Genomic DNA, 144179 nt, shown 5'->3' with positions numbered 1-144179 from the left:
CCCGTCTCCCACACCTCACCTGCCAGATCAGTCCCGTCTCCCACACCTCACCTGCCAGATCAGTCCCGTCTCCCACACCTCACCTGCTAGATCAGTCCCGTCTCCCACACCTCACCTGCCAGATCAGTCCCGTCTCCCACACCTCACCTGCCAGATCAGTCCCGTCTCCCACACCTCACCTGCCAGATCAGTCCCGTCTCCCACACCTCACCTGCCAGATCAGTCCCGTCTCCCACACCTCACCTGCCAGATCAGTCCCGTCTCCCACACCTCAACTGCCAGATCAGTCCCGTCTCCCACACCTCACCTGCCAGATCAGTCCCGTCTCCCACCTCTCACCTGCCAGATCAGTCCCGTCTCCCACACCTCACCTGCCAGAATAGTCCCGTCTCCCACACCTCACCTGCCAGATCAGTCCCGTCTCCCACACCTCACCTGCCAGATCAGTCCCGTCTCCCACACCTCACCTGCCAGATCAGTCCCGTCTCCCACACCTCACCTGCCAGATCAGTCCCGTCTCCCACACCTCACCTGCCAGATCAGTCCCGTCTCCCACACCTCACCTGCCAGATCAGTCCCGTCTCCCACACCTCACCTGCCAGATCAGTCCCGTCTCCCACACCTCACCTGCCAGATCAGTCCCGTCTCCCACACCTCACCTGCCAGATCAGTCCCGTCTCCCACACCTCACCTGCCAGATCAGTCCCGTCTCCCACACCTCACCTGCCAGATCAGTCCCGTCTCCCACACCTCACCTGCCAGATCAGTCCCGTCTCCCACACCTCACCTGCCAGATCAGTCCCGTCCCCCACACCTCACCTGCCAGAACAGTCCCTTCTCCCACAAACCATCAGCAAACCATCTACTTGTTACCCCCCAGCTGTCTCTTTGAGCAATACTAAAACTGTCAGATTGCATTGGCACAATGAGATGCTTGAGACACAATTTTAAAAAAGGCACAATAACACTGATGGTGTTTTGGCATGGCCCATTGGAACGCAATGGCCACACCACAGAATGATCATCTACAGATAGTTAGCTGAGAACATGTGTGTTGCCCTTGGATTGAGAGATTTAATCCCAAACCAAATAGCACATCTGGATTAGATAAATACTATGCCTATTCTCTGACTTTCAGAGCTCTGTTGTGTTCTTACCCTTGCGCTACAGGCACTGTTTACATAGTGTTTCCATAGTAGCCACTGCCAAAAAGAGTGAATAATATCAGTGTTATCAGAGTCACCTGCGGTTCTGTTTGCTTTTTTCTGTGCCCATATCATACTTAGGTGGGCTTCTGTGGGTGGAGAGAGCGGACAATGCATCACACAGATTCATAAAGATACCACCCGTCGACCAATCAGGTGGTCAGCCTCTTGCCTCACCTCCATCTACAATAAGCACTGCGCTGATTATCACTGAGGAAAGATCACACAAACAGTGGAAAACAAAAATCATATTCTGATAGAATAATCCCGTACACAACTCAAGTACAAGTAAACAAGTGTATATTTGACATGAAAGTGGCAATTATACAACACTTCACAGTATGCTGCTTGTCACAAGTCTGCCCAGCGGAACTGCAAGCATGGCATTAGTGAAACAATTCACTTTTCATAAGCCTTTAATGATGTTTTCACACCTCTTAATGCAGCTGTGAGAGAGAGTGTGTGTGTGGGAGTGTGGCAGCTGCGGGGGTGGCAGAGGAAATGGATTTATCATGGATCAGATAGCATTGTTCAAGTGAGTTAACTGCTTTCTACTATACACTGCTATTTGTATCATTGAATGCAGTGAAAGGGACACAAGAGTCAACAATGTTGGTGGAGTGTAACAATATACTGAGGCACTTTATGTGTTGGTCAGTGTGGTTTCACCTAATGCCTTCCACTCCACTGGGCAAATTGGTTAATGAGGGCTTGTGGCTGTGTGGTAACTCTGGTGTAACGGTCTAATAATGCATATTTTTTGTGCACCTACAGTACCAGTTTATTTTTCATGGTTTGGTGTGTGCATGATTTACAGTAGTCTTTTCCCCTGATGAACTAAACCTCTAAAGAAAACATCCACTATATTGACATTCTGCGCTCCTTTTGTTGTCCAAGTACATATCTATGATAAAACAAATACATTTATTACACATTTCGTCATATGAATCACCTAGATGTCAGATATTGTAGATACCATCCCTACATCCCTTTCAGCCTTTCATGCTCATATCTTATCTGTCTATATTCTCATATCCTCTGTCTGTTCAACCTCAATGCCTCCAATGTGGCTCCCCTGTCATAGCTGCCAGGTAGCATTCAAAAGAACAGGAAAAAGTCATTCTTAAAAGAAACAATCAGTGTATAGGAACTCTGATGTTCCTTGACCTTTCAAATGGCATACTATATAGACCGAGTTACAGAAACCAGAGGGTCAAGTGTTGAACAACAACACAACAACAATCAGATATGTGCAACCTTGGTATGCCCTCAAGCAAATTGAACACTGTCACCAGATATTCCACCTTGATATTCAGTAATATGAGACACTGTCACCAGATATTCCACCTTGGTATTCAGTAATATGAGACACTGTCACCAGATATTCCACCTTGATATTCAGTAATACGAGACACTGTCACCAGATATTCCACCTTGATATTCAGTAATACGAGACACTGTCACCAGATATTCCACCTTGATATTCAGTAATATGAGACACTGTCACCAGATATTCCACCTTGATATTCAGTAATACGAGACACTGTCACCAGATATTCCACCTTGATATTCAGTAATATGAGACACTGTCACCAGATATTCCACCTTGATATTCAGTAATACGAGACACTGTCACCAGATATTCCACCTTGATATTCAGTAATATGAGACACTGTCACCAGATATTCCACCTTGATATTCAGTAATACGAGACACTGTCACCAGATATTCCACTTTGATATTCAGTAACATGAGACACTGTCACCAGATATTCCACCTTGATATTCAGTAATACAAGACACTGTCACCAGATATTTCACCTTGATATTCAGTGACATGAGACACTGTCACCAGATATTCCACCTTGATATTCAGTGACATGAGACACTGTCACCAGATATTCCACCTTGATATTCAGTGACATGAGACACTGTCACCGGATGCCAAGTTGCCAACTCTTTCCAGAGCCCTTTTCTTCCCCCATATAGCAGCAGTACAAACACAACCATGGCTCACAACACACAAGCAAAATAAACCCTCAATCTATAACCACCGTTTGATTTTATGCCAATCGGGGCACCTGCTTTCCTCCTCTGATTGTGCACCCCCCAGTCCTCAACAATCTAAACAAACAATTGGTACATTCTTAGAAAAAGAGGTGCTATCTACAGCCAAAGAACCCTTTTGTAACCTTTTTGTAACCCTTGTTCTAAGAGTGTAGGTCCATTCTGTTGGCATGGGATAGAAGCTACACAAGGTGCCTTCTTTTTCTTCTGTCCTCTGTTCCTCCAGCCAAGGTGTAGCGAGGTGAATGACTAGGATATAGAAGTGACGCTACATTCATCTATATATAATTGATTGTCACATTGTGCAGTAAAAATGTAATACAATTACATTCAGATATGTCAGATAAGTTTGGAAAAAGGCACAGACATTATGTACATACAGTGATCATGTGGTAAAACATATAAACACAGATTGAAATTATACAAATGTCTTCAGAAACAACCTAGTATATACACCGTTTTACAGGCAGTATCAAGTCATTGTAACACAAATTCCATTGGCTTGATGTAGAGTTCAAACACTCTCAGCCCATTGATCAGAAATGTAGCAATAAATTATGAAAGGTGCTATGGCCTTACAGAGTGCTTCTCTTCTCTATATGTGTATAGCGCTGTACATTTAAATAGACATTACATGAATGCTACAAAATATTAATGCAAGTTCCATCAGGTAACTGACTTCGGAGACAGTTATTTTACATTATAGGTAGCTTATCTCCAGTGAGGAGTTCTTCTCCACTGGCTCCTCTGGCAGTGGTTTGACACTCCCATTTGTGTGTCCATTATGCAGGGATGCTGGAGGCCCCAAGCTTGGGCCTTTCCCACCAATGTCACCAGCTTTGGCTTTCCTTTCTGGGGATACCACATGCTCAGATGCCCCTGGAGCTGGCGCCTTGGGTGTTAACAGGGCCTGGGAACTCTCAGGATGTCCGTTCCCATTCTGGGCGATCCTACAGATCTCCGTCATCTCTGTGACGTCCTCCCTGTCGTCATCATCCTCTTCCTCCTCCTCATCTTGTACGACCCTCCTCAAGCTCTCCCGGGGCTTCAGCACCCTCCCTCTCTCCTCCTGCTGCTGCTGGCGCTCTGTCAGGTCGTGGCTCTCCACCTTGCGTGAGGAGCGACACAGGGCCTTGCGGAAGCCCCGCTTAAAGTTTTCTGACAGGAAGCCGTAGACGATGGGGTTGGCGCAGCTGTTGGCGTAGCCCATTACCACAACAAAGTAGTAGAGGCCCGGGTACTCTGATGGCAGAGACACCAGCAGGTTGAGGATGTTGAGGGCGTAGAAGGGCAACCAGCAGAAGACAAACACGGCGACCACGATCACCACCATGCGCGTCACCTTGCGCTCCGACTTCCTGCGCTTGGTGGACGTGGCGTGGACCTTCTTGCCAGAGCTGCGGATCTTGAAGACGATGAGCAGGTAGCAGAGGCAGATGATGAGGAGTGGGCAAAAGAAACCCACTGTGGACGTGTAGATGATAAAAGCCGCCCGCCAAATGTCGGCCGGCCGAGGCCAGGAGATATTGCAGGTGCCGCCCGTCTTGTGGACGTTGGCGAAGATTACCACAGGCAGGACCACCAGGAAGGAGATCGCCCACACTGTGCCGTTGACCACCTTGGCCACCTGGGGCCGCCGCCACTTGGAGGAGCGTATGGGATGGACCACTGCCAGGTAGCGGTCAATGCTCATGACAGTTAGGCAGAAGATGGAGGTGAACTGGTTGATGGAGTCCACGGTCATGACCAGGCGGCACATAAAGGAGCCAAAGGGCCAAAACTGGAGGGTGTTCTGGACAGCCAGGAAGGGCAGGCCCAGCATGAAGAGCTCATCAGCGATGGCCAGGTTCAGGATGTAGATGTTAGTCACAGACTCCGTCTTGGAGTAGTGCAGCACAATGTGTATGACCAGGCTGTTCCCGCCAAGGCCGATGACACAGACGATGATGTAGATGAGTGGGATGAGGACCCCTGCTACACTGGGTCCTAATGGCATCTCTGGAATGTTGGTGGAGTTGATGCAGTTGAAGAGGGTGTCGTTGAGGAGGGTGTCATTGAGGAAGGTGTCGTTACATAGTAGCAAAGACAGGGGGAGGTGGGGGTAAGGGCTGGGGACTGTTCTGTTCTCCCACATGTCCTCTGCCATCTCTGAGGGGGCAGTGAGCAGAAGTCCAGGCAGGAGAGATGGAGGAGCAGGGGGATGTCTGTCTGTCTCTCTCAACTCCCACCCATCTGTCCTGTGGAGAGACCAGAAAGACTTGTTAAACTGAGGAGATCTTTCATATGTCATCTTTTATTGAGAAGCATCTGTAGCTCAATGGAGAGAAGGAGAGACACAAATTAAATGGGATGTGACAGACTTGACAGCGACTTTATGTCTGTTATGCCTCTTATGGGCTCTTTCAGGTCCAAGGCACAATAGTAGCCAGACAATACGTCATTGAGGGTTTTCCAAACAGCTTTAATTGTGTTCTTGCACTTCATTCAGGTGAAAGCCTTCTTTGGTAAATTCCCAGAAGCATGAGGTACATGAGAGAAGAAGACGTCAGTGTCTGGTTGTGTGAAAAGCTGCTGTTAAAACAAGTCTCAAGACAAATGAAGAGCTGGGGGAAACAATGAGAGCGAAGATGAAACAAAACAAAAAAGAGCAGCAGGTGGTGGAGGTTAAATGAAATGATAAGTATGAAATGATAAAAAAGGACACCCAAACGGGATGTCACTAGGTAAGCAGTCCAGCATGAGTCAGACAGGAAATAATTAAGGCCAGACAAGGAGTGAGGGCATGGAGAGAAATTGACCAGATCGCAACACCTGTGTTTGGCTTCTCTTTGTGGCTATTGACCCCTCAGACAAATTAAACAGAGTGTGTTCCCACAAACAGACACTGCTGGGGCTAATAATTGACATTTTATTGGTAACTAGGTACTCTGGTGCACCACAGACCACTGTGTGTAGCTCTTCTGCCAACACATATGCTGTCATCGGTGTGTATGTACTTGTGTGAATGTAAATATGGAGTGTGTGTATGTGTGCACAGTTAATGTGAGACAGGAGAAATCTCAGGTAAGCTCAAAGGCTTTGGAGGGCCCTTTTTGTCTCTAGCTGTGGAGTCGCAATGCCACGCTGGGTAAACATCCACTACTGATGACGTGCAGGGGTTCTGGAACAAATTAACACCTGGCTTTCTCTCTCTCTATCTACCTCCTTCCATCATACTGTGTAGATCCTATGAAAACACATACAGGAATGACACTGGATTCATCTCTTTATGCTAAGAAGCTGTAACAGCAATGTATATCGTTTTAAATCACTTGCAAAAATGTGTCTTGTTTTTTTTAAATTAAAAAGAAGATTATGTATTGATTTAACATAACAACCTGGGTCAAGCAGGTCATCCTTTGTCCCTTGGTACTTGGCCCTGTGTCATAGGTGCCATCATCACAAAAGAGGTATTTGGTCAGCAATGGATGTACTGAACTACAAAATGGACACATACACATGAATTCTAGAGACTTCCTACTGGGCAAAAACTGGTTGAATCAAGGTTGAATCAAAGTAAATACATGTGATGATGATGAATCAATGTGGAAAACTGATTGGATTTGCAAAAAGTCATCAACGTAAGGGATTTATTAATTTTTTTCACCAAACTTTTAACGTAAATCCAACGTCATGGTGCAATTGTTTTTTGATTTCACATTGACTTCACATTAGTTGACAATTCAACTAAATATACGTAAAAATAGTAGTTGAACGGACATCTGTACCAAGTGGTTTAGAACATGTCATATCACCACAGTTAAATGTGATCCAGTTTGGTATATTATCATGCTTTTCAAATCTCTTCGTTTCTGTCCCATGAAATATGCATAATAACATTTTCTCTGTTTTCGGGAAATGTAATTTAATTAATTTTTTTCAGGATAATCAAAACCCTACTTATAATTGCACAGACGTGAGCTGAGCTCATTGATAGGGTTCATCAAACACTCCGACTGTTTCCTCAGTTCACTACAAGGTTATCTTCACTTCAAAATCTGGAAGCTGAGGTGAAGCACATTCAAATTAGGCTTTCCACCTCACTGATGCTCAGGTTCTGATCTGAGGGAGATACATGAAGAAAGACCAACTGTGAAAATGTACTGGCAAAGGAACGTGAGAGATAAACAGATGTTTTAGGGGTTGAAGAGAAATATAATACAGTATATACACTGAGTGTTCAAAACATTAGGACAGACTGATCAGGTGTATCCGGGTGAAATATGTGATCCCTTATTGATGTCACTTGTTAAATCCACTTCAACGCTGCTGGGTTTTTCATGATCAACAGTTTCCCGTGTGTATCAAGAATGGTCCACCACATATAGGACATCCATCCACTTTCGACACCTTGTAGAGTCCATGCCCCGACGAATTGAGCCTGTTCGGAGGGCGAAAAGGGGGGATGCAACTCAATATTAGGAAGGTGTTCTTAATGTTTTTTACACTCAGTGTATATTTCTTAAATTATTCATTTTGACTAAGAGCATTTTCCTACATCGCACAATTTCTATATTCTAAATGGTTTGATTATTTTCATGCGAGGTGCATACATTTACCATCCTCCAACATTGGTGCTGGTTTCCCCGAGCTGCGGAGACACCAGGGAGAAGGAGCGCGTTGGGATTGCTGCCATAAATCAAACAGAACCAAATCAAGGGCACAGATGACGGGCTAACAAGATCACGCTCTGAAGTCTTCAGCTCCACATGGAGAAGAGAGGGATGCCATTGCATTTATCTTTATCCTTGGGTTATGAACATAACATTGTCACTAATGCCTTGATTTCATTCAGTTATTAATATATTGTTAGTGGAATGGTCTTTGCACGATGGGACAGTTTTTTTCTGAAGACTGTCTCTTATCTCCAGCATTTCTCTTCTCTGCACAGATTACAAATTGGGGTTCTGAGCTGGTCAGGGTACCATGGGGAAGGCAGGAATATAGTATGAATGCAGACCACACACATCTTTTAATCAATGTCATTCTCTTTTACTGCCACTCGGGAGCCATTTGTCCAGTGAACAAATATTTCTAAATGAGTCTGGCCAGTCAGTGCGGCAGTGCGGAGTTGCCATGGGAAAAGAGACATAAAAGCTAAGTGACTACTTCAGAGCTGCATCCACGCAATCAGCCCTCTTAGCCAGATCAATTGTGTTCCATTGCTGGGAAGATCAGAAGACACATGCCTCTTAAAGATGATCACTAATGCACATGATCATACACGGTTTATTGGGTACACCCATCTAGTACTGGGTCTGGCCTTTGCCTCCAGAACAGCCTGAATTATTTGGGGCATGGAATCATTGCTCAATTGATATCGAGGGACCTAACGTGTGCCAGGAAAACATTCCCCATACCACACCACCGCCACCAGCATGTACCGTTGACAACAGGTAGGATGAGGCCATGGACTCATGCTGCTTACACCAAATCCTGGGATTTGTCGGAACAGGCAATGTTTATCCACTCCTCAATGGTCCAGTGTTTGTGATGGTGTGCCCACTGGAGTCGCTTTGTTTTTAACTGATAGGTGTGGAACCGGGTGTGTTTGTCGGCTGCAAAAGCCCATCCGTGACAAGGATTGACAAAATGTGCATTTCGAGATACACAGCACTGTTGTACTGCACTGCTATTTGCCTGTTTGTGGCCCATCTGTTAGCTTGCCATTCTCCTTTGATCTCTCATCAATGTGCTGTTTTTGCCCACAGGACTGCTGCTGACTGGATGTTTTTTGTGTGTCGCACCATTCTCTGTAAACCCTAGACACTCTCGTGCGTGAAAACCCCAGGAGGGCGGCTGCTTCTGAGATATTGGATCTGGCGCGCCTGGCACCGACGATCATACTTTAATTAAACATTTTATTTCACCTTTATTTAACCAGGTAGGCCAGTTGAGAACAAGATCTCATTTACAACTGCGACCTGGCCAAGATAAAGCAAAGTAGTGCGACACAAACAATAACACGAAGTTACACATGGAATAAACAAACATACAGTAAATAACATAATAGAAATGTATATATGCAGAGTGTGCAAATGAGATAAGATGAGGGAGGTAAGGCAATAAATAGGCCATAGTGACGAAATAATTACAATTTAGCAAATAAACACTGGAGTGATGGATGTGCAGAAGATGAATGGGCAAGTAGAGATACTGGGGAAAGGAGCAAAATAATTAAATAACAGTATGGGGATGAGGTAGTTGGATGGGCTAGTTACAGATGGGCTATGTACAGGTGTAGTGATCTATGAACTGCTCTGACAGCTGGTGCTTAAAGTTAGAGAGGGAGTCTCCAGCTTCAGCGATTTTTGCAATTCATTCCAACTGGAACTGGAAGGAAAGGCAGCCAAAGGAGGAATTGGCTTTGGGGATAACTACTGAAATATACCTGTTGGAGTGCGTGCTATGGGTGGGTGCTGCTATGGTGACCAGTGGGCTGAGATAAGGCAGGGCTTTACCCAGCAAAGACTTATAGATGACCTGGAGCCAGTGGGTTTGGCAACGAACATGAAGCGATGGCCAGCCAACGAGAGCATACAGGTCGCAGTGGTGGGTAGTATATGGGGCTTTGGTGACCAAATGGATGGCACTGTAACAGACTGCATCCATTTTGCTGAGTAAAGTGTTGGAGGCTATTTTGTAAATGACATCGCCAAAGTCAAGGATCGGTAGGATAGTCAGTTACGAGGGTATGTTTGGCAGCGTGAGTGAAGGATGCTTTGTTGCGATATAAGAAGCCGATTCTAGATTTAGTTTTGGATTGGAGATGCTGAATGTGAGTCTGGAAGGAGAGTTTACAATCTAACCATGTATGTATTTGACACCTATTTATTTGTAGTTGTCCACATATTCTAAATCAGAACCGTCCAGAGTAGTGATGCTGGATGGGCAGGCAGGTGCGGGCAGTGAACGATTGAATAGCATGCATTTAGTTTTTCTTGCATTTAAGAGCAATTGGAGGCCACGGAAGGAGTGTTGTATGGCATTGACGCTCGTCTGGAGGTTAGTTCACACAGTGTCCAAAGATGGGCCAGAAGTATACAGAATGGTGTCATCTGCGTAGAGGTGGATCAGAGAATCACCAGCAGCAAGAGCGACATCATTGATGTATACAGAGAAAAGAGTGGGCCCGAGAATTTAACCCTGTGGCACCCCCATAGAGACCGTCAGAGGTCCGGACAACAGGCCCTCTGATTTGACACACTGAACTCTGTCTGAGAAGTAGTAGGCTGAGGTGCACCCATGACCAGCTCGGAAACCAGATTTCATAGCAGAGAAGGTACGGTGGGATTCGAAATGGTCAGTGATCTGTTTGTTAATTTGGCTTTCGAAAACCATAGAAAGGCATGGTAGGTTAGATGTAGGTCAGTCACAGTTTGGGTCTAGAGTTTCTCCCCCTTTGAAGACGGGCATGACTGCGACAGCTTTCCAATCTTTGGGGATCTCAGACGATCCAAAATAGAGGTTGAACAGGCTAGTAATAGTTGCAACAATTGCAGCGGATACTTTTTTAGAAAGAGAGGGTCCAGATTGTCTAGCCCGGCTGATTTGTAGAGGTCCAGGTTTTGCAGCTCTATCAGAACATCAGCTGTCTGGATTTGGGTGAAGGAAAAATGGGGGAGACTTGGGCAAATTCCTGTGGGGGGGGGGGGCAGGTCTGTTGACTGGGGTAGGGGTAGCCAGGTGGAAAGCATGGCCAGCCGTAGAAAATGCTTATTGAAATGATTAATTACCATGAATTTATCGGTGGGGACAGTGTTTCCTATACTCAGTGCAGTGGGCAGCTGGGAGGAGGTGCTCTTATTCTCCATGGACTTTACAGTGTCCCAGAACTTTTTGGAGTTTGTGCTACAGGATGCAAATTTCTGTTTGAAAAAGCTAGCCTTTGTTTTCTTAATTAACTGCCTGTGTATATTGGTTCCTAACTTCCCTGAAAAGTTGCATATCGCGGGGGCTATTCGATGCTAATGCAGTCCGCCACAGGATGTTTTAGTGCTGGTCAAGGGCAGTCAGGTCTGGAGAGATCCAAGGGCTATCTTGTTCCTTACAATCTGTTCCTGGTTTAACATTTTTTGAATGGGACATGCTTATTTAAGATGGTGAGGAAAGCACTTTTAAAGAATAAGCAGGCATGGAATGAGGTCAATATCCTTCCAGGATACACGGGCCAGGTCGATTAGATAGACCTGCTCGCTGAGGTGTTTTAGGAAGCGTTTGACAGTGATGAGGGGTGGTCGTTTGACCGCAGATCCATTACAGATGCAGGCAATGAGGCAGTGATCGCAGAGATCCTGGTTGAAGACAGCAGAGGTGTATTTGGAGGGTTGGTTGAATAGGATGATATCTGTGAGGGTGCCTGGGTTTACGGATTTAGGGTTGTACCTGGTAGGTTTATTGATAATTTGTGTGAGATTGAGGGCATCTATCTTAGATTGTAGGATGGCCGGGGTGTTAAGCATGTCCCAGTTTAGGTCGCCTAACAGTACCGTCTTTGACGATTGAGGGGGGGGGCAATCAATTCACATATGGTGTCCAGGGTACAGCTGGGGACAGAAGGTGGTCTATAGCAAACGGAACCTGTGAGAGACTTGTTTCTGGAAAGGTGGATTTTTAAAAGTAGAAGCTCAAATTGTTTGAGCACAGACCTGGATAGTATGACAGAACTCTGCAGGCTATCTCTGCAGTAGATTGCAACTCCGATAAGGGTATGGCTAAAGGCTATAAAAACTGGTAGTCTAGTGCATTCGGAACAGAGAGTAAAAGGAGCAGGTTTCTGGGCACGGAACAATAGACTCAAGGGATAATGGTAGGATGTGCATACAGTGGAGGTAAACCTAGGAATTGAGTGACGATGAGAGAGGTATTGTCTTTAGAGACACCATTTAAACCAGGTGAGGTTTGGGAGGTGGAACAAAAGGGTTAGCTAAGGCATATTGAGTAGGAGGCTCTACAGTGAAATAAGACAATAATCACTAACCAAAACAGCAAGGGACAAGGCATATTGACATTATGGAGAGGCATGCGTAGCCGAGTGGTCATGGGGTCTAGTGAGTAGCTAGGCTGGCTGGAGACACGGCGATTCAGACAGCTAGCGGGCAGGGGCTAGCAGGCTAGCAGAAGGGCCTTAAGGGGATGTCACGACGGAAGGGTCAGTTGTAGCCCTCTCGGGCGTTAATGTTGGCAGACCAGTCATGATGGATCGGCAGGGCTCCGTGTGGTAAAAGGGTCCAGGCAAATTGGCAAATAGGTATTGTAGCCCAAGAAAATTGGCTGATGGGCCTCTTCAGCTAACGGTCGATATGCTCTAGACAGCTAGTGGGCCGCGGCTAGCAGGCTAGCAGATGGACATTCAGGGGACGTCGCGACGGAGGAGCCTGTTGAAAACCCCCTCGGGTGGATTACGTCGGTAGACCAGTCGCGAAGGATCGGCGGGGAGTGGCTGATGGACCTCTTCAGCTTGCCGGGAGATGGGCCTAGCATAGGCGAACTCCAGGCTAATTGGTGCTTGCTTTGGGACAGAGACGTTAGCCAGGAGTAGCCACTCGGATAGCAGCTAGCTAGCTGCGATGATCCAGGTGAAAAGGTTCAGAGCTTGTGGTAGGAATCCGGAGATGTGGGGAAAAGGGTTTGGTATGCTCTGGGTTGAATCACGCTGTGCAGACTGGCAGGAGTTGTGCAGACTGGCTAAAGGTTAGCTGATGACCGCTAGCAGTGGCTAGCTGACTACTAGCTAGTAGCTAGTTATCTGGCTAGCTTCTGTTGGGGGTTCTGGTTCTGTTGGGGGTTCTGGTTAAAGAAAATAGCAGATCCATACCCCATTGGGTGAGCCGGGTTGCAGGAGAGTATGTTGGAGTTGAGGTTAAAAAATCTTTAAAAAATATATACGAAATATATACGAAGAAAATGCAAAGGAAAAAGATATATACATGTGACACGACAGGACGAAGACAAAGACACCTGACTGCTACGTAATCTTGGAATGATACCATGCTCAAAGTTGATTAGATCACTATTTTTTCCCATTCTAACGTTCAGTCGAACAGTAACTGAATGCCTTGATGCCTGTCTGCATGGTTTATATAGCAAGCCATGGCCACGTGACTCACTGTCTGTAGGAGCGAACCATTTTAGTGAATGGGGTGGTGTACCTAATAAACTGGGAACTGAGTGTATTTTTTTGTTTCCATAGGCGCTTTCTGTCATGAGGATATGTTGCTATGGCAAGGTTATTGAGAGACAGGGAGTGCTCTCGTTTTCTTGGGCATGATATAAATGGGACGACAATAACAACAAAAAATAACAGCAATCCAATGTTTTTTGACAACTGCCACCCAGTCCTGCTCTTGGCTTCGTCATGCTCTTTGATACATGTGTCACAGCCTTTGATGCCAGTCTATTTTGATGCTCTTCGATTGTTCGAGGGCCTTGACTCAATGCTGAACACTTTCTGTCATTTCTCCTCTTGCCCATCTGAGATAATGGTTACAACATGAAGTTCATAGAGATAAAGATCCCTTAATTAATCATTTATAAACAGTTTAAAGAGAGTTCACTTACCATTTATGAATCATTGTTCCTACATTTGTAAATGTCAATAAGCAATCTCTAAATAGTAATTTATATTCACAATTTGTAAATGATTAATAATGTTCTACTGTTGTACTTATAAAACAGTTATAAAGAAATTATTATCAACTCATAAGATGATGTATAAGGTATTTGTTAATGGCTGACTAATGGTTTGATATTTATAAATCTATTTATACACTGCTCAAAAAAATAAAGGGAACACTAAAATAACACATCCTAGATTTGAATGAATGAAATATTCTTATTAAATACTTTTTTCTTTACATAGTTGAATGTGCTGACAACAAAATCACACAAAAATTATCAATGGAAATCAAATTTATCAACCTATGGAGGTCTGGATTTGGAGTCACACTTAAAATTAAAGTGGAAAACCACACTACAGGCTGATCCAACTTTGATGTAATGTCCTTAAAACAAGTCAAAATGAGGCTCAGTAGTGTGTATGTGGCCTCCACGTGCCTGTATGACCTCCCTAAAATGCCTGGGAATGCTCCTGATGAGAAATGCCTGGGAATGCTCCTGGACTAAAGCATCCGCCAAATCCTGGACAGTCTGTGGTGCAACGTTGGTGTATGGAGCGAGACATGATGTCCCAGATGTGCTCAATTGGATTCAGGTCTGGGGAATGGGCGGGCCAGTCCATAGCATCAATGCCTTCCTCTTGCAGGAACTGCTGACATACTCCAGCCACATGAGGTCTAGCATTGTCTTGCATTAGGAGGAACCCAGGGCCAACCGCACCAGCATATGGTCTCACAAGGGGTCTGAGGATCTCATCTCGGTACCTAATGGCAGTCAGGCTACCTCTGGCGAGCACATGGAGGGCTGTGCGGCCCCCCAAAGAAATGCCACCCCACACCATGACTGACCCACCGCCAAACCGGTCATGCTGGAGCATGTTGCAGGCAGCAGAACGTTCTCCACGGCGTCTCCATACTCTGTCACGTCTGTCACATGTGCTCAGTGTGAACCTGCTTTCATCTGTGAAGAGCACAGGGCGCCAGTGGTGAATTTGCCAATCTTGGTGTTCTCTGGCAAATGCCAAACGTCCTGCATGGTGTTTGGGTTGTAAGCACAACCCCCACCTGTGAATGTCGGGCCCTCATACCACCCTCATGGAGTCTGTTTCTGACCGTTTGAGCAGACACATGCACATTTGTGGCCTGCTGGAGGTCATTTTGCAGGGCTTTGGCAGTTCTCCTCCTGCTCCTCCTTGCACAAAGGCGGAGGTAGCAGTCCTGCTGCTGGGTTGTTGCCCTCCTCCACGTCTCCTGATGTACTGGCCTGTCTCCTGGTAGCGCCTCCATGCTCTGGACACTACGCTGACAGACACAGCAAACCTTCTTGCCACAGCTCGCATTGATGTGCCATCCTGGATGAGCTGCACTACCTGAGCCACTTGTGTGGGTTGTAGACTCCGTCTCATGTTACCACTAGAGTGAAAGCACCGCCAGCATTCAAAAGTGACCAAAACATCAGCCAGGAAGCATAGGAACTGAGAAATGGTCTGTGGTCACCACCTGCAGAACCACTCCTTTATTGGGGGTGTCTTGCTAATTGCCTATAATTTCCACATGTTGTCTATTCCATTTGCACAACAGCATGTGAAATTTATTGTCAATCAGTGTTGCTTCCTTCCAGTTTGATTTCACAGAAGTGTGATTAACTTGGAGTTACATTGTGTTGTTTAAGTGTTCCCTTTATTTTTTTGAGCAGTGTATATAGTGCCTTCAGAAAGTATTCACACAATACCCCATAATGTTAAAGTGGAATTATGTTTTTAGACATTTTTACAAATGAATTACAAATGAAAAGCTGAATGTCTTCAGTTCAAATGTATTCAACCCCTTTGTTATGGCAAGCCTAAAAACGTTCAGGAGTAAACATGTGCTTAACAAGTCACATAATAAGTTGCATGGACTCACTCTGTGTACAATAATAGTGTTTACCATGATCTTTGAATGACTACCGCATCTCTCTACCCCACACATATAATCATCTCTAAGGTCCAGTAGCAGTGGGTGGGTAAAATCACTTGGGAAGCCAAGCCAGAAAAAAAGGCATATTACAACCTATGTGTTGTGATAATTGCGTTGTTTGCTCTATAACCTGTTAGTTCATACAGTATGCCTTGATTCTGTGATATATAGGCCTAAGACCTAGACAATAAGAGGACACAGTGGCAGAATAAATTCAACCCAACTTTTGTTTCATCACAAAACCAGAGAGCAACCTCTGTCCGGTGAAGTCCACACAGCATAATGTATGTAGTTACAACTAAAAGATACCAATAATGATTTAATCCAATCAATGTAACCTAAATATGATGTGGCTGTCCATGGTTCTGATTTATGTGTGTATGTTGATTCACCCTACTTGTAGAGAACTGCCAATGCTATCCTCCTCTCTTTCATGTTGACGAAACGTCTATGTCCTAGGCTACCTGGCGAAAATGCTTGCTCGCTAGCCTAACTTCCTTTCATGGACCATGTTAGCTAGTTAACATGAACCTTCTACATCTAGCTACATATTGAGCTTCCATCCTCACAGGCTGTGGGCACAATGTATGAATTTATGATTGGATCAGAATCTCTGTTATAATCATTGGCCAGTATGGAGATTTAGGTTAAACCACAAGCCCAAATCCTTATCTCCATCCATGGATAATTTAGGAATGGGACAATTTTACCTAGCTAGTTAGCCACCAGAGGACAACGACACAACGAGATGCAACAATTCAAGATGTTTCTGTTAATGACGTATTGCTCTCGATGTGATTTGAGTGAAGCCAAATCCAAATTGGCTTCTCTTGACACTTTGTTTTGGTGCGCCAGGACCATTCACAGTTGTGCTCACTCAGTTTAGCTCAACACTGATAGGCTATAATTATATACTTTATTTTATCAAGGGAGGCCAAATTCTGTCTTCCTGTGCATTAATCGCTACGGGAGGCAACAATGTCATACACTTTTTGACCAGACAGAATCGGATAGATGGCCTACACTTACAGAGACAGAGGGGCGCTGTTTCGCTGGCTAAGATGCTTTCTCCAGTGAAAGATATTCAGGCTCTTGCGAATTGAAGGAAAATGATGAAACACAGAGAGACGAAAGAAAAGTTATTTTATGTTTTCTTCTAGGTAATTTTTTCTAGGGAAGCCACTGGTAAGGTCCTTCAGTCGAGCAGTGAATTTCAAACTCAGACACATTACACATTACATCACTCTCCATAGTATAGTGGTGGCTGCACCATGTTATTTGTATGCTTGTATTTGTTAAGGACTAGAGGAAAACCTGGTTCAGTCTGCTTTACACCAGACACTGGGAGATTAATTCACCTTTCAGCATGACAATAACCTATAACAAAAGGCCAAATCTACACTGTAGTTGCTTACCAAGAAGACAGTGAATGTTCCTGAGTTACAGATTTGACCTAATCTACTTGAAAATCTACAGCAAGACCTGAAAATGGTTGTCTGACAACGATCAACAACCAATTTGACAGAGCTTGAAGAATTTTGAAAAGAATAATAGGCAAAAGTTTCACAATCAAAGTGTGGAAATCTCTTAGAGATTTACCCAGAAAGACTCACAGCTGTAATCGCTGCCAAAGGTGCTTCTATAAAGTATTGCCTCAGGGGTGTGAATACTCAAGTAAATGAGATATTTCTGTATTTCATTTTCAATAGATTTGCTAATATTTCAAAAAGCATGTTTTCACTTTGTCTTTATGGTGTATTGTGTGTAGATGGGTGAGAAAAAATATCAATTTAGTCCATTTTGAATTCAGCCTGTAACACATATAAATGTGGAATAAGTCAAGGGGTATGAATACTTTCTGAAGGCACTGTATATCATGAATGGGATATTTAGGAATTCTTAATGAGTGCATTTATAAATCTGAGTATGTCTACATGCACTTATTAATACCTCAGATGACGATTAATGTAGTTGCTTAGAAACCATTTATTAATTATTAATCAACCATTTTGCAGCTCCTAATCTAAAGTGTGCATTATAAATAGCTTTATAAATGTTTCATAAATGACTTGTCACTCCCCAAAAGCTGACCACATTTGTAGATAGTACCTGACGCTCCACCAATGGCTAAAAATAACCTAAAACAAGCAACGGTAAAAGAAGTACACAATTAAGGGACGTATAAGAATAAAAAAAAATAAAAAAACAGAGTATCTCCAGAATACATTTTAATGCACAAACTTGCTTAAATAATTTCAGTTACATATTTCATAAGCTTCATAGCTGCAGTCATTAACAAAGGCCTGATAAATCACAAGTGATCATCAACTTGGGTTATTTGCAGTTAAACCAGAAGCATACGCACAGTGTTATATGGCTGCCGAACACTAGACTAGCCAGGCTATTTCTAAGAATCTCAGATAAAGTGGTGATAATAGCTGTCCATGGGAATGAAGACTCTCAGCTGTTATTTGGTCCCACTAACTGGATGACTAGATGTAGAACACCGTCCTTTGCTACCTGGGAGGTATAATCACTGCTTCCTTGAACTGTTATTTTCTGTTATTTTTGCCTGCTGACATTTGCAGATAACGATTTTTGCAAGTTGTGACCTTATAGGGAACACAAAAAATCTCTGAAAAAAAGAGAAGGGCCATTCAGTTTTTAATTAAGTATCAGTCCCATTTTTTTACCCAATCTTATCTTGCCCTTCAAATGGAAAGCAATCTCAAAAATTCTTGCCTCATAAATATCAATCTTGTTTTTCCATGTCGTGCCACTGTCAGAGTCAATAAAAGCTGATGATTTAGAGGCCATATTGTTTGAGGAAATAAGGGAACTGAACACAATAATGTATCTATCAGTACAGAAAGACTTCAGTGTCCCTGAAATTTAGCATACAGCTAACCATTTTTACCAATCAGAAAGCATTCAAGCACAAATTGGCCAACAGATTCTCCTGACAGATAGGTGATCACAGCACACTAACTAATCCAACTAGCACTTGCATCACTCCTAACATATAGTACTAGGTTTACGTTTTGGCACTTAATCTGTTTTTACTGTAAAATATATTACATAAAAGACAAATAAATAAATTATCACACTTGTGAGGTAAAACATACTGTAGGTGTTTTGACAAAAAAAAATCCATGAACTATAATCCATATGATAATCCACATTTCTTTTTGCTGCAGGACTTTCCTGCTGTAGCAAACTGGCTCAAATGAAGATCCTACATCTATACATAACAACTATGGCTTGGACACACCATTCGAATCAGTCTCCTTCAGTGTTGAATGCAAACAGGACCACGTGAGAACCAAGGTCAATGTCATTGCCATGCAAAGATGTTTACATACCTTATCTGCTTCCATATTTCTGCCTTCATCTAAAAATCCCATCCCAACAGTCACAGAACTAAGACACTGCTCTACTGACAACTCATAATATACACTCTTGGAAAAAAAGATGCTATCTAGAACCTACAAGGGTTCTTCGGCTATCCCAATAGGAGAATCCTTTGATGAACCCTTTTTGGTTCCAGATACAACCCTTTTGGGTTATATGTAGAACACTTTCCATGGAAACCAAAAGAGTTCTACCTTGAACAAAAAACAGTTCTACCTGGAACTGAAAATGGTTCTCCTATGGGGATAGTCAAGGAACCCCTTTGGAACCCTTTTTTCCCCCTAACAGTGTAGTCTCAAGATGATGTCTTAATAAAAGCCATTCATTGTTTTCTAATTGTAACAAACATCATTGGACCTTCTACAGAAGTTCCTAACATTGTGTGTTTGTTCTGTATGGACTGTAAATGCCACATGACCACACATACTGATTGTGCATGTGGGTGGGAGGGGGCCTGCTGTGTGTGTGTGTGTGGGGGGGGCTGCTGGGATCCCAGATTTTCCATCTGAGCAAGGTCCTACCCACGTATTCAAATCTGCCAAGAGGCCTTGAATAAATTAAAGAGTGATGATCCAGCAGGTCTATAAATTCATTTTGGATGATTTATTAATGTTATTATTTTTAACCTAATCCTGTGGGTGTTTTTCTACAGGGTATAGCTCTTCAGGGCTTGCTGACTCACATACTGTCCCTCCAGAGCTACGGACAGACAGATGGAACTCATCATGCTCATTGGTGAGTCTGCTCTCGTATGGTCTTTAACTTTAACTGAGCTCTAATTTTTTTCTTTTGATCGCCCCCTGGGCCCTCTGTCCCAGATTTTCCACCAATCGCCCAGACTGAGTGCTAAAAACATCCTCAGATCGACTCAACTCTGCACTCTGTCTATCTGCTTGTACATCAATCTCCAGCAGACATCAGCCCCCAGCTTTTTTATTATCAAAACTAAAGAAGTAAAAATATATATATAATTGTATGTCTTTTTCAGCTGGTGGGAGGAGGTGAGCAGGGGGGTGAGGGGTGTTTGGAGTGGGCATGGTCTGCAAGAACACCTTACAGGTATTTTACACCTAGGGAATGTTGGCGAGACACTGTGATGAACAGCACGCGTCTAGCAACCCAAAGGGTGTGAGTTTGAATCTCATCACGGACAACTTCAGCATTTTAGCTAATTTGCAACTTTTCAACTACTTACTAGTTTTTATCTATTTTTGAACTACTTAGCATGTTAGCTAACTCTTACCCTAATCTTAACCCTTTTAGCTAACCCTTCGACCTAACCCTAAGCTTAACCATTTTAAATAACCCTTCCCTTAAATCTAACCTTAACCCTTTAACCTAACTCCTGAACTTAACCCTAACCTTAACCATAACCCCTAAACTAGCTAATGTTAGCGAGCTAGCTATTGTTAGCCACCTAGCTAGAATTTGTAACAGATCATATGTTATGCAAATTCGTAACATATTGTACGTTTGGCAAATTCGTAACTTATGGTACGTTTTCAAATTTAAAACATATAATATAAATCATATTTCATAACACATCATACGAAATGGTTGATGGAAATCCACAAATTAATACATACCATACAAAACGTAACATATACTAAATTATGTGTCTTGGGTTTACAATCAGAATAATACGAAATGCTCTGAGACCAGGTTGCGTTCAAAGGCACTTAAATCATTCACTCTTGGAATGGCACACATACACAATCCATGTCTCAGTTGTCTCAAGGATTAAAAATCATTCTTTAACCTGTCTCCTCCCCTTCATCTACACTGATTGAAGTGGATTTAACAAGTGACATTAATAAGGGATCATAGCTTTCACCTGGATTTACCTGGTCATTCTATGTCATGGAAATAGCAGGTGTTCTTATATGTTTTGTACACTCAGTGTATATTGCTCTAGTAATAGACTAAACAAAAACCATTTAAAAAAATCTTACCTTTCACTTTTGCAAACACGTTTTTTCGGTAAGTATCCACAGCTGGGTGATTAAATAATGGTGAAGTTGTGCTTTCTCTTGGGAAATTACCCCCAAAAATGTTACTTGCAAATAATAGGGTACACAATTGTTCTTTCTTTAGTGTGTCCGATATAAAAATAATAATTTATAACGGAATGAACTTTCTCTTACGCGCACTTCCACCTGACTGTTCACAGTCCGAGAGGTAGCCTGCACTGAAAGACACCAACATTATATTAGGCTACTCGTTGCACCATCACTCGCTTGTAACTAGGTAACGGGTCTTCTGCTCGCAGGCGCTCCAGAGAAAAAAGTAGGAGGTGTTGGAATAAATTACTGTGTGTTTGTGTGTGTGAGAGAGAGAGATGGGGGGGCTTTGGGGATTCTACTCTTTGAATTACATCTAGAGTCAATTGGACATTGCACTCCACCAGTCTCTGCCCACTTAATCTGTAGCCTGGTGTATGCCCTCTTGATAATAACCGAAGTATGCTATTGTTAACGTAGAAGGTGTGGCGATCTTTTTCCCAAGGGAGTTCAGGAGAAATTTTCCAGCACATTAATCAGTCACATACATTTATAGCATGAGAACATCTGATAAGTATTGGTTTATAATGGCACAATAGAACCTATTGGAGAATATGTTTGACAAGACCACCAGTTAAAACAGAGATGCTAATGTTGGCAGTTAGAATCAAATCTATATCTGCTTTTCTTTTGTTAGTTTGCCGTCATACGGACAATTCCAGTGCTCACTCTCAGGCAAATCACTCTATTCTCACCAGTAATCCACTCATTTGCTGTACATATCTGTGAAGAGCCACTATAATGGAAGTCAGAAACCAGGAACATTTGGCCGAGACTGCAGGCTTAAGAATAGCTCCATAGGCAGAGAGCCCAGTGGGCCTGTCTAAATAGTTTTTTTTTGCACAAAATGGTCATTACTTGGCTTATAATGGGGGCCTCAAGGGGAAAAAATGGGCTGGTGTTGGGGCCTCAAAGAATAAAACGAGCCAATGTGTTATAAATGTCTGGGACGATTTCTGTTCCCAGTCCGTCCCTGTCCATTGGCCATTTAGAGTGGTCAGTCATTTAATTGGGAGATTTCCTCCCTGATGCATATCCCCAGTGGCAGCAGACCTCTGTACATAACAGAGATATTGCGACAGGGAGAGACCTCCCCCACAATGCCTGAAAGGTCACCCATCTCTCTCCTGCCTCCATCATTAGAAAAAATACTGGTTGTAAATTATAAACCAGCAGTCCCCTCTAGCCCATTGGAAGAGCTAAGCAGGTGAATTAAAAACCGAAGCAACCAAACCAAAGTTACTGCACACGTCACCACTTCCTGTGTTCCCCATCTCTTCTCCAAGACCCAAATGTCTGCTGAGGACACTGCATCCTCAGTTACACATCATGTGTCCTAATTATATTTTTTCACTCAAGCGTGATTGACATTCTGTGCATGAGGAGATGATCCAAAGCAAGCTGCTCAGTGTTCTCAGGACCATGGAAGTTGTGGTTGCGTGGGAGGTGTTGTGTAAGAAATGGCTGAATTGTTACTCCGCCTGCGATTGCATTGACAAATAAGGTATGAAATGGACTAGTGAGCTGTGTGTAGGAGTGTGTACTTTATAGAAACAGAATTCCAGACCCAGGAGGACTTCTTTTCTGTTTTCTATCTTTTTCCTCTTCCTTTCAGCTGAAGAGACGCAATCGCTGGCCAACCTCAAAACATTAGGCAGCCTTGAATGACACACACAGACGCACATGGACACAAACATATGCACACACATACGCACACACTATCACGCTCTACCTCATTTTCTCGAGGCAATCATAACATTGTGCAAAAAGCTTGCTGAGTAATGCAGCAACATTTTTTCAATTTGTCTCAGAGCAATGTCAATGTTCTCCCCCTTTAGTTGGAAGCCTAAGTTTATTTTATTTATTTATTTTGATTTCACCTTTATTTAACCAGGTAGGCCAGTTGAGAACAAGTTCTGATTTACAACTGCGACCTGGCTAAGATAAAGCAAAGCAGTGCGACACAAACAACAACACAGAGTTACACATGGAATAAACAAACATACAGTCAATAACACAATAGAAAAAAAAGTCTATATACAGTGTGTGCAAATGGCATGAGGAGGTAAGGCAATAAATAGGCCATAACGGCGAAGTAATTACAATTTAGCAAATGAACACTGGAGTGACAGATGTGCAGAAGATGATGTGCAAGTAGAAGTACTGGTGTGCAAAAGAGCAAAAAAGTAGATAAAAACAATATGGGGAGGAGGTAGGTAGATTGGATGGACTATTTACAGATGGGCTGTGTACAGCTGCAGCGATCGGTTAGCTGCTCAGATAGCTAACGTTTAAAGTTAGAGAGGGAGATAGAAGTCTCCAACTTCAGTGATTTTTGCAATTCGTTCCAGTCATATGCAGCAGAGAACTGGAAGGAAAGGCGGCCAAAGTAGGTGTTGGCATTGGGGATGACCAGAAAGATATGCCTGCTGGAGCGCGTGCTATGGGTGGGTGTTGCTATCGTGACCAGTGAGCTGAGATAAGGTGAAGCTCTACCTAGGAAAGACTTATAGATGACCTGGAGCCAGTGGGTCTGGCGACGAATATGTAGCGAGGGCCAGCCGACGAGAGCATACAGGTTGCAGTGGTGGGTGGTATATGGGGCTTTGGTGACAAAACGGATGGCACTGTGATAGACTGCATCCAGTGTGCTGAGTAGAGTGTTGGAGGCTATTTTGTAAATTAAATCACCGAAATCGAGAATCGGTAGGATAGTCAGTTTTACGAGGGTATGTTTGGCGGAATGAGTGAAGGAGGCTTTGTTGCGAAATAGGAAGCCGATTCTAGATTTAATTTTGGATTGGATATGTTTAATATGAGTCTGGAAGAAGAGTTTACAGTCTAGCCAGACACCTAGGGGTTTGTAGTTGTCCACATATTCTAAGTCAGAACTGTCCAGAGTAGTAATGCTAGTCGGGCGGGTGGGTGCGGGCAGCGATCGTTTGAAAAGCATGCATTTAGTTTAACTATCATTTAAGAGCAGTTGGAGCCCACGGAAGGAGTGTTGTATGGCATTGAAGCTTGTTTGGAGGTTAGTTAACATACTGTCCAAAGAAGGGCCAGATGTATACAGAATGGTGTCGTCTGCATAGAGGTGGATCAGAGAGTCACCAGCAGCAAGAGCGACATCATTGATATATACAGAGAAAAGAGTCGGCCCGAGAATTGAACCCTGTGGTAACCCCATAGGGACTGCCAGAGGTCCAGACAACCAATTTGACACACTGAACTCTATCTGAGAAGTAGTTGGTGAACCAGGTGAGGCAGTCATTTGAGAAAATAAGGCTTTTGAGTCTGCCGATAAGAATACGGTGATTGACGGAGTCAAAAGCCTTGGACAGGTCGATGAAGACGGCTGCACAGTACTGTCTTTTATCGATGGAGGTTATGATATCGTTTAATACCTTGAACGTGGCTGAGGTGCACCCGTGACCAGCTCGGAAACCGAACTGCACAGCGGAGAAGGTACGGTGGGATTCGAAAATGTCAGTGATCTGTTTATTAACTTGGCTTTCAAAGACTTTAGAATGGCAGGGCAGGATGGATATAGGTCTGTAAGAGTTTGGGTCTAGAGTGTCACCCCCTTTGAAGAGGGGGATGACCGCGGCAGCTTTCCAATCTTTAAGGATCTCGTATAATATGAAAGAGAGGTTGAACAGACTGGTAATAGGGGTTGCAGCAATGGCGGCGGATAGTTTTAGAAAGAGAGGGTGCAGATTGTCTAGCCCAGCTGATTTGTACAGGTCCATGTTTTGCAGCTCTTTCAGAACATCTGCTATCTGAATTTGGGTGAAGCAGACGCTGGGGAGGCTTGGGCAAGTAACTGCGGGGGGGGGGGCAGAGTTGTTGGCCAGGGTTGGGGTAGCCAGGAGGAAATCATGGCCAGCCGTAGAGAAATGCTTATTGAAATTCTCAATTTTCGTGGATTTATTGGTGGTGACAGTGTTTCCTGTCCAGTGGGCAGCTGGGAGGAGGTGCTCTTATTCTCCATGGACTTTACAGTGTCCCAAACTTTGGAGTTAGAGCTACAGGATGCAAATTTCTGTTTGAAAAAGCTAGCCTTTGCTTTCCTGACTGACTGTGTGTATTGGTTCCTAACTTCCCTGAAAAGTTGCATATCGTGGGGGCTATTCGATCAAAGTGCAGTCCGCCACAGGATGTTTTAGTGCTGGTCGAGGGCAGTCAAGTCTGGAGTGAACCAAGGGCTATATCTGTTCTTAGTTCTACATTTTTTGAAAGGGGCCTGCTTATTTAAGGTGGTGAGGAAATTACTTTAAAGAACAACCAGGCATCCTCTACTGACGGGATGAGGTCAATATCCTTCCAGGATACCCGAGCCAGGTCGATTAGAAAGACCTGCTCGCAGAGCGTTTGACCGTGATGAGGGGTGGTCGTTTGACCGCAGACCCATAGCAGATGCAGGCAATGAGGCAGTGATTGCAGAGATCCTGATTGAAAACAGCGGAGGTGTGTTTGGAGGGCAGGTTGGTCAGGATAATATCCATGAGGGTGCCCATGTTTACGGATTTAGGGTTGTACCTGGTGGGTTCCTTGATAATCTGTGTGAGATTGATTTTAGATTGTAGGACTGCCGGTGTGTTAAGCATATCCCAGTTCAGGTCACCTAACAGAACGAACTCTGAAGATAGTTGGGGGGCAATCAATTCACATACTTTGCTTTGATGAGAGATTTAGTATTTGCTGTGCTACTAAAAAAACATGAAACATACTGTATGTGTATGATACTATTTCCAAGACGATTTCTAGTTAAGTGCTCTTACCTCATTTGTTTTTATAATTTGTTTTATTGAACTTTTGCGGGAGGGTCACCATTGAGACCAGGGTCTCATTCTCAAGGGAGCCCTGTGAACATGAACACACAATTCAATACAACATAAAGCAAAATAACATCAACACAATACAACACATACAGTACAACAAGATTAATCAAAACAAGCACAACTATCACATATCTCCCTCAAAATGTATCTAAACTGTCAAATGGTGACAGCTTCAAGTTAGCCTGAAGGCAATGCCACGCTCTCATCATTGAAATGAAACGTACCTCTCGTTATCTCATCCTCAAACAGCCTTGCTTAGTCTTTTATCCAAGACTCATCTAAATCTATAAAGAAAAGACTACAGAGCGTTTGTATCTATGTGTGTATTCATGTTTGGTGGTGGGTTGTTCTGAATGCTTGGCAGTGCTCTCTTTCATCCTATTCAAGCAATTACTATTTCCAATATGACATAGCAGCATCTTCAGTGGAGTGCCAGAGAGGATCATGTGACCTTGCACCAGCTGGCCCCAGGGTCAGCAACAGAGGGACAGAAAGGGAGATTGAGGGCTGGAAGTATGGAACTCGTCATTTAATAAACCTCTTCTGGTTTAACTAATGCTGGAAACACACATAACCTGCTTAGACCCATGCCCCTATGTTAATACCACACACACATATTTTAGTCAGCGATTGAGCCGTATTGGAGGGAAGAGTTGCCTACATACTAGGTTTCTGTTGTGGTAATGTAATAATGACGTCTCTGAGGAAAGGTTGTACAAGGTCATCCTGGGTCAGGAAAAGAAGGAGGGAAAATTAATGAACAAATATCCTCATTCTCTCCCCCTCAGCCTGTTAGGAAAGAGAGAGATTCCACACACTAGAGTTTGGAGGCATCAATAGAACAAGGATGAAAGAAGAAGATTTGGGTACTGTCGTGCCAAGAGATTGCCACAGTTGAAGAGTGAATCTCAAACCATATCTCAAATAGAGATTGAAATAATGATTTGATTGTGTATTATACCAATAGTGTAATGATGAGATAATATGTTATATTAATTATTCAGTATGAAACATAGTGTCTATGCTGTTAAGAGATATGGACTAACACTATTTTTGTTACTAGCTTTGATTCTGCCTATTGTATTTCAAATAGAGCATGTTGTTTCAGTATTCAGTATAGGATATGTACCAGAGGAAACTGCAGGGAGACAGGGACGGTTAGCATTGAGACCCCCATGTTGTGAGACCAGGCCAGGAGGCATCATGTACAGTTTTTGTGGAAGAGTGTTTGTCAAATGTTGGCATAGCAATGATTCAAAAGCTGTCATGTGGGAAATCAGTACGCTATTATGTTGAATGTGTGAGATGACCTTCAAACATTGTCCCCTCAGACAATTGGAAACACAACAACGAAATTACAGTGAATGAAGCTACAGTACAGTACATTCAACCATTTTGTATAGGTGAATATTATGTTCTGTTTCCCCAAGGTGTTTTACATAACCAGCAGCCTTCAACATTATGAGATGGATCTGATCCAAAACTCCTCTGGCCACAGTACTGTGGGCAGCACATACCACCTAATACAGCATCAACGTGTTCACATGCTCTGTTTTCCCTCTGCATCGCAATGAGATCTGCTCATTGTAATTCCTTAAATGTTCCGCCTCGGATGGGGCCAGGCTTTCTCATTTGCAGCCGGTGGCGGAGTCCTGAACCTGGGAACTAACCTCAGTTGACCCCTCCCCTTTAATCTAAGAAACTGTTTGGGGCATTGTGCATCAATTGCGCCCACAGTGTGTCTGTATGCAGAATCAGCTTTGACTCCAGCTGATTGCCTTTCTGTCTTTAGCTCAGTGAGGCTCTGTGATACGAGGTGACGGTGGAAACTGCCTCCTTGATCCTCCTCACTGGCAGCATCGTTGAGCATGGTGTCATGGGACCGCCCTGACTTGGCACATACTGCCCTTCTTATTCTCTGAAAGCCACATGTTTATATGTCTGGTGTCTTGTTAGGACTGAGCTCTTCCTTACCATGTGTCGTAACCAGGAATAACTCTAGGCTCTAGCTGTCACGGTTCATGAATCCACTGCCTCCCTCTCTCTCTCTCTCTCTCTCTCTCTCTCTCTCTCTCTCTCTCTCTCTCTCTCTCTCTCTCTCCCGTGTTTGTGTGGGCGTGGTTCCCAATCTCGGCCTGATTGTCGGTGCCAGCTGGAATCACTTATCTTCCCTTTATATGTTCTGTAACCAGTGTTTCTTGTTGTCAGATCGTTGTTACTTCTCTGAGGTTGTGTCGTGTGTCTGTGCTCATCTCTCACCTCCCTTGTGTGGATTATCTGCTGTGCTTCCTCCTACCATCCGGACACACTCCCTGGATTTCTCAGCACGCTATCATAGGAAGATGCGCCCTAGTCCCTGGGTCGGATTCCGTCTGAGTACAGTCTGTCTGTCCTGTTGCTGCTGTAAACTGTATTCATTAAACCATCGTTGCTTGCATCTTGCATCCGCCTCTGTATTGTCACAGAACGATCTGACCAGACCATGGATGCAGCGAGTTCAACGAGTCTGACCGAATTCATTTCCCGCAGTATCACGAGAATGGATCAACAAGAGGAGAACATCTCCAGCACAGGTCGGGCAGTACAAGCCCTTGTGACGCAGGTATCCCAGCTGACCCAACAATTACGACATCTGAGGGGTCTCGCTGCGCCACCTACACCGGCAGTTCAACCCGCCCCGCCAGAGCCGGATTCCCAGCTAGAGCCACGGCTACCGACACCAGAGGGTTATTCAGGTGATCCTGACTATTGCAGAGCTTTTCTTACGAGATGTTCCATGCAATTCACGTTGCAGCCACGGACCTTCAACCGTGAACAGTCTAAGGTGGCATTCGTACTCACACTGCTATCAGGCAAAGCGGCTCTTTGGGGAACGGCGGTGTGGGCGAACCAGGACCCATGCTGCACCTCTTTCCAGACACTCTCCGAGGAGATGAGAAGGGTCTTCGATCGGGCCGTGGCGGGTAGGGAGGCGGCCAGACTACTCGCTGACCTTCGCCAAGGAGACCGTTCAGTATCGGAATACTCCATCCAATTCCGCACTCTGGCCGCAGAGTGTCAGTGGAATGAGGAGGCGCAGTGGGACATGTTCCTGCATGGGCTGGAGGACCGGATCCAGAAGGAGATTTATGTTCTGGACCTTCCCAGGAATTTAAATGGACTAGTGGAACTAGCCTTGAAGGTCGACGCTCGTCTGAGTCGTATTGGCCGCCGAGCATGCCCTAACAGACCGTATAACGACACGGAGGGCTGGCATGCCAGTGGCGGGAACACGGCCAGTTCAGCCTCCGCTCACGAACCCATGCAGCTGGGGAGAGCTCGCCTCTCCCGGGAAGAGAGGGAGAGGCGGAGATCCCAAGGACTCTGTCTCTACTGTGGTAGAGCGGGCCACTTTATCTACTCCTGCCCGGTAAAAGATCAGGCCCGGTAGTAAGCATGAGGCTACTATCGGGTGGTGTCACCACAGAGAAGACCTCATCATCTACTCTCCTCCCGGTAAGACTAAGATGGGCCACCCACACGCACGACACCCAAGCCTTACTGGACTCAGGAGCAGAGGGTAATTTCATGGACTTCAAGCTCGCTCACAAACTCCAGATTCCTATCACCTCACTCTCGCACAAGATATCCGTCAACGCTCTCAATGGTCAAGAACTCCCCAACATTTCTCACACCACTGAACCTATCACACTCATCACTTCTGGCAATCACACTGAGACACTATCATTTCTACTCATGGACTCACCCCTTGCACCATTAGTTCTCGGCCACCCTTGGCTCACCCAACACAACCCCAGAGTTGACTGGGTTCATAACTCTATATCCATGTGGAGTAACAAGTGCCTTGAGTCCTGTTTGGTGTCTGCTTGTTCGTCTGTGTCTGATTCTGTGTTTCTAGAGGAGGCAGTGGATTTGTCTAACGTGCCCGTTGAATACCTCGACCTGAAGGAGGTGTTCAGTAAGTCCCGTGCTGCTTCTCTTCCTCCGCATCGTCCCTATGACTGTGCAATAGAATTATTGCCAGGTGAGTCTCCGCCTAAAGGCAAGTTATATTCACTCTCTGTTCCTGAGAGGGAGGCTATGGAGAGATACATCTCTGGTTCTCTGGCATCTGGATTCATTCGTCCTTCCTCTTCTCCAGCGGGGCGGGGTTCTTCTTTGTGGGGAAGAAGGACGGTTCTCTGCGTCCTTGCATTGATTACCGTGGGTTGAATAACATCACAGTGAAGAATACCTACCCCTTACCGTTGATGTCCTCAGCCTTTGAAAGGTTACAGGGAGCATCCGTGTTCACTAAGTTGGATTTACGGAATGCATATCATTTGGTTCGCATAAGGGGGGGGGACGAATGGAAGACCGCGTTTAACACCCCCAGAGGGCACTTCGAATATTTGGTCATGTCAATGACGTGCTGAGAGATATGATTGATCAGTTCATATATGTTTACCTGGATGACATACTGATTTTTTCTTCTTCTCTCCAGGAACACGTTCAGCACGTCAGACGAGTACTTCAGAGGTTGTTGGAGAATGGACTTTTTGTCAAGGCGGAGAAATGCATTTTTCATGCACAATCCGTTCCATTCCTAGGTTACATCGTCTCGACTGAAGGTATTCACATGGATCCTGACAAGGTTAAGGCTGTGGTGGATTGGCCAAGCCCAGATTCCCGTAAGGCCCTACAGAGGTTTCTGGGATTCGCCAATTTCTACTGGCGTTTCGTTCGCAACTTTAGCCAGATAGTCGCTCCTCTTACCGCCTTAACCTCCCCCAGAGTGACGTTCAGGTGGTCCGATACAGCCGAGGCTGCATTCGCCAAACTCAAGAGCCGCTTTGTTTCGGCTCCCATCCTCATAGCTCCCAATCCCTCGCGTCAGTTCGTGGTGGAGGTGGACGCTTCAGAGGTGGGGGTAGGTGCGGTACTTTCCCAACGTTCCTCTTCTGACGACAAGATGCACCCTTGCGCGTTCCTTTCCCATCGGTTATCACCTGCGGAACGCAACTACGACATTGGCAACAGAGAGTTGTTGGCAGTGAAGTTAGCACTGGAGGAGTGGCGCCATTGGTTAGAGGGTTCGGGGGTACCTTTTATAGTTTGGACCGATCACAAAAATTTTGAATATATCAGAACCGCCAAGCGACTCAACTCCAGGCAGGCGCGGTGGGCACTCTTTTTCGGACGTTTTGACTTCTCTCTCTCGTATCGCCCGGGTTCCAAGAATGTCAAACCCGATTCCCTTTCTCGCATTTTTGACCATTCCGAACGCCCATCCACTCCCGAGTGCATCCTACCCGGGACCCTAGTGGTCTCCACACTCACATGGGAGGTTGAATCGAGGGTCAAAACGGCCTTAGAAGGGGTAACGCCTCCGCCCGGTTGCCCGCCTAATCGGTTGTTTGTGCCGGAGGGGTGTCGGTCCGATGTTATTCGGTGGGGGCATTGCTCCAACGTAGCGTGTCATCCAGGAGTCAGCCGCACTAGCTTTTGGTTAAGCAACGCTTTTGGTGGCCACTGATGGCTCATGACATTCACAGTTTTGTCTTGGCTTGCTCGGTTTGTGCCATTGGGAAGACTTCTAATCGACCCCCAGATGGGTTACTCCTACCGCTGTCGGTCCCTTCGAGACCCTGGTCCCACATCGCGCTAGATTTTGTTACCGCCCTCCCGCCCTCCCAGGGCAAGACGGTTGTTTTGACCGTGGTGGACCGGTTCTCGAAGGCGGCTCATTTTATTCCCTTGCCTAAATTACCATCTGCCAAGGAGACAGCGGTAACTGTCGTGGATCACGTCTTTCGCTTACATGGCCTGCCGATGGACGTAGTTTCTGACAGGGGGCCCCAATTTGTGTCCAAGTTTTGGCAAGAGTTTTGTAGGTTACTGGGAGCGAGTGTCAGCCTGTCTTCAGGGTTTCATCCCCAGAGCAACGGTCAAACGGAGAGGGCCAACCAAGATTTGGAGAGAGTGTTGCGATGTTTGGTTTCTAAGAATCCCTCTTCCTGGAGTCAACAACTCTCTATGGTTGAGTACGCTCACAATTCATTGCCAGTGGCAGCCACGGGTCTCTCTCCGTTTGAGTGTAGTTTAGGTTACCAGCCACCTATCTTTCCCAGTACGGAGTCCGAGGTCACTGTTCCCTCCGCTCACGCTTTCATCCAGAGGTGCCGTCACGCATGGAGCAGAGCCCGTGAGACTCTTCTCCGGGTGGGGGCGCGCACCAAGGCTAATGCCGATCGCCACCGGTCGAAGCCTCCGGTATACGTCGTTGGCCAAAGAGTGTGGCTTTCTACTAAGAACATTCCACTCCGATCCGTTTCGAACAAGCTTGCCCCCAAATTTATCGGCCCGTTCAAAGTCACCAGGATCATTAGTCCGGTGGCGGTCCGGCTCAAGCTTCCTCCGGCGTATAGGAGAATTCATCCTACCTTTCATGTGTCTAAAATAAAACCTGTGTTTCAGGCACGTATTAACCCGCCGGTCCCGGTTCCCCCGCCGCCACGACTTGTTGATGGGGAACCCACCTTTTCTGTCAATCGTATTTTGGACTCTAGAAGGAGGGGACGCGGATTCCAGTACCTGGTGGACTGGGAGGGTTACGGCCCGGAGGAGAGAAGTTGGGTACCTGCTAGGGACATTCTGGATCACTCCCTTATCGATGATTTGAATCGACAGGTAAATTCGCCTGGGAACGCCAAGAGGCGTTCCTAGGGGGTATTGTCACGGTTCATGAATCCACTGCCTCCCTCTCTCTCTCTTTCTCTCTCTCTCTCTCTCTCTCTCTCTCTCTCTCTCTCTCACTCTCTCTCTCTCTCTCTCTCTCTCTCTCTCTCCCGTGTTTGTGTGGGCGTGGTTCCCAATCTCGGCCTGATTGTCTGTGCCAGCTGGAATCACTTATCTTCCCTTTATATGTTCTGTAACCAGTGTTTCTTGTTGTCAGATCGTTGTTACTTCTCTGAGGTTGTGTCGTGTGTCTGTGCTCATCTCTCACCGCCCTTGTGTGGATTATCTGCTGTGCTTCCTCCTACCCATCCGGACACACTCCCCTGGATTTCTCAGCACGCTATCATAGGAAGATGCGCCCTAGTCCCTGGGTCGGATTCCGTCTGAGTACAGTCTGTCTGTCCTGTTGCTGCTGTAAACTGTATTCATTAAACCATCGTTGCTTGCATCTTGCATCCGCCTCTGTATTGTCACACTAGCTACAGTCAATAGGCCCAAGTCAACAGGAATGTACTGTCTGTGGCCTGATTTCCCTCCACTATAACCTGTAATGTCTCTTCATCTAACTCCACTAAAACCTGTAATGTCTCTTCATCTAACTCCACTAAAACCTGTAATGTCTCTTCATCTAACTCCACTATAACCTGTAATATCTCTTCATCTAACTCCACTATAACCTGGAATGTCTCTTCATCTAACACCACTATAACCTGTAATGTCTCTTCATCTAACTCCACTATAACCTGTAATGTCTCTTCATCTAACTCCACTATAACCTGTAATGTCTCTTCATCTAACTCCACTATAACCTGGAATGTCTCTTCATCTAACTCCACTATAACCTGGAATGTCTCTTCATCTAACTCCACTATAACCTGTAATGTCTCTTCATCTAACTCCACTATAACCTGGAATGTCTCTTCATCTAACTCCACTATAACCTGGAATGTCTCTTCATCTAACACCACTATAATCTGGAATGTCTCTTCATCTAAATCCACTATAACCTGGAATGTCTCTTCATTACAGGAGAAGGTGAAAATCTTCAAAGTTCCTCGGCATACACCTCATTGACAATCTGAAATCTTCCACCCACACAGACAGTTTGGTGAAGAAGGTGCAACAGCGCCTCTTCAACCTCAGGAGGCTGAAGAAATGTGGCTTGTCACCTAAAACCCTCACAAACTTATACAGATGCACAATTGAGAGCATCCTGTCGGGCTGTATCACCGCCTGGTACGGGAACTGCACTACCCGCAACCGCAGGGCTCTCCAGAGGGTGGTGCGGTCTGCCCAACGCATCACCGGGGGCACACTTCCTGCCCTCCAGGACACCTTCAGCACCCAATGTCACAGGAAGGCCAAAAAGATCATCAAGGACACCGACCACCTAAGCCACGTCCTGTTCACCCCACTACCATCCATAATGCGAGGTCAGTGCAGGTGCGTCAAAGCTGAGACCTAGAGACTGAAAAACAGCTTCTATCTCCAGGCCATCAGACTGTTAAATAGCCATCACTAGCCAGCTACCACCCGGTTACTCAGCTCTGCACCTTAGAGGCTGCTGCCCTATATACATAGACATGGAATCACTGGCCACTTTAATAATGGAACACTAGTCACTTTAATAATGTTTACATACTGCTTTACTCATCTCATATGCAGATACTGTATTCTATTCTACTGTATTTTAGTCAATGCCACTCCGACATTGCTCGTCCTAACATTTATATATTTTTACTTTTACTTTTTGCACTGTTGGAGCTAGGAACACAAGTATTTCGCTACACCCACAATATCATCTGCTTCAATGTGTCTTCGTCTAACTCCAGGGCTCAGTCAAACACGTCCTGATGTGGCTGAGAGCTGGAGCTGCGAACTTAGTGACAGCAGCGTTTGTACTTTGGCTTAACACCCTTTGATGTCCATGGGAGGGTGTCTGATTGAAGTTTCTTTACCAGGCAGTCACACAGTGACACACATGTGGCAGATCAGAGCTGGTCTCACAGGGACCTAGAGGTTGAGCTGAGCTGTGTGTTCACAGATACAATAACAACATTTGATTTGAAACTTAATCACCATCCAAATCAGCTTATCAGACAGTGCCTGGAGCGGTTGTGGACCAGTTGTTCAAATCAAATCAAATCAAATCAAATCAAATTTTATTTGTCACATACACATGGTTAGCAGATGTTAATGCGAGTGTAGCGAAATGCTTGTGCTTCTAGTTCCGACAATGCAGTAATAACGAACAAGTAATCTAACTAACAATTCCAAAAAACTACTGTCTTATACACAGTGTAAGGGGATAAAGAATATGTACATAAGGATATATGAATGAGTGATGGTACAGAGCAGCATAGGCAAGATACAGTAGATGATATCGAGTACAGTATATACATATGAGATGAGTATGTAAACCAAGTGGCATAGTTAAAGTGGCTAGTGATACATGTATTACATAAGGATGCAGTCGATGATATAGAGTACAGTATCTACGTATGCATATGAGATGAATAATGTAGGGTAAGTAACATTGTTGTACAGTGGATAAGGAGCCGGCTCCAGGTTCCCCGTTCTCAATCATCTGTTGTTGAGAGCAGGCACACCAAAGTCTCAGCCAAAAAGCTAGTCTTAATGATTTACTTAATTTCTCTCAAAGCTTTATTGACACTTAGCTCTACGGAGTGTGTGTTTGTCTACATCAGGGATCCCCAACCCTGGAGAGCTACAGTCCTGTAGGTTTTTGCTCCAACCCCAGTTGTAACTAACCTGATTCAGTTTATCAACCAGCTAATTATTTGAATCAGGTGCGCTAGATTAGGGTTGGCGTGTAAACCTACAGGACGGTAGCGCTCCGGGAACAGGGTTGGAGAGCCCTGGTCTACATCTTTGGCTAAAAGCAACACAGTCACAGCAGGCTTTCAAGTAGTGATTCAATGACAGCCTTTATCATTAGGACTCCACACAGAGCTCATGTTTGATTACTGAAACAACTGTTCCAGCAGCATCCAGTCACACGCTGTATTGCAACCTACTATGCTGTACATGAGGAGGAGAGAACAGCCAAAGCACCCGTACATAACATGAGTGTTTGAATAAACCCTTAACTGTATGTGTGAAAATGATGAAATGCCAAAGCCATTTCCTATTTTGTATCAAACTTTTGATTGTGAGATGCCTGTTTGCTCAGAGTCTAGTTGCCAGAAGGATGGATCAAAGGGTTCAGCAGACATGCCTGTCATGAGTCAGAGGAATAAACCTCTTTATCCTGCCTCTCTGCAACTCCTCTATTCCCCTACAGGAAACATGAGAGAGTGATGCCTGTGGTTGGAATCAATACCCGAGGCTACTAGAGAAAATACGAGTTTATTTTAAGACAGAGTGGATTTCTGTGATAGTACATGTCAGTTTCCGACACATCACAGTACTATGCTGTAGCCCTGGAGGGGAGATGATGTCTAGGTAGCTGTTGTAAAAGTAGGCCCCAGTAGAACTTGGATACTCTTATACACACTCCCCTCCATATGTATTTGGACAGTTAAACATTTGTATTTGGCTCTATACACCAGAATTTTAAATTTGAGATTAAATGTTTCAAATACCCTTTTATTTGAGGGTATTCTCATATATATTACTATCTGTTCTACCATTTAGAAATGAAAACACTATATGTATCTAGTCCCCCCCCATGAGAATAAGTCAGTAGTATTTGGACAAATTCACTTATAGTGTATTCAAATAGTCAAAAGTTTAGTATTTGGTCCCATACAGTATTGTCACGACTTCTACCGAAGGTGGCTCCTCTCCCTGTTCGGGTGGCGCTCGGCAGTCGGCGTCGCTGGTCTACTAGTATTCCTTGATTAGATGTTTCTGAACACTTTTAAATGAATCCTGATAATGCCATGATTAAGACAAATCATGAATGAATCATAAATAATGGCATTCAACTAAATAAGCATTTTTTTGGGGGTGGGGGGTTGATCTTTATGCCCCATATCATTATTCACGATTAATTCATGATTAGCAATAATCATGGTAGCATCAACATGAAACATATTGGCACAAGACATTATTCACCATTCAGTTCCAAAACATAATCAGAAACACAACCAAAACTAACCACAAAAGCACCCAACAATTTATTACATTTTAAAAACTTTTTACCCCTTTTTCTCACCAATTTCATGATATCCAATTGTTAGTTACAGTCTTGTCCCATCACTGCAACTCATGTACAGAGTCATGCATCCTCCGAAACACAACCCTGCCAAGCTGCACTGCTTCTTGACACACTGCTCTCTTAACCTGGAAGCCAGCCGTACCAATGTATCGGAGGAAATAACGTACAACTGGCGACCGTGTCAGCATGCATACGCCCGGCCCGCCACAGAAGTCGCTAGAGCACAATGGGACAAGGACATCCCGGCCGGCCAAACCCGGTCGCAGCCGGCTGCCACACAGCCCGGGATCAAACCCGGGTCTGTAGTGACACCTCAAGCACTGTGATGCAATGCCTTTCGGGAGGCCAGCACCCAACACATTTGAAAAGTCACAGGCTTGATGTAGTCATTGTGTGCAAGGAAAATGGTACCAAATGCTAAACTTTTGACTTAAGTCCAAATACTTATGATTTCTTCAAATGGAGGGACGAGAAACATAAAGTGCTTTCATTTCCAAATGGCAAAACAGGTCATGTATGTATGAAAATACCCTCAAATAAAAGCTTGCATGCTGTACTTATCACTGAGTATACAAAACATTTTTGACATAAACTGACCAGGTGAATCCAGGTGAAAGCTATGATCCCTTATTATTATCACTAGTTAAATCCACTTCAATCAGTGTAGATGAAGGGTAGGAGACAGGTTAAAGAAGGATTTTTAAGTCTTGAGATAATTGAGACATGGATTGTGTATGTGTGCCATTCAGAGGGTGAATGGGCAAGACAAAAATGTTAGCGCCTTTGAATGGGGTACAGTAGTAGGTGCCAGGCGCACCAGTTTGTGTCAAGAACTGCAATGCTTCTGTGTTTTTCACGCTCAACAGTTTCTCATGTGTATCAAGAATGGTCCACCACCCAAAGGATGTCCAGGCAACTTGACAAAACTGTGGGAAGGATTGGAGTCAACATGGGCCAGCATCCCTGTGGAATGCTTCCGACACCTTGTAGAGTCCATGCCCCAACGAATTGAGGCTGTTCTAAGGGCAAGGGGACACACAAACACACCCATATGTTTTATTTTGTGTTAAATTAAATTGTAATAGAGAGGAAAGTAATACGGTACCTTAGAAATATAGTAGAATGCTGTATCATGTCAAAATATGAAAAATACATTTTATAGAGTAAACAACATGATCATTTTAGAAAGTTTCTTACATTAGGATGGTGCAATACATTTCTGACTATACACACTGTAATGTTTGGTCTACGTATTTTTCAGTGTCTTTCTTGTACAGTAAGGACCAGTCACTGCATTAACAAACCATATAGAAGAAGTGTATAAGAAAATTAGTCAGAAACCGAAACCAAATACCAATATATGAATCTAAAACACTTATCCATGTGTACATATCCAGGATTTGTCTTGAAAATTTTAAGGACATTTATATTGATGCTCTAGAAAGTCTGATGGTTGTTTTCAGACCTAAACAGTGGTCTAACATTGAGAAGAATCGTAGATCCAGCTATATGCCTCAATCCCCAACCAGTGGGAAAGGTAGGCACCATCTGTAATGATACAATCCAATCCAATACACTATATACTGTAATTATAGCTGGATATACACTACAGATGGCAAGACTCTACATATGTTGACTCATCTGAACATTAGACCACTTTGTAAAACTGCCAAACTTTGTATTTAACTAAAATCAACATTTGCTGTTGTGTGATTCCTGAGCCCTTCCCTCTTGGTCTATCCACAGGTCTGAGATCAGATGAGTAGACAAGGTCGTTTCTTCACCTTGGTGGGCTGGGGGCACAGCACCGCTCGGATGGCCTCGTCAAAGACCGTTTTCAGCCCCCGCTGGGTCAGGGCAGAGCATTCCAGGTACTTCACCGAGTCTACCCAGAAAACACACAAAAGATGTATGAGGGACATGAAGAGGATAGACTGTTTATCTGGCATAATGCACGGCTGGCAGGCGATGACTTGGGCGACATGAAATCTCAACAACTATGCAGTATAAGGACTAAGAGCAGAATACAAAGTGTTCCATGATACTGTACAGCTCTGTGAACGACAATCATTAAAATAACAGATAATCAATCAATCGCTGATTCAGTCATATCCAATCACAAACCCAGAGTGACCACTGTATATGTGACCACTGTATACCAATCACGGTAGATCTCTGATGCACGATCACTAATTACGGATCTCAGAGACCTACATACCTATCTCTTTGGCTAGTGCTAAGCCTTGTGGGTAGGAGATGGGCGCTAGCTTCTTCTCCTTCAGCTTCTCAATGGTTTCCTTCTCGTCCCTCAGATCCAGCTTGGTGCCCACGAGGATGATGGGTGTGGAGGGGCAGTGGTGTCGTACCTCAGGGTACCACTAGTGGGAGCAAACACACACACCACAGAGTAGGTCAACATGGCCGCAGCAAAAGATACTGAATTACTTTTCACTTCCTTTTCTGTGATACAGCTCATCGTTAATTCTACCAAAGATGATCTATATTCTGACAAGATACTGGACTGACCGCTTTAATAATGAGAATAAATGTCCGCAAAGCGGACTGTAGACAGAAGGAGACGGGGTCAGACGGGAACATTCTAACCAATGAGAGGGCACATACACATAAAATAAAATATTTTTTCTCAAAGTTGCAGGAATGCCACGTGTGTCCACTTATTTCAGAACATTCGTAACAACCTAAACATTACAAAATGTCTATTCGATCAAATAAGGCTCCCGTAACAAATTAGAATGACATTTTTTAGTTGACGAAATTCGACACTCATTATAAAAATCCCTACTTGTGGACAGATTTTGTGGACAAATTTAGGGGCAGAGTCAAGCCTCTCGCTTCGTCTCTTCCCCTCTGGTTCTACTACTGTATTATGGAGTAGCCAGTTAATGCAGAGGTTGATTCCTGGTATAGCTCCTCACACATAAAATCTAGGATACTCTGTCTATTACTATTATTATTATTACTACTATCATTACCGTCATTATTATTACACACTATTCAAATAAAATGGCTGCTCTCTTGTTTCTATCAGTCACTCAATGAAAAAGGAAGTTCCTTCTTCTGCATTGAGTGACTGATAGAAACAAGAGAGCAGTGTATGCTTTTGCAGAATAGGAAATGAATGCTTATGAATGACGTTAGTGAGTCACCTTCGCTTATTTTAGTGTGCCTCTGTTCATTTGGAGGCCTTTCATCAGCTTCTCTGCTTAACACCTGGTTAACAGCTCTACGTATGTTCATACGTCAGTAATTATTGGCGTCTCTAATACAATATAGGATCCATCCTGCAAGCCATCATTAGCTGTTACAGCAGAGTGGAGGGAATGTCAAGGTTGAAAATGTTTCCTTTTTATAGAGCATGAATGTATAGTAATGAGAACAGTGACAGTGAAGCACGCACATACTGTATGCACACACACACACACACACATTTCAGGTATTTCACCGAGTCTACTGAGAAAACACACACACACTACATTCTGTGAAAAATGCATCAAGAATTCTCGGTACTATTGCATTCTCGGTACCATTGCCATTGGTACCAAGGTTTTTCTGCCTCTCGTGTCTGTCTCTCTTTCATTGCAGGGTAGCCATTATTTAGTCATCGTCTATGGGGACAAACGCCCACTCCTCTGCACTCTTTGGCCTTCCTGCCATCAAACCTTGAATGCCACACAAAGGACTGGGGTAGATCTCACAGAGTCTTAGCTCCTTAGGAGGACTCATTGGAGAAGAGCAGCTTTACAATAAAAGGCTTTCACTAAGGGGTTACCTCTGCCCTGACCCTACAGACTCTGTGGAAGAGAGATGAAAGGATGCTTCCTTATATACCAGGACAGGTAAGAGATGTCACTTTAACAAATAAAACTTCCCAGCTTCCTACTAAGAAAGGCGATGGTGCCATGAGTTAAATTATCCCTAACTTCCATCGAGGCTGACTGGATTAAATGGAAACGCATTCATTTAGTGGTGTAGCAATTCTGTGTTTTCAAAAATGCCACCTTTAGTTTACTAGTATCTCTCTGAAACTGAGTGAGGGAATTAGGTTCTGCTCGGTTAAGATATGAGTTGGCCAATACAGTGTTATGATAATGGAAGACATAAACCACAACACTTGTCTTGAGAAGCTTGGAGAGAAATTCAAGCTCCAACCATTTACCCAGCGATGGCTAATTGATTCTTGATCTCCTGCTGATCCAAAACGGTGATAGCAGTAGGAGGTGGACCGTGGCAATAATCAGAGATAACACGGGTCAATTGAATCTCCTTTTGACAGGCAAATACCAGAGTGACATGGGTGGGTTAGTGTGAGCAACATGCTACATGGCTGTGACTCTGGCTGTGACTCTTCCCCCACACAGTCTGTAGCCTACCTTCCATGTTAAATAGATCCTAATGTCACCTGAAAGCCTGGTAATCTACTAAGGCTCCATTTGCATACATGGTCAATGTTACCATGGAGACTTATTGGGAACATGCCATGAAAAAACAGACTGAGAAAGATGGAGAGGGGAGGAAAAACAACTTAAAGAGGTTTGTTCTTGAAATGTGAAAAGTGGCAAACATTTGCATAAGGGCTGGAGAAGCAAGATTGCTGTTGTTTGAAGCTAATCATAAATTAAAGGGCTGAGTAAAGTCATTTGGGAAAGCGGTGCGATACGAAACGGCACAAATTGGAATGGATTAACACTGGTCTTTTCAATAATTGCCAATAGCAAGAGCATTTTTCTTTCCCCTCCTTCTTAGTTTGAGCACTTGAAATCTATGTAGTAGAATAAATGACACATTAATACTTTCCAGTGACCTACCAGACCTGCCTTCAGACCACTCTGGACCATATTAGGGTTGTTTTGACAATGTCACATTACGTAAAGCAGATTTATCAAACTTCATTGTCTTTTGGCCTCCACTGCTCTTGATATAAGGCTGTCCTCTCCAACACTGACAGTTCCCAAACTAATCAGCTCAATTCAAATGGTTGACAGTGAAGTCAGAGGAGTCAGACACTTAGCTTTCATTTTAAAAATTGTATTTATTTTATTTAACCTTTATTTAGCTAGGAAAGTCAGTTAAGAACAAATTCTTATTTACAATGACAGCCTACCAAAAGGCAAAAGGCCTCCTGCGGGGACGGAGGCCTGGGATTAAAAATTAAAATAAATACAATATAAATATAGGACAAAACACACATCACAACATTAGAGGCAACACAACACTACATAAAGAGAGACTTAAGACAACAACATAGCAACATAGCAAGGCAGCAACACATGACAACACAGCATAACAGCAACACAACATAACAACAACATGGTAGCAACACAAAATGGTAGCAGCACAAAACATGGTACAAACATTATTGGGCACAGACAACAGCACAAAGGGCAAGAAGGTAGAGACAACAATACATCACACAAATCAGCCACAACTGGCAGTAAGCGTGTCCATGATTGAGTCTTTGAATGAAGAGATTGAGATAAAACTGTCCAGTTTGAGTGTTTGTTACAGCTCGTTCCAGTCGCTAGCTGTAGCAAACTAAAAATAGCGATCCAGGGATGAGTGTGCTTTGGGGACCTTTAACAGAAAGTGAATGGCAGAACGGGTGCTGTATGTGGAGGATGATGGTTGTAGTAGGTATCTCAGAGAGGGGGGAGTGAGGCCTAAGAGGGTTTTATAAATAAGCATCAACCAATGGGTATTGAGACGGGTATACAGAGATGACCAGTTTACAGAGGAGTATAGAGTGCAGTGATGTGTCCTATATGAAGCATTGGTGGCAAATCTGATGGCCGAATGGTAAAGAACATCTAGCCGCTCGAGAGCACCCTTACCTGCCAATCAATAAATTATGTTTCTGTAATCTAGCAACAAGGCTAATCTGAAAACAAGACTCCCTAAATTCTATCAGCATATCGATTGTGCTACCAGGGCTGGTAAAACCCTGGATCATTGTTATTCTAACTTCCGCGACGCATATAAGGCCCTACCCCGCCCTCCTTTCGGAAAATCTGACCACGACTCCATTTTGTTGCTTCCAGCCTACAGACAGAAACTAAAACAGGAAGCACCTGCGCTCAGGTCTGTTCAACGCTGGTCCGACCAATCTGATTCCACGCTTCAAGACTGCTTTGATCACGTGGATTGGGATATGTTCCGCATTGCATCCAACAACAACATTGACGAATACACTGATTCGGTGAGCGAGTTCATTAGAAAGTGCATTGGCAATGTTATACCCACAGCAACGATTAAAACATTCCCAAACCAGAAACCGTGGCTTGATGGCAGCATTCGCGCGAAACTGAAAACACAAACCACTGCTTTTAACCAGGGCAAGGTGACTGGAACACGACCGAATACAAACAGTGTAGCTATTCCCTCCGCAAAGCAATCAAACAAGCTAAGTGTCAGTATAGAGACAAAGTAGAGTCACAATTCAATGGCTCAGACACAAGAGGTATGTGGCAGGGTCTACAGTCAATCACGGATTACAAAAAGAAAACCAGCCCCGTCGCAGACCAGAATGTCTTGCTCCCAGACAGACAAAATAACTTTTTTGCTCACTTTGAGGACAAGACAGTGCCACTGACACGGCCCGCTACCAAAACCTGCGGGCTCTCCTTCACTGCAGCCGGCGTGAGTAAAACATTTACCACGACTCCATTTTGTTGATCCCTGCCTACAGACAGAAACTAAAACAAGAAGCTCCCACGCTGAGGTCTGTCCAACGCTGGTCCGACCAAGCTGACTCCACACTCCAAGACTGCTTCCATCACGTGGACTGGGAGATGTTTCGTATTGCGTCAGACAACAACATTGACGAATACGCTGATACGGTGTGCGAGTTCATTAGAACGTGCGTTGAAGATGTCGTTCCCATAGCAACGATTAAAACATTCCCTAACCAGAAACCGTGGATTGATGGCAGCATTCGTGTGAAACTGAAGGCACGAACCACTGCTTTTAATCAGGGCAAGGTGTCTGGTAACATGACTGAATACAAACAGTGCAGCTATTCCCTCCGCAAGGCTATCAAACAAGCTAAGCGCCAGTACAGAGACAAAGTAGAATCTCAATTCAACGGCTCAGACACAAGAGGTATGTGGCAGGGTCTACAATCAATCACGGACTACAGGAAGAAACCCAGCCCAGTCACGGACCAGGATGTCTTGCTCCCAGGCAGACTAAATAACTTTTTGCCCGCTTTGAGGACAATACAGTGCCACTGACACGGCCTGCAACGGAATCATGCGGTCTCTCCTTCACTGCAGCCGAAGTGAGTAAGACATTTAAACGTGTTAACCCTCGCAAGGCTGCAGGCCCAGACGGCATCCCCAGCCGCGCCCTCAGAGCATGCGCAGACCAGCTGGCCGGTGTGTTTACGGACATATTCAACCAATCCCTATACCAGTCTGCTGTTCCCACATGCTTCAAGAGGGCCACCATTGTTCCTGTTCCCAAGAAAGCTAAGGTAACTGAGCTAAACGACTACCGCCCGTAGCACTCACATCCGTCATCATGAAGTGCTTTGAGAGACTAGTCAAGGACCATATCACCTCCACCCTACCTGACACCCTTGACCCACTCCAATTTGCTTACCGCCCAAATAGGTCCACAGACGATGCAATCTCAACCACACTGCACACTGCCCTAACCCATCTGGACAAGAGGAATACCTATGTGAGAATGCTGTTCATCGACTACAGCTCGGCATTCAACACCATAGTACCCTCCAAGCTCGTCATCAAGCTCGAGACCCTGGGTCTCGACCCCGCCCTGTGCAACTGGGTACTGGACTTCCTGACGGGCCGCCCCCAGGTGGTGAGGGTAGGCAACAACATCTCCTCCCCGCTGATCCTCAACACTGGGGCCCCACAAGGGTGCGTTCTGAGCCCCTCCTGTACTCCCTGTTCACCCACGACTGCGTGGCCATGCACGCCTCCAACTCAATCATCAAGTTTGCGGACGACACAACAGTGGTAGGCTTGATTACCAACAACGACGAGACGGCCTACAGGGAGGAGGTGAGGGCCCTCGGAGTGTGGTGTCAGGAAAATAACCTCACACTCAACGTCAACAAAACTAAGGAGATGATTGTGGACTTCAGGAAACAGCAGAGGGAACACCCCCATCCACATCGATGGAACAGTAGTGGAGAGGGTAGCAAGTTTTAAGTTCCTCGGCATACACATCACAGACAAACTGAATTGGTCCACTCACACAGACAGCATCGTGAGGAAGGCGCAGCAGCGCCTCTTCAACCTCAGGAGGCTGAAGAAATTCGGCTTGTCACCAAAAGCACTCACAAACTTCTACAGATGCACAATCGAGAGCATCCTGGCGGGCTGTATCACCGCCTGGTATGGCAACTGCACCGCCCTCAACCGTAAGGCTCTCCAGAGGGTAGTGAGGTCTGCACAACGCATCACCGGGGGCAAACTACCTGCCCTCCAGGACACCTACACCACCCGATGCTACAGGAAGGCCATAAAGATCATCAAGGACATCAACCACCGAGCCACTGCCTGTTCACCCCGCTGTCATCCAGAAGGCGAGGTCAGTACAGGTGCATCAAAGCTGGGACCGAGAGACTGAAAAACAGCTTCTATCTCAAGGCCATCAGACTGTTAAACAGCCACCACTAACATTGAGTGGCTACTGCCAACACACTGTCAATGACACTGACTCTACTCCAGCCACTTTAATCATGGGAATTGATGGGAAATTATGTAAATATATCACTAGCCACTTTAAACAATGCTACCTTATATAATGTTACTTACCCTACATTGTTCATCTCATATGCATACGTTGATACTGTACTCTATATCATCGACTGCATCCTTATGTAATACATGTATCACTAGCCACTTTAACTATGCCACTTGGTTTACATACTTATCTCATATGTATATACTGTACTCGATATCATCTACTGTATCTTGCCTATGCTGCTCTGTACCATCACTCATTCATATATCCTTATGTACATATTCTTTATCCCCTTACACTGTGTATAAGACAGTAGTTTTTTTTTTGGAATTGTTAGTTAGATTACTTGCTCGTTATTACTGCATTGTCGGAACTAGAAGCACAAGCATTTCGCTACACTCGCATTAACATCTGCTAACCATGTGTATGTGACAAATAAAATTTGATTTGATTTGATTTGATTTGATTTGATTTGATTTGATTTAAACGTGTTAACCCTCGCAAGAATGCAGGCCCAGACGGCATCCCCAGCTGCGTCCTCAGAGCATGCGCAGACCAGCTGACTGGTGTGTTTACAGACATATTCAATCAATCCTTATCCCAGTCTGCTGTTCCAACATGCTTCAAGAGGGCCACCATTGTTCCCGTTCCCAAGAAAGCTAAGGTAACTGAGCTAAACGACTACCGCTCGGTAGCACTCACTTCCGTCATCATGAAGTGCTTTGAGAGACTAGTCAAGGACCATATCACCTCCACACTACCTGACACCCTAGACCCACTCCAATATGCTTACCGCCCCAATAGGTCCACAGACAACGCAATCGCAACCACACTGCACACTGCCCTAACCCATCTGGACAAGAGGAATAACTATGTGAGAATGCTGTTTATCGACTACAGCTCAGCATTTAACACCATAGTACCCTCCAGACTCGTCATCAAGCTCGAGACCTTGGGTCTCGACCCCGCCCTGTGCAACTGGGTACTGGACTTCCTGACGGGCCGCCCCCAGGTGGTGAGGGTAGGTAACAACATCTCCACCCCGCTGATCCTCAACACTGGGGCCCCACAAGGGTGCGTTCTGAGCCCTCTCCTGTACTCCCTGTTCACCCACGACTGTGTGGCCATGCACGCCTCCAACTCAATCATCAAGTTTGTGGACGACACTACAGTGGTAGGCTTGATTACCAACAACGACGAGATGGCCTACAGGGAGGAGGTGAGGGCCCTCGGTGTGTGGTGTCAGGAAAATAACCTCACACTCAACGTCAACAAAACAAAGGAGATAATTATGGACTTCAGGAAACAGCAGAGGGAGCACCCCCCTATCCACATCGACGGGACAGTAGTGGAGAGGGTAGTAAGTTTCAAGTTCATCGGCGTACACATCACGGACAAACTGAATTGGTCCACCCACACAGACAGCGTTCTTCAACCTCAGGAGGCTGAAGAAATTCGGCTTGTCACCAAAAGCACTCACAAACTTCTAAAGATGCACAATCGAGAGCATCCTGTCGGGCTGTATCACCGCCTGGTATGGCAACTGCTCCGCCCACAACCGTAAGGCTCTCCAGAGGGTAGTGAGGTCTGCAAAACGCATCACCGGGGGCAAACTACCTGCCCTCCAGGACACCTACACCACCCGATGTCACAGGAAGGCCATAAAGATCATCAAGGACAACAACCACCTGAGCCACTGCCTGTTCACCCCGCTATCATCCAGAAGGCGAGGTCAGTACAGGTGCATCAAAGCAGGGACCGAGAGACTGAAAAATAGCTTCTATCTCAAGGCCGCCAGACTGTTAAACAGCCACCACTAACATTGAGTGGCTGCTGCCAACATACTGACTCAACTCCAGCCACTTTAATAATGGAATTGATGGAAATTGATGTACAAAATGTATCACTAGCCACTTTAAACAATGCCACTTAATATAATGTTTACATACCCTACATTACTCATCTCATATGTATATACTGTACTCTACATCATCTACTGCATCTTGCCATCTTTATGTAATACATGTATCACTATCCAGTTTAAACTATGCCACGTTATGTTTATATACCCTACATTACTCATCTCATATGTATATACTGTACTCTATACCATCTACTGCATCTTGCCTATGCCGTTCTGTACCATCACTCATTCATATATCTTTATGTGCATATTCTTTATCCCTTTACACTTGTGTGTATAAGGTAGTAGTTGTGGAATTGTTAGGTTAGATTACTCGTTGGTTATTACTGCATTGTCGGAACTAGAAGCACAAGCATTTCGCTACACTCACATTAACATCTGCTAACCATGTGTATGTGACAAATAAAATGTGATTTGATTTGTTGTTGATGTAAATTGAGAAGAGCGTGGGGCCTAGGATCAAGCCTTGAGGTACTCGCTTGGTGACAGGCAGTGGCTGAGATAGCAACATTTCTGACTTTATACACTGCACTCTTTGAGAGAGGTAGTTAGCAAACCAGCCCAAAGACCCCTCAGAGACACCAATACCCAATACTCCTTAGCCGGCCCACAAGAATGGAATGGTCTACCGTATCAAAAGCTTTGGCCATGTCAATAACAATAGCAGAACAATATTGCTTAGAATCAAGGGCAATGGTGAAATCATTGAGGACCTGTAAGGTTGCAATGACACATCCCTAACCTGAGCGGAAACCAGATTGCATACCCGAGAGAATACTATAGACATCAAGAAAGCCAGTTTTTCCAACACTTTTGATAAACAGGGCAAAATAGAAACAGGCCTATAAAGGTTAGGATCAGCTTGATCTTCCCCTTTAAATTAAGGACGAACCATGGCAGCCTTCCAAGCAATGAGAACCTCCCCAGAAAGGAGAGACAGGTTTAAAAGGCCAGAGATAGGCTTGGGGATGATAGGGGCAGCAACCTTAAAGAAGAAAGGGTCTAAATCATCTAACTCTGTAAAGTTTAAGGAGCTCCTTTAGCACCTCAGACTCAGTAACCGCCTGCAGGGAGAAACTATGTAGCGGGGCAGGGAAAAAAGAGGGAGACGCATCGGGGATAGTCACATTAAGAAGGGGTGGGAGATGAGGAAATGTTGGATGGGCAAGGAGGCAAGGCTGAGTCAAATAGGAATCCTGTCTTAATGAAGTGGTGATTAAAGGGCTCAGCCATGTGCTTCTTGTCAGTAACAACCACATCATCAACATTAAGGGACATGGGCAGCTGTGAGGAGGAGGGTTTATTCTCCAGGTCTTTAACCATTTCCCAGAACTTCTTGACAAAGCCTATTGCTGAGGCAATGGTATGAGAAGAATCAACAATAAAAGTGTTTGAAAAGAGTAATGTTTGGCAGGCTTTTTTGGTGATATTATAGCTCTTTGATGTGAATTCAACTTCTATAGTAGTGTGTCAGTTTCAAATCCATGACTTCTGGAGAGATGGAGATGGAGAGACAGGATGGGACAATTACTATTTTCTCCTTTCCATCAGAACGGCAGTAGAGCGATAGAGGGCTCAAGGACAGCTTCGTTCAGCAGTAGCTGGGAGCAGCCAAGGTGACATGTGAACTGTGTGCCCCGTGCAGTGAAAAGACACAGACCCTGACAGTTACCTGGGGGAGTAGGTAGAGGTCTCATCGTGCATTAGGCGAGTTAAGTTCACATGCGACATCCATGTTTGACTCCTTTAAAGAAGAGATGATTACTTCTCTCTGACGTAAACCTGAATGAATATGATTGAATATGATTTCTATTGATGAACAGACCTCTATATCCTATCCAAATGGAGTGAGGTTCATTGGAATCCAACGGGATGCAAGGTGCTACCTGAATAGATGTTCTGTTCTAGCCCTTGGATTTGAAATATTTTATTTATGACTGTCTGACTGAAGCGACTAAACCATGGCCTCTGCAACAATAGGTAGAGCTGAAATCAGCAGATCACAAAACAACTATTGACAATAGCATTACTCAGACATAGTTAGGATATTGAACATTGAACTATATCCTATTACTGTACCGTAAATGCCAGAATCTGCAATATGTTTGTTTTATTATACGGTACACTTGGATGTTCTATTGAAAGCAGGTAAACCAGAGTAGCCTATCCTTTTTAAATTGATTGATTTCTCTATGTGTTTAGACTCACTTCATTATCTTAATCTTGACAGGCATTTTATAGATTAATTGGGGCGGCAGGGTAGCCTCGTGGTTAGAGTGTTGGACCAGCAACCGGAAGGTTGGAAGTTCAAACCCCCGAGCTGACAAGGTTCTGCCCCTGAACAGGCAGTTAACCCACTGTTCCTAGGCCGTCATTGAAAATAAGAATTTGTTCTTAACTGACTTGCCAAGTTAAATAAAGGTTAAAAAAATACTACTGTTATCCTGCTCTGTTCTCCATCAACCCCCTCTGTATCACTGACAGATGATGACCCATCTATATTCACAGAAAGGTAAGCAGGTGCTTTAGGAGTGATCAACAGTATTGACATGTTAATCTCTCCGTATAGTAATCTATAACGTATGCTGCATACTGAAGCTCTTGGGGATGCTGCAGCCTTTATAATGGCACTGTGTCAATCAACGCCAATCAACACCTACATTATGAGAACAAAGTCCTCCGCTATCCCAGCATTAGGTACAGAGGAAAACACCGGCGGCGGATCAAATAGAATATGTGTGTATTGCATACTATATGTACCTATACACTGTAGCACAACAGCCATGAAGATCACACAGCATCCACTCACCTTGGCTCTGACGTTCTCAAACGATGCTGGGCTCACCAGAGAGAAACAGATGAGGAACACGTCCTAGGGGACAAACATAGTGCCTGATCAATGGTAGTATTAAAGGTGTAGGGAGATGTTGTAAACAGATTAGATCTAGTGATTCATATAGTGTATATGGTCATTGGTCAGTGAAGGTGTAGGGAGTAATACATGTGGTTGTACCGAAGGTTAGAAAGGTTTATCAGAGTAGTAGAAGACGTGGGGTCCGAAATTATTGACTCTTTTGATAAATATGAGCGATAATGACTATATAAAATGTAGTATGCAAATACTGAACTACATTGTGTGCTCCAAACAACGTGGGAATTATATTATTTTATGCTAATACAATTGCTCAAAGAGATTTATCACTCAAAAAGTAATATTATGTTTTTCTCAAAAAAGTAGTCATCAAATGTATTGACACCCCTAAAAATTCTTAAAAATAAAGTAGTCAACAGCTTACATCCTGAATGAATTGTGAATAATGATGAATGAGAAAGTTACAGAGGGTCAAAGATCATACCCCCAAGACATTACCAATAACAGGGGAGGTTAGCATGTTTTGGGGCTATGATTTTTGATCCTCTGTAACTTTCTCATTCATCATTATTCACGATTCATTCAGGATTATTCATAATCATGGCAGCATCCTTTTTTAATTTGACAGTATACAGTCATTGCTGCTCATCTTTATCAAGGGTGTCAATAATTCCGGACCCCACTGTATATAATTTGTAATAGAGATTCTGTATGTGTGTGTGTGTTACCGTCTGAGGATAGGACAGAGGTCTGAGTCTGTCATAGTCCTCCTGTCCTGCTGTATCCCACAGTCCCAGGTTCACTGGCTTACTGTCCACCATCACATTGGCTGAGTAGTTATCAAACCTGCAAGACAAATGAGTCCATTACATCTAGAACATATCACAGTGAAAAACCTTACACAGAATAAACAGTATACAGTTTATTAGGTACACCACCCCGTTCACGAAAATGGATCGCTCCTACAGACAGTGAGGCACATAGTCATGGCTTGCTATATAAAGCAGGCAGACAGGCATCAAAAAAACTTGAATCCATGGACCCATCCAGCCTGGTGTTAACGGTACTGGTGTGGGGAATGTTTTCTTGGCACACGTTAGGTCCCTTGACACCAATTGATCAACAATTGAACGCCATGCCCCAAATAATTCAGGCTGTTCTGAAGGTAAAGTGGGATCCGACCCCGTACTTGATAGTGTACCTAATAAACGGGCCACTGAATGTATAAAAACTGCATACCATTGGTGTTTGAGGAAGTAAAGTCAATATCTAGCATACCAATCCCTAGAATTATTGTGAATATAATATTGTTTCCTATTTCTGGTTATTGGTTGCATTATGTATGATGTTTGTCCATTCAGCCCACACATTTGTCACTGTACCAGCCATATCATGTCAACTGTGTCTGTCTGTGGTCCAGTACTTACACTGTGGGGATGTACTCTCCAGGGAAGGCGTTGGTTGTGTAGCTGATGAGCAGGCATGTCTTTCCCACAGCACTGAAACAGACATTGGGCAATCAGTTGTGTGCCAACACATACACACACATTTTCTTGCTGCAATAGCACATTGACACACTCTGGTGCGCACGAGCACACACGTGCGCACACACACACACACACACACACACACACACACACACACACACACACACACACACACACACACACACACACACACACACACACACACACACACACACACACACACACACACCTTTACTCTAGCACACACTGAGAGAACCTATAGTCATTACAGGGTAGCTGCCAGCTGTCAGAGTAACTCCCTTCTCTTACACAAAAAATACATGTCAAAACTTGCATTTTCACATGTGAGATACTGTAGCTGTTTTCATATTGAGGTATCCAAAAATGTTGTATTATGAAAGCAGTGTTTGCCATTTGATGCAAATGCTTCATTCTGACATGTGTTTATGGCATTTTGAATGCAGTGTTACATTTTGAAGGAGATGTGAGGCATTTTGCATTTTGTGTGTGCAGTTTTGGGAATTGTGTGTAGAGTTTTGAAAAAAAGGAGACAGTTTTGAAAACTTGTGAAAGCAGTTGGAAAAAACTGTAACATCAAGCAAAACTTCTGAAGTCAAGAATAAAATTCTTAGTATTGCAAACAAAAATAATAATATTGAAAGCAAAACATAAATCCAAAAGTATTGATAGCAAAACAAAATAATGCAAGGAAAAAAATTGTCAAAGCGAGGGAAAATGAATTGTAAATGGATGCAATTAAATTAAACAATTCTACCTATTTTTGGTTATGTTACCCTGGCCTTTGCTTTCTCTGCCTTTTTCCAGTGGTGGAAAAAGTACTCAATTTTCATACTTGACTAAAAGTAAAGATACCTGAATAGAAAATTATTCAAGTAAAAGTGAAAGTCACCCAGTAAAATACTACTTGAGTAAATGTCTAAAAGTATTTGGTTTTAAATATACATAAGTATCAAAAGTAAATATAGTTGCTAATATATACATAATCATCAAAAGTAAAAGAATGAAGCATTTTAAAAAGTACTTATATTAAGCAAACCAGATAGCACAATTTTTTTCATATTTTTCATTTAGGGGTACACTCCAACACTCAGACATAATTTACAAACGAAGCATGTGTGTTTAGTGAGTCCGCCAGATCAGAGGCAGTAGGGATGACCAGGGATGGTCTCTTGATAAGTGTGCGAATTGAACCGTTTTCTGTCCTGCTAAGCATTCAGAATCTAACAAGTACTTTTGGGTGTCAGGGAAAATGTATGGAGTAAAAAGTACATCATCTTCTTTAGGAATGTAGTGAAGTAAAAGTAAAAGTTGTCAAAAATATAAATGGTAAAGTAAAGTACAGATTCCAGTTGCAAGTTTCGGCTCATTCATTCCAGCAGGATAGCACCCTGCATCCGACTGTTGGTTTGCTAAGCAGGGTCGGTCCTGGTCCGTCCATGGATGGGAGACCAGTGGTGAATTTTTTTCTTTCTTTTTTTGTAAAGGTTAGCTGCCTTAATATGGTAATATGGTAAATTCTTTACATTTTTCTTGTTTGGAAAGCTTCCACCATATTTTTGCCAGAATACCATCATTAAATTCAGCTTGGTATCTATCATGGTCCACTCCCACTCATGATAAAATGGTACAACAACAGCACGCCAACTCATGTTTTGGTTTTCCCTGTGCAAAGAAGATGCCAATATACTGTCCTTATTGCTTGCTACAGTATGATGAATGGCCATAGACATTCTAACTATGTACAATGTGCTGAATGAACAGCATGATGGGGCCTGGCTTCTTTCAAACTTGCCTACATTATGAGAAGCAGTAATCTGCTTTCTCTAGCTTCTTGTCAGTGTTCTAAAACACCTCTGACAGTCAGCATCTAAAAACACAGTCAAGGTTTTTGCAGTAACATTCCAATAAGAAGCACGCACCTGCATGTACGGACAGGAGGGAAGGAATGCTAGTCTGAGGAGTGCTCCCAGAGTTACATTTTTAGGGCAAGGTTAGAAAGTGACACCCCGGGCTATACGTAGGCAGTCTACCATCAGCTTCTTCTACAGATTGGCTCCACCTTGAACATCATTAGGTTAGCATTCAAGGTTGGCTAGAAGAAACCTGACAGATGCCATTGAAAAGAACTGGAGAAACATTCATAGTTTATACCCTTGTGGAAGACATGACCAGTAATAACTTACTGTATATTATATTAGGTGGCAAGAAGCAGTTCTGTCCACACTAACTGAAGTCAAGAGAGAGGTGACATGAGAGAGAGAGAGAGAGAGAGCGAGAGAGAGAGAGAGAGAGAGAGAGAGAGAGAGAGAGAGATGATATGAGAGAGAGAGAGAGATAGATATGAGAGAGAGAGAGAGAGAGAGAGAGAGAGAGAGAGAGAGAGAGAGAGAGAGATGATATGAGAGAGAGAGAGAGATAGATATGATATGAGAGAGAGAGAGAGAGAGAGAGAGAGAGAGAGAGAGGTGATATGAGAGTGAGATGCAGGATAGTGTGATAGTGTCTGTTTCCCTCTCTCAGTGGTGAGTTAGTGTGTCATTGAGCAGTCTCTATCTCTGCTACCCTCTGACTCACACACACATGCTGTTGACTGTGGTCTAAGTGTAGGGGCCCCATGCTTCCTACTCTCCACCTGCTCCTCCTGCATGAGGCTCCCTCTCTCTTCTTACCCCCACACACAGATGGACAAGGGACAGGGGTGGATGGAAGCCCTAAATCCAATGATGGCATTGTGATAACTTACTACATGAACCTGATGGAACCATGTGAAATGTTATATTCTATGGTGCATCTGAAAGGTACTGTATTCCTTTTAACTAGAGGTCGACCGATTATGATTTTTCAACGCCGATACCGGTACCGATTATTGGAGGACCAAAAAAGCCGATACCGATTAGTCGGCCGATGTAAAAAATGTGTTTTATTTATTTATTTGTAATAATGACAATTACAACAATACTGAATGAACACTTATTTTAATATATATAGTACATCAATAAAATCAATTTAGCCTCAAGGTAATAATGAAACATGTTCAATTTGGTTTAAATAATGCAAAAACAAAGTGTTGGAGAAGAAAGTTAAAGTGCAATATGTGCTATGTAAGAAAGCTAACGTTTCAGTTCCTTGCTCAGAACATAAGAACATATGAAAGCTGGTGGTTCCTTTTAACATAAGTCTTCAATATTCCCAGGTAAGAAGTTTTAGGTTGCAGTTATTATAGGAATTATAGGACTATTTCCCTCTATAGCATTTGTATTTCATTAACCTTTGACGATTGGATGTTCTTATAGGCACTTTAGTATTGCCAGTGTAACAGTATAGCTTCCGTCCCTCTCCTTGCTCCTCCCTGGGCTCGAACCAGCAACACAACGACAATTAGCGCGTGCTAACTAGCTAGCCATTTCACTTCGGTTACACGAGCCTCATCTTGGGAGTTGATAGGCTTGAAGTCATAAACAGCGCAATGCTTGACGCACGAAAGTGCTGTTTGAATGAATTATACACGCCTGCTTCTGCCTACCACCGCTCAGTCAGATACTTAGATACTTGTATGCTCAGTCAGATTATATGCAATGCAGGACACTCTAGATAATATCTAGTAATATCATCAACCATGTGTAGTTAACTAGTGATTGTGATTGAATGTTTTTTATAAGATAAGTTTAATGCTAGCTAGCAACTTACCTTGGCTTACTGCATTCGCGTAACAGGCAGTCTCCTTGTGGAGTGCAACGAGAGAGAGGCAGGTCTTTATTGCGTTGGACTAGTTAACTGTAAGGTTGCATGATTGGATCCCCCAAGCTGACAAGTTAAAAATCTGTCGTTCTGCCCCTGAACAAGGCAGTTAACCCACCGTTCCTAGGCCGTCATTGAAAGTAAGAATGTGTTCTTATCTGACTTGCCTAGTTAAATAAAGGTATATAAAACTTTTTTTTTTTTAATTAGGCGAAAAAATACAGATTTCCGATTGTTATGAAAACTTGAAATCGGCCCTAATTAATCGGCCATTCCGATTAATCGGTAGACCTCTATTTTTAACAGGGCAATTACTTTTAAACTCAAAGTTCTACAACGGAACAAAAGACTAAAAAGTGCCAATCATGCTACAGTAGTTAAAAGTTACAGCACATGAATGCTTTTCAATGATACTGAATCTGACTTCAAAGACCAACCTAATTACCACTGGCTGGGCAGGGTTCATTTTAAATGCTCTCACTTCTCATTCAGTCAGAAGGCCTAAAACTAAAAACAACCGAGGAGGATATAGATGTCAAAATCCCACTTACACCTAAATGCCACACTCCAGAAGGAAGTTGTTGGCCTATTTGTGTCCTATTTTGTTTCTGTCACCTCTGCCTTGATGTAGCCTACAGGAATAAACATATCTATGTTCCCCACGTATACATACTGTATGACTGCATTCAAACAAGTAAGCCGTCACAGTTTCAAAAGCTAGTCTCCTGATCTACAGGGGTTCTCCACATAGGGGGACCGGGGTGTCAGAGTTGGCAGGAGGCAGGGTGGTGACACTGAGTGACAGTCAGGATGATAGGGGCATAAACCTCTTATGAAGTGTACCTTTGTAAAGTATTTATCTTTTTCTGTCATTCTCTCTCTCTCTATCTCTCTCCATCTCTCTCTCTCTGTATCTCTCTCTCTCTCTCTGTGAAAAGTTTGGACAACCACTCCCTCTCTCTTTCTCTTCTCTCTCTCTCCAGTTAATGTCACCTCTACCAACTCTTACTGACACCGACCCATGGCCCGACCCATGGGCCCCCTCTCTTTCCATGTACTGTAACCAGCATCCTCACCCACTGAGCACTAACTGACACTGGACGTCCATGATCGTTGAAAAGTTGCTTCATTTTGTTAGTCCGACCTGGCCTTAATTTTAACATCCACAGACGTCTGGACAGGCCTTCATTTGGCCCAAACATAGACATGCATGACTGGTTCAAAAGTTTGGACAGCACAGTACAGTACAGTACATTACAGTAGAGTACTGTACAGTGAGGTAAAGAATAGTTCAGTATAGTTCAGTACAGTACGGTAAAGAATAATTGAGTATAATTCAGTACAGTACAGTAAAGAATAGTTGAGTATAATTCAGTACAGTACAGTAAAGAATAGTTCAGTGTAGTTCAGTACAGTACAGTAAAGAATAGTTCAGTATAGTTCAGTACAGTACAGTAAAGAATAGTTCAGTGTAGTTCAGTACAGTACAGTAAAGAATAGTTCAGTATAGTTCAGTACAGTACAGTAAAGAATAGTTCAGTGTAGTTCAGTACAGTACAGTAAAGAATAGTTCAGTATAATTCAGTACAGTACAGTAAAGAATAGTTCAGTATAGTTCAGTACAGTACAGTAAAGAATAGTTGAGTATAATTCAGTACAGTACAGTAAAGAATAGTTGAGTATAATTCAGTACAGTACAGTAAAGAATAGTTTAGTATAATTCAGTACAGTACAGTAAAGAATAGTTTAGTATAATTCAGTACAGTACAGTAAAAAATAGTTGAGTATAATTCAGTACAGTTCAGTAAAGAATAGTTCAGTATAGTTCAGTACAGTACAGTAAAGAATAGTTGAGTATAATTCAGTACAGTACAGTAAAGAATAGTTGAGTATAATTCAGTACAGTACAGTAAAGAATAGTTGAGTATAGTTCAGTACAGTACAGTAAAGAATAGTTGAGTATAATTCAGTACAGTACAGTAAATAATAGTTGAGTATGATTCAGTACAGTACAGTAAAGAATAGTTCAGTATAGTTCAGTACAGTACAGTAAATAATAGTTGAGTATAATTCAGTACAGTACAGTAAAGAATAGTTGAGTATAATTCAGTACAGTACAGTAAAGAATAGTTGAGTATAATTCAGTACAGTACAGTAAAGAATAGTTTAGTATAATTTAGTACAGTACAGTAAATAATAGTTCAGTATAGTTCAGTACAGTACAGTAAATAATAGTTGAGTATAGGTCACTACAGTACAGTAAATAATAGTTGAGTATAGGTCACTACAGTACAGTAAATAATAGTTGAGTATAGGCCAGTACAGTACAGTAAATAATAGTTGAGTATAGGCCAGTACAGTAAATAATAGTATAGGTCACTACAGTACAGTAAATAATAGATGACTATAGGTCAGTACATTACAGTAAACAATAGTTAAGTAAAGTTCAGTACAGTACAGTAAATAATAGTATAGGTCACTACAGTACAGTAAATAATAGTATAGGTCACTACAGCACAGTAAATACTAGTATAGGTCACTACAGTACAGTAAATAATAGTTGAGTATAGGTCAGTACAGTACAGTACAGTACAGTACAGTACAGTACAGTACAGTACAGTAAAGAATAGTTGAGTATAGGTCAGTACAGTGCAGTAAATAATAGTTGAGTATAGGTCAGTACAGTACAGTACAGTAAATAATAGTTGAGTATAGGTCAGTACAGTGCAGTAAATAATATTATAGGCCAGTACAGTACAGTACATAATAGTTGAGTATAGGTCAGTACAGTGCATTAAATAATAGTTGAGTATAGGTCAGTACAGTGCAGTAAATAATAGTGTAGGTCAGTACAGTACAGTAAATAATAGTTGAGTATAGGTCAGTACAGTACGGTGAATAATAGTTGAGTATAGGTCAGTACAGTACAGTGCAGTAAATAATAGTATAGGCCAGTACAGTACGGTAAATAATAGTTGAGTATTGGTCAGTACAGTACAGTACAGTACAGTACAGTAAATAATAGTTGAGTATAGGTCAGTACAGTACAGTACAGTAAATAATAGTTGAGTATAGGTCAGTACAGTACAGTACAGTAAATAATAGTTGAGTATAGGTCAGTACAGTACAGTAAATCATAGTTGAGTATAGGTCAGTACAGTACAGTACAGTAAATAATAGTTGAGTATAGGTCAGTACAGTACAGTACAGTAAATAATAGTTGAGTATAGGTCAGTACAGTACAGTAAAGAATAGTTGAGTATAGGTCAGTACAGTACAGTACAGTAAATAATAGTTGAGTATGGGTCAGTACAGTACAGTACAGTAAATAATAGTTGAGTATAGGTCAGTACAGTAAATAATAGTTGAGTATAGGTCAGTACAGTACAGTACAGTACAGTACAGTACAGTAAAGAATAGTTCAGTATAGTTCAGTACAGTACAGTAAAGAATAGTTGAGTATAATTCAGTACAGTACAGTAAAGAATAGTTGAGTATAATTCAGTACAGTACAGTAAAGAATAGTTGAGTATAATTCAGTACAGTACAGTAAAGAATAGTTCAGTATAGTTCAGTACAGTACAGTAAATAATAGTTGAGTATAGGTCACTACAGTACAGTAAATAATAGTTGAGTATAGGTCACCACAGTACAGTAAATAATAGTTGAGTATAGGCCAGTACAGTACAGTAAATAATAGTTGAGTATAGGCCAGTACAGTAAATAATAGTATAGGTCACTACAGTACAGTAAATAATAGTTGACTATAGGTCAGTACATTACAGTAAATAATAGTTAAGTAAAGTTCAGTACAGTACAGTAAATAATAGTATAGGTCACTACAGTACAGTAAATAATAGTTGAGTATAGGTCAGTACAGTACGGTGAATAATAGTTGAGTATAGGTCAGTACAGTACAGTGCAGTAAATAATAGTATAGGCCAGTACAGTACGGTAAATAATAGTTGAGTATTGGTCAGTACAGTACAGTAAATAATAGTTGAGTATAGGTCAGTACAGTAAATAATAGTTGAGTATACGTCAGTACAGTACAGTAAATCATAGTTGAGTATAGGTCAGTACAGTACAGTACAGTAAATAATAGTTGAGTATAGGTCAGTACAGTACAGTACAGGAAATAATAGTTGAGTATAGGTCAGTACAGTACAGTAAATAATAGTTGAGTATAGGTCAGTACAGTACAGTACAGTAAATAATAGTTGAGTATAGGTCAGTACAGTACAGTACAGTAAATAATAGTTGAGTATAGGTCAGTACAGTACAGTACAGTACAGTACAGTACAGTACAGTACAGTACAGTACAGTACAGTACAGTACAGTACAGTAAATAATAGTTGAGTATAGGTCAGTACATTACAGTAAATAATAGTTGCGTATAGTTCAGTACAGTAGAGTAAATAATAGTTGCGTATAGTTCAGTACAGTACAGTGTAGTAGAATAGAGTGGAGTAGATTTCAGTACAATACACAGTAGAACACACTAGAGTTGAGTACACTATAATGTACTGTACTGTACTATACTCTACTACACTGTAATATACTCTATGACACTGTACTATAGTGAACTCTACTGTGTAGAGCTGGGAATTGCCAGGGACCTCACGATACGATATTATCACGATACTTAGGTGCCGATACATTATGTATTACAATGTTCATGATCCTCACAATTCTATATGTATTGCAATTCAATACTGTGATTTTATTGCGATTTCATGGTCAAAACATATTGCTCACCATATGTCTGCTGCAGAAGGACATGAGAGAGCCATGAGAAAAAAAGTTTTTTTAAAAATCATTCATGGAAATAAAAGTGGTGAATACAAATTGGCTCCCTATTTTCTTTAAAACACTGGAGTTTTATTGCAGGTACAGCCAACTAGCCCCAAAATAATATTGCGATATTGTCAAATGAGTACAGTCAAAAATAATATCCCATATATATCCCCCCCATCACAACTACTGTTCTGTACTTTAATTTCCAAACTTGTGAAACTTAGAATTCTATACTTGGTTCAGATTTGGTCCCGTCTAGAGCAACAAAATGTAGTTTTGTTTGGTGGCGGAGCTCATAAACAAAATAGCCAGTGTGTAGAATGATACCCAAATATGCATATTTCTACTTGTGTACCTATTTATTTCTACTTTGCACATTCTTCCACTGCAAATCTACCATTCCAGTGTTTTACTTGCTATATTGTATTTACTTTGCCACCATGGACTTTTTTTGCCTTTACCTCCCTTATCTCACCTCATTTGCTCACATTGTATATAGACTTGTTTTCACTGTATTATTGACTGTATGTTTTGTTTATTCCATGTGTAACTCTGTGTTGTTCTACGTGTCAAACTGCTATGCTTTATCTTGGCCAGGCCGCAATTGTAAATGAGAACTTATTCTCAACTTGCCTACCTGGTTAAATAAAGGTGAAATAAAAAATAAAAATAAAAAGAGAATGACATTCATATCCATAATTATGCATTTCTGTGAAGTACAGATCAGGGACCCATGATGAAATGCCATTCTGCTACTTGGGGTAAATCCACTTCACTTACTATTCTAAAGCTTCCTGTTGAAACTTCCTGTCGAATACAGGCCATTTGCTGTATACATGTAACTGCACTTTGTCGAAATACAAAGAACAAGCAAAAATGTGTCTTTGGTCTTTGCATCGACCGTGTATGAGAATGGTGTTGTGGGTGTTAAAGGTGACTGTGTTACAGGTGGCAGCTGTGCTTTGGTTCCTTTATTAACCATGAGACTGTGCAGACAGAATGCACCACAGACTAAAGAGGAACTTCAAAACTAAAACTGGAGGATAAAAGCAGCCTAACAGAACTTCTCTTTTACAAAAGGAGAAGAGGTTTAACGAACGGAGAACAGGAAAAGGCTGTATTGACCTCACTGACTGCTGACCGTCTGTGTCTTTGTAGATGTTCTCTTTAATTGAGGCCCTCATTATCACCATCTCCTCTCTCCTACAGACATTACACCCACGGATCCCAATCTCCAGCTAGCATCTCAGCATCCATGTTGTCTTATTCAACTTGTTACCAATCTTGCATACACTCCAAAAGGGTTCTTTGGCTGTCCCAATAGGAGAACCCTTTTGGGTTCCACGTAGAACCCTCTGTGGAAAGGGATTTTACATGGAACCCAAAAGGGTTCTATCAGTAACCAAAAGGGTTATTCAAAGGGTTCTCCTATGGGGACAGCCATATAACCGTTTTAGGTTCTAGATAGCACCTTTTTTTCTAAGCTTGTAGGCACTTCCTTCCTGTCTACTGAATTCAGTGTGTATTGCTACACTGTCTCTTCCTTATTGATTTAAGGGCTGTTGAACAATGTCATTGTCAAGTCAACATACATTCCTCAACCTGATGTTAAAACTGCACATGCAAATTAGGAATTTAAAGTGTTAATTGTGTGGCCTGTTTACAGTTAGAGGTTTGCTCTACTGGGAAGTTCCTGCCTTGAGGGCGTCATTATGTTGTTGTATTGACTCTGTGATAAAGACCTAATTGAGTTTCTGGACATCAAGGTTAATACTGTACACAAAAGGACTGTTACTTGAAAGTATTATTTCTTTGTCTAGCTAATACAGAGTAGAACAAGGTTAGATTGTACTGTGGCACCTTTTACAACCTTACCCCCCTCATGTCTATCAAGCTGAAGAACACAGCTATCAGGAAAGTATGAACAGTGCAAACTATATACAATAACCTCATCGTTAAGAGTATGACAACCAAATTGAAATAAAAAAGTACATACATTCCAATTACTGCAGCTCCCACGTGCAATATGAAACGAATTAATTCAATTATTTCATAAAAAGCAGAAGTTGTCTCTTAACACAAGAATGTGTAGTACAATACACAGAGAAACATTAATCTCCCAATTAATAGACAATTGAAAGAAGGCTAAATAGAGTTTTTCTAAATGTCCACTTTTTAACACACCCAAATCCAAGTACCCTACCAGTTGTTGAACTGCGCTCATACATAACTTAAAGAACTTACCCATCTCCAACCACCACACACTTGATGGCTTGCATTTTCCAGGGGCTGATTTAACAACTTGTGAGTTTACACTTAGTAGGCAAGACAACGATGTAGAATCAGGTACAGTGCAGGAAATACGTTTGCCTATCTTATCTTGCCCACCGCCTCGACTCTCGCGTTTACTCATGCGCAGCGCAGTTGAATGCGGTTGGCCTATGTGAAACTGTGATATTAATGTCCTTCAAATTTGAGTAACAAAATACTCAGTGAAGCTTTCAGAAGCTGACATTATGACTCACACTGACATTTAAGCATATCTAGGCTATGACTTTATTGTCCCAGCGCGAACATACTTTTTTTTCACCTAGCCTATGACAGTGTTATGCACTTCCGTTTTATTTTCACTAGATGGTGTCCTATATCAAGAAACTGGGAGCAGCGTTTGACAAGTACTCTGTATGCACACTAGTTATATAAACGGGGCTGACAACTAGCCTTTACTCACATAAGTTCTATGTTTTATTGTTGCAGAAATCTGCAAATGAACTTAAAAAATCGGAAAAGGCTTATTTTATACCTAGCTAAGAAGTAGTCAGGGAATTATATAATTTTTAAAAGTAGTGGATTTATAAAAAATCACGTTTGATGCCTAGGGGTGCGTTCGTAAAATGTGCTCTTGCTATCTATTCCGATATCAGATCACTCTCGTCTGAGTGTGCAGTAGTGCAGAGTAATTGATGAATTTACGAACATGCAACACCCGTTGAATATGACCGGTGTCGGTAAACGTCGGGAAAAAAACGTTATTAAATTGTTGCCATCAGCAAAGTTACAGTCACGAACGCTCTAGAAAACATGAAAACAGCCTAATCAGCTTTGCTAGGGCGAGTAAAATGGTCAGATTGAGGCGTTCTCTCGTTCATGTCTGGAAGTAGCTAGGAAGCTAGCCAACTTTAGCCTATTAGCTTGGGTGCTTGACTGCCATTGTGAGGTCAGAACACTCGGATCAACTCTACTCCTTGGCCAGAGTGTCCAGTGTGCGCTTTGAACGCCCCTCCCCAAAGAGCGAAACAAACGCTCAGAGCACACTGAGCGCCCTCTGGCACACCAGATTGAATTTACAAACGCACTGACAGTTTGAGTTGCGCAGGTCTGGGCATGGTACTTGATTTGGGGCGTCAGAAGTGGCTTCCACCCCTGCCTGAAGCACTCTTCCCATCTACTGTACATGTCTACATGAGTGTTGTCAGAACGTAATTACTCTCTCACGACCTCATACATCTATTTATGAAGGTAAGCCGTTGGTTGATCTATTAGTCTCCCCAGAGTTTCAATCTGTGGTTGTTTGAGTTCAGCACAAGGGATTTTCAAATGACTTAAGGTCACTTATGTTGGCTACATTTTCACACTGACTGCTGAATAATTATGGATATTGTGCATTAGATCTATCTCGAACTGGTATCACCAGTCAATACACACACACACACACACACACACACACACACACACACACACACACACACACACACACACACACACACACACACACACACACACACACACACACACACACACACACACACACACACACACACACACACACACACACACACATCTTCCTTACTTGTGCAGTATATGCAATTTTTTTCAGTAACAGCACTGACTTTAGGTGGTCAGTTCATTATGTTTTGAGGATGCTATTGACACTGCCCTTCTTGCAGTAGGCTACATGACTTCAACACTGACACATGTTTCCTGTACAGCCACAGTCTCTCTCCAACACCTTCAACATGGGCAGCCAAAGAAAAGACAGCTTCCTCTGGGGGAAATGTAAGGTTTTTACGTTTTTACAGTCCATTTTGCAATTGAACAACATCCCTAATTAGGCTATATTATCTGGGGATTAACACCACGAACAATACATGGGTGTCTTTATGTAAGATGATGAAGTGTTGAAGTGTCAGTAGACAATGGGGGTTTGACTTGTTGCTGTGAATATCTTACTTGAGAAATGAAAATGAAATACACTAATAAGAAAGTGTACTGATATAGTACCTGTCTTCACAATAGATATTCACTACAGTCTACAGTGACTATTGTGCTTTCAGTCTCTTTACCTTGACCTATATACACTGTGGTATGAAGTCAGCAGTGTTCAACGGATTCAAATGGTTTGTTTTGATCACTTTTACCACAGTGATGAATGTTATTCACTTTATTGTAGCATCACCTGACTTTATAGAGACATATTGTTGTCAAATAGCTTTTATATACCTCAAGTTCTCATTACTGACTATCACATAACGTTCAGAGGCGTTGTTCACAGTATAGTGTTCAACAATCTAATTGCCAAGATAGATGGAGTTTGGTGATGTTGTATTATGAGTTAAGGTTGTACTGTCTAGTTAATGTTGTATTGTCTAGTTATAATGTTGTATTGTCTAGTTATAATGTTGTATTGCCTAGTTATAATGTTGTATTGTCTAGTTATAATGTTGTATTATCTAGTTAATGTTGTGTTGTCTATTTATAATGTTGTATTGTGTCATTATAATGTTGTATTGTGTCATTATAATGTTGTATTGTGTCATGATAATGTTGTATTGTCTAGTTATAATGTTGTATTGCCTAGTTATGATGTTGTATTGTCTAGTTATAATGTTGTATTGTCTAGTTATAAAATTGTATTGTCTAGTTATATTGTTGTATTGTCTAGTTATAATGTCGTATTGTCTAGTTATGATGTTGTGTTGTATAGTTATAATGTTGTATTGTCTAGTTATAATGTTGTGTTGTTTAGTTATGATGTTGTATTGTCTAGTTATAATGTTGTATTGTGTAATTATAATGTTGTGTTGTATACTTATAATGTTGTGTTGTCTAGTTATAATGTTATATTGTCTAGTTATATTGTTTTATTGTGTAATTATAATGTTGTGTTGTATAGTTAGAATGTTGTATTGTCTAGTTAATGTTGTATTGTCTAGTTATAATGTTGTGTTGTCTAGTTATAATGTTGTATTGTCCAGTTATAATGGTGTGTTGTCTAGTTATAATGTTGTATTGTCTAGTTATAATGTTGTGTTGTCTAGTTATAATGTTATATTGTCTAGTTATAATGTTGTGCTGTTTAGTTATGATGTTGTATTGTATAGTTATAATGTTGTATTGTCTAGTTAATGTTGTATTGTCTAGTTATAATGTTGTATTGTGTCATTATAATGTTGTATTGTCTAGTTATAATGTTGTATTGCCTAGTTATAATGTTGTATTGTCTAGTTATAATGTTGTATTGTCTAGTTATAATGCTGTATTGTCTAGTTATAAATTTGTATTGCCTAGTTATAATGTTGTATTGTCTAGTTATAATGTTGTATTGTGTCATTATAATGTTGTATTGTCTAGTTATAATGTTGTGTTGTCTAGTTATAATGTTGTATTGCCTAGTTATAATGTTGTATTGCCTAGTTATAATGTTGTATTGTCTAGTTATAATGTTGTGGTGTCTAGTTATGATGTTTTATTGTCTAGTTATATTGTTGTATTGTGTAATTATAATGTTGTGTTGTATACTTATAATGTTGTGTTGTCTAGTTATAATGTTATATTGTCTAGTTATAATGTTGTGTTGTTTAGTTATGATGTTGTGTTGTTTAGTTATGATGTTGTATTGTCTAGTTATAATGTTGTATTGTCTAGTTATAATGTTATATTGTCTAGTTATAATGTTGTGTTGTTTAGTTATGATGTTGTATTGTCTAGTTATAATGTTGTATTGTGTAATTATAATGTTGTGTTGTATACTTATAATGTTGTGTTGTCTAGTTATAATGTTATATTGTCTAGTTATAATGTTGTATTGTCTAGTTATAATGTTATATTGTCTAGTTATAATGTTGTGTTGTTTAGTTATGATGTTGTATTGTCTAGTTATAATGTTATATTGTCTAGTTATAATGTTGTATTGTCTAGTTATAATGTTATATTGTCTAGTTATAATGTTGTATTGTGTAATTATAATGTTGTGTTGTATACTTATAATGTTGTGTTGTCTAGTTATAATGTTATATTGTCTAGTTATAATGTTGTATTGTCTAGTTTTAATGTTGTATTGTGTCATTATAATGTTATATTGTCTAGTTATAATGTTATATTGTCTAGTTATAATGTTGTATTGTGTCATTATAATGTTGAATTGTCTAGTTATAATGTTATATTGTCTAGTTATAATGTTGTATTGTCTAGTTATAATGTTGTATTGTGTCATTATAATGTTGTATTGTCTAGTTATAATGTTGTATTGTGTCATTATAATGTTGTATTGTGTAATTATAATGTTGTGTTGTATACTTATAATGTTGTGTTGTTTAGTTATGATGTTGTATTGTCTAGTTATAATGTTATATTGTCCAGTTGTAATGTTGTATTGTCTAGTTATAATGTTGTATTGTGTCATTATAATGTCATTATAATGTTGAATTGTGTAATTATAATGTTGTGTTGTATACTTATAATGTTGTGTTGTTTAGTTATGATGTTGTATTGTCTAGTTATAATGTTGTACCTTCTAGTTATAATGTTGTATTGTCTAGTTATAATGTTGTGTTGTCTAGTTATAATGTTGTGGTGTCTAGTTATGATGTTGTATTGTCTAGTTATATTGTTGTATTGTGTAATTATAATGTTGTGTTGTCTAGTTATAATGTTGTATTGTCTAGTTATAATGTTATATTGTCTAGTTATAATGTTGTGTTGTTTATTTATGATGTTGTGTTGTATAGTTATAATGTTGTATTGTGTCATTATAATGTTGTATTGTGTCATTATAATGTTGTATTGTCTAGTTATAATGTTGTATTGCCTAGTTATAATGTTGTATTGTCTAGTTATAATGTTGTATTGTCTAGCTATAATGTTGTATTGCCTAGTTATAATGTTGTATTGCCTAGTTATAATGTTGTATTGTCTAGTTATAATGTTGTATTGTCTAGTTATATTGTTTTATTGTGTAATTATAATGTTGTGTTGTATACTTATAATGTTGTGTTTTCTAGTTATAATGTTATATTGTCTAGTTATAATGTTGTGTTGTTTAGTTATAATGTTGTGTTGTCTAGTTATAATGTTGTGTTGTCTAGTTATAATGTTGTGTTGTCTAGTTATAATGTTGTATTGTCTAGTTAATGTTGTGTTGTCTAGTTATAATGTTGTGTTGTCTAGTTAATGGTGTGTTGTCTAGTTATAATGTTGTGTTGTCTAGTTATAATGTTGTATTTTCTAGTTAATGTTGTGTTGTCTAGTTATAATGTTGTGTTGTCTAGTTATAATGTTGTATTGTCTAGTTAATGTTGTGTTGTCTAGTTATAATGTTGTGTTGTCTAGTTATAATGTTGTATTGTCTAGTTAATGTTGTGTTGTTTAGTTATAATGTTGTGTTGTCTAGTTATAATGTTGTGTTGTCTAGTTATAATTTTGTGTTGTCTAGTTATAATGTTGTATTGTCTAGTTAATGTTGTGTTGTCTAGTTATAATGTTGTGTTGTCTAGTTAATGGTGTGTTGTCTAGTTATAATGTTGTGTTGTCTAGTTATAATGTTGTATTGTCTAGTTAATGTTGTGTTGTCTAGTTATAATGTTGTGTTGTCTAGTTATACCCTGAAAAGGGAATAATGAATAACCCTCATCTAAAAACCGTGAGAAGCTGTTATGAGGACAAGACTAGAGCAGATCACTTACTAATGGACATTACTGGGGCTCATTCTATAAAAAGCTGAAGTTCAGCAGTTATATTTAGCTAGTGCTGAGAAGTGCAGTATGTTGAGTTACTGTATGCTAGGGTTGGTGTGAGGGTGGTTGTCAAGGCACATTTCTGACACCTTTGATATGTGCAGTGTATACAGGAAGATGTCTCAATTAGGTCTCAGGGGTTTTGTCCGACTGCTTCATTTATGCATTGGATGATAATGATGGTTTCATCTGTATGTTTGTTTTTGTGTGTATAATCAATTATACAGCTTCCACAATGCTTAGCTCAATGGAGAGGCAGGAGATAGACACCATGAAGTTTCATAAGAGTGACCTATTAGATGACATTCAGGTACAGTAAATCATGCTCTCAACCAGGGCTCTTTTAGTACAGTCAAAATGCTTTATGAAACTGAATTTTGCCAGAATAAAACTAACTGTATTGTGACATTACCTACAACAGTTATTACATTCACAAAAGCCTCCCTCAAAAGTTATAACATCTCAGAAACATCCAGTTTTATGAGTTGACTGACCCTGTACCCCTGTATGTGCCAAGGGCTTGAGTCAGCTATGGCTAAAATAGCACATATTATCATCTCATCCCTTTGACATAATTTCCCCTTGTGTAGAAGCTGAGGTTGGAGATTGACAGCGTCATGACGGAAATCCACAACATTGAGACGGACGAGGAGAAGTAAGTCAGAGATTGCACAATGGCTCAATAGGTTACCATTGACCAGTAGGCCTCTTCCTCTGTGGGAGAGTTAGCTACAGTAACACTTTGCAGTGTGTCGTAGCTTCTTTTGAATCTATCACAGCACAAACACCAGATCAACAATACTCCCTGACATCCATCTTGACAAAGAGGCTCCTCTGACGTCCTATCCCTCCCTAACTCCCTGCCTAACTCAGACTAAGAAAGGCATGGAGGCACCCCCCCCCACTGTGATCACCTCTTCGTCCTTATAAGTGGGCTCTGGGGGCGTTGTCTTCAAGAACAAGAACAGATTCTGCCCCCCATCTGTAAGGCCCCTCTGTATATGTGTGTTTCCTGTTTCTTCACTAGCAGCTACAGGAATGTGGTAAAACTCTTATATGTCAGCAGCATGAAACACTGAGACATGTTCCAGGCAGGACAACCCCAGCTTCCTTTAATTGTCTCGCTCTCACTGTGTGTCATCTCTTATGCAGTGGACACATACTGTAGCTAGTATAACGCTCATGGGCAAAAGTGGTGTAATTATCCTTTGTCAATATTTATTCTGTTTTGTCTTTGTCTCTCTTCAGCAAAAATGTTGTGAGAAACAAGAGGTTCTTAAGTGGGAAAAAGAAATTCAACATGGACCCTAAAAAGGTGAGCTCATGTCACACACTGTAATTAGAGCCCTTAGTTTTTCCTGGTGAGGTTCTCTGGTAAGACAAAGTCATAACATTACTCAATATGGAATACACTAAACATAAATACATACGGATCAGATATGTACTGAAATGTGAAGTGCTTCAATTATAAAATTTAAGTAGTAAAAATCTGTATAATTATCACATCTCTACTGACGGAGGCTTGCCACAGCTAGAAGTTTAAATAGTTAACTGCAAGATGACAGAACAAATAATCTGACACAAATGAATGCTGAGCGAGTGACGTGACTTATGTGCAGAAGTGCAACAGTGCGGAGGCATAGAGAGGGGGAGAGAAAACTCGAGAGAACCACATCCTGTTCCGTGAAGAGGAGCGGAGACGCACGCTCCTGCTCAAACCACAAACACCCCTCCTTTCCTCTCATCTGACGAGAGGCCAAAACCATAATATAAAGTCCCCCTGGCCTGTATGACCACCCTGGAGAAAAGCCTGGCCTGTATGACTACCCTGGAGACAAGATTGGCCTGTCTGTCCACCCCGGAGAAAAGCCTGGCCTGTATGACCACCCTGGAGAAAAGCCTGGCCTGTATAACCACCCTAGAGACAAGCCTGGCCTGTATGACCACCCTGGAGATAAGCCTGGCCTGTATGACCACCCTGGAGATAAGCCTGGCCTGTATAACCACCCTGGAGACAAGCCTGGCCTGTATAACCACCACCCTGGAGACAAGCCTGGCCTGTATAACCACCCTAGAGACTTGACTGGCCTGTATGACCACCCTGGAGAAAAGCCTGGCCTGTATAACCACCCTAGAGACAAGCCTGGCCTGTATGACCACCCTGGAGATAAGCCTGGCCTGTATGACCACCCTGGAGATAAGCCTGGCCTGTATGACCACCCTGGAGACAAGCCTGGCCTGTATGACCACCCTGGAGACAAGCCTGGCCTGTATGACCACCCTGGAGATAAGCCTGGCCTGTATGACCACCCTGGAGATAAGCCTGGCCTGTATGACCACCCTGGAGACAAGCCTGGCCTGTATAACCACCCTAGAGACTTGCCTGGCCTGTATGACCACCCTGGAGAAAAGCCTGGCCTGTATAACCACCCTAGAGACAAGCCTGGCCTGTATGACCACCCTGGAGATAAGCCTGGCCTGTATGACCACCCTGGAGATAAGCCTGGCCTGTATGACCACCCTGGAGACAAGCCTGGCCTGTATGACCACCCTGGAGACAAGCCTGGCCTGTATGACCACCCTGGAGAAAAGCCTGGCCTGTATGACTACCCTGGAGACAAGATTGGCCTGTATGTCCACCCCGGAGAAAAGCCTGTCCTGTATGACCACCCTGGAGAAAAGCCTGGCCTGTATGGCCACCCTGGAGAAAAGCCTGGCCTGTATGACCACCCTGGAGAAAAGCCTGACCTGTATGGCCACCCTGGAGAAAAGCCTGGCCTGTATGACCACCCTGGAGAAAAGCCTATGTGTGGGTGTGTGCAAAGGCTAGAGATCGAGTCAAGCAGGTCATTGGTTTCTATAGCTGGAAGCTCTGCATTGTTTAGATATAAGAAGATATATTGCTTCCAGTGGCTCTCTCAGAATGGCAGACAATGCATACAGAATATTTCATATGTGCATGACCACTACTGCACATCACAGTGCTTTGGACCTCATTATGATTTCTGCAATTTTTTTATTCCACATACAAATATGCGTTAATGCATACATATCTTCCAAGTTCATACATGTTCATTGACTTGTCATGGCCTCTTCCCCCAGGGTATTCAGTACCTGGTTGACAATGACCTGTTGGAGTGGACAGCAGAGGCAGTGGCTGAGTTCCTATACAAAGAGGAAGGACTGAACAAGACAGCCATTGGGAACTTTTTAGGAGAGAGGTACACAATGCTTCTGAACATGACCAGGATAATGATGGCTTTGTTGATGGGGATAATGATGACTGTCATAACCACTCATTATCAAAATAATCTCCATATCACTGATTTGACTCTTGTTTGTGTTCATGCAGGGAGGAAATGCACCTTCAAACTCTGAAAGCCTTTGTAGAACTACACGAGTTCTCCGACCTGAATCTGGTGCAGGCACTGAGGTTAGTGCTGCACTACACTGGTGTATCTCTTACACTCATACATGAATATATTCTCATTATTATATTCCATTTCCACAGTCAATCCTGTCTGATTCCTGTCTCTTCCCTGGCTCATCCCTGTAGGCAGTTCCTGTGGAGTTTCCGTCTCCCTGGAGAAGCCCAGAAGATTGATAGGATGATGGAGGCATTCGCTACACGCTACTGTGACTGTAATGCAGGGGTCTTCCAGTCAACAGGTACTGTACAGTACTGTAGTGCACAGGAACCAGCCTCCTCTACCATGCTGCTGACTCCCTACACTGACAGATCAGCAAGACAGATGGGGCAGGGGTTGAGGAGTACATTTTGAGGCATATTCAAATCATTTCACAAAGGTGATGCTGATTAAGGTTGCAAATACATATCATTGACCAAACAGTAAGGAAATGTGTCGGTGTTTCAAACAGACACCTGCTACATCCTGTCCTTTGCCGTCATCATGCTGAACACCAGTCTCCATAACCCCAATGTGAAGGACAAGCCCAATCTGGAGCGCTTCTTCAGTATGAACAGAGGCATCAACAATGGGGGTGACCTGCCCAACGACCTGCTCATGGTGAGGTTTCAGGGGTCAGAGGTCAGGAGTTAACTCCACTCTCAGAATGTGACCCCTATTTGGTTGTTGTCTGTAGCTGTAGTTACAGTAACTCTCATCTACTACCTCATTAAATCCAGAAACTCTATGAGAGCATTCGGAACGAGCCGTTCAAAATTCCAGAGGATGATGGGAACGACCTCACACACACCTTCTTCAACCCAGACAAAGAGGGTTGGCTGCTCAAAATGGGTGAGATGATTAGCAATATCATTAGATGAGAGAATTGTCTTATAATTGTGCCATTACCAAGCATTAAAAATAAGCTTACCACAGAATGATCTGATTTCCTTTATGGAGCGTGTTGGATGGAGAGTTTCATGATTAAACGTTTTATTTGTGTAATGAAATGTAAACTTTTCCTCTCTGCAGGAGGAAGGGTGAAAACATGGAAGAGGCGGTGGTTTATTTTGACAGACAGCTGTCTGTACTACTTTGAGTATACCACAGTGAGTATGCTATACCCCCAACTTTGTCATAGGGTTTGCCAGTAATGGAATTTAGGATAAAAGATGGTAGTAGTTACTGCTAAGTGATAGTTCTTGACCAAAGCATCTCTCTCTCCTCCTCCCTCAGGATAAAGACCCCATAGGGATCATTCCCCTTGAGAACCTCTGTGTGAGAGAGATAGAAGACTCTACCAAACAGGTAGTGTATTCCACTGACTGCATACGTCTTTCTAAGGTTTATGGCAGTGCCACCTGTTCTATGGTGTTTCAGTCTCATAGTCTGTGCAGAAGTCACAATTACAGAAGCTACTCTCTTAGCTGTCACGGCACTGTATGATTCATAGCCTCCGTATGACTCATAGCATCCGTATGAGAAAGGAAGGTTTTAACTGGAAGATGAGGAGTAATTAGACCAATATACTATGGGATCATTTCCTTTAAAAAAAAAGAAGTTATTACCAGTAATTTGGCTTGGGCATGTGTTTTGTGAACATTTGTATGCATGTGTCTGCTTCATTGTGAGCAGTACTGTCTAGAGATCTACAACCCCAGAGGGCAGAAGATCAAGGCTTGCAAGACAGAGAATGGAGGCAGGGTGGTGGAGGGGAAACACCAGTCCTACAGGATGAGTGCAGCCACAGCAGATGAGAGAGATGACTGGATAGGCTCCATCAGGTCAGACACCTCAACCCAGGCTTAACACATACCTGTACTACATGCCATACACTTCACACATGACATCCCAAATGACAGTTGTGTCCGGGCACAGGAGACACAACTGGCAATCAATAGGATAAAGTGAACTTGATGATTATCATTTGGACACTTGTCTTATTCTTCTCTCTGTCTTTCCCTCAGAGCAAGTATCACCAAGGATCCCTTCTATGACCTGGTGTCATTGCGCAAGAGGAAAGTCATCAACAACAACAATGCTTCACAGGACTGAGACATCAGACATGATATAAAGCATCATGGGAATTGAGCCCGGTAATGATCTGTAGAGGTCCCTCTCCGTAGCAGAAATGCTTGGAAATGATAGACTGGTTCAAGTAAATAGACATGGCACTTAACGTTACAGTGCTGTACAGTACAGCATTAGTGCAATACTGTAACTCAGAATGAAAAAAGATCATTGTGACCTGTGTGTGGTTTAAAGCTGTCAAACCAGAAACTCCCCATATCTCATACTGTAGGTCTAATTTTATGGTTGAAGTTAGAGTCACTCAGTCTGTTCAATTACTAATAGAAAGGGATTTCTGTCAATATTTCTTAGAAATAAGAATTTAAAAGTACGTGGGAGAGAGGTGCAAACCAAAATAAGTGTGTAGCACTGTAAGAATAATGCATCATTCTATAAGGACAGATTTGAACATGTAATGTATAACGCAAAGTTACTAAAATGTAGTTGTATATAGTTCTAGTTGATTCTGTACCATGAGCATAGAACAAAGGAACTATCAGGTAAGCATTATGGAAATGCTCCACCTTTTCACCTTGCATCAGGCTCAGCGATTTCAGTTCCTAGTAAGCCTCTGTACTACGAGCCTTTTCCTCTCCCAAGCCTATAGAATTCCTGTTACGTGGACACAAAACTTCAACACGGATTCAGTGTTGCAACGTTCTTCCATTGCCTTAGAGGCATTGTGTAAATATTTTTTGAAATATGTATTTTTCAACTCCTAACATATGTATTTTGTAAATACTGTATTATAATAGAAAGTTATTTTGCACATTGCCTTTAAAGTACAGACTGTGATAATACACACGTCTGTATACATGCCTTAATAATGTTGAATAAATAATAAATAATACATGCTTATTTTATTATAAATATGTGTGTACTTCTTTCACAACAGATGACAGATAGTAGCAGATTATAATTACATCAATCGGGCCTAAAAAGCGGGACTGAAGACCTTCCACTTCAGGAGGGCTCTATGTTGATTGCACTGCTCATTGGTTTCATTGTCCCTTGTAGCGTCAGCCATGTTCTTTGTGTCCGTTTCCCTGTACATTTTATATTTATTCTGTATAATGAAATGCGCTTTACAAATGTAATACACCTTCTTCTTCTTATTATTATTATCATAAATCTCTTAGATATATACTGAACAAAAATATATACGCAACATATAAAGTGTTGGTCCCATGTTTCATGAGCTGAAATAAAAGATCGCAGAAAAGTTCAAAATGTTCTACATTTTTATTTTTTACAAATTTGTTTACATCACTGTTAGTGGGCATTTCTTCTTTGCCAAGATAATCCATCCACCTGACAGGTGGGGCATATCAATGATTAAACAGCATGATCATTACACAGGTGAACCTTGTGCTGGGGACAATAAAAGGCCACTCTAAAATTTGCTACACAACACAATGCCACAGATGTTTCAAGTTTTGAGGGAGTGTGCAATTGGCATGCTGACTGCAGGAATGTCCACCAGAGCTGTTGCCAGAGAATTGAATGCTTGTTTCTCTACCATAAGCCGCCTCCAATGTCGTTTTAGAGATTTTGGCAGTACGTTCAACCGGCCTCACAACCGTGTAACCACGCCAGACCAGGACCTCCACATCCGGCTTCTTCACCTGCGGGATCGTCTGAGACCAGCCACCTGGACAGCTGATGAAACTATGGGTTTGCACAACCAAATAGTTTCTGCACAAACTGTCAGAAACCATTTTAGGGAAGCTCATCTGCGTGCTCGTCGTCCTCACCAGGGTCTTGACCTGACTGCAGTTTGTCATCTTAACCAACTTCAGTGGTAAATGCTCACCTTCGATGGCCACTGGCACACTGGAAAAGTGTGCTCTTCACGGATAAATCCCATTTTCAACTGTACTGGGCAGATGGCAGACAGTGTGTATGGGGTCGTGTGGGTACAGAGCCCCATGGTGGCAGTGGGTTTATGGTATGGGCAGGCATAAGCTACAGACAACGAACACGATTGCATTTTTATCAATGTCAATTTGAATGCACAGAGATACCATGATGAGATCCTGAGGCCCATTGTCGTGCCATTCATCCGCCGCCATCACCTCATGTTTCAGCAGGATAATGCACGGCCATATGTTGCAAGGATCTGTACACAACTCCTGGAAGCTGAAAATGTCCCTGTTCTTACATGATTTGCATACTAACCAGACATGTCACCCATTGAGCATGAGTTTGGGACGCTCTGGATTGATGTGTCCAACAGCGTGATCCAGTTCCCAAAAATATCCAGCAATTTAGCACAGCAGAGGAGTGGGACAAAATTCCACAGGTCACAATCAACAGCTTTAAAAACTATGGGAAGAAGTTTTGTCATGCTGCATGAGGCAAATGGTTTTCTGATAAACACCCTTACCTTTTTTAAAAGTTATCTGTGACTGACATATGTGTATCTGCATTCCCAATCATATGAAATCCATAGATTAGTGCGTAATGAATTTCAATTGACTGATTTACTTTTATGAGCTGTAACTCAGTAAAATCTTTGAAATTGTTGCATGTTTCGTTTATATTTTTGTTCAGTGTAAAATCAAATTAAGTAGTTTTAAACCATTTTTATTATTTAGTGATACAAATGTAATCAATCTGATATTGTTCAACACAAATAAGGAAAAACACAAAGATATTATCAAAGGAATCACTATTTGAATTTCTAAAATGTCCAGTAGATGGTGCCAGATTATAATCTGTTGTTGGTTTTCAGTTTTCAATACTTATTAGGTGTCAGAGTTTAATAACCACTCATCCATATGCTTTATGTCTCCCATGACATGGGAAAAATATATTTTAGCAACCCAAATGCACAGCTCCTAATGAAGAAACATTGAATCATGTCATGTGGTCATCCTGAGGTACTGTGTACTGAGGTGCTGCGTTGTTTTTAGCATCATGTGATGAAAGATGCCTCATACTGGCTGTGTTTCTCTATTTTGAAAGTTATTCATCTTGAAAACTTTTTGGGACATTTTGGGACTAGAAATGGACAAATGAAACAAATAACAAAATATTGTTTTTGGATGGGGTTTTCCTTTAAGTGCTGTATTTCTACTGTGAAATGAGGCCTGCACCTGTGGTATGAAAAACACAAGCATCCTTCCTGTGCACATCAGTTCCTGTGTGTCTGTCATAGGGCTGTGGTTCTGCTCTGAGGTTACTATAGCCCTTATGCAGATATGAGAGACAAAACATACAGGGAGGAGAGAGTTGATGCAGGGAGTGATACACTAACCCTCCCCACGTGTGACAGCAACATCCATGAAGAGGGCTACTGTAATATACACAGTATGTATATGTTGTAAGTCCTCTCTCACTCACAGTTAAATATACAGTACTGTATGTCCACACACAATATGCAGTACACCGTTTGAGTGAATGTATAGTAAGCATAGGCTACAATCTTATGAAACCTTTCCCTAAAGCTTTACAGGCAAGAGTGAACCAAAGAAATGTCTATATGCTTTTTGTAAAAGTGACTTCTCACATAAATTTCTCTTCAAACAAGGGTGGGAATAAAAACACTGATGCACCAAGAGAGAAAAAAAAACAGCTATCAATTGCACTTATTATACCGGCAGCCAAAACATTTGTATACCCACCCAAACCATATCTACAACTAGCAGAGTTATGATTAAGCGGAGCTCCTGCACAGTCGTCCATTTCTTTGACAAATCTACAGATAAGATAGTGGTAGGAAATGTTATCTAAAGGTTGCGCAAGAAAAATATGATCATGTCCAAAAACAAAAAATCACATGACTGTGGAGAAGAGAACTTGATTTAGCAAAACTATCTAAGTCCTCTGTATAAATGATTGCAAAACAAAATAGACAAGTTATATTTTATATTATGATTTCATATAAAACAACAGTCACACATCAGAGATATGAAGTCAGTCAAGTACATGAAGTACGTGTGGTCCCATACATCTTTGGCATTTTTATATACAAGACTACACACTATAATTTCAATGAGAAAATGTCCTTTGCTCTTTGTAATTGCTATGCATAAAAAATAAGCAAAATATGTCTTAGTCCCTATTGCTTCTTTTTTATTAAGATGACAGATATAGCCATGGACCAGTGACATGTTTATAATGTCACATAGGTTTAGAGACAATGTATTATGTTGTATGTTAACAGCAGAAGTGTGTGATTGGTGTCTGATCTGTTAAAACAACATCCATTATTCAGACACTACACACTCCAGTGGAGATAAGGGCCAGTCAACTAACAATTTAACAAAGTGCCCTTGGTAAGGTGATACCTTGTGTGAGAGAAGAGAGCTGATCACTTTTCCTTCTCCATAGTAACCTGAAGGATAGACACATTCAGAATACATCTATACCTGGGATAGATGTGGTTTTAACGCCATCCATTTATTTAGGTTTAAAAGCGGCCGTTTCAATGACAGTGATACAGGAAAGAGCAATACAACATGTTGATTTCTTATGACATGTGAGCAGTAACATAAGATCAGTTTTCAAGCATCGAATGACTGAACGATCAAGTCTGTATTGGCATTTCCCTGACACAGGTGGTGAATGCCATCTGAGACGGGCAGGACTCAGGAGACACTCACTGGTATGTGGTATCAAATCACTCCTGCTAAACAACAACATTAGGCTCATATTAAAGGAACAGTGGGTCTGGCATTGAAGACTCTCACTACTCTAACTGATAAGGCAGTGGCGGTCCACACAGTCTCACACCAAGTCTCACGAAGGAACATTACAGTAGTACATAGAATGAGCAGCACATGTAATTACTATACTCCTGCCATGGCATGTCATTACTACACTCCTGCCATGACATGTAATCACTATACTCCTGCCATGACATGAAATTACTATACTCCTGCCATGACATGTCATTACTATACTCATGCCATAACATGTAATCACTATACATCACTATACTCCTGCCGAGACATGTCATCACTATACTCCTGCCGTGACATGTCATCACTATACTCCTGCCATGACATGTCGTCACTATACTCCTGCCATGACATGTCATTACTATACTCCTGCCGTGACATGTCATCACTATACTCCTGCCATGACATGTCATCACTATACTCCTGCCATGACATGTAATTACTATACTCCTGCCATGACATGTAATTACTATACATCACTATACTCCTGCCATGACATGTAATTACTATACTCCTGCTATGACATGTCATTACTATACTCATGCCATAACATGTAATCACTATACATCACTATACTCCTGCCATGACATGTAATTACTATACTCCTGCCATGACATGTCATCACTATACTCCTGCCATGACATGTAATCACTATACTCCTGCCATGACATGTCATTACTATACTCCAGCCATGACATGTCATTACTATACTCCTGCCATGACATGTCATTACTATACTCCTGCCATGACATGTAATCACTATACTCCTGCCATGACATGTAATACTATACTCCTGCCATGAAATGTCATTACTATACTCCTGCCATGACATGTAATCACTATACTCCTGCCATGAAATGTCATTACTATACTCCAGCCATGACATGTAATTACTATACTCCTGCCATCACTATACTCCTGCCATGACATGTCATTACTATACTCCTGCCATGACATGTAATCACTATACTCCTGCCATGACATGTAATCACTATACTCCTGCCATGACATGTAATTACTATACTCCTGCCATGACATGTAATTACTATACTCCAGCCATGACATGTCATTACTATACTCCAGCCATGACATGTCATTACTATACTCCTGCCATGACATGTAATCACTATACTCCTGCCATGACATGTCATTACTATACTCCTGCCATGACATGTCATTACTATACTCCAGCCATGACATGTCATCACTATACTCCTGCCATGACATGTAATCACTATACTCCTGCCATGACATGTAATTACTATACTCCTGCCATGACATGTCATTACTATACTCCTGCCATGACATGTAATCACTATACTCCTGCCATGACATGTCATCACTATACTCCTGCCATGACATGTAATTACTATACTCCTGCCATGACATGTCATCCCTATACTCCTGCCATGACATGTAATCACTATACTCCTGCCATGAAATGTCATTACTATACTCCTGCCATGACATGTAATCACTATACTCCTTCCATGACATGTCATTACTATACTCCTGCCATGACATGTAATCACTATACTTCTACTCCACATCTAATACTGCATCTGATAATGGCAATTACTTCAAATGTCCTCTGGCTCTGTCTCTCCCAGCTGATCCTGTCCTCCCTCTCTTTAAGTCAGGACTGGATGCAGTTCCTCTTGGAAGGCTTCTTGTGTCCCTTTCCTAGAGGGAAAGGAGAAAAGAAGGGATGAGCCACCAAAGAGTCCACGTGAGGGACTATTGCAGACAAATGAAAACCACAAATGGTAGAATATAACAACATACCGCCATGACATGTCATTTGTTGATGGGTCATGTAAGACATACTTTCTCCACATTGTGGCAGTTTGGAAGGCTTTTTGTTCTTAAATTTCCCAGGGATCCTTTCTCTACCATCTCAAATGAGTCATCAGTGGCAGTGCTATTCATCTCTGAGACTTTGCGGGAAAGAGGAGGGGATGAGCCACCAAAGGGTCCGGGGAGGGACTTTGCAGACAAATGAAAACCACAAATGGGAGGGTGTTGATCCTCTCCTTGGGTGAGGGTCATTGGGGTTTGTGGCAGTTTAGGTTTGTTCTTAAATTTAGGGGAGGTTTTTACCATCTCAAATGGTCAGTGGGGTTCTGAGTGGGTAGAGGAGGGGGTTAGGTGGGTCGGGGAGGGGTTTTGGCGGGTCGGGGAGGGTGTTGAGTGGGTAGGGGTGGGGTTTGTGCGGTTAGGGTTTGGTGTTGAGTGGGTAGGGGAGGGGTTTGGGTTGCAAGGTGAGGGGGTTCGGTGGGTAAGTGAGGGGGTTAGGTGGGTAGGGGAGGGGTTTGGGCGTGTAGGGGAGGGGGTTCGATGGGCAAGGGAGGGGGTTGGGCGGCTAGGGGAGGGAGTTGGGTGGCTAGGGGTGGGGTTGGGTGGCTAGGGGTGGGGGTTGGGCGGCTAGGGGAGGGGGTTGGGCGGGTGGAGGAGGGGCTTGAAGGAGTGGCCCCATCCTCCTCTATAGTCTCACTGTTGTGATTGGATCCTCTGCCTTTCAGGAACAGCCTGAAAGAACTGCGTTGTTTCTTTCCACCTAAGGCCTGGTGCTTCTGCGAACCTCCCTTCCCATCCTCCTCATCCTCCACAGGAGAACTGGGGGACTTCACAGTGACCATGTCCAGTTCCACACTACTGCCCCCTTTGGCATGGAGTAGCGTCGACAGTCCGTTCCGTTCGAGTCCACCGCCCAGTGAGTCTCTGAGTGTGGAGAGGTCCTGTAAGGACCCAGTGAGCCCGAGACTGTTCCCCACCACCAGAGAATACTTAGGGTTGTGGTATTTATGTGCAGGCACCCTCTGGTCAGCCTGCCCACGAGAGTCCCCTAGAGACACCTGGAAACGGGAGGTGGACATCAACAGGGGCTTGGGGACCACCACCTTCCGTACCGGCGCAGGCATGGGAGGCTTGGTTATGTGGAACTCCTTGTAAAGGTCCACATTCTCAGATACAGCATACATTTCCCTGAAGTCATTGTCGAAGAAGTCCACCACCTGCCCAGACATTACTGTGATGGTGTTTCTGTCCATCCTAGAGGAGCTCCATGTGAAGCTGGAGATGACAGAACAAGAGAGTGAGACACAGACTCAAAGCTCAAAGAGTAGGAAAAAATCATGTTTGCTCTGGCTGAATGAATGTGAGTGGAAATGTATGACTGAGAAAATGACTGACCTGTAAGAGCCAAACATAACCTTTTCTCCGTCCACCAGCATGTATTTGGAGCACAGAGAGCCGGGCAGCCTGCCAAATGACAGGGCCAGCCCAGAACCTTTCACCGTTCGCACACGCAGGTTCTGAAAGAGTCACACAGATACTGAGTTAGACAGGTGCCCTTATTACAGTATAAACCATGAGTCAGTGACTATCAGACTTCCAAGTACTGAACAGTATCATATCAAACACTAAGGGAAATTGTGCTGTTACCACCCACGACCAAAGTAAACTTTCAAGGTAAGCAAATCCGAAACTGGTGATGCAAGGGTTGAGTTAAACCCCTTGAGTATACAGTCGAGGCAGGTCTATTTACTGAGCAAGGAATGGGAGTGAGTTGGAGAGAGTGAAAAAGACTGTCCGAGACATACACACAGAAACAGACACGTCAGAAGGATGCTACCCTATGCTGTTAACACTTGTTTGGTCAAGGATCAAGTTCCACAGGACTGGATTGTATTCGGCTCAATGAAGAGCAGTTTCTATGAAACAACAATGACAGAGTCTCAACACTGGAAGGGCCTTGAAGGGCCTGGAAGGGCCACACACACACACACACACACACACACACACACACACACACACACACACACACACACACACTAGGTTATCCAGCATTCCATATAAAATAGGCTAGATCTACTGCACAAGCTTTCATCTACATAGATCAACATCTACAGATGTAGGATCTTAATTTGATCACCATGTTGCAGGAGAACTTTCATGCATTGCAGGACATTTTTAACTTGTGGTGTATTTGAGGTTTAAAGAGGCTTCTGAAGTTTGTAATTTCCACTTTGAAATGTCAGACTTGATTTTCCCTTATGAAAAATGTATCAACCGCTACAAAAATGCCCATGAATTATAATCCACATAATAATTCCCATCTCCTGTTGCTGCAGGATAATTTTCCTGCTGTAGCAAACTGGCTCAAATTAAGATCCTACACCAGTATAGACAGTGTGCCAATATGGATGATAATAAAATAATAGGCCAGAGGAATATTCCGTTTTTTACCGCCAAGAAGTTGTGGCTGCACTTTCCATTCACATGACACTCTGCTATTTACATGGTAATGACATGGTAATACCATAGCTAACTATCACTTGTTCCTGTTTGTTTGTTGCCTACTGCCTGCCAAAGCATCCCTGTCTTACCCGTAGATGCAGAGCAGTGACCTGTAAACGAGTGCACATATCCAGGAAGTGGGGCATACCACGAGCCTCCAGTATGATGTACACAGCCACCCCTCGTCTCTGTGCTGCGTCCAATAGGTCCTGAAGGATCTGCAGGTCTGTAAGGTGGTCCATGACCACGGCTACTACCTGAGGATCACACATAGGGCTGTTATAGAGGAAGAACAGAGGGGGATGATATCTCTGTATCAAATCAAATTGTATTTGTCACATGCGCTGAATACAACAGGTAGACCTTACCGTGAAATGCTTACTTGCAAACCCTTAACCAACAATTCAGTTCAAGAAAGAGAGATAAGAAAATATTTACTAAATAAACTAAAGTGAGAAAAAAAATCATTGTAATCTAAAAGTAACAAGAAAATTATATAACAATAAGAAAGCCATATACAGAGGGTGTATTTGAAGGACTCAAAGCAGGAGACTTGTGGTTCAATTGCTCGAGTAAGATTAGAATCTCCCTAATTAACTGGAAAAACGAGTTGAGCCAAAATGTCAAGATTTATTTTCTTATGACAACTTTTCCACTTCAATCCAAACAGAAGGATGTCAAAATATTTGAGAGGCTTGAGAAGGTGACTGATAAATCTGCTTAATAATACCAGACTAGTTGATATTTACAAAGATCAGAGAGGACAAAGGAAAGGCAAAAGTGTAAATTCAATAAATAACCCCGACACCTCACACACACGTGCGCACACACAATCATATACCGGTACACACACAGACACACACAGACACACACAGACCCACAACCACACACACACAATAGAGGTCGACCGATTATGATTTTCAAGCCGATACCGATGAATCGGACAATTTTTTAAATTTATTTGTGATAATGACAATTACAACAATACTGAATGAACACTTATTTTAACTTAATATAATACATCAATAAAAATCTATTTAACCTCAAATAAATAATGAAACATGTTCAATTTGGTTTAAATAATGCAAAAACAAAGTGTTGGAGAAGAAAGTAAAAGTGCAATATGTGCCATGTAAGAAAGCTAACGTTTAAATTCCTTGCTCACAACATGAGAACATATGAAAGCTGGTGGTTCCTTTTAACATGAGTCTTCAATATTCCCAGGTAAGAAGTTTTAGGTTGTAGTTATTATAGGAATTATAGGACTATTTCTCTCTATACCATTTGTATTTCATTAACCTTTGATTATTGGATGTTATTATAGGCACTTTAGTATTGCCAGTGTAACAGTATAGCTTCCGCCCCTCTCCTCGCTCCTACCTGGGCTCGAACCAGGAACACAACGACAACAGCCACCCTCGAAGCAGCGTTACCCATGCAGATCAAGGGGAACAACTACTCCAAGTCTCAGAGCAACTGACGTTTGAAACGTACCCCGCTAACTAGCTAGCCATTTCACATCGGTTACACCAGCCTAATCTCGAGAGTTGATAGGCTTGAAGTCATAAACAGCTGCTGGCAAACGCACGAAAGTGCTGTTTGAATGAATGCTTACGAGCCTGCTGCTGCCTACCATTGCTCAGTCAGACTGCTCTATCAAATCATAGACTTAGTTATAACATGATAACACACAGAAATACAAGCTGTAGGTCATTAATATGGTCGAATCCGGAAACTATCATCTCGAAAACAAGACGTTTATTCTTTCAGTGAAATATGGAACCGTTCCGTATTTCATCTAACATGTGGCATCCATAAGTCTAAATATTCCTGTTACATTGCACAACCTTCAATGTTATGTCATAATTACGTAAAATTCTGGCAAATTATGCAGCCCAAACTGTTGCATATTCACTGACTCTGCGTGCAATGAACGCAAGAGAAGTGACACAATTTCACCTGGTTAATATTGCCTGCTAACCTGGATTTCTTTTAGCTAAATATGCAAGTTTAAAAATAAATACTTCTGTGTATTGATTTTAAGAAAGGCATTGATGTTTATGGTTAGGTACACATTGGAGCAACGATACGCACCGCATCGATTATATGCAACGCAGGACACGCTAGATAAACTAGTAATATCATCAACCATGTGTAGTTAACTAGTGATTATGATTGATTGATTGATTGTTTTTTATAAGATAAGTTTAATGCTAGCTAGCAACTTATCTTGGTTTACTGCATTCGAATAACAGGCAGTCTCCTCATGGAGTGCAATGTAATCAGGTGGTTAGAGCATTGGACTCGTTAACTGTAAGGTTGCAAGATTGAATCCCCCGAGCTAACAAGTTAAAAATCTGTCGTTCTGCCCCTGAACGAGGCAGTTAACCCACCGTTCCTAGGCCGTCATTGAAAATAAGAATGTGTTCTTAACTGACTTGCTCGTTAAATAAAGATTAAATAAAGGTGTAAAATAAATGTACAAAATTAATCAGCCAAATCGGTGTCCAAAAATACCGATTTCCAATTGTTATGAAAACTTGAAATCGGCCCTAATTAATCGGCCATTCCGATTAATCGGTCGACCTCTAACACACAGACATACGACCACACACAACCACACACACACAACACACACACACACACACACACACAGACACACAACACACACACACACACACACACACACACACACACACACACACACACACACACACACACACACACACACACACACACACACACACACACACACACACACACACACAGTTATTGAAATGTAAATCCTATAATCCTTGAATGGCATTCATTTAGGTAAAAACAGAAATGGTTGTCTTTCAGGAGCACAAACGTTGCATGTGAAGAAATGTGAGCACTGGTGCATTACTATGACCTAGTCCTGTACCACACTGTAATGTGTAATGTGTACACTGTACAGTGTAATGCTCTCTACCTTATGCTGACAATGGTAAAGGAGTGGTGATGACAAAGTATTGGACAGTGAAGGCCTTTTTATAGTAAGGCTAGAGTCACTTCCTGGCTTGGCCTTTATTTTCTATTTTTTGTATCTTTATTTTAACAGGCAGGTCAATTAAGAACAAATTCGTATTTAAAATGATGGCCTGTCAACGATTTCAGTTTGTTTAGTTCATTGACATACCTAGTCATATGCACACAGAACAGCTGGTCACGGGTTTGTCTTCCCTGTCAGTAGATCATTAACCTGTCTCAAGGAGTGAACGATGACCCATCATTTGCATTGTTCTCAGTGAAATACCATCTTTTGGTATTTTTTCATTAGTCCACTGTTGAAACAGTCCCACAATCTTGTGCATCATCATGATGATGTGGAAAATAACACTTTGCTTCTTGAATGTTCAATATCTTGAAAACCTGACTGCTGACAAGCAAAACATTTTGGGACTGTGTCAACAGTGGACTAATGAAGAGCCAGAAACCGGATATGGACAAGAATCAACTTTGCATTACGAGGATAAAAAATATTAACATTGAGATTGCATGAAATGGAGATAAAATGTGAATGTAAAGTGAGTATGCATTATTCCATTGTTCCAGAGAAGTTAACTGTAACCTGGTCAAACACTCCAGTCTCTTATCTGGATTTGGGCTACTTACACCCACAGTGTTTAAGCTCAAGTTTGCATGCTTATCTCCTTTCCCTATAGCCGTGTCCTCCTGTGCCAAGCTTAACCCCAGAGTTATGTGTGTTCTTCCTCCTGACATTTAGTCCCAGGCAGCATGACTGACACGTTACCCAGCCATTTAGAGGGGGAGGGACTCTTGATGGAGTGAGTTGAATTACAGTGGATGTGGGAGGAGAAAGCGTCGCGTGGATGTGTTTTTAAACACTGACGTGAGGCTGGGGAAACGCTTTTGAATGACTTGTTACAGGTTCTGATGTGAAACTGTCTGACATCTAGAACTGTGAAATGTTTGGCCTTTCCAGCTCCTCCACATGGGGCGTTGCTTGTTACAACATGCCTATCTACTGCATGTGTTCCATCCAGTTAGACATCTACTGTGAACATTCATTTCAAAACTCCTGTTAACTGTTGATCCTTCATTGTAGAACGTAATGACGTGATGAAGGGGAGAAAATGAAGATGATTGAGATTACCATATCAGTGTTCTATATCTATGATAATAACAACATAACATGAATCAATAGTTAATCATCAACAATGGTCAATTATGTAATCGTTTCATTTCATAATAAAATCAAAATAGAAGTAGATGTTTTACATTGTTGCTAATCGCCTTGGTTCATTTTACAGTACGACTCCTCAAGTACGACTCCTCAGTTGAGCCAGGACCTGGCTGTTCTAAGCCTTAAGGACACACATCTCTTGTTGAATTCACATGACTGCCAAAGTCAAGGGGTATGAATACTTTCTGAGGGCACCGTAGGTCAATGAAGAACAATTAGACACGTTCCCCTTTCTCTTTTTTTTCTTTTTAACCTTTATTTAAATCGGCAAGTCAGTTAAGAAAAAAATCTTATTTGCAATGACGGCCTAGGAACAGTGGGTTAACTGCCTTGTTCAGGGGCAGAACGACAGATTTTTACCTTGTGAGATCGGGATTTGATCTAGCAACCTTTCGGTTACTGGTCCAATGCTCTAGCACTAGGCTACCTGAGAAGTAAACCAAGCAGGTAATAAAACCTCATGTCAAAAAAAGGAGGTTGCTGTCACAAGGCCTATGTAGCAACTGTAGTAACTACACTGACAAATTCAGACCTGATAAATAGGCCACTAGAACTGACACTAACTGTCCTATTGTAGTGTTGAGAAGTTTACATTAAATTAACAGAACCCATTTTATAACTTGTCAAGATGAAAACACAAATGCATGATTCAGGGTCATGCTGACTCAGGATTCAAAGTCATTTGTAAACTGTTCTGAGCTACAAAGAATGAGGGGGAACAATGTGAGGGCATCACTCAATAATTTAGGGCTGAGAAAAAAGTATGTAAACTACGTTATTCACGTGTAATATGCCGTTATCAATTTATATTAGAACTGTAATTACCTTGTTAGATTCTTGAATGAGTCTCCTGACAACCTCTTTTATATGGGGCCCCTTGTTTTTGGGTGGGTGCGTATGAACGGATACTCGAGTGACACCTTTATAGAAACTAGTGCTGCCTGGCCAGCCGATGTCAAGCGGCGGGACATCCGTGTCCGACATCTGAGGCCAGTATGTGGAGTGGACCCCCGAGTCTGCATTGGACTCCTGAGCCTTTTCGTATTCGCCCTTCTCGGACTCACTACCGGAATCATACTCATCAAAAGTTTTTCGAATCCATTTAATCTCGCGGGCGGATAGAAAGTCTCTGACGTTGTCCTCTTTCAGTCGCATCTTGAACGCGCCATCACCGTTCTTCAATAGTTGCTCGAGCGCGGCTCGCTGCTCCTCGCAGTAGTAGAACTCTGCTTTGGATTCGGGTATCTTTTCGTTGACATGATCTTCGTCCATGCACAGAAGCTGAGACTCGGCCATAGCAGCGGTATCCGGAATTTTTCCAACCGTTAATTCTTCCTTCCCCCGCAGTTCTCCTTTGCATACACCTTTACCTGTAGGTGTTGGGTGCGTACACAGGTGACGTTCAAAAAGTAGGGGGAGGAGTTCAAATGTCAAGTTTTATTGTCACGTGCACAAGAACAGTGAAATGGCTTTCTTGCAAACTCTTTCCCAACGATGCAGTAATCGATATAAGTAGTAGGTTTACTATAAAACAAGGAACAATAATCACAAAATAGCAAAGACGGCAGCCATACAGTACGGCGCCATCTTTGTGTGTGGTTGAGGTAATTCTTACATGGAGAATGTGATTATTTTGAATTTCCATAAAGGCCAACCAAGAATTGAGTGGTGTCACGTAAAGCACATTGGTACTGTAGTGTATAGGCTTGTAGGTTTAACATAGAACTCAATACAGATAAATTAGCCTACATAATGTTGTAATGTCTAGCCAACTAAAATGAAATGACTCAAAGCAAAAACCAAAACAGTTAAATTCCAAATGTATTTATCAGACCCTGTGCTTCGGATACTTTTCTTGGATGCTCTGGTTCTGTGACATACATTTTTTTTAAAACATTTGGTCACAGGTCAGCAGTGTTGGGGAAGCTACTCTGAAAATATACAGTACCAGTCAAAAGTTTGGACACACCTACTCATTGCAGGGTTTTTATTTATTTTACTATTTTCTACATTGTAGAATAATAGTGAAGACATCAACACTATGAAATAACACAAAGGGAATCATGTAGTAACCAAAAAAGTGTTAAAATAATACAAATATATTTGAGATTTGAGATTCTTCACACCTGGTTCCCTTTGCCTTGATGACAGGTTTGCACACTTGGCATTCTCTCAACCAGCTTCATGAGGTAGTCACCTGGAATGCATTTCACTTAACAGGTGTGCCTTGTAAAAAGTTAATTTGTGGAATTTATTTCCTTCTCAATGTGTTTGAGCCAGTCAGTTGTGTTGTGACAAGGTAGGAGTGGTATACAGAATATAGCCTTATTTGGTAATAGACCAAGTCCATATTATGGCATGAACAGCTCAAATAAGCAAAGAGAAATTACAGTTCATCATTACTTTGACATGAAGGTCAGTCAATCCGGAAAATGTGAAGAACATTTAACGTTTCAGAGTGAAGGAAAAGCAGCCAACAAGTGCTGTGTCACGACTTCCGCCGAAGTTGGTCCCTCTCCTTGTTCGGGCGGTGTTCGGCGGTCGAAGTCACCGACCTTCTAGCCAACGCTGATCCTCTTTTCATCACACCTGGTTCCAAACCCATCATTACATGTTGTGTATTTTACCTTCTGTTCCCCCTCTTGTCCTTGTCGGGGATTGTTTATTGTGCACGTCTGTCCTGGTGTGCGTTGGGTTATGTACCCATTTATTTTATTATTCTGTTTTCCGGTGGGTTTTGTTAATAAACTGCACCGTTGGAAACACAGTTATTTCTCTCCTGCGTCTGTCTTCTCTGCGGCCAGTTCGCACCCCTTACACTCAGCATATGTGGGAACTCCTTCAAGACTGTTGGAAAAGCATTCCAGGTGAAGCTGGTTGAGAGAATGCCAAGAGTGTGCAAAGCTGTCATCTAGGCAAAGGGTGGCTACTTGAAGAATCTAAAATACTTTTTATTGCATACTACATGATTCCATATGTGTTATTTCATAGTTTTGATGTCTTCACTAGCATTCTACAATGTAGAAAATAGTACAAAATAAAGAAAAACCCTTGAATGAGTATGTGTGTCCAAACTTTTGACTGGTACTGTAGGCTAGTTTACCAAGCCACTAATTACTTCACTCTGGAAGAAGTTAAGCTACACTAATGCTTCCCTTAAGGAAAATATAGTTTACTTAACTAAAGTTACTTTGAAACGTAGTTTACTACATCCAAACTTGTTTGTGAAAAATTTTCATATGTAAATCTGAAATGTCATAGACTACAAATTGCAAGACTAAATTCAAATCTAGGTAGTGTTTTCAGTAGATAATTCCTTTTTTTTTGCAATGTAACGCTGTAGTAATTGGATTAGGCAAATCTGATGCTGAAAAAGAATGGAAACGATTGCCTACTTCACACATATTTTACTTTATTTGAAATAAAAAGTAGTGTGTATTTCCAGTAGTTACTACAACGTTACATTGATTTTTTTTTTATATAACTACTGAAAACACTACCTTGATTAAATTTAGTTCAACTACCACTGAGCTACTGCAAAATGTAGTTAAATTACTAGTTGAATTACATGTAGTTCACTATTACCCAACACTGCAGGTCAGGAATATACTGTAGTTCTCAGTGTCAGATCAATAGAGTAATTTTTTGAAAATACTGTCCCAACTATAACAAGAAATACTTAAATACATGTAATTTTGTCCTAAAAACATTTAAATTAAATACTGAAGAATTCCTATGGAAGACTGCTTTTGAGGAGTGACAATATGGCCGACCGGTGGTTTCAAAGCATCTCATTGGCCAATACATAGCATCAGCAAGCCAGGGTTTATATACATCATTGTTTTAATTTAGACAGATGACAAGCATACCCAAACTGACATTGTAAATTTGGTAGTTCACTAACAAGACATATTTTGCTATGGCGACCTTACAATTAAAAGCAAGCACTACAAACAATACAAAAAGGTAGCAATACAAAAAGGTAGCAATACAAAAAGTGTAGTACCATACAGTAAATGTGTGGCAGCATAGCTCCCAGTTTTCAACCTCCAATGGATATGACACTGTAATTGGGTTGTGGAAGTTCCCTTATAAACAGGGGCGGACTTAGTGATTTGGGTGGGCAACATTTTGTTATGGGTTTTATAGTAAAGACATCATTTAACTGTAAAAAGAAATTACCTTTTAGTGTGCCATTTTTGTTTAACCTGTAACCTTTATTTAACTAGGCAAGTCAGTTGACAAATTCTTATTTACAATAACGGCCTACCAAAAGGCAAAAGGCCTCCTGTGGGGGCGGGGGCTGTGATTAAAATGAACACAACAGGTCATGATGTTTCCATCTGATTGTTAATCAATCACTTCTTAAAGTAGCATCCAAACAATTTCCTTCAAATTGCAAGTGACAAACTATCTCACTGGGGATGATCCGATTATCCTAGTGAGCCAAACAACGCCCCTGTCTTTCTATATGGTTCCAATGCATCTGATTCTGTCTGGCCAAAAAGCGAATGACATGCCATACTCTGTTTGGCCAGATTGCATCAGATACATTGTCTACACATACATGTCTTCTGCCTCGATGACAATGCCAGTATTACAAGCAGCACTTGTCTTTTGACTAAAGAAATAGATTAACTTACAACATTTTTCTGTTAAATCTTCTTTCTTTCCTTTTATTTTCACTGGTTGCGTTAATTGCACATTTCTCTGCCCCGCTGTGAAAGCATCTCATTGATACAGCTTCATTACAATGAAAGTCAAATTTGCAATCATATCGCGTGAAACAATGCACAGGAACTCTGTCAAGGTGAATAGTCCATTATTATAAACCAGTTGTGAGGTCTCATGCAGAGACATTATTGGGGAAAAAAAGAAGATTGCTAGTATTTTATTATTATGCCCAGCTCACAAGGCACCTTGATGATGTGAGGCCTGAGGCAATTGAATCTTCTGCCTAATGGTAAGTCCGCCTCTGCTTATAAATCAATGTCATTTAGGTATGTCATTTGTTTCATGCTGAGCACCAGCTTTAAAATAAAAATACATGTGTGAGCATATGTTATCAGAAATCATATGTGAACCAATTTCTTTTTAGTCCTACAGTTTGGGCTGCTGAAGTTTCTGTGAGTTGCCCGATTCTTATCATCACTGTCCATATGATTGGAGAAGCCCAAAGAGTGACTTCTCTCTCTCTAAGCTTTCCTCATAACGGTGTGGTATAGTTGGCAGGGAACAGACCACTTTTACCCCGCAATCTTCCTTTCCACCACGATGGATCAGAGTGATCCAAAATGTCAATGACATCACCTGCACGGAAGCCAAGCTCGTCCCCTTCCTCCGCTGTGAAGTCGTACACTGCTTTCACCTGTATGACTGCCCTCTGGTACACACACACACACACACACCTGTGTTAGGTAATAGTTGGCCATAAGAACCAGTCATTTCAGAGGAAATCAAGGATGAGCCCCCATTTACTGACTACAGTAGGCTTACTGTACCTGTGGATGAGGCATGGTTTCAGATGTCCTTTGGGGGGCTGGGAGAGAGGTTAGGGGGGTGTTTCTACCAGGGGTGCCTATGGTGTGAGCCCTCACCTCCATCCCAGGTCTCTTACTCTGGGGGAAGAGAGGAGAGAGGTTGAACTCAGGTCAGACTCTAACCTTTAAACCAACCTACAGTATGTCTCAGAATCACAGTAAAACATTACAAACCCAATGAAATCAAATAAAAGCAATGACATGGTTTTACATGACCATGGTACATAGCAGCTTCTGAAAAACCGACATGATTCAAAAGACTGCATTGTAGGTAGCGTAGGTTTGTACTTTGGGGTGAGTGGTGTTTACCTGCTGACTGTGAGGAAGGTCTGAGGCCCTGCGGTGTGACGTGGCTGCAGTAGGGGCCCCATAGCTCCTCTCCTCAGGTAGACTCCCCCTCTTCAACTGACAACAGAAGGATGTGGACAGGAAAGGGTTAATAAAGGCCCAGTGCAGTCAAAATGTAGTTTTTGTATCTTATTGTACAACAGCTGATGAAACTAACAAAAACGTTTGATCAGTGTTATTTCCTGAGAGTTGCTGGTTGAAAGTACAATCTACACAGGACCTTCTGTGTAGAAGTTTGATTTTCCATGGTGACATCACCATGCAGTACATTGGTTAATAGACCAATACCATTGGTTAATGGACCATTCTGGTGCAATAGCTCACTAATTTCAGTTCCTGTATGTGTGCTTGAGAGTACAGAAGATACAGAAGAGTGGGAAGTCAAGAAAGGGAAGGAAGGCTTCACTAAAGAGTTGATTGAACTGAGATAATATACGGCTGAAATACCGGTTGGGGTGCGGATGGGCTCTGGTCATCCCGGCTACCGTCTCTAAGGTAGATGTCCCGTTGCTTGGAGATGGAGGTGTTCTTGTAGAAGTCCACCAGCTTGTTGAGGGAAGTGAATTTCTCTGACCACAGGAAGTAGTGGCCTTTGCTGTCCTTCATCACTTTGAAATGCTGCACGTCAAACTCATGTCTGAGGGGAAAGGTTTTATATATCAGTGAAGCATGTCACAACACAACATCTGGCCTCTTAGTCACATACAGTACAATGCAGGTTTAGGGTCAATTCCAGTCAATTCAGGAAGTACACTGACATTCCAATTCCAATTATTTTCAATGAGGAAGATTTGGAATTTAAATGTGGTTTAGTGTCTGAATTAATTGGAATTGAAATGGAATTGACCCCAACCCTGGTTGACACTCCATGGGACTATTTCTATATGACATTTGTGTCGATTTGTGATAAGCATGCCCCTGTGAAGAAATTCAGAATCATTGGAAGGGACAATCCCTGGGTTTCAGATAAATTGGCAGAATTAATTAGAAAGAGAAATATCTCTTGGGTTCAAGCTAGACATACAAGTGCTCCTGTTGACTGGGCCTCCTTCAGAGCGCTAAGAAACAAATACACAGGATTGATCAGCTTATGGCTAGAAAGAAGCTTGTTCAGGCCACTTTTCTCTCTGTAATTGATTATGGTGACTTGTTGTATATGCATGCAGCCTCCTCCGTCTTACAGAGACTGGACTTATCATGCATCCTTGCGCTTTATTACAAACGCCAAGTCACTCATCCACCATTGATAGGTTGGACCTCACTTTACATGCGCAGAAAGATACATTTGTATGTGTTCATCTACAAAGCCCTTTTGGGTAAACTCCCTCTTTACCTCTGTAGTCTGGTCTCCTTCACCACCTGCAGATACCATACCCGGTCTGCTAGGTGGTTGCTACTTAAAGTCCCCAGGACATTCACAGTATTAGGCAAGACTGCCTTCTCTTTTTGTGCACTAGACGCATGGAATAGTCTACAATCCATGTTTCATCTAGATATGTTAGTGCCACTGAATGAATTTAAAATATTGATGGGAGACTTCTTTAGGCTGGATCATGTTGTTGTATTGTTGTATGTTTTAATTCTGTAATGTATTGAATGTTGCTGCCTTCTTGGCCAGGTCTCCCTTGAAAAAGAGACTCTGGGTCTCAATGGGCTTATCCTGGTTAAATAAAGTTTAAATAAACAATGATAGGTTGTGATGAGTTATGATTCAAACAATTTAGTTGTGTCCTGTCCTATTCCATAAATCCAAAGTCAACTGTTTCTCTGGTGCAGTACTTTCATTGTCCCCTGCTGGCTTATGTTAGATATTGCAAGGAAAAGCTGTACCAGTAATATCAAGTATAGCCTACAGAAACTGAATTCTTCCCCTGGCTCATAGACATTTCATGAGAAATGTAGGGAGATTGTGAAAATGTTCACAGATTACTTTTCCAGGTTAACATGTTACCACATTTTACAGAGTTCATGCAGTGCAAACTCTACCCCCCCCGTCCCCGTCCCCTAGGTACTGTTTTGTAATCAGTGAGCTAGCTCCCTGTAATATCCTGGCCTGAGCCTACACCCACCCACCTGACAGAGATGGAGAATTCTCCAGGGGAGCTCTGACTGCCACGGATCAGGAATCCCCCCACCTCCCTAGACATCAGGAGCTCCTCAGCAGAGCTGCGGCTTGCCGTCTCCTTGAACCAGCTGGACAGAGAGAGATACAGTATACAGATGTGGCTATACTGTACTTACTGTAAGCATACAAACTCATGTTGTATATGTGTGTTCAAATACATTTTATGGATGAAAATGAGTAACTTTATTTCACCTTGGGGTTTGTCTCTCAGTGTAGTTTTGGGGCACAAAGCCTTCCTGTCCATGCAGCTCTGCCTTAAACCACTCATCTTGACTACCTAGAATCTGATTAGGGAACAAAGATATACAAAAACAACAGAGCTCACTGTTTCGGTTTAATATTACAGCAGAATACAACAGTAGAACTTTGTGTGTAGAATTTAGGAATTAGATTAGTGGAATGTGTCTTTAAAGCCAAGTCCCACACTCAGTTGTACTACTGCCATTCTTTAGTCTTACTATGGCACGCTATTCTGAATTGTAATGTGTCTCCTCCCATTCTCAGGTCATACTCACTTTCAGGATGTCTCCCTTTCGGAAGCTCAGCTCATCCTCAGCCGTAGCATTAAACTCGTACTTTCCTCTGGCTTCCATGGCGAGCGGTGGAATGGTCAAAGAGTTGGAATAGGGAGACAGAAGGACTGCAGTCGGTCTATGGAATGAGATGAGTCAGGGAGAGTTGTGGGTTGGTCGTTTCAAAGTAAGCAAACTATACAGTGCAGTCAAAAATGTTATTTCCTGTGTTTTAGATATATTTCGACACTGAGGTTGGAATAATACTGTGTATTTGTGAAAATGATGATAATGCCATTTTAGTTTGTGAAGACCGCCTGAAATATCCTCCTGTTTTGGTGGGATGGAGTTTTGGCAGTAAATTAGTTAATAGATCAATATGAAAGAGAGTTCCAAACTTTGTGCAGGACTGATTTCTTCATTCCGGCTGCACCCGCAGCTTTTGATACCGCACCCGCACCCTCCCGCTTGCTCTCTGTCCGACTCCCACCCGCTACTGCAAGAACGTGTCCCGAACCCAACCGCAGTCCCGCAATGTTACTTCAGGAGTATGTGACGCAGCTCACTTGCCAGCCATGGTCCTAGCGATTGTGTGCCCTATATAGGCAATATCAAAATGAGCAAAAAATACCCTAAGAAATAAGTTAAATTAACAGAGATTCTCACGTGGCCCATTATATTAGGCTATCGGTGTTACTGGGCTATATTAGCCAATAGGCTAGACATAGTTTGAAGAGAGCAGAGTTGGAGAGAGAGCAGACACATTCACTTTCTCTTGAGAAACGTTTTATAGCGTACCTTTTAGAAGTGGGACCATTTTCAGACAGAGATTTTTAAAAATAAATAAAAGGTGATCAATATGCAATTCTAGGCAATGTAAACTACAGCCTAATCATATTTAGGAAGTTGATTTCATTGGAAAGATAACTGCCCCTTGCTTCTCCGCCCATGCATAGTCTATAGCTTACTATTTTAATTGAGACTACACACACACCTGATCATAGCCACAGGAAGTATGGGTGCTGAGAGTGCTGCAGCACCCCCTAAAAAGAATTATTATTTAAAAATGCAAATAACAATGTTTTACTAGTCCTGTATGAAAGACCAATACAGATGTCTGTAGCATTTTCAAAAACATATTCTCATCCCCAAAGCTGTCTGATCGCCAGCTTCCACCTGCAGCATGAACAATTATAACCACGCCTCAATGATCTCTGTCAGACCGGCAGCCCTCCACCTCTTTGCCAATAACAGCTACAGTTTTCAGTTTTCTCCTCCTCACTCAGACTACTCCCAGAGAGTCCTAGCCTACTTCTAGCTAAGAAGCTATTTTTGTTTCTTTTTGACCATTTTAATTGAAAAAAATCCCAGTAAGGTACTTAATTGTTAATCAGAAATGATTTGATATTGAGATGAAAATGGCTGCATTAGACATTTAAGTCCTTAGCTCCTATAAGCTCCTATAAGGAACATAGGCCTACAAATAACTGCACTGTTTAAACAGCTTACGGTATACTTGTATTTTAGGTTGACATTGCCAGTAACTCAACTCTGGTGGGGTAATTCAGCTAAGGTGGTGCAGTGGTGGTTTGCAAAATACAATTGTTACCAGCCTAGACTAGACTATGCTGTACATTCTGTAATCTGTGAATACTGCACCTGGGGCTGTAACAACCATTGCATGGGGAAATACATTCAGTGGGATAAAACGCAAAAAAAAAAAGTTAGTTTCAAAACCTTTGATTCAGTTGTATCCTTCTGAACACAAGCCTAAGTATAACTTTAGATAAATATATCCCATTCCTAGCTATGAAGTTTAGATATGGAAAATTAGAAATAAAGAAATGGGGAAACTGGAAAATCATTTAAAAATGGAAGCAAAACAGAGAAAAGTTGTCTGAGCCAGACACTTCCCCTTACCTTCTGTCACGAAGCTGAGAGAACAATTCTTGTTTCGGTAGTTCGTAGCATTCACCATGTGTTAATGTTTACCTACGGGATACATAAACAGACATGAGCATGGAGGAACAGGCAGAAGAGCGAGTCAGAGGAGGACAAACAACATCAGGAGCTGTCCATTTCCCCTTTCAATTAAGTTTAAAAAAAGCAGTGTAATTTTTAGAGATTGAAATCTCATGATGGTAATTATCTTTGATGTTCAATTTGCTACTCTCCCACGTGTGTGTGGTTGAAGGGGGGTCTGCAGTGTATGCTCCAAAATCACATACATTATCCATCCCCAGAACCATAGATACACACAAGATTACATAGAATTTCATAAATCTATCCCAGCCCTACCTCTCTACCTATTCAGCCATCAGACACCGGAGGGAGCCAATACCAGCGCTGTAGTATCAGCTTCTATTGCTCACCACGGCTCCAATCCTGTACCCTGATTAAAACTCCTACTCTGCAGTAAAAGACCCCTTCTGTTCCCCCTCTCTGTCTTATTCAGAGCGGATATGAGTGAGGGTAGATAGATGATAATGAGAATCATTCACAGAGCTCTACTAAGCCGGATGGAAGGCCGCATAAACAACATGAGGACAACTGAAGATTAAATTCAATTACATGTAGAAAGTTGTTTTAACTCTGTGTGTTTCTGTCAGACCCAGATGTATCTCTTTCTCTTTCTTTCTTTTTTTATTTTATTTCACCTTTATTTAACCAGGTAGGCTAGTTGAGAACAAGTTCTCATTTGCAACTGCGACCTGGCCAAGATAAAGCATAGCAGTGTGAGCAGACAACACAGAGTTACACATGGAATAAACAATTAACAAGTCAATAACACAGTAGAAAACAAAGGGGGGAGTCTATATACAATGTGTGCAAAAGGCATGAGGAGGTAGGCGAATAATTACAATTTTGCAGATTAACACTGGAGTGATAAATGATCAGATGGTCATGTACAGGTAGAGATATTGGTGTGCAAAAGAGCAGAAACGTAAATAAATAAAAACAGTATGGGGATGAGGTAGGTGAAAATGGGTGGGCTATTTACCAATAGACTATGTACAGCAGCAGCGATCGGTTAGCTGCTCAGATAGCTGATGTTTGAAGTTGGTGAGGGAGATAAAAGTCTCCAACTTCAGCGATTTTTGCAATTCGTTCCAGTCACAGGCAGCAGAGTACTGGAACGAAAGGCGGCCAAATGAGGTGTTGGCTTTAGGGATGATCAGTGAGATACACCTGCTGGAGCGCGTGCTACGGATGGGTGTTGCCATCGTGACCAGTGAACTGAGATAAGGCGGAGCTTTACCTAGCATGGACTTGTAGATGACCTGGAGCCAGTGGGTCTGGCGACGAATATGTAACGAGGGCCAGACAGGAACTATTCATTAAACCAGAGGAGGAAACTCTCCTCTCTCTCTCTAAAGTCAACACAACATATTCACAGTAATAGCTCACATATCAGTTTAATAGAATTGTTTTATTTAAATGTAACCTTTATTTAACTAGGAAAGTCAGTTAAGAACAAATTATTATTTACAATGACGGCCTACTCTGGCCAAATCCGGATGACGCTGGGCCAATTGTGCACCGCCCTATGGGACTCCCAATCACTGCCAGATGTGATACAGCCTGGATTCGAACTAGGTACTATAGTGACACCTCTTGCACTGAGATGCAGTGCCTCAGACCGCTGTGCCACTCGGTAGCCCACATATGATAACAAGAGTCTTTTTTCTTGGAGATGTGGATGAGCAAGGAGAAGGTCAAAGGATATCACCACACATTCCATTGACATAAATTCAACAAATTGTTTAATGTAAACGATTCCCACTTCAGTTGAACCATGTGTGTACACAGATGCGCACTCAATCTGTGTTATCTAACTCCTTCGCTCCATAAAACCATGTACCGTAAACACAGTAAAACATGCATGCAGCCAAACAGGCACTTTAGTTTTAAATCACTTGCCTCACCGAATGGCTCTAATGTTTAACTAATGATTGGAACTAATGAAGTGAACCTCCTGATTCCATTGCAGATTAGCCCTCATAAACATTATCAATATAACTCTTACTTTTGATTTTAGATAAAATATATCCCAGCAGCTTGCTGAAAAAGCATGTACATAAACTGCATACATCCAACAAATCTCAAAATACTGTCAACTGCACTGACGAGAGAGATATAGTAAGTTAAGACACTACACTGACGAGAGAGATATAGTAAGGTAAGACACTACACTGACAAGAGAGATATAGTAAGGTAAGACACGACACTGACGAGAGAGATATAGTAAGGTAAGACACGACACTGACGAGAGAGATATAGTAAGGTAAGACACGACACTGACGAGAGAGATATAGTAAGGTAAGACACGACACTGACGAGAGAGATATAGTAAGGTAAGACACTACACTGACGAGAGAGATATAGTAAGGTAAGACACTACACTGATAAGAGAGATATAGTAAGGTGAGACACTACACTGACAAGAGAGATATAGTAAGGTAAGACACTACACTGACGAGAGAGATATAGTAAGGTAAGACACTACACTGATGAGAGAGATATAGTAAGGTAAGACACTAAACTGACTAGAGAGATATAGTAAGTGTCATGACTGTCCTGATCAGGTCAGGTTACAGGAGACCACAACCCTACAGATTATCTCTCAACCCCAACAGAGGAAGAGAGATCTAGGGGTCTGAAGATGTGGGGGTTTTATGACCCCTCACGCCCCTGGTAAATCTCAGGCCACAGACAAATTCCTTTGTCCTGTTACTATGGAGAACCAGCCTCAGAACATTAAACATGAACTAAAGGGACTTTGGAACAATGGTTTTCGTCAGCCACAAAGGTGGTCATGACGATAGATGGAATATGAAAATGTATGTCATTTTTGTTTTGTTATTAAAGGTTAATAGATGACGTTATTATGAAAACATTGTAACATGAAGAGCTTTCCTAGTATATGTTTGATGTTTATACATTGTACGTTATGTGGAAAATGTCCAAATCAAAGGGAATGTTTTGGTAAAGATGAAATGTTAAGTTAGTTGTCTAAAATTGGATTTGAGAAAAACCTAGACTTTGCTCGTAACTTGGTATGCCCAGAGAATTGCCCTAAAGGCGATTACACCCACTTCTGACCCAAGGGTATAAAACCTGTGAGTAAAGAATTTACAGAAGACTACGTGACCCAAGCTGCAGCCAAGGTCTAAAAAGTCAACGAACCCAGAACGCAACACAAGTTTGAAGACAAAGAAATCTTTTTCTACCCAAGCTACGGATGAGTAGCTGTGTCTAAGCAGGTGAATTCAAGCCGGACCCCCTTAGCATCCAATCCCAGCGAATCTTGGTATCTAAAAGGTTTCATTCCTATGCTGTGAACTCTGAGCTACAGAGCTGTCTGTCCTCAGAAGACCCCTTCCAGAGCAAGGGTGAGGGAACAGACTCCTAAGCCAAAAGGACACTGACATCGTGAGGACGACCAGAAAGGTGCGCTGGAGAAGTGCGTCATCGAGCAGCCTGAACGGAACCCTGAACGGTCCACGCAGAAAATCCTCGGAGGTCTTCCCCACATAATTAAATCATTATATTCTGACCCATAAGAGCAGCAGTTTGGGTCAAGGCTAGGGTTAGAATAGCATATCTGACAAATTCACCCAAATGTATATTTCTCTCGTGCACTTTCTTTTTCCTCTCTCTCTTTGAAATCCCCATTTTGGGTAACACGCTCCATAGTGTGTTACTAAGTGTATACTAAGTTCTAGTCAATAGCCTATAATGTGTTTTGTCTATGTGTATCTTTTATCGTCATTTTAGCTTTTTGTAAATAAATATTCAACTAAGATTGGTGTGGTACGAACTCATTGGTGAGACCCGAGTCCGTGCAGATTCACGGACTGTACAACATTCAGAACGAGATTGGTAGAGGTAACTGGTTAATTAGCGGCTGTTGTAAAATCGATATTCTGATATTCTTTGAGTTAATTTGGAAAATAGAAACTCAATAAAAACTAGTTTCCCCATGGTGCCCCAGGTTAATGAGTTAATAATTGCTTGATTCAGTTAATCACGCAATTAGAAACTTTTAATAATTCGATGAACAACAGTCGTCACATTAACTAATACAACGTCACGACATAAGGTAAGACTGATGAGAGAGATATAGTAAGATAAGGCACTACACTGACCACCACAAAACCCCTTACCCCAATGAGCATAAACCACTGATAAAATCTTTGTAAAAAACACTGGTCAAATACATCCCACAAACCACTTAATCATTCTGCTGTCAGGACAATTCTGCTATTAGACAGCCGTGAACACACACACACACACACACACACACACACACACACACACACACACACACACACACACACACACACACACACACACACACACACACACACACACACACACACAGACAGACAGACAGAACCTCCTTGTTGTCCCTCTAGAGCCCTCAGACTCAACTCTGGACCTTGAAGCCAGTTCCACTGCATTTGTTTATTGTTCCCCCCTAATTATGGACAGATTTAGACCTGGGCCACCAGGTGTGTGCAATTAATTATCAGGTAGAACAGAAAACCAGCAGGCTACGGACCTCACAGGGTAAGAATTCAGTACTCTAGAACAGGTATTTGTACACGCAATGCGATCGGGGGTACGCCAAATTAAAATGTGATTCACATTTTTTTTAAATAATAATAATATATAATATTTGTTTTTCTTCACATTTTCAAACAGTCCATTTATATTTTCCAATGGGGCTATACATTTGGGTGAGGATTTTTTATCGCCTGATTAGCCTCGTTTCACTGCCAAAAATAAAATGAAACCTTCTAGTGTTCAGCGAGAGTCTCTGTCTGCATTAACAAGGACAACACAGGTCTTTCCATCATTGTATGATTTTTTGAGTGCAAATGAACTCAAGCTTACAGACAATGTCAAATGTGATATAGCAAAGCACCTGAGTGAGTTGGATGCGCAATTACACAGGTACTGGATGACACAAACAACTGGATTCGTTATCCCTTTCATGCCCAGCCTCCAGTCCACTTACCGATATCTGAACAAGAGAGCCTCATCGAAATTGCAGAAGCCACTGCCAGATTTCTGGATTGGGCTGCGCTCAGAGTATCCTGCCTTGGCAAATCACGCTGTTAAGACACTGATGCCCTTTGCAACCACGTACCTATGTGAGAGTGGATTCTCAGCCCTCACTAGCATGAAAACTAAATACAGGTACAGACTGTGTGTGGAAAAGGATTTAAGACTGAACTCTCTCCAATACAACCCACCATTGCAGAGTTATGTGCATCCTTTCAAGAACACCCTTCTCATTAACCTGTGGTGAGTTATTCACAATTTTTTATTAACAAATAAGGTTTTATATGTAAGATGGTTAAATAAAGAGATAAATTATATTATTATTTGTGCTCTGGTCCTATAAGAGCATTTTGTCACTTCCCACAAGCTGGGTTGTGACAAAAACTCACACTCATTCTTATGTTAGATAAATGTATCGTGTAGTGTGTGTGTGTGTGGCAGGCTTACAATGATGGCAAAAAACAACATTGTAGAGTGCCCTGACCCTGGTGCTAGAGGGGGTACGCAGCTGGAGGTTGAATGTTTGAAGGTGTACGGGACTATAAAACGTTTGGGAACCACTGCTCTAGAGGATGGAAGTCTCAAACATGTAAAACAGTTTCAAAACAGTAGCCGAGTCCCCTGGGAAGAGACAGTGCAGAGCAGAGGGGATCTACTCTAGTAACATGTCACCAGTGAGGTGGGCCAGGGGCATGTTGGCAACGTGCCAGCGTCCCTAGAGCTCCCCTGGTATGGTGACCTGGGTGAAGGGGATATTTGCAGTGGTTTCAACTCTCACTGCCCACATTCATTTTCAGATGGATTTTTTCTGCTCCCAACTGTTTTTTTCTTAGCACTTTTGTGCCTCTTCAACAGCCCAGTCGGTTGTTATATAGTCTTGTGGGGCCAAACATTCCACCATTAGTCAAAGAAATAGGATTATGATGTCTTAAACAGATATCTTTATTAAATAACGGACATTGTAGAAGTGGTAAGATCTATTACGGAGTAGCGTGCATCATTTTCTTTGTTGGAAATGTTAGAAACGGTAAGTTTTATAATTAAGGATTTACATTATGCAAAGCCTAACTATGTGAAGGCACAAAACATTTCTCTACACTTCACAAATCAGAGATTAGAGAGGAATGTGCAGAATGTGTTTTTGAGAGTAACTATGACATCCAACTACCCAGCACTGAGGAGAACAGCACTAGACAATACTGTATATACATTTATAAATATCCATCCATTCTCATTTATGGGAAATCCAAATTCAACAAGTTCTATATATTTTAGTAAACAACAATTTACCACCATGTAAAGCATTGAAATATCCAGTGATACTGTACTATTTGTAATCTTTTTGACACACCATAGTAGCTCACACTATGTCAATTAGACTGACATGGCTAGCCTACTATGATTGAATCGAGGACCTTGTTTTAGCAAATAAACAACCCCCCAAAAAACATTAACTTATAAAGCTTGCTCAATAGTGCACCTGCCCGCTTCAGTGGCTTTCTATTTTAACTGAGTTTCATATAAAAATAAAACACATTATGAACATACTTCCTCATCACATAAATACAACTATTGTTGAACTTATCTCCTACTACTCATAAATGACCACATCCCAGAGGAGAAGCTATTTGAGGAAAAAAACGTTCAAACAAAAATCTGTTTCAAAGTACCTTCTACAACACCATGGCATGGGCAGGGGGACTATATGTACAGTTAGTTTTCAAATAGTTTAGCAATAATGAAAATATTTCAACTGTTAGGTCAAACATAATATCCTTGTTGTTATATATTTATAATAGCATTGCATAATATGGTGACAAGTTGTCTCATAGCCTACTTATGTGTTCCAGAACTATATTGCATATCCTTTTCACCAATGTCTGTGGACAACTGTTGGTTACTGGGGACAGTTATTGATTGTATCAAACAGGTAGTTAAAGTTCTCTATGTGGCACTTATTTCAATTGTCCGGTTAGTTGCCATAGATTCAGAATCTAAAAGATTTCAAACAAATTATAGGGATACCACTCTTGAGAGAGAGACAGTTCTCTAACCACTAAAGAGCAATGATTCACAATTCAGATGAGAGGAAGCTGACTAATTATTATAATTAATTACATTACAGAAAAAGTGGAGTGGGTATGACTGTAACAGCTGTTCATAAGATTAGAGCAGTGTCTTCAAGCCAGCATGACATTATAAGAGGTTTGGTCATTTTGGTGACATGATTTGGCTACCCATATAACAGTGGGTATATTACATTTGCATTTATGGTTACATCACGTATGTAAGAATAATCTAGCTTTTTTCAAATGGGTAAACTGTATATTGCAAAATTATATTTACCTTTATCTCATGTAAAGAGCCACGCGTTGACAGTCACAAGAGGCCGGGAAATTTACGCAGCCAGACAGGGCTTTGCCTACTAGATCATAATTTCAGTCAAAATTTCGCAAATTCGCATCAAAAGGAAAACGTCATATTCGTAAAATCATAAAGGTTAAATAAAACAAATCCGTTAAAGACTGTTTACTTCCGCGTCCTTTCATTGAAGTATAACAACGCGGAGACTTTCGAGTTCCCTCCCCAACACGCACAATAGCTGAGTGTCCCAACGCGGAGATGAACCAGTTACTTGCACTTGGTTAGTGACCGCCTCTTTTCAAAAGGAACTTTTGGACTTTACCTCAAAAACGCTGATGAATAGAACAGATCATTTTCATAATGTGACAATAAATAATAAAGGCTTATGCACTTGGTTAGAGACCGCCTCTTTTCAAAAGGAACTTTTGTACTTTACCACAAACATTCTGAGGTACTGCATCTCAGTGCAAGAGGCGTCCCTACAGTCCCTGGTTCGAATCCAGGCTGTATCACATCCGGCCGTGATTGGGAAGTCCCATAGGGAGGCGCACAATTGGCCCAGCGTCGTCCGGGTTTGGCCGGGGTAGGCCGTCATTGTAAATAAGAATTTGTTCTTAACTGACTTGCCTAGTTAAATATAGATTCAATAAAATAAAAATACATTTAAATGAATAATGTGACAATATGTAATAAAGGCTTATTGCATGAGGTGAAACATTATGATTTACACACGCAAACACACACACAGTATAGACTTTATTCCTGTGATCTTCCATGTGTCTTTCGGATAGGCAAATTAATGCTCCTTGGCATCATCTTGAACATGTCCAAATGTTTCACATTCTTTCGGATGGCATGCATGAAGATCTCATTGGAAATGGGCTTCCCACGATAAAACACTGACACTCCTCAAACAAACTAAACTGAAGTCATCGAGCTCTATTTCAGTAACCTACTGTCTTTCTATGACAGATCGTATAGGCTAATTCTTGTCTATATCAACACATATCAAAACATATCAATGTAGCCTTTCAAACCAATATAAGTTATATAATTCAGCCTGCATAATACAGTTAATGGAAACAGATGGCTTTGGAATTTGGTTATATAAAGTTATCTTACAGTCCTCATATTTCTCTTTAGAAAAATGCATGTTTGGTGTGTTTTTTTTTGGCTATACATTCATAACACATGCTGCTGACCATCATTATAGAGAGCAAGCAGGGAGTTTACTCCATGCAAAGAGGCTGAGGGATAGATGGTGTAGCTCTGCCGAAGGTGGCAGGTGGTACCTTAATTGAGGAGGATGGGCTCTTAATAATGGCTGGAACGGAATAAATGGAATGGTATAAAACACATGCTTTCTGTCCTCCACTTAGCAGTCTCTTGTGCAAGTCTTCACATGTTGCTAACTAAAGCTGCAGTCTGTGACAGGAAGTCAAAACCATAGAGATTACAGCGTGGTTTCGCTCTCTTTTTTTCTAGTGAAATATGATTTCTTGCTGATTCTAAAGCTTGGTCCACTTGATGTTCTAGATGTAAATGACAAGTTATTTTTCACAGAGTAGAAATGACTATTCAAACTCCTCTTTTATTTTTTCACACCAGTTGTAGTAAAGTTGTAATAAAGATCACCAGATTAAGTCAGCATAGTTGGCAATGAAATTCCACATAATATTGTTCAACTGTGACAGCAGCAGAGGAAGGAATGTGAATGGACAGCAGAGTAAACATGAATTTCAGTTGACATGGGGAAGTAATGTGTAAGCCCCCAGGGTTTAGTCTATAGCTGCACCTGCAGGCCCTCAGCTTAGCACGATTCAACCCTCAGAACCAGAGTAGCAACAGGAGGAAAGTTTTGGACTAAGTAGTATAGATGATCTTTCTCTTTCAAACATCTGGCTTGAACTGTAAGTTTATGATAAACTGCACAACCTCTTTCTATAGTGACTACGGTATATTGCACTGGAAGTGTGAAAATCTATAGTGACAGCCTTCCATGTAACTGTAGTTAACAATTTACAATTTGCAATGTTACAGTGCTTACGACAGCACCTATTACAATGTCAACACAACATAATGAAGTGATAGAGAGAAAGAGGTGTGTCAGCCTAATTTATTGCTAGGCAGGCAGGGTATAAAAGTTCCTTTGTAATCTGACATATTTCTATTCACTTTTGCTAATGTTAAGAATATAATCAAATGTGAAACAATACTCAGCAACACAAATAGTTAATAAAAAATAAACAACATAATCAAGGATTTAGTGCATATCAATGTCCTTCCAATTAATGGAATTGATGAAAACATCCAGCTGAACAAAACATGTAGGCCTACAGTATATTTATGGAGAAGGGAATACTCTCCCATTTATTTACAGAGCTTTTGGTTTATATTTAAGCAATAAGGCCCGAGGGGGTGTTGTATATGGCCAATATACCACGGCTAAGGGCAGTTCTTAAGCACGACGCAATGCAGAGTGCCTGGATATAGCCCTTAGCTATGGTATATTGGCCATATACCACAAATCCCAGAGGTGCCTTAATGCTATTATAAACTGGCTACCAATGTAATTAGAGCAGTAAAACTAAATGTTTTGCCATACCCGTGAAATACCACGGTTGTCAGCCAATCGGCATTCAGGGCTCGAACCACCCAGTTTATAATGCATTTTTATCACTCTGCAGTAACAACATAATTACACTATGGTCCCTGCAGGTTCGTCCAAAGCTTCTATGATGGGCAATATATCCATTATATGGGAAATTTAATATTTTCTTCAAAAAATGTTTGTTTGTACTGATAATACATATTCTTACTTGAACAAAATCTACAGCATTCTACGGAAATGCCAAACTCATTTTATGAAACGGGAACAAAAAGGGAACAAAAAAGGGAACAAAAAAATCATTTAAAATACCAGCATACTTTACATGAATGCTTAGCTTGCTTTTACTATTTTAAAGCTATTAAGGCCGCAATTCAGGCCAAACAGTGTTGAGTCTATTGCAGAATTCCTATTAAAGCTGCCTCTTTGTAAGAACCTTCTATCATCACACTCACATACTTTCAGTGGTGTGAAGTACTTAAGTAAAAATACTTTAATGTACTACTTAAGTGTTTTTTTTTTGTATCTTTACTTTTACTCAAGAATGACATTTGGGTACTCTTTCCATCACTGAATACTTTACATGAGTGGTTCTTACAAGGAGGAAGATTTCATTGGGATTTTGCAATAGACTCAACACTGTTTGGCCTGAATCCCCAGCCTAACTATGTCAGCAAACCAGCCAAACCTCATCTACAGCTGCAGGTTCCACACTCACTCACACCCGTTTGTGACCAACCAGCGGCGTATTGAGTGTTTTGTGTGTGTGTGTGTGTGTGTGTGTGTGTGTGTGTGTGTGTGTGTGTGTGTGTGTGTGTGTGTGTGTGTGTGTGTGTGTGTGTGCACGGTGATTGTGTGTGTGTGACACCAGTGTCAGACACTTTCTGGTCATGAAATTATTTTAGCCACTAGATGGGGCCCTTAGCATAGAGCAAGAATGCCGAGAAGATCATCTGAGTTGATGCGTACATGTACAGCAGAGGAGGCTGGTGGGATGAGCTATAGGAGGACAGGGTCATTGTACTGGCTGGAATGGAATATATGGAACAGGTAAAACATGTGGTTTACATATGTTTGATGTGTTTGATACTTTCCATATGGGTGCGCCCATCCAGAAAGATAGATGACTCCTCATGGATATAACCCATTTTAACATGGACATTGCCATTGAGGGCTTCCACCATTTTAAAGTAGTCAACTGGGTAGGAATTCCTATGAGTTGGGAGGAATCAGCCAATGAAGAAGAAGAAGACAATGTACTACTTTAAAATGGAGATAGCCTCAATTGAGCTGCCCATGCTGTCCCAGACAGCACAGATACAAAGATGTGTCCTATAGCTAGCTCTATTCGTGCTCCTTTACTCAGTTCATCGCATTTTCAAATCCCTCCCCACAACTCTCCCATGCGCGAAATGAGCAATGACGTCAGGGTAGTAACTCCAGCACCACTTTTCAAACAGGTTGCATTCTACCAGACAACCAGTGTTGGGCACTGAACTGTTGAATGCGCCTAACGGGATAAGGAGAGATGGCATGGAGCAGACAGGTCAAGAATCGCAGGGTGCTTCGAATAACACATAATCTAGTTAAGTATCTGAAATTGATCATTTATTAGAAGTAATTCACATTGGATGTATTTATTTATTTTTGGAAGATAATTTTTTTTGAAACTAGCGATCGTGTAGCTGTCCCGAACGTGGATACATTGTATCTGATTCTGACCAACTAACTTCTGTTCATGAAAACAATTTAGCAACAATTGTATCGAACGGATTACAGTCGTATTTTGTGTTTCTGATATTGTTGAGTTGGAAATTCGGAATATAACTGTAATTTGAAAGCGAGTGTATTTTGGAAGATGCCTGATGTCTAATGCCACTGGACGAGAATAACTTTTCTCCACGTCGTGCTTCTTTACGAAAACTTGTCAGAGTTAGTTTACAAACTGCCTGAACTGACAAATTCCTAGTTGGTTTCATCACCACGAGAAAGTGTGGATTCCAGTGTCAAATACCACAATGGACTGAGTATATTTGTCACAAATAGTTTATTTTGAGAATAGTGCCTTACCGTGCTTTCTAGGGAGCACTTTGACCTATAATATAGCCTACATCTGAACTAAGTCGTGATGATTTCGGAGGAACAGAGTAGTCATGTATCCAAGCAAGCCCTCAACTTTCCAGTGGGCCTATTGATCCGCTCGCCAAAGAAGAGCCTGGCAAAGCTGGGGAGGAATCCAAGCAATGGATCCCTGCAGTAAGTCATTATTTATATCCAGTGTGTCTACTTTGCAGAATAGGATTTCAGTTTTGTTACATGCAGCTGCCTGGGATTTTGTATATTCAAATGGAGGTATGGCCTTCAATAGAAATATAATTTATTTGTAGAGAGGTGCTCGAACTACTGTCCTCTTATTAATTACCCATTAATTTTGTGTCCTCTCTTGAACTCTCACTTTCATTTACATCTGCCTTGCTCTCTCTGTTTCACTCTGTCACTATCTATATCTCTGTCTCTTATTTCTCTCTCTCTCTCTCTGTCTCTCCATCTACCCATCCATTTCTCCCTCTCTCAGGTCCAACACCTCGGATGGCACCACCCATTCAGCAGAGAGTACAGGCGTGAGGCAGCCGGCCAAGAACAAAATCCGCCGACACAACAACAGACTGTCAACGGTGTTCAACCGGAGCCCCCTCCTGCGGGGCGACAGTGGACAGGGGCATGTCCCAGATGGCAGGAGCATGGCGGGGGACCTGCAGGCTGCAGATGACCCTGCTGAGCTGTCCAGTCAGATGTCTGCCCCAGGTATCCTAAGGATCTTTGGCAGCGACATCTGCCAGGGAACCAACTACAAGAGTGTGCTGGCCACGACTCGCTCCAGTGCCAAGGAACTTGTCAAAGAGGCCCTGGAGAGGTGAGGGGTTAGGGATGCCCACTGGCATAATGTGATTTGTTAGCATTAACTTAAATGCTAACAGGCAAGCAGAAAGAGAACATTCTTCAAGGCTGAATGGCATGGAGTGCAATACTGCTCTTCCTAATATGGTGTGAACCATTGCAAATCACTTAAAGCTGGTGATATGGATATTTTACCCAAATGATCTCAAAGCCGTTTTATTTCAGGAGGAATTAGATCTTATCATGGTATTCTGACTGAACCTCTTTAATTGTTGCTTAGATACTGTCTGGAGAAAGAGGATCCCAGTCGATATGTGCTGTGCGACGTGATTGGCCAGACCGGAGCAGACCACCAATGGAAGACAGAGTGCTTTCGGGTCGTGGGTGCCCACGAGAAGCCCCTCATGCTGCAGTCGCTATGGAAACCCAAAGAAGGCTTCTCCAGACGCTTTGAGATCCAGAAGAGAGTGAGCGTAGAGGAACAGACTGCTAAAGAGACCGACACTGTCACTGCAGGTACGTCAACCACACAGGTGCAGCTCAATGACCCCACTAACAACAACCTAAAGCCCAGGTCATCATTCTGTCTCTGTTGGGGTGGCAATGGATCTCCTATCTCTGTCACTAACTGTAGAGTAATAGAATCCATTGTCCAGCTTATCATGAGACAGAGCAGGGGAGATGGCAGGCAAGTGAGAGGTCAGAGAAAAACAAAAGCTGCAGTGAGGGGTAGACAAGGTCAGAGTGTCCCCTCTCTCTTATCTGGGATTGACAACAGGGTCCCAACAGGTCCCTCTGAAGCCCCCAGGGCAGGGAACTGGCTGTGGCTGTATAAGCTTTTTCCGCTGGGACCTGAATGTCTCCACCGTTCCACATGTTATTCTTTCCATCAGAGCTTCCTGCACACTGGACACTTTGTGGTCTTGTTGACTTTGGCGTGCGTTTGTTGTGATTCTCAGTTTTCATCAAACCCCACATCACCCTCCACTCTCTTTGCTCCACTCTGATTGGGGGAAGCTGGGGGAAGTTGCCCCCTCTGCAGGCCTGACCAGCCCCCCTGACACAGTGTGGCAGAACAATGTGGAAGAACGCCCACTTCCACAGCTGATAAGGCCTGGGAGCAGGAGCTGTTAGCTGGTGTGAAGCTGAGCTCTCTGGACATTCCATGGTGCTTAATGGCTCCAAATGAGCTGAATAGTGTTTACGTTGCGGTACATCAGCCCAAAAGCCAGGAACGCCTGTTGATATCAGATAGAGGACAACACCTCTCACTACACCTCCAGATTTCCTCTCCTTTCCCTTCTATGTTTGGTTTGACTGAGAGCCAACTCAGTAAACATTATGATATGGTGGTGTGTGATGGACTGGAATGATTTGATGGAAGATCTCCACTAATAGTTTATTGAGTGTTTAGCATACGGTGAAGTTTCAGTTTATGCATAGATGATGAAGTTTATGTTACATTGACTATATCAGGACACAATCAATGATTTTGTAATAAACTATGAATACATGATTAATAATCACTTCTCTGCATCTAGTCTCATCCTCCCTCTCTCCCGTGCTCCTCTCTGCCCCAGGTATCAACGCCCAGGCTCGTAAGCTCCAGAAGGGCCGTTCGCGGGTCACCTCTCTGTTCATGGACGGCAGTGGTGAGGATGTGGAGGGCCTGGGGATGTGGAGGAGTCTCAGTGAGATGGACCTGTCTGCCATGGAGAAGGAGGCCGTGCGGGCCCAGCAGAAGGCCCAGCTCATCAGGGAGGACCCGGAGGCCGAGGCCGACAAGGAGGCCCTGCGTCTGGGCATGGAGAAGGAGGAGACGGAGAGCAGTGACGACAACACCACCCAGTACTCCATCCACCCGCCCTTTGACTTCCCCTACTTCCTGCTGCTGCAGGGATACAGCTACAGACAGGTAGGAAAACTGGGAAGTGAAGCTGTTGCCACTGTTATGCATTAAACCCAGATGCATTTGTTTGTCTATCGGATTATTGATTCACTTAAATGATGAGTAACTTTAATGAAAGGATTGGCTTCAGTTTACACAGCTGAAGTCAATTTGTTAGATAAGAGTCAGTCTTTTCTTGAATAGTTAGGCTCAGAATAGGTTTGTACGGTTGGAGAATGTGTCCGGCTGCGACAGAGAGATGTCATGTTGAAATCCTTCACAGAGGGCCTGGGCAGCCAGATAGCAGTAGCTGTAATTGGTTGAGCCGGATGGCTGCTCCATTGAAGACCTTTCAAGGTTCTCAAGTGTCTCTTGGCAGGGTGGCAGAAACACTGTGACGAAAGGCTTATCAGAGACACAGAGGCGTAAACAAGTGTACTCCACTACACTATAGAAGCTCCCACTGAACCTCTTAGGTTAAGACCTGGGGTTAAAATCCCCAGAAACAGAGAGAGACAGTGAGAGAGAGGAGCAGAGAGCAGAGGGCTTTAGCTGCAGTGATAATGCTATAACAGGGACAGCGAGAGACTGAGTCTTCCTGCTGGATTACAATGGGCTCAGAGTATTGGACTCAGAGCCACGAGCTCAAGCAGAGTCGGAGTAGACTGGCATGTTGTGGACAGGTGATCCTTGTGTCCACACACTGAGTGGGCCAGCCTGGGTCATGTACTGGAGAGGCGGGAAGACGGAGCTGGCCCTGGCCCAGCAGTGGAGTTCCCACACTGGGATGTGTTGTCTGTCGTCAGGGCTCGTTGAATAGATAAGGAACACTGTGTTCACAATCACAGTTCAGCTCAGCCCTGCTGGCTCTGCAGTGGAGGTGGAGATAGGCCTGATTAAAGGTACATAGTATTAGAGAATAGAGCAGAAGGAACACTGTAATGTCTAAACAAACTCAGTGGATGTCACGTACACATGCCTAGCTTACACATTTGCACACAGGCTCGTGCATGCCAGAACACACATGCACATTTAGGCACAAAAGCTGCACATTCAACAAAAATATACATATATTCCTTTCAAAAAGAGATTCTGTGGGTGACAGATTTTTTCTGCACTTTTATTCCTTTACAAAACATTCTGGATATTTCAATGCAAAACCAGAGTGAGAGTGGCAAGCTGTGGCCTAAGCAGAGAGCCAGAAGGCCAGAGAGCCAGAGGGCCAGAGAGCCAGAGAGCCAGAGAGCCAGAGGGCCAGAGAGCCAGAGGGCCAGAGAGCCAGAGAGCCAGAGCCAGAGAGCCAGAGAGAGAGCCAGAGAGCCAGAGAGCCAGAGGGCCAGAGCCAGAGCCAGAGAGCCAGAGAGCCAGAGAGCCAGAGAGCCAGGGCCAGAGCCAGAGAGCCAGAGAGCCAGAGAGCCAGAGGGCCAGAGAGCCAGAGAGCTAGAGGGCCAGAGAGCCAGGCTCATTCCTAGAAACAGGAAATGCTGCTGCTCTCTGTTGTTTGATCCTCATTGTGGAGACTGCTGAGTGTGCAGGACACTGGGTGGGGTGTGCCAGATACTGGGGGAAGTACTGAGCCCGCCCCTGGTCTGGCCACTCGACAACAATAAGTCACTCATATATCAGTCCTATGGAATAGAAATGTTCCAGCTCCATAAATGAAATAGTTTTTCTCAGGCTTGACTAGTTATTTTCGAAAAGTGTCTTTGTGTTTCCAGACCAGAATTTCCTGAACTTAATCACCTGTGAACCATGAGAGCTGTAGTGGATTTGATTTCCTTGTAAGTGTTGTTGTTCAAGTGCAGGTCAGTGTAGTCACAATTCGCATTGACTCACAGCTATTAACTCCCTTCCTAGACAGTTTGATCTATTCTGCCAGATATCATGTGCAGGAAAATAAATACCATTTAACCATTTAGTTAGTTAAGTGTATGTGCTCAAACACACTGCTCAGTGGCTGATTGGCTTCCGTGCCAGCTGGGATGATACAGTATCATGACCTGCCTGAAAGGCTCTGCATGGTCAATCCGTGTCTGAAGTGGCCGTACAGCATTTACTGCGATGCAGCCTCTGCAGACGTCAGGGCTTTCATACTTGCGCTTAGAGGAGAAGAGCAGGGTTATAGTGAAGGAAGTTGTCAAGGAAGTGAGTTTGTGGTTATACATGACGTACCGCCCCCACCTACCGTCAACAAATCATGTCAATGTGGAGCTATAAGGAGCCCTCCGCATTGTTACAAGATTTAAGAGGTGCGATGCGGTACGGAGCTTGATTTGGCCTCTGCATGCCTCTGGAGGCTCAGCAATTGCGACACACCCTCCATATGGAGCCTCCGACTACATTTTCAGATCAACCATAAATTGCCTTTAATAGACTTGGGACAGATGACCGAGCGACGGGTGGTGTTAGAAGGTCATGACCTCCCCCACACTGATCATCAACAGAGGGTCCCCACAGGGGTACTCAGCCCACTCCTGTACTCCCTGTTCACCCATGACTGCGTGGCCACACACTTCTCCAACTCAATCATCAAGTTTTCTGATGACACAACAGTGGTAGGCCTGATTACCAACAATGATGAGACAGCATACAGGGAGGAGGTAACGGCCCTGGCGGAGTGGTGCCAGGAAAATAACCTCTCCCTCAACATCAACTAAAGGAAGGAGCTGATTGTGGTCTACAGGAGACCGCAGAGAGAGCCCGCCCCCATCCACATAAACAGGGCTGCAGTGGAGAAGATCAGCTTCAGCTTCCTCAGCGTGCACATCACCGAGGACCTAAAATGGTATATATATACAATACCAGTCAAACGCTTGGACACACCTACTCATTCAAGGGTTTTTCTTTATCTTTACTAGTTTCTACATTGTATGTATAATAGTGAAGACATCAAAACTATGAAATAACACATATGGAATCATGTCGTAACCAAAAAAGTGTTAAACAGATTCTTCAAAGTAGCCACCCTTTGCCTTGATGACAGCTTTGCACACTGGCATTCTCTCAACCAGCTTCACCTGGAATGCTTTTCCAACAGTCTCGAAGGAGTTCCCACATACACTGAGTGTACAAAACATTAAGAACCCTTCCTAATACTTTGCCTTCAGAACAGCCTTATTTTGTTGGCACCCCATCGGTGTCGAAAGCGTTCCACAGGGATACTGGCACATCTTGACTCCAATGCTTCCCACAGTTGTGTTAAGTTGGCTGGATGTCCTTTGGGTGGTGGACCATTCTTGATACACACAGGAAACCTTTGAGCATGAAAAACCCAGCAGCGCTGCAGTTCTTGCCACAAACCGGTGCGCCTGGACCTACTAGCATATCCCGTTCAAGGCACTTCAATCTTTTGTCTTGCCCATTCACCCTCTGAATGGCACACATACACAATCCATGTCTCAATTCTCTCAAGGATTAAAAATCCTTCTATAACCTGCCTCCTTCCCTTCATCTACACTAATTGAAGTGGATTTTTACGTCAAAAGGGATAATAGCTGTCACCTGGATTCACCTGGTCAGTCTATGTCATGGAAAGAGCATAATGTTTTGTATTCAGTGTTCTTTTTTTTTGCTCATTCTTTCTTTTTGGGGGGAGATTATGTGTGTATTGTTTTATCAAGTGATTGTTTCATCCACTTCTCACTCCCCCTTGCTGCTCCTTCTATGGACAGTCTACCCCCCCACCCCCACCCCAAATGGACACTTACCCTGCCCCCACATTTATCATTGCTACAGTTGTAAATGTGTATAAAATATTATTATTATTATTATTATTATTATTATGGTCTAATTCACTTCTCTTTTTCTATCCTGCACTGTTGGAGCTCAGAGCATACGAATTTCACTGTACCTTGCGATAACATCTGCAACCCTGCGCATGTGACTAATAAACTCTTTTTTTTTAAATTACAAATCTGTAAATCTGTGTACTTTGATTTGATTTAACATGGACTTATGGTTTCACACCTAAGCCCTTCCATTCCTGTCCCTCCACCACACTGCCAGTACATGCTTATCCTGGATCTGTTCTGTCCTCACATAACACACACCTCTAATGCGCCTGCTTGATCAATCTCCAAACGATTACACAACTTCTCTATTAAAGTCCTAGGTCTTTTATTTGCACTTTGTATTGTGGTGTCAAAGTGCATGTGTTTAGTTTGTAGTTAGGTACTAGGCAGGAGCAGTGTAATTACAGTGTAGTTAATACATAGTAGTTACTAATGATCATAGCATATTGCAAACTGAAACCAGTTCATTAATTAATACGGCAGTCATTCTCATGGATTCTGCTGGTTGACCTTCCATTGCCCCTCCTCTACGCTGCAGGACTTTGTCATCTACCTGATGAGCGGCACCACCACCATCTTCGGCTGCTGCAGGGAGCACTGTAACGGAGAGGATGAGGAAAGGCTCAAGGTGGACATCCTCCTCTTTGCCCCGGACATTCTTCCCCAGCACTGCTGTGTCAGGCGCCTGGACTCTACCAACTCCTTCCCGGGGGACACCAAGCGGACTCTGACCCTGCTGAAGCCCCTCCACGGAGCCCCCGTCACCCGGAATGGTTTCCTCCTGAAGGAGGAGGTGGAGCTGACCCCTGGGGACCTGGTAGGTCTGGGCCGACACTACCTGTTCATGTTTAAAGACCCTACCGCCGCCCCAGGGGCCCCACATACCCCTCTCTGGATGAAACAACTCTGCCCCGCCCATGGCGGAGGAGTGGGAGTGTCATCCACCTGTCAATCATGTGGCTCCGCCCTCCCCATGAAATGGCCTAGGGTCCAGAGGAAGCCGGCTCCTCCTCGGTGGAAGGACCCAGAGGGTGGAGAGGTATCTCTGAGCTATGAGTTGGAGCAGGAGGACAGGGTCCTGCAGGAGGTCCTGGTCATGGTGGACCCCAATGGGGACGAGGCCAAACTGACCCCTGCCTTCCTGCTGAGCCTGTCCATCCAACACTCAGCCACCACGTTCCAGCTGACACACTTCCGAAGGTTGCTGCTCCGCATAGCCAGTCAGATCCAGCTCACCATGTGGGTAAGAAAACTATGCACCTCCACTATGCACAAAAACAATGCACTCTCTCCAGTCAAACGATTGACCTTTTATATCATCACACCACAAATAAACATTGAATGGTTATGAATTCAAGGGTACTGTAAAGAAATAAATGTAATCAAAGGTGTCATCAGGATGGAATATCACTTAGATAGGCTTGCTGCTGGTTTGAAATTAACATCATCTTTATCTCTGTCCCCTTGCAGGAGAAGACAAAGGAGCTTGCTGTGATCCAACCAGAAAGGTGAGAAGGAGTCATGATCTCTTTTTTCATTTTACTAGGCAAGTCAGTTAAGAACAAATTCTTATTTTCAATGACAGCCTAGGAACAGTGGGTTCAGGGGCTGTTCAGGGGCAGCACGACAGATTTGTACCTTGTCAGCTCGGGGATTTGAACTTGCAACCTTCCGATTACTAGTCCAACACTCTAACCACTAGGCTACCCTGCCGCCCCTGTTCATACTTCTCTATATGCCGCCCATTGAAGTGTATGAAGTCAAAATTATATTTAATATTATATTATATATATTTAATATTATGGAACATTATTGCAGGGCACTATATTCCAAAGCTGTGCTTTAGCTGCCTGCTGAGAAAGGAGGAAGGATTTTTAAGAATGAATGTTTCATTTCATATTTTACTCAATTGCACATGGAAATCAAATGTAATGGTTTAAATTAGCATTCATTCCAAGGGATAGATTCATGATGTAAATAATGAGTCACTTGCAAGCCACTTTTAGTGCCATTCACCCAGTACAGGGTATTTGTTTGCTGTTGGACTGAACTCAGACCTGTCTATATGTCTCCACTTGCAGGAGCTTCAGTGATGTCCAGCAAGAACCAGAGGATGTGCAGCTGCTGAGCATAGAGGAGCTGATCCCAGGCCTGCGGCCGCTGGTGCTGTGGATGGCCAACTCCATTGAGCTGCTGCACTTCATCCAGCATGACGTTCCCCAGCTGCTGCCCTGGAGGCAGGAGGAAGAGGAGGAGGAGGGCTCAGAGCCGGAGTCAGAGATTTGGTCCACTAGGACTGCCAGTGAGGAGGCCATGACGGTCCTGGAGGAGGTCATCATGTTCACCTTCCAGCAGTCTGTCTATTACCTCACTAAGGTCAGTGCATAGTCACACATACTATAATCATACATTGTAGATGGCATTCCATTTGCTCCGTTCCAACCATCATTATGAACCATCCTCCCCTCACCAGCCTCCACTGATACACTCACCAATAGATTACATGCATGCAACATGCACACAAACATAGACACGTGCCTTGCACACACAATTAGCACACATACCGCACATGTACACAAATAATAACATCCTTGACTATTTGCTCCAGAAAACATTGCACAGCCCAAATAGAAAGCCATCTTTTGCCTGTGGACTACGGGAAGCAGGACTAGAGACCTTATGAACACCATTCTCCGTTTGCTGGTAGCATGCCAGACAATAAGCCATAATAAGCCAGGGGAAACATGCACACTCTCTCTGGCTCTCTCAGTAAGGATAGGCGTGTCAGATAGTGTCATCTTTTCCAGTGGAGTAAAGGACTACTTATCATCTTTTTAATATTCTGTAAATCCACTTCGAGGGTATTTCCAAAGTCTTTTGAAATGTTTACAGAGAGCAACAAAAGGTCTATCCTGTTCAACAGTGAGCCCCAGGAAGACACTCTCAGGCAGGGTTTACTGGAGTTTCCTATGTTTGGGCCCTATAACTAACTCTATGGCATTAACAGAGCACCATCACTGCCACAGTAACCCAGAGACCAGCAATAGACACCCAATAACACGGTTGACTGGAAACACCCGTTACCATGGCGAAGGTGCCTGGCGATGACTGTTCCAGGATGGGAGGGAGCACCGGCATGGGTGGGAACAGGGAACAGGATTGTATGTGCTGCTGTTGTTTTGAATGCTCCGAGACCACCTCTTCCTGTCCCTAGATTTCCGTTTCATGGCAGAAACCATTGATAAAAGAAAGCTTACACATGCCTGTCAACTTTCCCTGTTGACAGGTACATTTACATTTTTACATGGTGTGGAAGGGCATTTTCCCCCAATAGTTACAGGCTCTAGTTAGACAGTCACCGCTGGAGCTCAGGGGAAAGCAGGCTTTGTTTTGGTGGTGGTTGGATGTGCAGTGGTCAGGGAAGCAGCTGTAGTCCGGTGGAGAAGCAGGGCAGAGGAGTGGCCTTTTCCAAAAGTCTGTTTCCTACTCAGGAACAGAGGGGCAGTCTTCACATAGACACACCACAAGGAGGGATGGGCGGGGTACTCACTGCACATTCTGGGGTCAAGTGAGAGACACAGGCCAAGTCTTTACCTTAGATAAATTGTGACACTTTTTTGTGCCAGAATGACCCTATTTCTGTCAACAAACTACTCAAGCTCACACCCACAGCCATGTACTGTATGTTTGCTCAGACATGCTACCACTAGCTTCAAAATAAGGTTTTAACTTTGTTTATATTCTAAAACAGTTGGACATTTAATGCTGTACTGGAGAATACGATCCCCAGTTCCCTTCATTCGGACAATCTCAGCTTAATAACTAACCAGCACCTGTAGCTCTGCAGAACTGGTCTCTAATCTATCTAGTGACCTGTGGTTGAAGGAATGTATGTATGGTGATTGGGATTTAACAGGCAGGTCTTTATGATCTTTCAGAGCCTCTGAAGTGTCTGTCTTAGTCATGATATGTGCCTGCTGACCTGGCTGGCTGAGGGGTGATGTCATGGACTAAAACAATGGCAGAGAGCTGTGTCAGAGGAGGGAGGAGGGGGGTGGAGAAGGGGGAGGAGGGAAGAGGGGGAGAAGGGAGGAGGCCAGGATCTCTGCACTGTGACTCAAAGTATTTTTTACCTATTGAGTGCTCAATGGTCAGAACTTGGCTTCCTACTGTTTGGGTCCTCCTCACTTTTGGTGGAAGCAAGAATGTGCCTGTTTAAAGTTTATTTTGTTGAAACATAGAACAAGGGTTTTGTTTATGTTCAACCTTTTACCAGATTGTGGTCTGCCAGGGCCCTATATTGGTCAATGGTCATAGCAAAAAGAGTAGTGGAGCTGTACATGTTTCAGTGTCACCTCGTTTCCCCTTTCCCCTTTCTACTCACCCAGAGAGAGTGTGTGTGTGTCTGTGTGTCTGTCTGTGTGTCTGTCTGTGTGTCTGTCTGTTTGTCTGTCTGTCTGTCTGTCTATGCAGGAAAAGGGGGGTATGGGTGCTCCCATCCAGAAAGATAGATGACTCCTCATGGATAAAGCCATTGCCATTGAGGGCTTCCACCATTTTAAAGTAGTCAACTGGGTAGGGAGGAATCAGCCAATGAAGAAGAAGACAATGTGCTACTTTAAAATGGAGATAGCCTCAATCGAGCTGCCCATGCTGTCCCAGACATTATAATGGCACAGATACAAAGATGTGGCCTATATCTAGCTCTATTCATGCTCCTTTACTCAGTTCATAGAATTTTCAAATCCCTCCCCGCCACCCGCCCATGCATGAAATGAGCAATGACGTCAGGGTAGTAACTCCAGCACAACTTTTCAAACAGGTTGCATTCTATCAGACAACCACTAACTGTTGGGCACTGAACTGTTGTTGGGAAACAGGTTTTCCTGCTTGTTTTCCTGCTCTGTGAAAGCTTTCCTCTACCTTGACCAGTATGTGGGTAGTTCAACGAAGTGAGTGCCTTTTGCGTCCCTTTGCTATTTAAAGTGGAAAATTTCAGAACATATGCAACAATACACACAAATCTAAGTAAAGGAATGGAATTAAGAATATATAAATATATGGAAGAGCAATGTCAGAGCAGCATAGACTAAAGATACAGTAGAATAGTATAGAATACAGTATATACTGTACATATGAGATGAGTAATGCAAGATATGTAAACATTATTAAAGTGACTAGTGCCCCATTTATTAAAGTGGCTAGTGATTTCAAGTCTATGTATATAGGGCAGCAGCCTCTAATGTGCTACTGATGGCTATTTAACAGTCTGATGTCCTTGAGATAGAAGCTGTTTTTCAGTCTCTCGGTCCCAGCTTTGATGCACCTGTACTGACCTCGCCTTCTGGATGATAGCAGGGTGAACAGGCAGTGGCTCGGGTGGTTCTTGTCCTTGATGATCACTTTTTTAAATTATCTTTTTGGCCTTCATGTGATTAGTGATTCATTTTAAGCATGCAAGTAGAAACCCCTCAGACTTCCAGTCATTACACTAACGCTAGTTGGCATTGGTTCGCAAAACTACCACAAACTTCCTTCGTTTTGGACACAGAGACATATAAATGGTATCCACAAGTTCATCTGACTCTAGGAGAGTAGATAAAGGGCCTCATTGCCAGTATCCTTTTAAGGTCAACCCTGTTACATGAACTGAACTCTCATTTAAAGATGGTGAAACTATTCCTTTTTCAAAGTGCAAATAAAAAGAAACTAATAGTCAAATCATAGTGTAAAAGCAGGTGAGCTGGTTGTAGTCTTTTCGGCAATTTTCTGATGTTTTGTGGTGGAAAGCTGAGCGGGTCGAGCATAGACAGGCTAGATATGTTTTAAAAATATATATATATTTAGTGAAGCTTGCATTCAATTGCCCCTCCCTGTTGCATGAAAAAGCTTTGATTCCCCCTGTCACAAGGGGATTTATGGATGATTTAAGATGAAGTCGTCAACCCTGTTACGGTCAATACTGTTACGGTCAACCCTGTTACCTTATTTGGCACTTAAAAGGCACTTACTATAGTTTTTATTTAACCTCACGAGTTGGAAAACAAGTTTTTTTTAGAACATGTACTGTTTATGACAGAATGCTAAAAGTAGGTGAAATATAACATTTTTGTTTTTTCCAACAAGTTACACTACTCAAAAGACACCTAATTGGTGGAACAACTAACTATGAGACAAAACACTCCAGGAGAAGTTGTAGGAGACGTTCATTCTCATGCCTATTACTCACTGGCATTACCATTCCTTAGTAGTCAACAGCATGGGCTATTATCAGCTAGTTTATGATACTTGGCATTTATTATGGGAATTATCAGGAGGCTGGAGGGGGCAGAGAGGGGTTGAGTCACTGGGAAACATTTGTGTTTCTGTCAGGAATGGCAGTGGCACCAGTGTTATCAATGGGATTCCCAGGACTGTGTATGGTACACTGTTAACAATGGTGAGTGTCAAGACTGGACAGTCTCAGGCCCCTGGTTATCAGGCCCCTGGCTATCAGGTCCCTGGCTCTCCCCCTTTGGAGGGGAAGTGTGTCTGTCCCTGTCTGGCTTTCTTTAACCCCTCCTCCTTGGGCTCTGACTGTTTTCTGATTGGCTCAGGGAGCTCAGGGTCAGTGGGCATAGCCCTGTTGACTAAGTCACTGATTCCTCTGCAGTTTTACTGAATCTGTCAACAAATGTTTGCATGTTGATGAAGGTTTATTTTATAGAGAGTATGGCTGATAAAGTGAGAATCGCTGACAAAACGTCCCTTTTAAAGATCAATATATAATGCAGTATACTTTCTGTATTAGTGGTACTGGGTACAGTAGCTGTGACTGTAAGGTTTCTTATCTCCCTCTCTCTCCTCAGAGAGGTGCTGTGGTAGACTATGGTAAAGTGAGGTAAAGTCATGTAGCTGTGACTAACACCTCTAGCATGCCTCTCTCTGTCCTCAGAGTATGTACTCGGCACTGCCAAGCCTGCTGGATGGGAACCCGTTCTCGGAGAGCGGGCAGCTGCGTGTGCCCGAGGGCGTGAGTGGCATCCTGGATGTCCTGAAGGAGGCGCTGTCTCTGCTCAACGCCTTCCAGGTGCACTCTGACATCAGCTCGCAGCTCTGCGCCTACCTCTTCTTCTTCACCAACGCATCTCTCTTCAACTCACTCATGGAGAGAGGTGACACCTCCAACATGCTCTGTTTCTCATCCATGGGGTTTTGTAGGATCAAATCTTAAAATCCTCAAAGTCCTATCACAAGTATCCTCATAAAATACATACTGTATGTGTTAATGGGATACTTTGGGATTTGGACTTTCCCCAGAGTAAGATGGACTTGTGGATAGCATTTTTATGTTTCTGTGTACACTATGAAGAACGTTAGAGGTAGTTTCGTGAGCCAATGCTAACTAGAGATTGTGCAATAACTGGAAGTCTATGGGTATCTGCTAGCATGCTGCATCTTATAGAAGTTTCATTACACTCAATAGTTATGATCGAAATTACATGAGCATGTCTGAGTGGTGTTTTGTTCTGCAGGCTCTGGAGGTGGGTTCTACCAGTGGTCTAGAGGGGTGCAGATCAGGGCCAACCTGGACCTGCTGATGGACTGGATACAGGGGATGGGCCTAGGAGACCTGGCTGTGGAGTTCTTCCAGAAGCTCTCTGCTGCTGTCAATCTGCTGGCAACGCCCAAGGAGAACCTACTACAGGTCAGAGGGCACTTCCTTTATTTTCACTTCCTGTTTCGGTTTGGTCTGCTGAGTCAGAGCACTAAATAACACTGCAGCCAAGATGTCCAAAGCAGTCTGAATATATAATGTATCAAAATGGTATTTTACAGTGTATTAGACTGTACATCACCAAGTGTCTCAGTTCATTATTGGTACACTAATCTCTGTTAACCCAAAAGTAAAATCATTATTCATTTGGTCAACTGCGTGATTTACTTCTTGGTCTATACGTGTTAGGAATTGTGAGTTCCGGCAGTTTGCAACGTTTCCACCCTCGCAAAAATAAACTCTTATCCAAAGCCTCCTCCCCCCTTACGATCTGTGTGGGCCACACGTGAATCACTTGTAGCCAAGCAGTTTAAGCCCCACCTTCATTCAATCCTGATAGTCCATATTAGAGGTCGACCGATTAATCGGAATGTCCGATTAATTAGGGCAGATTTCAAGTTTTCAGAACAATCGGAAATCGGTAATTTTGGACATCGATTTTGCCGATTTTCTTTTTTCTTTTTCTTTTACACCTTTATTTAATCTTTATTTAACTAGGCAAGTCAGTTAAGAACACATTCTTATTTTCAATGACTTATTTTAACTGCCTTAGTCAGGGGCAGAACGACAGATTTTTACCTTGTCAGCTCAGGGATTCAATCTTGCAACCTTACAGTTAACTAGTCCAACGCTCTAACCACCTGCCTCACGAGGAGCCTGCCTGTTACGCGAATTCAGTAAGAAGCCAAGGTAAGATGCTAAACTTAATCAATCATAATCACTAGTTATAACTACACATGGTTGATGATATTACTAGTTTAGCTAGCGTGTCCTACGTTGCATATAATCAACGCAGTGCGCATTCGCGAAAAAGGACTGTCGTTGCTCCAACGTGTACCTAACCATAAACACCAATGCCTTTCTTAAAAACAGTACACAGAAGTATATATTTTTAAACCTGCATTTTTAGCTAAAAGAAATCCAGGTTAGCAGGCAATATTAACCAGGTGAAATTGTCACTTCTCTTGCGTTCATTGCACGCAGAGTCAGGGTATATGCAACAGTTTGGGCCGCCTGGCTCATTGCGAACTAATTTGCCAGAATATTACATAATTATGACATAATATTGAAGGTTGTGCAATGTAACAGGAATATTTAGACTGATGGATGCCACCCGTTAGATAAAATACGGAACGGTTCCGTATTTCACTGAAAGAATAAACGTCTTGTTTTCGAGATGATAGTTTCCGGATTCGACCATATTAATGACCTAAGGCTTGTATTTCTGTGTGTTATTATGTTATATTTAAGTCTATGATTTGATAGAGCAGTCTGACTGAGCGACGGTAGGCACCAGCAGGCTCATAAGCATGAATTCAAACAGCACTTTCGTGCGTTTTGCCATCAGCTCTGCTGTCTATGACTTCAAGCCTATCAACTTCCAAGATTAGGCTGGTGTAATGTGATGTAAAATGGCTAGCTAGTTAGCGGGGTACGTTTCAAACGTCACTCGCTCTGAGACTTGGAGTAGTTGTTCCCTTTGCTCTGCATGGGTAACGCTGCTTCGAGGGTGGCTGTTGTCGTTGTGTTCCTGGTTCGTGCCCAGGTAGGAGCGAGGAGAGATACGGAAGCTATACTGTTACACTGGCAATACTAAAGTGCCTATAATAACATCCAATAATCAAAGGTATATGAAATACAAATGGTATAGAGAGAAATAGTCCTATAATTCCTATAATAACTACAACCTAAAACTTCTTACCTGGGAAAATTGAAGACTCATGTTGAAAGGACCCACCAGCTTTCATATGTTCTCATGTTCTGAGCAAGGAACTTAAACATTAGCTTTCTTACATGGCACATATTGCACTTTACTTTCTTCTCCAACATTTTGTTTTTGCATTATTTAAACCAAATTGAACATGTTTCAATATATATTTGAGGCTAAATAGATTTTATTGATGTATTAAATTAAGTTAAAATAAGTGTTCATTCAGTATGGTTGTAATTGTCATTATTACAAATACATTTTTAAAAATCGTCCGATTAATCGGTATCGTCCTTTTTTGTCCTCCAATAATCGGTATCGGTATTGGCGTTGAAAAATCATAATCGGTCGACCTCTAGTCCATATAACCAGTGACGAAAACCCAAAGACTGAAACTACTGCAGGTCATTATCACAGGGATCCCATTCAGTCCCGGCAGATTCTTGGGTCTACATGCAGAATCTGCCCACGGGAGAGTATTGGCATACTGAACATTCCTCGAGTGGGAAACCTTTGGGAAGTATTTAGGAAAATCTGAAAAAACATTGAAAACACTCATGAATCATCACTGAAACTCTGTTTCCCTACATTTCATTGCTAACTAGGTTTTACTCTTAGAAATGCATGTTGTCTTTGATGGAGGTGATACTGTTGAAGTAGTTATAAGATAATAACATTGTGATAGTAGTTTGAATGGGCCATTGTGGGGTGAGAGATGTTGTTTGTTCACTGCCACACTAGTTGTGGGAGAAGGTGTGTGTACACAGACTGTTGGTTTTATACCTCTATAGCACCTTACTAAACATTATCAGATCTGGAAAAATACTGCAGGCTTCATGTACCTGCAGGAGAATGTTTAGTAAGGTGCTATAGAGGTATAAAACCAACAGTCTGTGTACACACACCTTCTCCCACAACTAGTGTGGCAGTGAACAAACAACATCTCTCACCCCACAATGGCCCATTCAAACTACTATCACAATGTTATTATCTTAGTACGATACACACTTCTGATGTTATGAGAACAGTTAGACTGGTCTTAACACTATCGGTGTGATGTCAACACCTAGATGTAATGGTAAAGCAATGAAGCAATGGGGTGTTAATGACAACATTTTTGTCCACTATAGCAATTCTGAATGTATCCATTGTAGACCACAGGTGTTTTACAAGGTATGGAACAGATTGAAAATGTTAGAGCTGAAAGCTTTTTTTCACTGACGGATGTCAGCTGAGTGGAACTCACATGCGCCACCACATGACATCATTAAAAAAGCCTGACAGAGCTGTGGGAGAGGGAAAAGAATGCTTGGAAACAATGGATTTTTTCCCACCAAATTGTACTCTACATCTCGTATTATGCAATGACTTCTCATCTATTGATGAAGAAAATACACATTTTGCCAAGATAGGCAGCCCTTGCACCTAGAACTTAAACAAATAGACATAATAATAATTCATAATTAGGTGGGTGCTTATATTTATCCTGTTTCACACATGGACAAGTGTGTATATTATAGACGTGTGAATTGGAAATGTGTTTTTTGCATATCCCAACCCCCCCTTAGACATCCTCTGACAGTGGGGTCATGGCCAGGTTCACTGTATGTATGTTTAAATCCCATGTTGTTGATGCCTGTGGCTTTAAACTGTGTGCCACGGAGTAGTTAATCCGTCCTTAAGCATGCCATTCTCTCTGTAATCCACTGAAAGGAGGATCATGTTTACTGGGGGAAGTTGAGCCTCAACATATCTGGTGGTGGTTGGGTTAGTTAACACGATTCCAGGCTGTATCACATCCGGCAGTGATTGGGAGTCCCATAGGGCGGCGCACAATTGGCCCAGCGTCATCCGGGTTTGGCCAGGGTAGGCCGTCAATGTAAATAAGAATTTGTTCTTAACTGTCTTGCCTAGTTAAATAAAGTTTAAATATACAAATTAAACAAATAAGTGGAGAAACAAATGTTAAACACATAATTATATCCTGTTTCTGGTGATGTTTATGACACCTGTAAAGATAAGGGAGATTGGGAAAACCTGTTGCCAGTCTGTGTGTGACACAAGGCTGGCTTTAGCCCTGTCACCTTCATAGAAAAGAGTGACCTCTGCCGTGACACTACTGTATGTCTCATCCTATGAATGTCCAAGGGCTGTAAGGAAGGCTGTGGACACGTCATGGTCTTGTAATGTTCTCCCGGGTTAGTACATGAGAGAATCACCTCCTACTCATCCCAATTACAGCACTGTTGTTGTTGTGGATAGTTGTGGGTTTTATCTTAAAACCACAGTTTGCACAGCCCTAAAGCATCAAATTCAGTCAGAAAGTAGTATTTTCTCCTGCAGCTGCCCTCATATTTAATTTAGATCCAGAGTTGATAGTTTCTTGATCTGATTCACCAGGAATGGAGAAAGGAGCCTGCTGAGACTCAGTGCAACCGGACTGACAGTGTAGCATTTCACTCTTCAATTCACAGCCATAAGGGGCTAATACAATTTGAGACAACACCTGTTCTCAATATCTAACCAGAAGGCAGCCATGGTAACAGCCCCAAAACAGCTCCACAGTAGTAGAACCAGTCTCCCCTCAGTCAAAGGCTGCCTCTCTCCTCTATTCGTGGGGGTGGTTGCTAGGAGGCTGGTGGTTTTGTGTATGGATCGCTCCCATGGCACGAGGTCAGATGTTGTGGTTGGTAAAATGGAGCACACACCCTTGTGATATTCTCCGTTTTCCATCTGGAGTTCTGGGCTCGAGGGAGTGAGGGACATAGTAAATTACCAGTGATGTGGCATGGTTTTGTTATGGCTGAGCTCTCTCAGTCTCCAGTAATTACCGATGATACAAAGTTAGGAAGATTGTGTCATTGATGCCATAATGTTATTCCACTTATGATTGGGATACACCAAGTCAAATAGTAGATATAGTAAATATAGACTTAAAATAATGTAAAAAATAAGTCACTATTGCTTCTAAACATTCCCATAACTCCTCCTTCTGGCCAGCCTCTGTGCTGTCATGCGACAAAGAGGGTGTGCCATTGGAGGAATGAAGGGATACAAGGCTGGGGTAAATATGGTCAGATATATTCTACACAATGCCTGTCAGCATACCAATAACACCTCTATGCCAATGATGTCATCTTGAAATGATTCACCTATGTCTTTCTGGTTAGTTACTGAGTCATTAAAACACCTCAGCTCTCCAAGGTGTGTCTGAGTGAATGAGGAAATAGTTGAAGATTAAGTCTCTTGTGTGTTTATTCCCACTAACCAGAGAGAGATCAACTGAGAGGATAACAAACACCTGATTGTTCATAGTCATATAACACATACAGGAATCTAGACGCTGTAATTAGCACATCTTCTGATGACATCTGACGCTTGACGTTTGTGACTCATCAATGTTTAGTCAAATAGATGGAAAATGTAACATTCAGGAACATTGACCTCCACAATCAAGCATTTGAACATTTCTCCATTCTGTGTGTGTGTGTGTGTGTGTATGTGTGTGTGTGCGCGCGCGCGTGTTTGCGCGTGTGTGTTGGTTTTATTACTACAGACAGTGATAGAGGTTGGCATGACAAGTATTACTTACAGTCCTAGATTTATTTTCCTAATGAATTCATCACCACATAATCTGACACAAATATGCAATTACAGTACTTGGACAGATTTGTGGTTTGAAATATTTTTTACGCGAATAGCTTTGTGTTGAAATAACCCCACTGAGGAAATGCTACCCTGCCATTTTAGTTTCACTAACAACAATGACATCAAACAGCTCTGCTAGCTCTTGCATTTAAATGATGCCATGTTTACTCATTTGTGAAATATACAATCACATTCCTTGTATCATGGTCCTTGTGCCTGTACTTTGATATTCCTGTAACGTGTGAGTGTACATATGTGTGTGTGTGTGTTTCAGGCATCATGGAGCTCTCTGAGGACTGAGTTCATGCCTCTGAACCCAGCCCAACTGCACCACATGCTGAGGGAGTATAACCCAGGCAGGGCCTGTCCTGCAGACTGGAACCCCTCGCCAGACGAGGCGGAGGCTGCCCTCAGGACCAGTGAGTGGAACACAGATACAGCAGAGTCACGGCGGGTAGCCAAACAGACACACAGACACGTTCACGTGTATAAACCATATTTTGAAACAAACAAACACACGTATTTCTTGGACACAAACAAATTCTATGTAGCCTATGTAGTCTGTACGCTTGTGTATACAAACTCACTCTGCCAAGATTCAATCAGATCAGACTGTCGCCCATGCCCTGATAAGGTTACACGGAACCCAAATCAGCTGAGCGCGTGCGCCATCGTGCATAAATGTATTTTGTCCCCCTACACCAAACGCGATCGCGACAGGTTACGGCAGGTTAAAATATCAACACAAACTCTGAACCAATTACATGAATTTGGGGACAGGTCGAAAAGCATTAAACATTTATGGCAATTTAGCTAGTTAGCTAGCTAATTTGTCCTATTTAGCTAGCTTGCTGTTGCTAGCTAATTTGTCTTGGGATATAAACATTGAGTTGTTATTTTACCTGAAATGCACAAGGTCCTCTACTTTGACAATTAATCCAAACATTAAACGGTCAACCAAATCGTTTCTAGTCATCTCTCCTCCTTCCAGGCTTTTTCATCTTTGAACTTATATGGTGATTGGCATCTAAACTTTCATAGTATTACCACGACGACCAGCAACACAGTGCGTCTTTCAATCACCGACGTGGGTATAACCAATGAGGAAATGGCACGTGAGTACCTGCTTCTACAAACCAATGAGGAGATGGGAGAGGCAGGACTTGCAGTGCGATCTGCATCAGAAATAGAAAGGACTTCTATTTTAGCCCTTGGCAACGCAGACGCTCGTTAACGTGCGCAAGCAGTGTGGGTGCAATAATTGAATAATAGATTTCTAAATGTATTTTGCAATGTGACGCGAGTGGTGTAGTCAGGGTATTAGTAACTAGAGGCCTATTCCCTGTTGTGTCTGAGAGTGGCTGTAACGTTCTTGGTGTAGTGGGTGAGAAGTCAGGCGCAGGAAGCAGAGAGTTCAGGGTAGTGCCACTTTAATGGGGACTTAAAGGGGACTTAAACTGTCCAGCAAACCCCATGAAAATGGGAAACACGTAACCCACAGACGTGCACACAAGTTACACAAAAACAATCCCGCACAAAGAGCAGGCGGGCCTACCGGTAAATAAAGCCTGACTAATCAGCCTAAAACAAAAACAGGTGAAACCAATAAACAGAAAGGGGAGAAAGGATCAGTGGCAACTAGTAGGCCGGTGACAACGACCGCCGAGCGCCACCCGAACAGGAAGTCTGCCTGCCCCAGTCTAACTCCAAATTGGAGCATGAGTACAGGGGGAGGTTAGAGAGGAGAACCCTGTCCAGCCCAATCAGTCTCACCACAGAGTTAACTCTCAAATCCGCCCCTCGCAATATAGGACTTGGCACCTGTCTCCCTTCTCTGTCCCCTGTCACCTCACCTCTTCTGTGTGAATGGCCCAACTCCCGCTGGCACCCGCTGGGGGGAACTTTATCTTGTCCTAGAGGCCATGACTGTCTTTCTTTAACTGGAGAATCTAAAGGATTAACCTACAAATCAGATGTAATTAAGTTAATGAAGTAAAAGGAAATAACAAGTATAAATAATGTAGTGTACACCGTGAGAAAGCTCTTCCAGAGCTTCTGTTGTAATCTTTTCTGAGTCACGTCTTCTGTCTTTAATGATGTCCTGTATTTCCCTCCTCCTCTAGCTGGCATCCTGGAGAGTTTCGACAACCACCCTCCCCTTATCCTGCCCAGCAACACCTTCCACCTGGAGTTGGGTAAACCAATCACGGAACCCGCTCTGTTTGAGCAGCTCGGCCGTCTGCAGGACTTCATCCGTAGTCTCCCCACCAGTCAAACAACACAGCAGGTAACCACCTATCTGACCTTCTGACTTTGTGTACCCAGATTTTAAAAATATACGGCAGTGGCCACCCTGGACTGGTGGTGCTCAGTAAATGAGACATTTTAACTTTGATGTTTTTCCATCTCTGCTTTATTGACTTCTCCCTCCCTTCAGGCACTCAGCGGGACAGCTACAGACGCCAAGTCTGCGACCTCACGCTCCTCGCCCTCTGTCACAGTGGTGGTCCCTGGCCCAGTTCCCCGCCCCTCGCTCAGGGCAGAGGTGGACTCTTTGAGCCCTGCGGCGCCCCCTCAGGCCCGGGGGTCTCATGGTGACCTAAGCTGCTGCCTGGCAGAGGCAGAGTTGACCCACAAGCTGAAGAGTCTGGAGCTGCAGAACGCCCTACCTAGGAGTAGCCAGGCTGACCTGGGATGCCACAAGAGCCTGGCTCTGGACCCCTCCTGCCTGCTGACGCCCCCCAACACCCCCCAGGGCATGGGCCTGTCTCAGTTTGAGCTGGAGGCAGACCTGCAGGGAGCAGCACGGCAGCACAGGAAAGGTAACACAGAGGGCTATGTCATACAGTCAGGCATTCAGTTACAGAGCATTCAGTTACAATACAAACAGCTCTGATTGATAGAAAAGGAGCATAAAAAGCCATGTGTCAGCTGAAGTGTGTTATTGACCAATCATAACAGAGGATTGATGATGCTGTAACAGTGGGGGGCACATACTGTACATAGTAATACTAAAAGAAACTGATCCTGTCTCAATCCCCTTGGATGAATTACGAAGACAAAGAATAACAGAGGATCCCTTCATGGCCTTTCCCTCCCTCTGCGGGTTTTGATTAAAGTGATGTAAAACTCCTGTCACAGCAAATACAGCCACCTCGGCTCACACTGTGGCTCATGTACCTAACCCCTGGAGTTAGGTCGCTAGTGCCTCCCTAATATCAACCCACCAATGACTGACAGGCTCCATTAAACGAAGAATTTGTCTGCTTGACCCGGGAGACCCTGGTGCATATTTGTCCCCAGTGGCTCCAGGTTGACACAAGGTGCTTGATATGACAGGAGGAGGAGGAGGAGAGCGCTCATCCTCCCTTCATCTCTTCAACCCTATTGACTTTGGACAGAAACTACAGGTCATTGGAGGAATAAAGAGCTGTTCTGGGTGTGTAAAGGTTGTGTTCTCCCTGTAGGGTGGATTCCATGTGTAGAGGAAAGGCAATGTTCTCCTCGGGCTTATTGTTTTTTGAAGCTCTGCTCATGAGGTCATCTGTAGGAGTGGATGGGAGGGGAAAGCGAGCAGACTGCTCTCTGGTTATGATTTATTCTGTGGTGGAGGAGTTGAGTTGAGAAAGGGGAGGAAAGGACTAAACATCTTATTCTGTAACTGGGAGGGACACTTCCAGGGTTAACTTCCAGAGATAACAATGACGTCCCCCTCCCTAAAGCAGGTCAGCTTTCTCTAGCGATGTCTCAAACAATGTGTAAGATTCTAACACTTTTATATAAGTCCTATACCAGCCATACTCAACAGGCGGACCACAGTCCGGATCAAGTTCCTCTTGTTATGTCATTCACTGACAGACCTTAGAGAGCTATTTATAACCTGTCAGAAATGTTCAGTGGATTACTACTAGCCCATGTTAGCTAGATGGGTAAATTAGACTAACCAGCTATCTAAATCCTGTAGTTATCATGGCCAGATTACGTGCCCAGGGGCCTCAACACCAGCGGCCCGCATTGATTTTGTTCAGTTACTCAGGTATCATATGAACACACAGAAATGTCAAAATGTGTAGAATATCAAGAAATTAGCTTTAAAATGTCAAAATGCGTAGAATTTCAGGAAACGAGGTTTAAACTGACAACATTTTCTCTCAGCCAGCAATGTGGCTGTGTACAATTTAAACAGTTTGAGGTCACATGGGTTGGGAGGTGGGGGTTTGTTACTATGCCGATTAATGACAATACCTATCCGGACCTTTGCCACCTAGGAAATGTGTGTGACCGCCGACATTCTCAAATAGTAGTCTAGTGCACCTGTCCTATACAGTACATTGACCTTTTCTCAAGGGATACAATCGTTGAGTCAAACACCTAGCAAAAGAGAGTGAGTCTATAAGTTTGATGCCACTTTATCTAAAACATTGTGAGAATCCTGAATGTTTCTGATTTCAGATACCACAGTCCCAGGTCATATCAGTCCCAGGTCATAAACAACAGGTTAGATAATAAAAGCCCGTTAGTCCAGTAGAATCTTTCCTGTTGATTAACACCAGATACTTCCCTCAACTCTAAATCAGAGACAAACACTCTGTGTAAACATTTGATTGTGTGTAAGTGCTTACCGCCTGCTTAAAGCTCCCTGACCCCCTGTGTGGTTGTGTGTAAGTGCTTACTGCCTGCTTAAAGCTCCCTGACCCCCTGTGTGGTTGTGTGTAAGGGCTTACCGCCTGCTTAAAGCTTCCTGGCCCCCTGTGTGGTTGTGTGTAAGTGCTTACCGCCTGCTTAAAGCTTCCTGGCCCCCTGTGTGGTTGTGTGTAAGTGCTTACCGCCTGCTTAAAGCTTCCTGGCCCCCTGTGTGGTTGTGTGTAAGTGCTTACTGCCTGCTTAAAGCTCCCTGACCCCCTGTGTGGTTGTGTGTAAGTGCTTACTGCCTGCTTAAAGCTCCCTGACCCCTGTGTGGTTGTGTGTAAGTGCTTACTGCCTGCTTAAAGCTCCCTGACCCCCTGTGTGGTTGTGTGTAAGGGCTTACCGCCTGCTTAAAGCTTCCTGGCCCCCTGTGTGGTTGTGTGTAACCGCCTGCTTAAAGCTTCCTGGCCCCCTGTGTGGTTGTGTGTAAGTGCTTACCGCCTGCTTAAAGCTTCCTGGCCCCCTGTGTGGTTGTGTGTAAATAGGGCTTTACTAAAGCTTCCATTTTGTTGATCATAATCAGAACTCATTACGATCAATGGCCCTTGTCTTTATACGGGCTCTATGGTTTAATAGTTTGTCATAAACCTAAGATATTGTTATGAAAATGATGTACTATTGAACATTACCCACTTTCACAGAAATATTCTCTAATCATGTCATATCCCTGGTTATGACATTGACCATAGCTTCCCACCATGTATTACTGTGGCCTCCCAGTCCCATAGAGTGCTCCTGCTCTCTGCTCAACCTTGGTGGTTTTGGGCGCTAACAGTAACTTACCGCTATTTTGGTAGCATTGCTAATCCTTTAATCTGTAGCAAGAATTACAGAGAGGTGGTGATGTCAGGAGAGAAAAGATCAGTGGCTGATCCGTCATGGGAATTTACAGTTGGGTTGGTGCGTGGAATCTTAATCGGGACAGGCATTGTCCAGAGCAGGTCCTGTATGGGGAGCAGATGGGCTCGGGCTGGGGGAGAGCAGGGGAGACCAGAGGGGGACCAGGGGGAGACCAGGGGGAGACTAGGGAGACCAGGGGAGACTAGGGGAGAGCAGGGGACACCAGGGGAGACTAGGGAGACCAGGGGGGAGGGGGACACCAGGGGGAGGGGGACACCAGGGGGACACCAGGAGAGCAGGGGGACACCAGGGGAGAGCAGGGGGACACCAGGGGAGAGCAGGGGGACACCAGGGGAGACAGCGGGACACCAGGGGAGAGCAGGGGGACACCAGGGGGGCAGGGAGACACCAGGGGAGAGCAGGGGGACACCAGGGGAGAGCAGGGGGACACCAGGGGAGAGCAGGGGGAAACCAGGGGAGAGCAGGGGGACACCAGGGAGTGCAGGGAAAACCAGGGGAGACAAGGGGAGAGCAGGGGGACACCAGGGGAGAGCAGGGGGACACCAGGGGGGGGGTGAAAGTGTAGGGCATGCTGGTGGTACTGTTGCTGGTGGCTAGGTTGTTGTGACAAGATAAATACACCACAGAGCACCAGACCAACCTGAGGAAGAGCTTTCCCAAGGCCCCAAAGCTTTACATGTAGAGCTTGTTCTCAGTGGGGTTCTGTATGGTTCTCATTACAACGTCTATGCATTTAGTGGAGTCCCCACAGTTTTATAGCACTCAGACTTGACATGATTTTTATATAGAGTCCAAATGCAACATCTGTGTTCAATATTAGTGGTAGTTATATGTATGTTGAGGAGGTCAAGCCAACTGCGTGTCCCTCTGGAGCAGCTCAGATGAACCTCCAGTCTTTGATCCATATATATTCCTATTGGTAGAAATAATAATCCTTATAACACTAATGCCTCTGGACTACAAAACAAGCCAAGTATTGTGAACTTCTCTTTCATATGACCAGACAGACAGACAGACAGACAGACAGACAGACAGACAGACAGACAGACAGACAGACACACAGACACACAGACAGACACACAGACACACAGACACACAGACACACAGACACACACACACTCTCTCTGGGTGAGTAGAAAGGGAAAAGGGGAAACGAGGTGACACTGAAACACGTACAGCTCAGACAGAGACAGACAGAGACCCCTAGCAGGTACTGTAGAGGGAAAACCAAAGGGGAACAGACACTACTTTCATGTTTTCTCCTGTAGTAAACCCTGTCTCAAATTGCCACAGTGATATGATTTCTTTATAATTTCATTAAAAGGACCACAATAACAAGGAAAAGTATAACTTTAAACAGAGTTAAGGTTGGATTGGATACCGTGTCTAATGTGGGGTGTTCTTGTGTGTGTCTCCTCAGCAGGCAGCTGCCCAAGGGAATGTTCTGAGAGAAGGAATGGGAATGTGGAGGAAGAGGAGGAGAAAGAGGGGGATGAAGTGTTTACTGTGGAGCTACACAGAGGACCTCATGGTCTAGGCCTGGCACTGGTGGATGGAATGGTGGGTGAAATCCTTGTCTTTATTCCTCCACCTCCTCCTTTATTCATCTCCTTCACCCAAGTCTCATCTTCCTTTGTTTCTCTACCTCCCTTTCTTATTTGTTACCTCTCTGCATGGGGAAATCAATGGAACTTGAAAAAGCTCTAACATTCTGTTTGGTTACAAAGGTTACATATTCCCCATGATTAACTGTGTTACATCATCATGCATCAAAGTCAGGGAAATCTAGCTTGAAATTAATGATGAGTTGAACTGTGACGTAGATCTCAACTACAGATCGCAAGAAGAGCTGTTGAGCCTATGTGGGACTTTGTGTGTGTGTGTGTGTGTGTGTGTGTGGTTATGGTATGTGGGTGTGGGCTTAAGCTTGGGTTTACTAACAGGTGTACAACATGTGGTAAATGTGTTAACCTCCTTTTGAAGTCAGCCATGAACCACATTGAGAACACTAAGCTAATTTATTAGAACCGGTAGACTCCTCTATTGCACAATAGGCAGCTGCAATGGTTATTATTACCCTCATTCCAATGTCTGCCTTTGGCTTCAAATTCCACTAAAGTGCTGTTTTCATCATTTAATTCATAACAGAAACGTGCCTGGTCTGTGAAAGCCTCTACTCATGTATATGCATGCAGGTGTAGTGCTGTGGAGGATTCTATAGCATGTGGTGCCCCCTGTAGGATAGAGATGAAACAGCGGAGATGTTCCTGTAATGATGCTATAGTGCAGGTACGGCATGTCCTCAGTCCCAACCTCAACGCTTCCTGCATCCTCTTGTGTCCTGTGTAGAAAACACCTCTGAAGATGACTGGGATCTATATCAAGTCAGTGGTACCAGAGTCCCCAGCCGCCCAGTGCCAGAAGCTGAGGTTGGGAGATCGTATCCTGGCTGTGAACGGCATCAGTCTGGTGGGCATGGAATACCACATGTAAGTAGTGTAAGATGGAGACTGGTCTTTACCACCCTGTGTTGATTAAGAAGTTGTAATAGAGTACTGGATATTATTTAGGTAATAAGAGTTATAAAACACAACATAGAGTAGTGTCGTTCCCTCCCTCTGTTTAACACACCCTCTGACGTTCTCTCTCGTTCTCTCCGTCACAGTGGTAGAGAGCTCATTCGTTCATCTGGAGATGCCCTCAGATTGCTGGTGGCCAAACATGAGTCCAAATCAACGGGGAAGAGCTCAGTGATCACGTGCTGACTGGAAGGAAGGTTTCATTGGAGGCTTCCCCAAGTGACCGTTGACCCTCAGAAGGGAGCTTAATCTTCTCTTTTTATCCAACTAAGGAGCTTAGTTGTCTGTCAGTACTTTACGAGACGTGATCCTCAACCAAAGGATAAAATACACTTGACTGTTTATTTTGTTTTGGTGAATAATCTCTTCTCACTGAGTATTTTAAATGAAGCTTTACTGTACATAGAATGAACAGGAGGACACTCAAAGGTGGATGAAACCACTAGACTGAATCCACTATTGCTCAAGTCTTCTCTGAAGCACCCCTTTTGAATGAATGCAATTTCAAACGCAAACAATACATGTGTATCAACAACATGGTCCAGACAGCTTTGCAGAAGTGTTTTCTGTTGCCCCCTTTTCTTGCCAGCATGTGAATAAATGTAGATGGTGAGCTGTCCTTCGTACCCAGAAAACACTGGGTTTGGGAGAGTAGAAAAGAACAGTGGTTAAGGCAGGGTTGAGCTGTCTTCAAGGACACTATCTACTGACTACAAATGGCTAGAGCACAGCATTCTGTCTGAAGATTGCTCAGCTTTACAAATGCCAAAACCCATAAGGAGTTATGCAAATATACCATTTTTATAGAACTGTAAATTATAATGTATTTTTTGAGTAAAAACTATGACTCATTCTAATGTTGTAGTGGCTGTATACTTTGGATATTTACTGAAGTGCTATTAGTGAAATATTTTCTGAAGCACTACAGTATTACGAAAGGTTGTCAAGGACTCTATGGTTATCTATAAGGCATTTCAGTGGATTTCGGTGATAATCTAATATAGATTCCTGGAGGTATCACTGCTACACATTTCTGACTTTTCCCATGTGGTGACAGTGACACTATAACTTATGACTGTTTATGAAATGTTTATAAACAAATGACTCTTTATGACAGTTTTAAGTCAACTATCTCTCTTAACAGTGTTAAGTCTTCAATTTTATTGATGACAAATAAAAGAGTATTCCATTTTTTTATACTTCTTTGTCCAGTATTTTTGAACATGTTAAATAAATGTTATTTAGATTTTAAAGCAAAATCAGAGCTCCAAAATGCCTGAGTTATTCCCCAATCCCTACATCGCCTTCTACCCATAGAGGTTGTTGCCTCACAGACGGTACAACCTGCATCCCCAGATGGTTGAACTCTACGACGTGGGACGTAACAAGGCCAAATAAAGCAACGGCACACTTTGGGGTGAATAAGGACTCCAGCTGTTGACCAAGTGCTTTTAAACGGGGGGAGGTAGCAGGGAACCAAGGGTGTGTCTCACTCAGGGCAAACACGCTTTAGTGGGCCACCACAAGAGCCGCCATTTATAGTGCCCTTTGGTTTCCACTAGAGCAGCACTTTCCACTACACCACTCAATTTGACACACCCCAGGGTTCTCCACTGTGCCCTGAGGAAAATGGTTGTTTTGGCATTGAAAAGGCAATCTCACACTTTGCATACTTCATGCTTGCAGGTAAACACAAAACTATGTCAGAAGCTGCTGATTGTGAGGAGTGTTCTGCCCAAGTCGTCAATTTTCTCCCCCGGTATAACGCTGACATTAATGCACTTTTAATTATCAGATTAAATAATTAGCTAAACACAGCCAATTATCAACTGTAATTGCTTCGTGGTGCTAGTCACACAAAGATAAATCTGTACATCAAAAAAGTGCTGATATAGTAAGTTACACATAAGTTATACAGGTCACCTAGACAGGCCTTGATGCAAAGTAGTCCTCCCCAATCTGAGGTCGCTTAGAATCAAAGTAGTGGTCACAGTTGAGGATGGGGCAGTCAGTGAACTCCAGCCTGTAGTCATAGAACAGTGTTGCCTGTCTGGGTGAGTCCTCAGAGCCTCCAGTGAAGCCACACTCCCCCAGGGAGCTGTCTGGCGGTAGGAAGGACTCCTGGAAGGGAACTCTGGTTCTGAACACCTGCAGGCTGGTGGTCTGGATCCCAACCCGCTCCTCGATCACCCTGAACAGGCTGGATACCCTGGTGCTCCTGGGAAGAAACCACCTCAAAGCTCCCTGGATGGGCTCCTCCGTAGACAAATGGTATAAGTCTGATACTCAGAAGAATGAACCTGGAACATGTTTGGAAATAGAATAGGTGGTTGATAAATATACTGTCTCTTATGATCAGCTATGCTATTTTATACTTCTTACTGTGCAATGCAAGGTCTTTATGAGATGTGTCCCAAAGTGATTTAGCGCTGATCACAGAGTTACAAGGTCAGAAATAGCTTTGTCCTGAGAGGGTTGGTTGTCATGGTTAACCTCACAGACTGGCTGTTTTGGTATAGCAGCAATTTGTGGGCAGATCCTACATATTTACTGTTCATTAGTGCTGCTTGTTTGTTCCAATTGAACCACAGGAATTTGTGAAACAATTCATCTTGACTACAAATTGTTGGCTTTTAGCTTTGCCTCATTTTACACAGGCGACTTCGAACCTCCGCATAAACATAAATGGCTGACATGTATTTTCAATGGGAGTTCATTTTAAGTGGACCTGTCTGGGTGATGTACTGTAGCATGAGTATTTCTGTGTGTATAGATACTGTATGTCTGAGTGCTTGTTTGTGCAGTATGTAGTGTATGTGAATGTCTTACCTGTTTGTCTCAGGAGGTGGTGGGCTCCACAATCCCAGCTGACAGTTAGGACTGGGCTGTAGCTTCTCTCTAGTGATCTCCAAACAGCAGGGAACAGCATTCTCTTCTCTCTCATCCTTACCCTCCACTCTTTCAAACAGAATGATAAAACATCAATAGAAACCAATAGAAACATGCTCAAACATCCACACTAGAATGTTTGAGAATGGCGTGTGTGAGGAATGGCGCCGGAGAGGATGGCTGACGTTTTACGTGCTCCTAACCAACTGTTATCTGGTAGTAGCTTTTTCCTTTAACGAGTCCAATGAGTCCGACGTGAAAGACATACTGCTTTCCTGGGAACAGGCCCAAATCCCTGTCATTTGCGTGAAGAGAAGACGGAGAAAAAGGGGGAGGAGGTCAGGCTGCCTTCAGAGAATTCGTTGGTGAGCGAGTAAAATCCCACTGCCATCCGTTCTATTGGCAAACATGCAATCATTGGAAAATAAAATCGATGACCTACGAGCAAGATTAAACAACCAATGGGACATTAAAAACTGTAATATCTTATGTTTCACCGAGTCGTGCCTGAACGACGACATGAACATCATACAGCTGGCGGGTTTTACACTTTATCGGCAGAATAGAACAGCAGCCTCTGGTAAGACAAAGGGGTGCGGTCTATGTATATTTGTAAACAACAGCTGGTGCACGATATCTAAAGACGTCTCGAGGTTTTGTTTGCCTGAGGTAGAGTATCTCATCTGTATTTTTCATAGCTGTCTACATACCACCACAGACACTAAGACCACACACAATGAGCTGTATACTGCCATAAGCAAACAGGAAAATGCTCATCCAGAGGCGGCACTCCTAGTGGCCGGAGACTTTAACGCAGGGAAACTTAAATCTGTTTTACCAAATAAAAACGTGGTCTGATGAAGCAGATGCTAAGCTACAGGACTTGTTTGCTAGCACAGACTGGAATATGTTCCGGGATTCTTCTGATGGCATTGAGGAGTGCACCACATCAGTCACCGGCTTCATCAATAAGTGCATCGATGATGCCGTTCCCACAGTGACTGTACGTACATACCCCAACCAAAAGCCATGGATTACAGGCAACATCCACACTGAGCTAAAGGGGCTAAAGGGTAGAGCTGCCACTTTCAAAGAGCGGGACACTATGCTCTCCAATGAACCATCAAACAGGCAAAGTGTCAATCGAATCATCCCAATCTTCTTCTGGATCATCCAAATGCTCTCTAGCAAACTTCAGACAGGCCTGGACATGTACTGGCTTAAGCAGGGGGACACGTCTGGCACTGCAGGATTTGAGTCCCTGGCGGCGTAGTGTGTTACTGATGGTAGGCTTTGTTACTTTGGTCCCAGGTCATTTACTAGGTCACCCTGTGTGGTTCTGGGATTTTTGCTCGCCGTTCTTGTGATCATTTTGACCCCACGGGGTGAGATCTTGCGTGGAGCCCCAGATCGAGGGAGATTATCAGTGGTCTTGTATGTCTTCCATTTCCTAATAATTGCTCCCACAGTTGATTTCTTCAAACCAAGCTGCTTACCTATTGCAGATTCAGTCTTCCCAGCTTGGTGCAGGTCTACAATTTTTTTCTGGTGTCCTTTGACAGCTCTTTGGTCTTGGCCATAGTGGAGTTTGGAGTGTGACTGTTTGAGGTTGTGGACAGGTGTCTTTTATACTGATAACAAGTTCAAACAGGTGCCATTAATACAGGTAACGAGTGGAGGACAGAGAGCCTCTTAAAGAAGAAGTTACAGGTCTGTGAGAGCCAGAAATCTTGCTTGTTTGTAGGTGACCAAATACTTATTTTCCACCATAATTTGCAAATAAATTCATTAAAAATCCTACAATGTGATTTTTTTTCTCATTTTGTCTGTCATAGTTGAAGTGTACCTATGATGAAAATTACAGGCCTCTCTCATCTTTTTAAGTGGGAGAACTTGCACAATTGGTGGCTGACTAAATACTTTTTTGCCCCACTGTATATCGAAAATGTCCATTTATAAAGCCCGTTTGATCCATACAAAAACAGCTTAGAAAAACGCAACGTCACTACAAAATATTTCAAAAGTTGCCTATAAACTTTGCCAAAATATTTCAAATTACTTTTGTAATACAACGTTACGTATCTTTAAATGTTAATAATCGATCAAATTGTAGATGGGGCAATCTGTATTCAATACATGAACAAAAAGAAACAAACTCTGCTCATCACGTCTTGTGCAACTCACAAAATGGTCCCCTGTTCCGAGTTGGCCTACTTCCTGCCAACTCGGAACAGTTGAAATAAAATAAATAACCTTAGCCATATTCCAAACACTGGCAACATCGTGTGGAAGATGTAGGAATTGAAAGTATATTTCTATTAAATTTCCAATGGCAAAGACAATATAGGGAAGAGAGATGGGAAAGAAAAAAATAACACTAATTCTGAACAGTTAGTCCTCGGGGTTTTGCCTACTACATAAGTTCTGTTATACTCACAGACATGATTCAAACAGTTTTAGAAACTTCAGAGTGTTTTCTATCCAAATCTATGAATAATATGCATATCTTATATTCTTGGCATGAGTAGCAGGAAATTGAAATTGGGCACGCTATTTATCCAAAAGTGAAAATTCTGCCCTCTAGCTTTAAGAGGTTATTAAGCAGGTCAACATTCCCAAGGCCGCAGGGCCAGACGTATTACCAGGATGTTTACTCCGAGCATGCGCTGACCAACTGGCTTCACTGACATTTTCAACCTCTCCCTGTCTGAGTCTGTAACACCAACATGTTTTAAGCAGACCACCATAGTCCCTGTGCCAAAGAACACTAAGGTAACCTGCCTAAATGACTACCGACCGTCTGTAGCCATGAAGTGCTTTGAAAAGCTGGTCATGGCTCACATCAACACCATTATCCCAGAAACTTTAGACCCACTCCAATTTGCATACCGCCCTAACAGATCCACAGATGATGGAATCTCTATTGCACTCCACATTTCCACATTTCCCACCTGGACGAAAGGAACACCTATGTGAGAATGCTGTTCATTGACTACAGCTCAGAGTTCAACACCATAGTGCCCTCAAATCTCATCACTAAGCTAAGGACCCTGGGACTAAACACCTCCCTCTGCAACTGGATCCTGGACTTCCTGACCGGCCGCCCCAAGGTGGTAAGGGTAGATAACAACACATCCGCCACTCTGATCCTCAACATGGGGACCCCTCAGGTGTGCGTGCTCAGTCCCCTCCTGTACTCCCTGTTCACTCCTGACTGCACGGCCAGGCACAACTCCAACACCATCATTAAGTTTGCAGATGACACAACAGTGGTAGGCCTGATCACCGACAACGACGAGACAGCCTATAGGGAGGAGGTCAGAGACCTGGCCGTGTGATCAAAACAAAGGAGATGATTGTGGACTACAGGAAAAGGAGGACCGGGCACGCCCCCATTCTCCTCAACGGGGCTGTAGTGGAGCAGGTTGAGAGCTTCAAGTTCCTTGGTGTCCACATCACCAACAAACTAACATTGTCCAAGCACACCAAGACAGTCATGAAGAGAGCACGACAAATGCTATTCCCCCTCAGAAGACTGAA

General features: G+C 42.6%; 6 protein-coding genes across 8 annotated transcripts; 2 read left to right on the top strand and 4 right to left on the bottom strand.

The window, feature by feature from the left end:
- Positions 1-798: 798 nt before the first annotated feature.
- Positions 799-5493, bottom strand: LOC112259448 (somatostatin receptor type 5-like). The gene has a single exon (XM_024434155.2). It carries the CDS (start codon positions 5415-5417, stop codon positions 3972-3974), a length of 1446 nt encoding a protein of 481 aa, XP_024289923.1. The 5' UTR covers positions 5418-5493; the 3' UTR covers positions 799-3971.
- A 32646-nt stretch (positions 5494-38139) lies between these two features.
- LOC112258954 (ras-related C3 botulinum toxin substrate 2) lies at positions 38140-63187 on the bottom strand. The gene is made up of 6 exons (XM_024433626.2): positions 62911-63187; positions 52051-52122; positions 51352-51469; positions 50561-50623; positions 39316-39475; positions 38140-38982 (listed from the first exon to the last, which is right to left on the bottom strand). The coding sequence occupies exons 1-6, from the start codon at positions 62943-62945 to the stop codon at positions 38852-38854; spliced, it is 579 nt and encodes a 192-aa protein (XP_024289394.2). The 5' UTR covers positions 62946-63187; the 3' UTR covers positions 38140-38851.
- Positions 63188-63998: 811 nt separating this feature from the next.
- On the top strand, positions 63999-75025 carry LOC112258951 (cytohesin-3). Of its 2 annotated transcripts, none has more exons than XM_042327717.1 (14): positions 63999-64185; positions 64656-64722; positions 68906-68988; positions 69269-69333; positions 69927-69993; positions 71781-71899; positions 72031-72111; positions 72235-72347; positions 72558-72706; positions 72826-72937; positions 73118-73194; positions 73322-73393; positions 73721-73869; positions 74053-75025. In XM_042327717.1, exons 1-14 carry the CDS (start codon positions 64180-64182, stop codon positions 74138-74140), a joined length of 1248 nt encoding a protein of 415 aa, XP_042183651.1. In that variant the 5' UTR covers positions 63999-64179; the 3' UTR covers positions 74141-75025. The 2 variants fall into 2 exon arrangements, with proteins under 2 accessions (XP_042183651.1, XP_024289393.2); XM_024433625.2 differs by having other exon boundaries at positions 64614-64722.
- Positions 75026-81131: 6106 nt separating this feature from the next.
- LOC112259244 (protein FAM83F-like) lies at positions 81132-89341 on the bottom strand. Its single transcript, XM_042327899.1, has 4 exons — positions 88193-89341; positions 83229-83396; positions 82033-82154; positions 81132-81912 (listed from the first exon to the last, which is right to left on the bottom strand). The coding sequence occupies exons 1-4, from the start codon at positions 88661-88663 to the stop codon at positions 81132-81134; spliced, it is 1542 nt and encodes a 513-aa protein (XP_042183833.1). The 5' UTR covers positions 88664-89341.
- A 1846-nt stretch (positions 89342-91187) lies between these two features.
- grap2a (GRB2 related adaptor protein 2a) lies at positions 91188-105586 on the bottom strand. The gene is made up of 9 exons (XM_024433624.2): positions 105310-105586; positions 97813-97884; positions 95896-96031; positions 95573-95664; positions 95329-95448; positions 93703-93892; positions 93217-93312; positions 92869-92985; positions 91188-92750 (listed from the first exon to the last, which is right to left on the bottom strand). Exons 3-9 carry the CDS (start codon positions 95971-95973, stop codon positions 92574-92576), a joined length of 870 nt encoding a protein of 289 aa, XP_024289392.1. The 5' UTR covers positions 95974-96031; positions 97813-97884; positions 105310-105586; the 3' UTR covers positions 91188-92573.
- A 3814-nt stretch (positions 105587-109400) lies between these two features.
- si:ch73-281f12.4 (RA_Radil_like and Myo5p-like_CBD_Rasip1 domain-containing protein) lies at positions 109401-138949 on the top strand. Of its 2 annotated transcripts, none has more exons than XM_024433623.2 (15): positions 109401-110191; positions 110511-110849; positions 111114-111349; positions 112414-112748; positions 117051-117755; positions 117983-118020; positions 118594-118888; positions 123447-123666; positions 124027-124199; positions 129899-130043; positions 131748-131911; positions 132062-132446; positions 136595-136731; positions 137521-137660; positions 137837-138949. In XM_024433623.2, the coding sequence occupies exons 1-15, from the start codon at positions 110064-110066 to the stop codon at positions 137934-137936; spliced, it is 3540 nt and encodes a 1179-aa protein (XP_024289391.2). In that variant the 5' UTR covers positions 109401-110063; the 3' UTR covers positions 137937-138949. The 2 variants fall into 2 exon arrangements, with proteins under 2 accessions (XP_024289391.2, XP_024289390.2); XM_024433622.2 differs by having other exon boundaries at positions 136592-136731.
- Positions 138950-144179: the final 5230 nt, after the last annotated feature.

This window comes from Oncorhynchus tshawytscha, linkage group LG09 (genome assembly GCF_018296145.1).
Source record: "Oncorhynchus tshawytscha isolate Ot180627B linkage group LG09, Otsh_v2.0, whole genome shotgun sequence".
In the NCBI taxonomy this organism is placed as follows: domain Eukaryota; kingdom Metazoa; phylum Chordata; class Actinopteri; order Salmoniformes; family Salmonidae; genus Oncorhynchus; species Oncorhynchus tshawytscha.
Note: the sequence above shows the minus strand (reverse complement) of the source record. Positions and strands in the feature narration are given on the sequence as shown.

Bases quoted from the DNA above. Each gene is read 5' to 3' on its own strand.
- LOC112259448 (XM_024434155.2), bottom strand. From the start codon at position 5,417: ATGGCAGAGGACATGTGGGAGAACAGAACAGTCCCCAGCCCTTACCCC.
- LOC112258954 (XM_024433626.2), bottom strand. From the start codon at position 62,945: ATGCAAGCCATCAAGTGTGTGGTGGTTGGAGATGG. The intron at 51,470-52,050 runs GTAAGTACTGGA...TTTGTCTTGCAG, and splicing joins GGAGAGTACATCCCCACAGT to GTTTGATAACTACTCAGCCA. The intron at 38,983-39,315 runs GTATGTAGGTCT...TTTTCTGGGTAG, and splicing joins AGCACTAGCCAAAGAGATAG to ACTCGGTGAAGTACCTGGAA.
- LOC112258951 (XM_024433625.2), top strand. From the start codon at position 64,641: ATGTTTCCTGTACAGCCACAGTCTCTCTCCAACACCTTCAACATGGGC. The intron at 64,723-68,905 runs GTAAGGTTTTTA...TCAATTATACAG, and splicing joins CAGCTTCCTCTGGGGGAAAT to CTTCCACAATGCTTAGCTCA. The intron at 69,334-69,926 runs GTAAGTCAGAGA...GTCTCTCTTCAG, and splicing joins ATTGAGACGGACGAGGAGAA to CAAAAATGTTGTGAGAAACA.
- LOC112259244 (XM_042327899.1), bottom strand. From the start codon at position 88,663: ATGGCCGAGTCTCAGCTTCTGTGCATGGACGAAGATCATGTCAACGAA. The intron at 82,155-83,228 runs GTAAGACAGGGA...TGACTCTTTCAG, and splicing joins TCACTGCTCTGCATCTACGG to AACCTGCGTGTGCGAACGGT. The intron at 81,913-82,032 runs GTCAGTCATTTT...TGTCATCTCCAG, and splicing joins GTTATGTTTGGCTCTTACAG to CTTCACATGGAGCTCCTCTA.
- grap2a (XM_024433624.2), bottom strand. From the start codon at position 95,973: ATGGAAGCCAGAGGAAAGTACGAGTTTAATGCTACGGCTGAGGATGAG. The intron at 95,449-95,572 runs GTGAAATAAAGT...CTCTCTGTCCAG, and splicing joins ACTGAGAGACAAACCCCAAG to CTGGTTCAAGGAGACGGCAA. The intron at 93,893-95,328 runs GTGGGTGGGTGT...CTTTCCCCTCAG, and splicing joins GAATTCTCCATCTCTGTCAG to ACATGAGTTTGACGTGCAGC.
- si:ch73-281f12.4 (XM_024433622.2), top strand. From the start codon at position 110,064: ATGATTTCGGAGGAACAGAGTAGTCATGTATCCAAGCAAGCCCTCAAC. The intron at 118,021-118,593 runs GTGAGAAGGAGT...CTCCACTTGCAG, and splicing joins GCTGTGATCCAACCAGAAAG to GAGCTTCAGTGATGTCCAGC. The intron at 123,667-124,026 runs GTGACACCTCCA...TTTGTTCTGCAG, and splicing joins CAACTCACTCATGGAGAGAG to GCTCTGGAGGTGGGTTCTAC.